Consider the following 144,179-nt stretch of genomic DNA (forward strand, 5'->3'; position numbering starts at 1 on the left):
GCGTTAAAACGCTCAACAACATCTGTTAAGTTGCGTCTTTTTACCCCGATGATCTCCCAATGAACTTTAAAATACCACAATGATACTATGAATGTTAAGTAGAAGACGCTTCAACGGAAAATACAACATTCTTATAAATTGAAGCATCAAACTAAACTGGTAATTCATACACATGTTGAACTTTTAAACTTATTTGCCGTGAACAATAAACGTGTCTTGATTGAACGATGCATCTGCTCTATTAACTGCAAAAATTAATTTCGCCTTCCATTTTTTATCTTTTGGGAAAGGAAAGTAGCTTATCTGCTTTCTTTCGATTCAAGTAATTTTGTGTTTGCGTTCGAATTATGGCTACCGACGACTAAACAATGTTGGCCACCGATTCTCAATAAATTTCCATATCGTTAACCTGGTCATTGTGCCTCTCGTTGAGGGCGCTACGAGAATCGGAAGATCATTTTTCATTCGAAACTTTGATTTCGTTATGCGATTTGGAAAGACTGGAAAACCTACGAATGGGTCAGCGGTCCCTCCGTTTTATATCTTTGTTCAGAGAAAGGTTTAAACGTAATTAAAAAGTAAAAAGTAAGAGCTGTGCAACATCACTAGAATTTTAATAGTGCGTCAATGGAGGGACACATATTTTTTTTCTATTTCAAAGACAAATTAATCATTGAATATTCACATCTAGTAAATGGTTTCATTTATTAAGTAAGACATATATACGGTCACAAACTGATTGGAAAATAATTATTGATATGAATGGTTTTTTACACTAAAACACGGTTATATTTAGAACACGCTTATTCCTGTAATAAATTGATGCTTAAAACGATGAATTATTTTATTACTTGATGTAACCTTGTCGGATACAACGAACGAGTTTGTCTTTAAACCAAGTAAAACTCTCCGTCCCTGGGACTTTGTTATAAGCGTGTTTTACTGTATAGTCCTCATGCATTTCCTTTATATCCCTCCTCTCTGATGTCCTTAAGAAGACCATATAGAGAAAGAGAGGATATACCCTCATTGTACGGATAACTTTTTCAACAGTTTTCAAGGAAGTTGTTCCTTTGCGGATAAATTGTACGTATATTAGAGGTGTACACATTGCTAGGATTTTGAGCTAAGCGATAGGTATCTAGATCTAGATACCTATCGCGTGGATCAAAAGTGCTTTAAACTTCCTTAAAAACAAGTATTTCAATGGCTCTTAACAAATGCATTACATAAAATCATTATTTGAAACGAGAGAGAGAGAGAGAGAGAGAGAGAGAGAGAGAGAGAGAGAGAGAGAGTACATGTAATGAATTAAATTTAAAAAGAACATACAAGTTGAGATGATGCCTACGGTAGCGATCTGATAATCGTATACAGCGTAATTCTTATTTGGGACTTATTTTCAACTTATCACAATATTTGTCTAGTAAACCTGTAAGCACGAATTGCATAATACATTATTATGCTTGATTTTCATGTTAATCTTAAGTATCAGTCCATAAAAAAACAGACAAACTTTTAAAAAAATGATACATGGTATATCAAGAATTACACTTTAACAGCGTTATTTTGATAGAATTTCATTAACAATTTACATAATGAAACTTTCAAGGCAGTTGCTGAAGTTGTTGAGTAAAAAGGGCATTTTAAAGTACGCTAAATTTTATCTTAAAGGCCTATAATTACTAAAGTATACATTGTAATTTTGGGTCTATTTGTTTTTTTTTGACAAAGGCAAAGAAACATGTTAACAAGATATTTGTGAAATATATTAATTTAATAATAAACTATCTATTTTATAATAAAACTGATATTATTGAAATTAATAATTAAAATGTGGGCTCTATCACTAAGACATTTAACAAATCTCTAAACAATATTAGTTTACCAATGAAAAAAAACTCCTTTTGTGGAACTCTTCTGATTAAGAAACAAGATTCCTTCCATCAAAAATGGCAGACAACTGACATCTCAACTATGCATTGAAAACAACTGTACTGTTTTATTTGGGCACAAACCTCTCGGAAGTACAAATAAGATAACACATTTAGACACAATCAATACATAATTTCACAATAAAAATACTGACAAATGACAATGTTGACTAGACTTATTAAAGCTGTAATTGGGACTTGTTAACAGACTTTTAGGATAAAAACAATGACAAATTACTCTAAACCATTACTGTGTTAATATATAAAAATGACCTAAATTGTCCGCCATATTTACGACGACCCAGGTACAAATACAGATGATAGAAATGCAGAAATATGCAAATTATATAGAATGTTTACAAACTACACACAGCGTACATAATATGTAAAGAGTATTCGATTATTTAATACACAAAAAGACATGGCAACAGAACTTACTCCATGAGGGGACAAAACACGCAAACAGTGTAAACCACGTTGTGTAGATAAAGACTGGGCGGAAACAAACAATAAAAACTAAAATTAAAACCGGGGACGGATATTTCCGGACACTACAACAACTATGCATTGAAAAATAAATGCAGTTTTTTTCTGCATTTTCGATCATCACATGTGAATTTTCAGCCTTTTCCCCATCTAAAAAGGAATCTGATCGAATTTCTGACTGATAAAAAAATGTAATCAGGAACATTGATTTTTTAAAACTTGAACAGGACAGCATTCCATCAGAAGAAAATTTACTTCTGCTCAAAATTGGATTATTTTCCCCTACTCTGAATAATTTAAATATATGCCCAAATCATCGTGCAAAACTCAGCGTAAAATGTAAAAAGACGTATTATGAATTGTTTATATCCACATCGTTCTCACAATGGAAAGATGGAACGGCCAGTGTTACCATAAATGTCGAGATCAATCATTGAGCACAAAGGAGAGTTAGTGTCTGATGGATCAGGTCAGTTTCAGGATAAGGTTAGTTTCAGGATAATTCCCTTTTCAATTTTTTTTAAAATGACGTACTTTTAATATTCCCAGGAAGAAATCCTCCAGGGGTCCATTTTTTTAGACTCAACACTGTTCAAGATAAAATGCTTATTTTTACACTAAATTAAATTAAGGGCTTTCAATATTATTTAGTGAAGATTTTGTTAAGAATAGTTAAAGATGTAAATACATTAACTACAGAATAAACAAAAGATGTTTGTGGAATACTTATGCTCCCCTTCCTTGGAAACATCCACAAAGAAAATGAAAGTAAATTGCAAATATTTGGAATTTTTCTAAGTCCAAGGGGGCATAATTCTGTCGGAAATTGTTCCATCATACCCAAAATCAAACTTGACCTAGATATTATCATGATAAACCTGTATACCAAATTTCATTTCATTTCAATATGTTTATCCTATGCGAAAAAAATGAGCGGAAACGGCAAATAACTCGAATTTTTCTAAGTCCATACGCCATAACTCTGTCTAAAATTGCTCGATCGTACCCAATATCGAACTTGACCTAAATATTATCAAGATAAACCTATATACCAAATTTCATTTCAATATGTTTATCCTTTGCAAAGGAAATGAACGGAAACTGTTGGTGGACCGACTGACAGACAGCAGCAAAGCAATCTGCCCTCCCTTCTTCGAAGGGGGCATAAAAAGAAAAAAAAGAAAAAGAAAGTCACAGTTATAGGGGAACAGAATCATTTCCAAACCACAGAACCCCAATGAACGGAAATCGAGGAACAAAGAGAGCATAAAGTGACGTCATCAAACTGCATACATACAGACTTTAGCAGTTCCACGATGGCTATCATCAGGCATACAAATCAATAGTCCGATGCGAATACCTCACTATCCAAAAAGCAACAAATTTAAGTGACAATTCCATCCATGATTAAGAGGAACAGTTAGCCCAGCTAAACATCAGCTGGTGAATAACATTTAGCAGACAAATCATCGGAAGACTTAACCATTTCTGTGCCACAGGGCCTATTTGGGCCTATTTGAATATCTATGTTAAGTGCCACAGGGCCTATTTGGGCCTATGGCAATTTGAAAAAAATATACATTAAAATAAAAATAAATATTAAATACATTCAGGTTCTGTTTTTCATTATTGATTTTTTAAAATGTGTATCAATATACATCGTATGATCTATGTGTTTAGTGAAATACTGCTGATAACGTCACAACGTTAAAAATGGCATCATAATCATGATGTCACTACGTCACACAGCGCAAACTCGTTGTCTGCGTTTTACCATGGCTGGCGTATGGTTTTTGTGAATACATCCCCAGGACTTTTCCGTCAGAACGGGAAAATAATATATGTCCTAATGCACAACCTGGACCAAAGGAAATGCCCCCTCCCCCACAAGAGCACGACCGATCTTACTTTTTCCTACTCTGCCATATAAACCCTGGGCTCGTTTAACATATAACCGACTTCTGACTAAAATCTATCTTAACAGACCAAATATTTTTCATAAGAATTTGTCATATCTTAATAGGATAATCTTAAATACTGTCAAAATACAGGTCTTAAGTCCAACTTTAACATGGCGAGAGCTAATACTTTAGTCCACCACCGAAGGCCGAGTATAATTCGAGTGTGCGCGACTTTTTTATTTTCATGCTGCCGTTAGTGCTGATTAAAAAAATCAAATAAAACACATCGGTAATATCAATGCGGTTTTTTTTTAATCGGGTAAAAAGCTACTACATACAGCATCGTTCTCTGGTATTGTATAATTTGCAAGAAATCGAGAGAATATTAAGCACCAAAGGAAGCATGTACTTTATATGTATTATTTTTATTCAGAGTTAATTAATGAACGGCAATATAAACTGCGATATGCCAAATAAGGAGGAATGGGGCACTGAAAAAATTACTTTGATATGATCCTAGAACAAAATTTTAGCCAGATGATCAACATTAAAAAAAATTCCATCTGGTGACATTGTACTGTAGTTTTCATGCATGTAAAAGAACAATACTGAATCTTTGGACAGAAAAACAAGAACTGCATGTAATAACTTATTTGGAGATAATGGTGATGCTTCGACCGTGTTCGAGATTAAGACTTTAGTGCCCAACCCCCCCATCCCCCCTGCGTACGCGCTTCAAGTCCTATTGATACCTTTTTCGTATCTTCTGTCTCCTTCTTCAGAGCATTTCAAACAGAGACATTCTTTCTTGAAACTAAATTTCAACCGTGTCTCTAAAATTGGATACCGCATATCATAGACATTTAATTTTCACATGGATGGTTCTGACCGCACGGACTTTCATTACCTGTTTTATGGTCATAAAGAGCATCTACTCTGTGTAAAGGTGCAAATATAGCGGTAAATGAAGGAAAGATTTCTAGGACTGTAATAAACTTCATGAAAATATTTAATCACAAAATTTTATCATTATTATATTTTAGACAACTCAGTTGGTCAAGCGGATTTAATCACTAAAACAAACTGTAAGACCACAAGTTGGTAAAAAAAAACTTCTTAGATCTAATCGAGATATAGAATCGTAAATGTTTTGCATTTCATAACTGTTATATTTCATCGTATGATGATGAACTATGTGTAATCGTTAACTTTCTTAGGTCTATATTGTTTTTTATTCTTTGAATATTAGAACTATAATATAAATCACAATCGTAGTTGTATCGATAAATAAGCTAAGATATTAGAGAACATTAAGAACAAAATTATACATCTTTTTCCGAGAGTTCAAACGTTTACAACTGACGATCGTGATTGTCAATTTTACACGTATGATGTGGTAAAAGTCTTTACTTTGTATGGAATAAAATGTAAAAATTAAGATAGTGTTCACCTGTCCGAGAAAAGGAAGATTTTAAAACATACAGATAATTTAAAGCTACATAGTCCGATTTTTTTTGGCTATGGGAGTATCAAATATTTTTCTATACAGACCAAATTTATTAGACAAATGCCTATTTACACAAACACAATCCGTCTCCTTTCAAAGTTTGTATTATTTAAAGTACATGAAAAATTTCTGTATGAGAAAACAAAAAACAAAACAAACCAACTCCATCTTGGGAATGTTTAGAAACGGGAACCGCTTGGTTTTGTTCCCGAATGATTAGGTTTATTCAACCCGCATGTGATGTATCGATTGTACATGTATACAAAACACTTCCCCAAATATTAGTGAATAAAATGTACCGACGTTTATTTTTGATTTGAATTTTTTTCAAAGTCGTAATACAACCATATCCGCCTTGACCTCAGCAGCGAATTTTATTCTGAGACGAAAGAAATCAATACAATTTATGTCGTTTGTTTTTGTAAATAAATTGTGTACATCACTTTTTCAATAAAATATGGCTTAATGTACCTGGAAAACTACTGCAATGTCTATTATGATACTCATACTTAGCATAGCCATCGTATAAAATCGAACATAGCAGCTTTAAAAATTTCACGATAAGCCTATATATTATTCTATTTACGAAATCATTAAAGTCATTTGGGGTATTTTGAATAACAGTTTTTGTTCAACTTGATTGTAAAATATGTGTAAATACGCATGTTTAATACAGTTCGTTGTTTTGGTCCAACATAAAGATCATACTCGTTCATGTGCGGACCTAGAAGGGGGTGCATGGACTATTCCTTCCACCTCTTTGGAAATCAAATTAAAAAGATTATATAGCAGAATTCCCGAAATAGGCCTCAAAACCCCTCTCCAACATTGGTAAACAAAATTCTCCCTCGGACACCCCCTGGAAATGTTTTCTGGATCCGCGCATGCTGTAACAAACATACAATATATCAATTTTCTCGCTGAATAAAGCAATAGCATACAGTGTAATGAGAAATGAATATTGAGCAGCGTTTTCATCACTTAGTTATTGCTATTTAGACCATATACTTTCGTGATAATCCCGCCCCATCAGTTCCATTTTTCACAATTTGAGGGAATTTCTGGTGTGAAAAACATGATTAAGTTTGCATTGCATGTCATTAGGTTATCAAAAAAGAAATCCGATAATTTATGATTTTTTTAAGTCAACCTACTTAAACTCTCTCTCTCTCTCTCTCTCTCTCTCAGGAATAAGATAGCTTTTTTATCGTGAAATTTATGTCTCATATATGTGCAAACAAAGAAATAAGAGATATATGCATTATATCTTATAGAACTACATGTAATTTCAATGATAAAAATTTCACATGTATGCGTGGATTATAATTAAGATTGACAGGATAAGAACGTGATTATTTTAAAAACTGCACGTATTTGTTAAAGATTGGGAACATGCATCATTAATGAAGTAATTCATATTTTTTGAAAGACGTGGTTTTCTTTACATTTCTTTTTCATTTGGCGACGCTTAAAAAGAAAGAAAAAAAAAGAATGGCGTAACGTCTTATTTGAAATGACAGAGAAAAAGATAAAAAGCCATTGTTTTCGATAATAACATTAGAAATTATTGATTAAACACAAAACTGCATCCCGCAACTCTAAAAAATGGTACGGCGCGTTGTGTCAGATTGTTACGTCAAAACATGAATTTGATAACGTCATGCTTGGCACTGAAGCGTAATAGCGAGCGCAGCTCGCCGGCGCGCAGCGCCGGCGCGAAGCGAGCTCTACCGGCAAGGCGTGTGTGAATAGAAAATTCGGACTATTTGCACATTCATTCAACGGATTTTTTTGGCGTCAGTAAATCGGACCAGTAATGCCTTGTTTTAATCGTCCCAGTAGTTCCCTGTAATTATGGTTTCCAATTTCACACTCTCACGAGAACAAGATAAAAGACTATGTACATGCATTGTAAATAACACAACGCCAATTTCCATTACATGTACTTTTAAGACTAACGGAGTTATCGTCCTTTCGAGTGACGTCACAATGGATTTCTTGCACATTGATCCGACAGAATTTTTCGGAGTCAGTAAATTTCGACCCACAATGCAATTCCTCAATGTCGGCCGATCTCACTAGACTGGATACCATCTCGCGAGAATCAAAGTAAAACTTTTGAGAAACAGATAAATTGTGTAATTTCCAGAACATCATGCTTTTTAAGTAAACAATCAATATTTTTCGCGTGTGTTTTCAAAGAGACAGACTACACTTGACCGACGTGAACTTTGACGTCACAATAAGGGGAAACAACTCTAAGTAGTTATTGTAAATCTGCTGAAATATAAATACCAAAATCTTCTCAAAATCTTGCAGAGCTAACGAATCGAGACATTTCTTCAGAGATAGGAAACAGCTGTAACTTGCTCTCATTTGGATGAATGCTCACATTTATTTTATTCACTGTATTTACGGTAATTTCCAGGAACGTATTTTTTAAATGGGGCGTGGCAACATCTTTCAAAAAATCTTCACAAGCAAAAAGAAAAATAAAATTCTCAAAATCAGGAAAATTCTAATCGGGGTGAGGAATGGGGAGTTCGTGGTATGCCTTTAGCTCTTTAGCTGCTCAAAAGTGTCTTTATTTTCACTACTATTTACGGTATTACATGCTACCGGGGGATCCATTTTCCTTATGTGATCAACAAATTTTTTTATACGTAAATTTGATTTCTTTTTAAACGGGGGAGGGGGGATTCTGTGATAAGTCAATTTTTATTTGTTTAAGAAAAATGTCTGCTGCAAGAAAAGAGGAAATATTATGTTAAAACATTATGTTAAAATCTTTATTATTCAACAACATTTTATCTGAGATAATTTCTATACTGGCGTGCGACCAGTATATAAACAATCTGATCAATATCAGATTTTTGATCCGCTCCGACAAATTCTGATGTCGCTACACTTTGTTCAGCGACTATCAGAATTTCGGAGCGTTATCAAGATCTGATTTTAATCAGATTGGTATATAAATAAATAAAAAATCTTATGAGTTATGAATAATAAAAATTTACTGGAAATTGGTATATTTATTTTATTTTGCATTCTTCATTTACGTGTACTTTACGTCACTACTTGTATTTTTATTGATTTATCATAATTCATTTTTGATCACCTGCTGCGCTCGCCCCAACGGTCGCACCGTAAAACATATTAACGTCTTTTTTGACGTGGCAGCGAAAGGGTTAAAAGCAGAAATTCACAAACTAATATGTTGGCGATTGGCTTTTAAAGCCTCCCTTAATTCAATGGTACGGAATCGCTAACGATCTGGATCTAAATATGACAAATTGCAGAACGTCCACAATTACCAATATCAGAAAGTTCTGGAATTCTGATGAGCATCGCGCGTATGTTAAGTCTTCTTGATTGACTTTACTTCGAGTCTTTAATTCATATGACGTCAGTTTTATGTTTGACGTCACGATCTACATTCCACCAGACATTTCTCGGGAATTGCATCGCAACGATATTGAAACAGTTGAAGTATTATATGCTCGTATGCACAACTGACAACGGTTGTAATTATTACTGTTATGTTTAATTATGGTCTGCATACAACACTTACATATAAAATATAAGGCAAGTACCCACTCTGCACTTACAAATGTCTGCAACCCACACCGCAACTCACCATGCACCACACACCATGTACACAACAGCCGGACGACATTTAACAACTCACGCATGCGCACACTCACCCGGTATCAAGTTAACTCGCTCCCATGTACATTCACACCACACTACACTCCCCTCCACTTTGAAAAAAAGAGGGTACTCCTGTACCTTAATACTTAACATACCTAAGACAATGTACATAAACAAGAGTATTTAACAATAGTAATTATGCTCAATGTGGTTGACTAGACTTGTTGTTAGTTAATTACTGACTCAAATATAGAAGTTTATAAACTGAAATGATAATAATGGTTTAAAGTGGATATATCTCACATTTTTACACACAGAAATATACTAATCTCATAAACAATTCCTTAATATCATAGATAAACACTAGCACAATGAGTCAAATCATCATACATGGAATTAAACCTAACAGTATTGAAAAGCAAAATAATTGCCATATGTAAATATCTCTTTTAAACTCACCTAAGGATATGTTAATGAAACACACACATATACTTTGCATCAATATTGCCATATGTAATATCTGAATCTACACATACATGAACAATGAACAGTCAAGTGTTTTTATATCAAAATAAGAAATGTATTGAAAATATAAAAAACAAGATATCTGTGATCCAATGCTCACTAGTGATACCCCCGCTCTGATGTGAATATGCAAAATAAGCAAAGTCGACATTTAACAGGAAGTTGACGTCAGATTGATACAAAAATATATCCCACAGTGTGGCATGCCAAAACAAATAGTGTGTAAAAATTTCAAGCATCTGCGATAAATAGTTGCTGAGAAATCTTTGACGGAAATTTGTTTGAACATTTTGGCTAAAATAAACAAAGTCGTCATTTAACAGGAAGTTGACGTCCAATTGGTACAAAAATACATCCCACGATATAGCATGCTTATACAAATACTGTGTAAAAATTTCAAGCATCTGCGATAGACAGTTGCTGAGAATTCTTTGACAAGAATTTGTTTGAAAATTTTTGCTAAAAATAAACAAAGTCCTCATTTAACAGGAAGTTGACATCTGATTGGTACAGAAATATATCCTACAATATGGCATGCCATAACAAATAGTGTGTTAAAATTTCAAGCATCTGCGATAAATAGCTGCTGAGAAATCTTTGACGGAAATTTGTTTGAAAATTTTGGCTAAAAATAAACAAAGTCGTCATTTAACAGGAAGTTGACGTCCAATTGGTACAAAAATATATCCCACTATATAGCATGCTTATACAAACACTGTGTAAAAATTTCAAGCATCTGCGATAAACAGTTGCTGAGAATTCTTTGACAAAAATTTGTTTGAAAATTTTTGCTAAAAATAAACAAAGTCGTCATTTAACAGGAAGTTGACGTCTGATTGGTACAAAAATATATCCCACAATATGGCATGCCTATACAAATATTGTGTAAAAATTTCAAGCATCTGCGATAGATAGTTGCTGAGAAATCTTTGACGAAAATTTGTTTGAAACTTTTAGTTAAAAAATAAGCAAAGTCGTCATTTAACAGGAAGTTGACGTCCGATTGGTACAAAAATATATCCCACGATATGGCATGCCTTAACAAACACTGTGTAAAATTTTCAAGCATCTGCGATAAATAGTTGCTGAGATAAATGCGACAGAAATTTTTGTTACGGACGGACAGATAGACGGACGGACAGACAGACACACAAGGGTAAAACAGTATACCCCCTCTCCTTCGGAGCGGGGTTATAAAAATTACAGTCACTAAGAAATGACACTGAAGTTCCTGATTTAAGGCATTCCTTGCACCATAGATAAAAGTTCTTGGACAGTCAGCATCATGGATCACTTTCTTGGTGTTTGGAACATCTTTCCATGTCCCGGGACCACGTAGTCTACCAGACGCAGGATCTTATGTCGATTTGCCTCCTGACGTGCTGGGTCCTGACTCCTGGACCTCCACAGGAACGAATCCTCCATATCCTCCTCTGAATGGAACAGATCACCTACTACCGCAATGGTACCAAGCTGTGTGTTCTTAACTATGACAGAAATGTCCTCACTGGTGTGGCCTGGAGTAGGGATCACCTCGACATCATCATTCACTGCAAAACTTCCTTCTGACTGGAAGTTGTGGACATGATGCAAGTTTCCTATTCACATGCCAAAAGCTGTGATATAATAGGCGATGGGAAACAGGTCAAGATTGCCAATATGATCAATATGACCATGGGTGGTAATGCAGCACTCGATATCGTGCACTGAGACATTATTCGTCTCGAGCGCCTCGATGATGTGGTCTCTGTATGTAGGGTTACCTGTATCCACTATGATGTTCAGCGGGCCCTTAATGAGAGTGATACTGCTTCCCATCTTAATCTTGTCTTGGTGTGGGACAGAATAGCCTTCTTGAATTATGACGACTTCATAGTTATCATCTTCCCCACCACACTCATCTATCACTGTCCACTCATCTTCAATAACTACAGGAATTGGTACTTGGTGTACTCTTACCTGGTCCTCAAGCTGTAACAATTTCTCCCTGCCCAATGACTTGAAATCACTCCTATTCTTAGGAGTCATGGTGCCAACAAGCGCCAATAGAATCCTCCAGTGAATAAGGACCGCCGGTGAATTTACTGGTAGCATTTTATAGGCTTCAACTCTCGCCCACCACTTAGTACGGGTCAGAAGACCCATCTGGTGTTGCGTCCTGGGGATAATAGGATATCTGCAAGGGAGTCGGACTTTGTCATTAACATAGTTAACCAGATCCTGTACAGTTCCTATACCCAAAATGTACTTGGCTAGGGTATCCAAACATGATGCTCTCAACATGTGGTAATCAGGCGAGTTATTGAGACTTTCCATGGATGATCCCAAAATATGCGAGGAATATGGTACTCCCAAGCATGATGCTTGAGATGTTTCGACTTCCCTCCACATCCCTCAATCGGACAAGTGGATCTTCGTTCTCCTGAAGATTGAGGTTTTGAATCACCAGCATGTTCTGATGATGAATAGGATTTAGCAAAGTCACTGTGTTTTCGGGTACATAATCAGATCGCCGTCTATGTTTTGTAACGGGACACCAGTCGTTATCGTCGGAGGTTGTGTCCAATTCTGACTCAGACAATTTATTGTCTCTGTCCATATGTTCAGATGTGCTGTCTGTATCTTGATCCATCTTATCTGAAAGAAACATTAAAAACAGGAAAGATTACAAAAAGCAATAAGAATTTATGCTACTTGACACCTTGGGCATATATAGGTTTTTAAGGTATCTGCTACCTCTTGAGTTATCGCGACACAGGCTCCGTGATACCAATTATCACAAGAATCGCATTGTTTCATGAGACTTCCATCATCTGGTTTTTTACATATACAATAGGTGTCGGGAGATTCGTAAATATTTTCTCCATTTTTCAGATGATGCTGGCACTGACTTAGCCAAATAGGTATTTTCCTGTCGTTGCATTTTTTCAATCTGTCATGGTTGGTTACAAAGACTGAGTTTTGAAGTCTGACCTTGTAGAGGTATGATGATACTTTCTGGACAACAATACCAGGCCCCTTCCACGGTGTGTCTAATTTCTTAGAACGTCCTTTAGTCTTGGCACTATCCAACACATAAACAAAATCACCCATTGCATATTCTCTTGCATGAATCTTGATATCATAATCACGTTTCATATGCACTTGCTGAGTCTTTAATACATCTCTGGCCACTTCATGAGCAGTTCGTATGGACTCTTGTAGTCTTGTCACATAATCCTCATGATCAACCACTTTTGCAGGTTCAGGTGGGCAAAAAAACAGGTCAGTTGGCACATTCACTTCTCTGCCAAGCATAAGTTTATTCGGTGTAAAACCAGTATGTATGTTCTCCGATGATCTAATTGCACTAGCCAGCTGAGGTAATTGTTCATCCCAATTATTTTGTGATTTGTGCACAAAACAACGCACAGCATCCATTAATGTTCTATTGAACCTTTCAACTTGTCCATTGGATGATGGGCGGTATGGCTTTGTGCGACTCTTATGGATCTGAAGTATATCGCAGATAAACTTGAAGAGTCTGCTTTCAAAATTTCTCCCTTGATCTGTAAATATATTGACGGGAAAACCAAATCAAGCGAAGAATTCATTTACTGCTGCCCTTGCTGTTACTTCAGCTGTTTATGATGGTAACGCAATACATTCTACCCACTTTGTGAATTGATCCACCATAACCAAGATGTTCCGAGTTTCCTGCTGTAGATTCGGGTAAAGGACCAAAGAAATCAAGATGAACTCTCTCCATCGGTACTCCAGCATGATACTTTGTCATTGGGCACTTCGCTTTTCTGTTGGACTTTTTATGTTTACTGCAAATGTCACATGTACGAACAAAGATTTTTGTAGACTGAATAGAATTTCTCCTTCACTCTCAAGTAAGTTCTAGACACACCTTGATGTCCCATAACTGGCAAGTCATGGCTTAGTCCTAGTACTTCATCTACTAAGGTCTTTGGCAGTGTTTTTTTATTTGTTTTTGGTCTACGTTTCGTTGCTTATATTTGAATATGTACATAATAACTAGGATTTGTGATTTCACGGAATTACATGTAACTCAGATTCCATATGCTTCCTTAACACCCCCGCGTAGGTCTTTAAATTCTTCAGGTGAATATGCAATGCATGCAAACCCACTAGTACAGGTAGCTGTGCATACTCGATTACACTGCTGCTCATCCATACTACATGTACTTATGATAGATATATCAGACTTTGCAAAGGAAATATCCAACGATGTAAAATGCATAGCTGATTGCAGCTCTTAATCACAAACTTCCTTGTCGTTGCTAAACAACCAGGATAATGCTGCATATGCTTCAGTTTTTTCCACTGTTTTACCCAAAGGAACTACATCATCCACATCCTCATTGAATTTTGACCAGTTTGTATGCGCTCTGGTACAATACCTACATCCTCCACAAGGGAACTGGGTTGGGTCTATCATCACCTTCATCTCTGGACAAGGTTTCTCACCTGGTGCTCTTGAGAGTGCGTTTGCGTTTCCATATTTCTTACCAGGTCTATGTATGACAGTCGTGTTATACTGGCTCAATACTTCGAGCCAACGTGCTAATTGACCCTGCAGATCTTTAAAATTAAGGAGCCAAGTTAAACTACTGTGATCCGTTCTAACTTTGAAGTTTCTGCCCAGTAAATAGTGATATAACTGTTTCGTAAACTGTACTATTGCCAACAGTTCTATTCTGGTAGTGCAATAGCGCTGTTGTTCTGGAGTAAGGCTGTAACTACCATACGCTATGACACGTTCTTTGCCATCCTGTAACTGTAACAGTTCTGCACCAATAGCAAAGTCCGATGCATCCGTATCTAGAATAAACATATCACTGGAGTTCGGAAGTGTCAACACAGGAGTTGAGGCAAGAGCTTCAATCAAATGGTCGATTGCCTCTTGTTGCTCATTTTCCCATGTAAATGGCTGTTTACCCGATAATCTATTTAAAGGCCCTGCTATTTTGGCATATTTTTTTATGAATGCTCTGTGGTAGTTGGCAAAGCCTAAAAACTTTTCCACTTCCTTCGTTGTCTTTGGGATCTGCCATTTCTTAACTACTTCTACATATTCATCTCCAATTGCCATTCCTGTCTTGTTAACTTTTCGTCCTAAAAATTCTACTTCCGATTGGAACATCAGACATTTTGCAAGCTTCAACTTCAGACCATAATGACGAAATCTTTCAAACACCAATTGTAGATTCTGTAGGTGATCTGCAAATGATTTCCCCATCACCAGAATGTCATCTAAAAATGCCAGTACTATATTCCATGTTAACCCTCTCAGAACAAGATTCATAACTCTAGCGTACGTTGATGGAGCATTACAGAGTCCAAAGCTCATACGAGTAAATTGGAAAAGGCCATACTTGGTAATAAAGGCTGTTTTCTCTTTATCGGAGTCCTTTACTTTGATTTGATAGTATGCTGAGTTCGCATCCAGTTTTGAGAACCATTCATTACCGGACAATGTGTCTATACATTCTTCAATTAGTGGTAAGGGATAGACATCTTTCTTGGTGACTGAATTCAGTTTCCGGTAATCTATGCACCATCGTACTTTACCATCTCTGTTACGTATTAATACGGGCGGAGATGCCCACTCTGATGTTGATGGTTCAATAATCCCTGCATTTAACATGGTTTGAAGATGCGATTGTTCTTCGTGTACAAAGTCTAGGGTAGTTCGTCTCATTATCTGCTTTATAGGGGACGCTGTACCAGTATCAATTGCATGTTCAATCTCAATAAAGTTTCCGAGATCAAAATCGTTTTCAGCAAACACATCTTGGTATTCTGCCACAAGTTTTTCAAACTGATTTTGTTGATGTTCACTCAAATTTGTGACTGACTTCTGTAACAATGGGTATAGATGGTCTGGAATCTTAGACAAGTTTGTAACAGATTTTTTCTCAACTGAAAAATCAACTGGACTAGCTTCAACTGCTTCTCCAACAACAGTTCCTTTGTGAATGGTAAAGTATCTATCACTAGCGTTAACTAAACAAAGTCTTGGCATTGTCTGATCAGAGTACATACATCTTGGCATTAATACTGGAATGCCATTTTGTGGTTCAATCACATAGTTTCTAGGCAATTTCTCTGAAAGGTGTCCATTGATGTGCACTGCTGAATTCCATGGCAACACCGTTTTGTTTGGCAAAGTAACTTTTGCTACTCGAGGGAGTTCCTTACTTTTCCCGTATGACATATGGAATGTGTCAGAATTGATGATAATCTGTTGTTAACAGCAGTCCAGCTGTACATGATTTCTCCTCATAAAATCTAGTCCTAGAAGTATGTCATCATCCATAGGAGCTATGTAGACTTCAGATGAATATGTTCTGGTTCCTATGCCGATATCAATTGGTTCAATGATGAATGTTTTCATTTTCATATCACAACCTGCACCATGCATTATAATAGTGGTTCCATCATACTGTAAACCCTTAGGCAAGTACACAGGTTGTCTTACGTGTCGCCCTTAGTTTTCGATGACTTGTGTTGTTTGACGTCGTTCGTAAGTTGGCGCAAGTTGAGGTTGTCGTACATGTTGCTCTCGGTTTTCCATGATTTGTGTTCTACGTCGCTCAAAGGTTGGCGAAAGTTGAGGTGAAGGCAAGGTTCGCCTACGCGTATGTGGAATGCCCATGACTCTCACCTATAGGTTATGTATGGTCAGGTTTATATTTATATTCGTGGTTGATCTGATTATTTGTACCATTGTGTTTTGAGGGTAAAATTCGGTGTCGTCTTGGTTCAGACAAGGGTTGAGCTGTATGGGGATAATTTGTAGCCAAAAGCTTGTGTCCTACATGTATCTCTTTGGGGACAGACTTGGGAATCTTCACATTTAAGTCATCATAGCTATCGTCTAGTAAACTACTACCCATATATTCGGCTAGATAGTCATCCATACCATCACTTGGAAGTTGTTCAGCATCTTCATGGTCAGAGTGATCTACTGAGTTGATTTCAAGACAATCTAACAACTCAGGGGTAATTCTCAGCTTTGGAATGGTGGCTAGATCTTCTAAAGAAATATGGTCATGTTTTCTGAGGTCCCAAACCCGGTCTGCTAACACCTGACCAACACCCGGTAATGCCCTCAGATCTTCATAAGCACAAGTGTTGATTGTTGATATTTATTTTAAATTTCTTCTGATGAGATGAGGACATTTTGTTTTCTTGAAAGGGGGGGGGGGTCACAAATATTGTATAAATTTGGCACAATATTCAATAATGCACACAAACTTTATCAATTTCAAATACCTAACAACTATAAAATTAATTCAAAAAACGTCTTGACTTATTTATCTTGTGAGTATACGGTATTTGCATACCACGTGCATTACCCCTACACATGCCTTAATTTCCGGTGATTAGTCTCACCATTTTTTTTTCTAGCAAAATAAAGACTAAATTATTTATTAAATGCTACCCGAATCATTCAATAAATCTCAATATAGTTATTGCAAATTAAACAACTGTAAATCTTACTCCTAAACTGACATTAAATACTTTTAAATATTTGGCACTTCGGCGCTTCCCGCCAGCAATTCGATTGCTCGCAGCGCCAGTGAAGTATAATATACTCGTATGCACAACTGACAACGGTTGTAATTATTACTATGATGTTTAATTATGGTCTGCATACAACACTTACATATAAAATATAAGGCAAGTACCCACTCTGCACTTACAAATGTCTGCAACCCACACCGCAACTCACCATGCACCACACACCATGTACACAACAGCCGGACGACATTTAACAACTCACGCATGCGCACACTCACCCAGTATCAAGTTAACTCGCTCCCATGTACAGTTACACCACACTACACAGTTATAAAACCGTTTGTTGTTGTAGTAAGTAAAAGAGGTACATAATCTTTTTATATAAATAGTCAGTATCAAATAATCGGCCATGTTAAAGCCTTGTTTTAGGTAAATGACTTTTAACTGATATTTTAGAGGCTCTCCTTGCTACGTTTGAATGACTTTAGAACAGCTTAGCGTATGTGAAAGATCAATACAAATTTTAAAATTGTTCTGTTAATCTGCGCACTATATTAACAAATCTGATGTTGAAACTGACAGAAAAAAGCAAGACTGATATCAGTTCGCTCAATGTGACCAACCAGTCTTTTCAGCAATGTTGGACGATCTTACGCCTTAAATGCCGTCCACAGTTTAATGTATTAGTAAGCAGAGACTAAACTGAATAAACTGAGGGACAAAGAGGGGGACATCATATGGATGTGATCTATGTAAGATGATATATTACAGAATTAAAAGTGCCTACACTTTATGTTTAAGTATATACATGAATTAAAAAAACCACAAACATATTGTGCCATGAAAAGGAAGTTAATGCAATGCTTTAGTATATGATTTATATAATTATATGGAATTTAAATAATTAAAAAGATGAATTATTTGTTGGGCATTTATATTAAAAATAAATAAAAAATACACCCAAAGTTGCCTGCACTGTTTTTACAAGAGTTGCCAACACTTTCCTCCCAACTGCAGTCAGTAAGTTATCAAAGGCAGTCTTGGATGTCCCCAGCAGACTTCGGTAGTCCCTTGAAGCTACACTCCCTCTGTTGTCAAAGTCCAATCTAGTCTTTTTTTTAAAAACTCTTGTCCGCTAAAAAGTAAATAAGATGTGTAGAACAGGGTAGTATCTTATGAAGGATTTAGATCTTCCACGTTTTGTTCGAGGTGGTTTTGACAGCAAGGATTACAGCATCTTTGTTAATGTAGATGTGATGGCTTACACCTGTTGGTATTACGAATAACTTCAGAACTGATGGCTTACACCTGTTGGGACTACGACTAACTTCAGACCTGGTGGCTTAACCTGTTGGGACTACGACTAACTTAAGACCTGGGCGTTTGCAAGTGCAGTACAAAGAATTTCTCTGGAAGTGTTGGAGAGAGGGAAAATAATGAATAGATGACTCCGTGTAGGAGCTTTAGTTAAGTGTGAGGCTTAACCTTGCTGGCATACTGGTTTTCTTCTTTATAGGACGTTATTTAACTGTTCGCAGTTTCTGCACTGTATGTACAAATACCCTACCAATCCCATCTTGATTTCACCTTTAATGTTTTTATATGTAGGCTGTAATTAATTGTCCAATCGTACACACTAAAAAATTACTTAGCGAATTTATTAAACATCTCCATTCTATACCTCGGAGACCTTTTTTTCACTCTGCAGTATCAATTTTTCTTGAATTCAACAGTCTTGAATAGCCTGGACAACACAATCGCAACTTCTCGGGCCTTCCCGGCAAGCTCGGAAAAACACCTCGAATGTATTACCTAGGCGTCCATGACAATGCCCCTTTTTATAAAACTTGATGTAAATGCAACACATTTTACGATCTGTTGAGATGTAATCTAGACTTCATTAAAGTAAATGATATACCCTAAAATGTAACACAGAAGCGACTATTAAGGCTGTCTATTCGATACTTATTTTAATGGGAAGCGACTCCATTTATAAAATTGTAACATCCGGTAATGTTAATAAATTCGAGGTGTTTTTCCGAGCTTGCCGGAAAGGTCCGAGAAGTTGCGATTGCTGAACAACATTCAAATTACACAATTCGTCGTAAATGTGACGAATTGGATAATTATGTTTCAAAAAAACTGTTTTGTTGGACACGCTTACATTGTCTTTTTTCTCACATATCGCGGTCTTATTAGTTGACAATCGCCCTCGGTGGTCTCGGACGACTTATCACTTGGGCGCCGTCATTGCATTTTATGTGCAATCTCGTGAGTGCGAGATTTCTTGAAAACATTAAAATAAAAAGTAATTTACTTTTCTAAAACATGTATACGTGACCAAACAGCAAAGAAAAGAAAAGTTTTGTACTAGCAAGGTTTAATAAAAAAATTTTTTTATTAATTTCCGACAATTACCGTCAATCACCGATAAGTCACGACACAGAAGCTTTAGTCACGTGGTCTAATTTAAGGTATCTCACTCCTCATGGTTTGATTTCATTGCGCAGAGGATCATTATATTTAAAATGAATATGATTTTATTTATTTAATCATCACAGTTAGATTATTATTTCATAATTACACAACATTCATAAAGAAAATCCATTTGAATTCAAGAAACAAACAAGTTTTTTGGGGAACTATTTTTTCGTGCGGAAGGTTTTTTAGACAAAAATGACAGAAACAAGCAATTTTATGAATTTTCAATATACTTTTCTTTTTATTATACTTTATTCATTATTCACATTTTTAACATTTGATAGGTTTGTAACATATTTTATAGGTTCTGTGTGACATGTCCAAAATCAAATCTTGAGAATGTGATAGCCGTTTAGCATAAAATCATGCATATATATAGAACATGTCTGCATTTTTTTTAACCAAATTTTGCGAGACTTTTACCTCACTGACCCCAATGTTATTTTATGTCAAAATGATACTGAATACATATTTAGGCAAACTGGATTAATCTTATAAAATTCTTGATATTCAAATTTTTTTATTCCAAATCCAATTGTAACTATTAAAGAAATTGTCTATTTTAAGTGCAAAAAGGTCACAAAAAAATTTATGCAGCTTTGTACAATTTTTTTTCGTAATCCCTCTATTCAGTGTGACCATTGTGCATAATTAAAAACAATATCTAAAGAAATAAGTTTGCTTAATCAAAAATACTGACAACAAATCCTAATCAGGATGAAATTGCATTTTAGGTGCAAAAACGTCAAATTAAATGGGCCATAACTCAGAGGGATGGATACTGATCCCCCATTATCTTTGTATTTTTTAAGTTTGTTTTGTCTACAGATTTCAATGATATACTTCTCAAGAAAATCTTGATACAACAACATTGAGGAGTGGGATACCTTAAGGTGCTGATGGCACACACATTAGTATAGAGAAATGCAGTGTACGATGAATTCCTTCCAGTAAATTTGGCCTGTATACATTATTTTGTGTGTTTTTGTAAATACAAGCAAAATATATAATTGGTCGGAAATGTTCTATTCGATGAAAAAAAGAAGACTAACTTACAAAATCAGTGATTTATTTAAATTCAAGGCATATACTGGACAAAGTAAGTTATCTTCTGTAAATGATGATAGTGTTGACATTTTTAGGCAGTGTAATCTTGTTTGTCGGGTTAAATAAGAATCTTTCTTAGCTAAGAATTCAGGAAAATGAATAGAAACGTTGCCTTTGTTCCATCTTATATATCCTTCATTAACAGCAAGAGCATTTAAACAGCTGACTCTTCTACCTGAAGCTGCGGCTAATAATAATAAAATTTTTAATTTCAAAAACATCTACCAGACCTTTAGGTTTAAAGGGATGTTTATACAAAGCTTGTAAAACAAATCCAATATCCCACTTAGGAAAAAGTCTCCGCTTTAGGGGACGAGCAATGAAATATGCTCTTAACAGTTTCTCTAAACTTTTTGTCTGTCCAACACCTACACCATCCCAACCAGGATGAACAGCACCTATATCAGACTTATAACCTGCAATAATTCTAGTCTGTAAAGTTTTTCAATGTACAGAGGAACTCAAGAAAATCAGCTATCTGAGGTGCAGATGCTTGATAGGGATCAATATGTTGTTCTTTGGCCCAATCAAAATAAAGTCTGGGTATGTTATTGTACGTTTTATTTAATTCATCAAATCATTTATGACGTCACAATGGTTCTAGCACCAAAAAAAAAGACCCACTGGAATCCTGCACTAGATCTTGTCCTTAAATATGACATACATACAGACACTTTCATATGAGAGTTTTGCTATCGATTTTAACAAAACTTAAAAAGCATTCCATGCGTGCGGCGAATATTCTTACCTGTTCGGAGAGAAAAAAACTTTAAACAGTATTGATATGAATACCAACAGCTAAATATTTAGAAAGGCCAATTTTTTTTGCCTACATTTTGTAACACCGGCTTTTCACGATTGTATCTCTTTCTATAACTTCACTTTCAGATGAACTTTCTTACACATTCATACAGAAATGTGACATAGCTGGTTATCATGCATTAAAAATATATACATGTTTAGAACTTCCACTTAGCTTTACATTGGCTGCATAAGCTTTATATAATTCATAACTAGTTTTAATGAGTCAATGAGAAATTGTTTTAAACTAATTGTCATTTTCAGTTAAAGAGAGTTGAGAAATAATTAACTTCATTATTACTGTTGTTAAAGTTAACAAGCATTCTTTGTATTGCATAAGCAATACACGTCCCCTACCGGTTTGTGAAAATTGTGATAACAATGCACTGTTATGCAGAATATCAAACCCGAACATTAAAAAAATTGGAATTTAAAAAAAATAATTTTCTCAAAAATATGTCAACCAGACGCTACAAAAATGTAAACTTGATCTGTAGTTTGACATTTTGAAGCTGTTCAGCAAAGAACAAGGGGCAGTAAGCATATATTATTTGCCCAATATTTTTTAAAATTTTCAAATAAGCTCAATCATTGACATGATTTGATTTTTTTGTTGATGAGATGTTTATTTTTCAATATATAGTCGCAAAATTGTCACCGATGTTTTTTTAGTAGAGATATCCCTTTTTTGATCTGAGTAATTTTCCGGATATCGCGTATTTCCTATGAAATGGTCACATTCCCAACAAGAATTAGATATGGCCGCATGCAAACAACACGGTAAAATTTTAACAGATCCATCAAAATAACGAAAGAATTTTATTCTCAAAATATTTTGTTGTTGTTTGCATGCGGCCACTGTTAAAAAAATAAATTATGTTGTTTTACGATGGGCGAATTTTTCGGTTCCGGTTTCGGTTTTTATACACAGCAGACGTAAACAAAAGTGAGAGTCGGACGACAGCAATAGAAATGAAGGCAAAATCATTTCGTTAACTGGTAAGACTGTGTGAAAATAGTATAAGACTTAAAGATACAGCTATGCATTATGAATTTAAATGGGGTATTGTAATTGATCTGCATTCTTAACCATGTTTACGGGATCGACAGCTGACCGAGCGATCGATAACTTGCATAATTGACAGTAATCGCTAACTACACCATGTGAAATACATTAGGCTATAGTCTTATTTCTAGTACGTAGTTTTAAAATGTAATAAAAGTTTAAAGGAAAGAGATATCGATATTGTTCATGAAACTGCTTCCGTTTACAATGAAAACTAAGATTAGTAAGAACACGGCTACATTTTAAATTGCTTTTGATCAACAGTTGATTGAATGTCAGCTATAGCTGATTGAGTATAGCATTACGACAATAGGTTGACATTTCGCAACACATGGAATATTCATTTAACAATCAAAAAATCATGTTTTCAGTCTATTTATCAAATTGCCCTCTAGTACCAGGGCTATGTTAATTTGTGTTTTGAGTAAATGATACCCTAGCACACAACTGCTATTTGTGTATTTTATAAGAAATCTGTTATTCTTATGTTTTAAAATAGATCTACATTTTATACCTTATTGTATTTAAATTATTTAGATAATCGCTTTTATAAAAATTGGGCAATGTAGATGTATGAATTTAATGGTTATGTATATAGAATACATGTATGTTCTAAAAACCCATGGTCATATTATTTTTATACAAGTAATATCCTGTAACATGTTTATTGAAATTCTTTCTTTCATTCTTACTGTAATTGGTAAACATTTTCTTTACATACATGTAAATGTAACAAAATCAATATCCAATTTCCTATTTAGTATTTACCTTCTCTACTATTGCCCTCGCTTTTCGGCCTCTAGAGAATCCGAAACACACACACAATTGATTAAAATAAATAAACGAACATGTATATATTATTAACCCTATCGTATCGTATATAGTGATTGTCATTTCACATCATTAAGTAACACATTTATAATTGAACATGTATAAGAATATAAAATGAATATGATATTTTTAAAAATTGATTTTTTTTTCAATTCAGTATTTAGCATCTTTGACAAATGGTGAGCTTCAATGCAAGAGAGGTATGGGAATTCTGAAAACATGCATACAAGGGTGACATAGATCCCATGACGTAATGCTGCAAAAGAAATCTCAGTGATCTGATTGTTGCTGTTTTTCTTACTAAAGCTTGCAAAGGAATAAACAGTGCCATTTGCACACGAATTATGAAAGTGATTGATATCATCTGACATGGTAAACTATGACAATCTTGATGATCTGCCGATATGGATAGTCACTACATTTCAGGAACACAATATCTTATATGGATTGAACATTTTTTCTGGAGCCATTACTTAATTAATGCATGTGTGGTACAGCCAATGTCGCACTGGTGTGAAAGTTGATGGGGTCAGTTCTTTGATACCTTGATTACAAAAGACACACACTCTCTATGGAAGAGCTACTCAGGACTGTGTTTTCAGCAATTATGTGTACTTCAAAAAGTAAACAAAGTGAAACATAAAAGTGACAGCGGTTTTAAGTAAATGAAATTCATTGTTCCTTTTTTAGCTCACCTGAGCTGAAAGCTTAAAGGTATCACACCGGTAATTGTTTTCACTATATAGCACTATAGAGGGGAAAAAATTCTTAAAAATCAGTTTGTATTCCTCATGACAAAATATTCGGAGGAAATGTTATTTGTTACCTATCTCATCAGCTAACACCATAAAATGGGCAAGCGATACTGCATTTTCTCAAAATATCTAGCTCCAAACAGGTCTACCCTCAAAACCACGTGTTTTCCATTTGTATGTAAACAGACTGCACACTCCCCAGGAAGCTGCTGCATGTGCCCTGAAAGAAGTAGTCCCTGTGAAAAAAGATCATCACCTAACAAAATACATGAAATATCCTACTCAGTGGTACAAAATTTTTTAAAACTTAGTAAAGGAAAATGTAAAAATGCAGTCAAGGAAAAAAATTATTCTGAAGTATATATGGAACTACAATTGACTAAGTTCATTTTGATTGGCCGATTACCGGTGTGATACCTTGAAGAGACTCTAAAAATGTCAGATCCCTTTCAAATTTGCACCTGAGAATTCCCAATCAACTGTCACCAAATCCCTAAAACCCTGTCCCCAAGCTCCCAATATTTCTTTAGCTATTGAGGATTTATCTCCCTTACTCAGACTGAAGAAAATAGCACAGATGAAACACATTTGGAGCCTCACATAATGCATGACCTGAAGCCAATTTTTATCCTTAAAACAACAAGATACAAAATCAACTTGGTACCAAATCAGAGCATATACATTTTTCTTTACATCAAAATAAAAATATTCCATTAGAGTCACTTTATTATGCAATCATTGCATAACAAAGAAGAAATTTACCTCTATTGTTCACACATTTCATAACTATATTGTGAATTATCAGGTCAAAAATGAAATCTGTATCTGGTAAATTTATATATCAGGTAAAGCCTGTTTACTTGTCTACACACTGCCATACTCACTTTTATCTAAAAGCAGCATGGTAACACAGGACAGCCCAAATGATATCAGCATGTAATGGAGCTCAGATCTGCTCTGACAACCATAAATCTTGCTTTGATGATAAGAAATGTAAAAGAAACAACTGGGATGCAACTTCATTCTGTGATTTATGTAACATTCTATCTGTAGAGCAAAAGTAGCCATGAAATTTCAATTGGACACACTTAATTATACCCCTCATCAGGCCATCCCTATAGAGTTTGAAGAGAATTACTGATCAATGATGATTGATACATGTTAGATAATTTACAGCAAGAGCAATATGCATATACATGGAGTAATTCAATAAGGCAATGCATTTCTGATGCATATTTACAAGAGAAATCACATAAGTGCATGCCATATCACAATACTAAAAAAAGAATCATACCAACCCCCATAGTTGTGGATATGGGTGGGGCATCTATATTGTACCCATACATGTTACATGATATGATTTCATTCAAATTTTGATTTTCATTACTTAGAATAGGACAGGTGTGCTGAGGTTTCCATATAAAAAATAGTAATATCTCCTTCTAAACATTTTAACAATGACTAATGTTTCAATATCTTAGGCCATTCAAACATAAATATCAGTATTTGTATTTTGTAAATAAGGAACTCCCCTTAAAATGTGGAAAGAAACTGATTTTTTGGCTATATTGCATAAAAACATTTTCTGGTAAACTGAAATTCATCAGTTTTTAAGGATAAAAAGCATGAAAAGCTCCTAGATTCAATCATGATGATATTATATATACTTGACTCATAATGACCTTCTCAACCAAATGCATGAAACCTCTTTTCTACACAAAATATGCATCTGTGGGATCTTGTAAATGGTGTTAAAGCATGTTTTTGCCTTAAAGTATTACAAATGGATAATTCAATGTAAAATAGACATACACATAGCACATATTTGTCCAAATCCTCTCATTCCTTGAATCATGACTATGTAGGAAATGAAATGAAATCTCACATCAGGTGAGCAAAAATCAAAAAAATTAAAGTTTTTGTCAAAATAATCCTTCGTTAGAGTGTTCATGTTCTTCTTCGCATTGTTTCGCAATTGTCGCTTAATTCTGTAACTTGCCCGTAAACCTAAAAATTGGTCATTCGATGAAAAACTAGTCGCTGCGTACTCTTACGACAAAGTCTGAGGGCACCATATATGACTGCGACAACTGATCTGCACACTTTTACAGCATCTAGAACACAGAAACCAATATTCTAAGCTCCAGTGACTTCATATCATCCATTTCAAAAGGTTTGTTTTATCATATATTGAAAATTTAATGTTTTCCACACCAAAAATCATCATTTTTCATATTTTTTTCATTAAAAAATTTTAAAAGCATTTTTCAATCTTCAGACTGCAGAAACTAATTTCTGTCACCAAGATTTGACATAAAATACAGAAAACTTGCATCTGCATGCATTTTTACAATTTACCACACAGCCCTTCAAGGTATCACACCGGTAATTGTTTTCACTATATAGCACTATAGAGGGGAAAAAATTCTTAAAAATCAGTTTGTATTCCTCATGACAAAATATTCGGAGGAAATGTTATTTGTTACCTATCTCATCAGCTAACACCATAAAATGGGCAAGCGATACTGCATTTTCTCAAAATATCTAGCTCCAAACAGGTCTACCCTCAAAACCACGTGTTTTCCATTTGTATGTAAACAGACTGCACACTCCCCAGGAAGCTGCTGCATGTGCCCTGAAAGAAGTAGTCCCTGTGAAAAAAGATCATCACCTAACAAAATACATGAAATATCCTACTCAGTGGTACAAAAATTTTTAAAACTTAGTAAAGGAAAATGTAAAAATGCAGTCAAGGAAAAAAATTATTCTGAAGTATATATGGAACTACAATTGACTAAGTTCATTTTGATTGGCCGATTACCGGTGTGATACCTTGAAGAGACTCTAAAAATGTCAGATCCCTTTCAAATTTGCACCTGAGAATTCCCAATCAACTGTCACCAAATCCCTAAAACCCTGTCCCCAAGCTCCCAATATTTCTTTAGCTATTGAGGATTTATCTCCCTTACTCAGACTGAAGAAAATAGCACAGATGAAACACATTTGGAGCCTCACATAATGCATGACCTGAAGCCAATTTTTATCCTTAAAACAACAAGATACAAAATCAACTTGGTACCAAATCAGAGCATATACATTTTTCTTTACATCAAAATAAAAATATTCCATTAGAGTCACTTTATTATGCAATCATTGCATAACAAAGAAGAAATTTACCTCTATTGTTCACACATTTCATAACTATATTGTGAATTATCAGGTCAAAAATGAAATCTGTATCTGGTAAATTTATATATCAGGTAAAGCCTGTTTACTTGTCTACACACTGCCATACTCACTTTTATCTAAAAGCAGCATGGTAACACAGGACAGCCCAAATGATATCAGCATGTAATGGAGCTCAGATCTGCTCTGACAACCATAAATCTTGCTTTGATGATAAGAAATGTAAAAGAAACAACTGGGATGCAACTTCATTCTGTGATTTATGTAACATTCTATCTGTAGAGCAAAAGTAGCCATGAAATTTCAATTGGACACACTTAATTATACCCCTCATCAGGCCATCCCTATAGAGTTTGAAGAGAATTACTGATCAATGATGATTGATACATGTTAGATAATTTACAGCAAGAGCAATATGCATATACATGGAGTAATTCAATAAGGCAATGCATTTCTGATGCATATTTACAAGAGAAATCACATAAGTGCATGCCATATCACAATACTAAAAAAAGAATCATACCAACCCCCATAGTTGTGGATATGGGTGGGGCATCTATATTGTACCCATACATGTTACATGATATGATTTCATTCAAATTTTGATTTTCATTACTTAGAATAGGACAGGTGTGCTGAGGTTTCCATATAAAAAATAGTAATATCTCCTTCTAAACATTTTAACAATGACTAATGTTTCAATATCTTAGGCCATTCAAACATAAATATCAGTATTTGTATTTTGTAAATAAGGAACTCCCCTTAAAATGTGGAAAGAAACTGATTTTTTGGCTATATTGCATAAAAACATTTTCTGGTAAACTGAAATTCATCAGTTTTTAAGGATAAAAAGCATGAAAAGCTCCTAGATTCAATCATGATGATATTATATATACTTGACTCATAATGACCTTCTCAACCAAATGCATGAAACCTCTTTTCTACACAAAATATGCATCTGTGGGATCTTGTAAATGGTGTTAAAGCATGTTTTTGCCTTAAAGTATTACAAATGGATAATTCAATGTAAAATAGACATACACATAGCACATATTTGTCCAAATCCTCTCATTCCTTGAATCATGACTATGTAGGAAATGAAATGAAATCTCACATCAGGTGAGCAAAAATCAAAAAAATTAAAGTTTTTGTCAAAATAATCCTTCGTTAGAGTGTTCATGTTCTTCTTCGCATTGTTTCGCAATTGTCGCTTAATTCTGTAACTTGCCCGTAAACCTAAAAATTGGTCATTCGATGAAAAACTAGTCGCTGCGTACTCTTACGACAAAGTCTGAGGGCACCATATATGACTGCGACAACTGATCTGCACACTTTTACAGCATCTAGAACACAGAAACCAATATTCTAAGCTCCAGTGACTTCATATCATCCATTTCAAAAGGTTTGTTTTATCATATATTGAAAATTTAATGTTTTCCACACCAAAAATCATCATTTTTCATATTTTTTTCATTAAAAAATTTTAAAAGCATTTTTCAATCTTCAGACTGCAGAAACTAATTTCTGTCACCAAGATTTGACATAAAATACAGAAAACTTGCATCTGCATGCATTTTTACAATTTACCACACAGCCCTTCAAGGTATCACACCGGTAATTGTTTTCACTATATAGCACTATAGAGGGGAAAAAATTCTTAAAAATCAGTTTGTATTCCTCATGACAAAATATTCGGAGGAAATGTTATTTGTTACCTATCTCATCAGCTAACACCATAAAATGGGCAAGCGATACTGCATTTTCTCAAAATATCTAGCTCCAAACAGGTCTACCCTCAAAACCACGTGTTTTCCATTTGTATGTAAACAGACTGCACACTCCCCAGGAAGCTGCTGCATGTGCCCTGAAAGAAGTAGTCCCTGTGAAAAAAGATCATCACCTAACAAAATACATGAAATATCCTACTCAGTGGTACAAAAATTTTTAAAACTTAGTAAAGGAAAATGTAAAAATGCAGTCAAGGAAAAAAATTATTCTGAAGTATATATGGAACTACAATTGACTAAGTTCATTTTGATTGGCCGATTACCGGTGTGATACCTTGAAGAGACTCTAAAAATGTCAGATCCCTTTCAAATTTGCACCTGAGAATTCCCAATCAACTGTCACCAAATCCCTAAAACCCTGTCCCCAAGCTCCCAATATTTCTTTAGCTATTGAGGATTTATCTCCCTTACTCAGACTGAAGAAAATAGCACAGATGAAACACATTTGGAGCCTCACATAATGCATGACCTGAAGCCAATTTTTATCCTTAAAACAACAAGATACAAAATCAACTTGGTACCAAATCAGAGCATATACATTTTTCTTTACATCAAAATAAAAATATTCCATTAGAGTCACTTTATTATGCAATCATTGCATAACAAAGAAGAAATTTACCTCTATTGTTCACACATTTCATAACTATATTGTGAATTATCAGGTCAAAAATGAAATCTGTATCTGGTAAATTTATATATCAGGTAAAGCCTGTTTACTTGTCTACACACTGCCATACTCACTTTTATCTAAAAGCAGCATGGTAACACAGGACAGCCCAAATGATATCAGCATGTAATGGAGCTCAGATCTGCTCTGACAACCATAAATCTTGCTTTGATGATAAGAAATGTAAAAGAAACAACTGGGATGCAACTTCATTCTGTGATTTATGTAACATTCTATCTGTAGAGCAAAAGTAGCCATGAAATTTCAATTGGACACACTTAATTATACCCCTCATCAGGCCATCCCTATAGAGTTTGAAGAGAATTACTGATCAATGATGATTGATACATGTTAGATAATTTACAGCAAGAGCAATATGCATATACATGGAGTAATTCAATAAGGCAATGCATTTCTGATGCATATTTACAAGAGAAATCACATAAGTGCATGCCATATCACAATACTAAAAAAAGAATCATACCAACCCCCATAGTTGTGGATATGGGTGGGGCATCTATATTGTACCCATACATGTTACATGATATGATTTCATTCAAATTTTGATTTTCATTACTTAGAATAGGACAGGTGTGCTGAGGTTTCCATATAAAAAATAGTAATATCTCCTTCTAAACATTTTAACAATGACTAATGTTTCAATATCTTAGGCCATTCAAACATAAATATCAGTATTTGTATTTTGTAAATAAGGAACTCCCCTTAAAATGTGGAAAGAAACTGATTTTTTGGCTATATTGCATAAAAACATTTTCTGGTAAACTGAAATTCATCAGTTTTTAAGGATAAAAAGCATGAAAAGCTCCTAGATTCAATCATGATGATATTATATATACTTGACTCATAATGACCTTCTCAACCAAATGCATGAAACCTCTTTTCTACACAAAATATGCATCTGTGGGATCTTGTAAATGGTGTTAAAGCATGTTTTTGCCTTAAAGTATTACAAATGGATAATTCAATGTAAAATAGACATACACATAGCACATATTTGTCCAAATCCTCTCATTCCTTGAATCATGACTATGTAGGAAATGAAATGAAATCTCACATCAGGTGAGCAAAAATCAAAAAAATTAAAGTTTTTGTCAAAATAATCCTTCGTTAGAGTGTTCATGTTCTTCTTCGCATTGTTTCGCAATTGTCGCTTAATTCTGTAACTTGCCCGTAAACCTAAAAATTGGTCATTCGATGAAAAACTAGTCGCTGCGTACTCTTACGACAAAGTCTGAGGGCACCATATATGACTGCGACAACTGATCTGCACACTTTTACAGCATCTAGAACACAGAAACCAATATTCTAAGCTCCAGTGACTTCATATCATCCATTTCAAAAGGTTTGTTTTATCATATATTGAAAATTTAATGTTTTCCACACCAAAAATCATCATTTTTCATATTTTTTTCATTAAAAAATTTTAAAAGCATTTTTCAATCTTCAGACTGCAGAAACTAATTTCTGTCACCAAGATTTGACATAAAATACAGAAAACTTGCATCTGCATGCATTTTTACAATTTACCACACAGCCCTTCAAGGTATCACACCGGTAATTGTTTTCACTATATAGCACTATAGAGGGGAAAAAATTCTTAAAAATCAGTTTGTATTCCTCATGACAAAATATTCGGAGGAAATGTTATTTGTTACCTATCTCATCAGCTAACACCATAAAATGGGCAAGCGATACTGCATTTTCTCAAAATATCTAGCTCCAAACAGGTCTACCCTCAAAACCACGTGTTTTCCATTTGTATGTAAACAGACTGCACACTCCCCAGGAAGCTGCTGCATGTGCCCTGAAAGAAGTAGTCCCTGTGAAAAAAGATCATCACCTAACAAAATACATGAAATATCCTACTCAGTGGTACAAAAATTTTTAAAACTTAGTAAAGGAAAATGTAAAAATGCAGTCAAGGAAAAAAATTATTCTGAAGTATATATGGAACTACAATTGACTAAGTTCATTTTGATTGGCCGATTACCGGTGTGATACCTTGAGTGAGCTCAGCTATTCTGATCACTTGTTGTTTGGCGTCCGTCTGTCTGTCTTCTTTTACATTTTCGACTTCTTTTCCCAAACCACTGGGCCAATATCAACCTAACTTTGCACAAATCATCCTTATTTAGGTGAAAGGATTTAAGTTTATTAAAATGAAGGACCACACCTTCCCTCAAAGGGAGATATTTAAGAATTTAAAATTTGTTGGTACATGTTTCTTTAAAAAATCCTCTCCTCAAAAACCATTAGGCCAGAAAAGGTGATACTTGTGTGAAAGCATCCTCAGGTAGTGTAGATTCAAGTTTGTTCAAATCATGGTCCCTGGGGGTAGGGTGGGGCCACAACTTTTTGTGCAAGATCTACTGTACTTATTTGTCAACATATTTTGAATCTGATATTGTACACTAAGTGCTTATTTGATAAGCTTTTGTCGCTCAGGTGAGGGATGTGGCCTCTGGGCCTCTTGTTTAATGATTTAGAAATCTGTGATATTTTCATTAGAACTATTATACTATTTCATCCAACTGTATAAACTTTATAGATAAAAAGTATTTAATCAATTATCTGACGTGTAATTTACTAATGTATGCACTATAAGGGTCATTATCAAAATATGCAGACTTTTGAAAAATGTAAAACATGAGAAAATTATTGCTGAAAAAATTACTTTGATTGCAAAAAACACATTTAACAAACAATGAAGTATAACATCTAAAAATTTGCAAACATTGGAATCTACCATTTGGTTGATAATTAGACTAAAATGTAATGAACTGTAAAAATTTGGTCAGTGGTGTAACAGGCATATAGTATAGGAAAAAATTCTTAAATAAAATAAAATAATTCTTTTAAAATGATGGACATAAAGTTTATATCAACAAACTTCATTTAAAGTTATCAGAATTAGATAACAGAAAATATTTGACACATTTACATAGTGACCAACATAACATTTGAGACAAAGTCTTGATGTTACTCAACATATTTTTAATTTGAGCATTAAAAAGAACACAACTGGATTTTTCTTTTAATGGAGCATAAAAAAGACATTACTATAAATGCACTGGTGTTTTGAAATATACATGTATCATTGCCAGTTAAATTTATTTGGAGAAAAATGTACATGTTACACCACTGATTATTATGTTTTACCACTGACTTAAAGTTACACCAATGACCTAGCGATAATAAATAAGAGATAAGCGCATTAAATTTTGTAAAATAAACTAATCTCTATTTTTGATTGCATTTAAAACATGATAAATTTGATCTTAAATAAAAGTTTTCGTACCTCATTCTTTCATAATCTGAAGAGAGATACACTGTTACACCACTTATAATCATTGTTACACCACTGACACAAAAACGGCATGTAGATGTTTTTTTTACACGAATTCACTCATTCTTTGATGTTATATTTCATACTATTGGCATCCACACACTTTTATCTTCCTTGTATCGAGTTCGAACTTTCTTTGGCTCATCAATCTCACAAACAACATCGTCAATACTATACCAGCTCATATCAATCATACATTTTGGATAATAATATTGAAATTTCTCCAATTTTCTCCAAAATCTATGCATACAACTCGTATTCACTTCCTCTTTGTTTCTATATGTTTCTTGAAGCTCAGCTAGCATTTGTTACCTTTAAGAATTTGAAAGATTTTAATATAACATAATAGGGAATGTGAAATGTCAGTGGAATAACATATCTTATAATACACTATAAGTCATTAAAAAGTTTGATTTTTTAATAAAAATAAAATGTGGATAATTTCATTTCTTTATTAGAATAAATTTATTTTTACTTTTATCTTTTAATCAAGTATTTAAATGAGTAAAACATAATTAGAGCATACAAAATGTCAATGGTGTTTCAAATAATGTCAATGGTATAACAGGTCCCATTTTCCAGATTAAGAAAACACAATTGCAATTAAATAGTCAAGCTTTCTTTATTGTGACAGTGTCTAACTTGTAAAATTGATAAATAACAATTGTTCAAAATGCTCAAAATATAAATGAAATGGAAGGAAAAGTAAAATAATTAAATAATGTCATGTGGTGTAACAGTTTTTTCAGTGGTGTAACAACAATTTTTGGTTACACCACTGACCGTTATACCACTGATGTATCCATAGTAAATGTAGCAGTATGACCCAAGAGAACAGATACTACACAAAGCTACATAGCCTATGTTATAATGTGATAAACATTCATCATTTATGTGAAAAACTTTTTTGTTCTTTCATATTAGAAAACCTTAAATAGCACGTTATCCCACTGACACAGTTTACATTGTATTTTTCGGAGTATACTAACATTTTCTGCCATATTTTCTATCACAATGATGTCATCACTGATACATTTATCTTTTTAGTAGCAGGGAATGATGTCACTATGATGTGGGGGATTCCAACTGTAGTACAATATTATTTACTTGATGTATTTTAAGATATTTTTATATAATTTGCCTTGTAACACCAATGACAAAAATTTTTTGTACAAGCATATATCTCATCAAATTCATTGTTTTTAAAAGAGAACTTGTTAAGGAGCATAGCAGAAATTAAAATATGAATGTTGTTTTGAAAATTAACGGTGATTTTTGGAATAAAACATCAATATTATTGAAGATATTGTAGGGTAAAGACGTTGGAAAAATTTAATGACAACATAAATTCACTGAAATCTCATAACAAATAATATTTTTTTTATACTTTAAGCAGTAAAATTGTCGATTAATTTGTTCATCAATATAGGTTTAAGTTTCTAAAATCCAATAGTACTGTATATATTCCCCAGAACATTATTTTTCCCCCTTTAAATTGACACTGACACAAAAGGCTGCATATTTTGAGAATGACCCATAAAATTATAACAAGGAGAACAATATGCAAACATTTAAGATTGTTTGTGATGAACACTAGTCAGTGGTTGTTTTGTTTGTTAATTATGTAATGTGTGAATGTTAGAATTCACCTTCATTGAAATGAAGTATCAATTGCTTTATTAATAAAAAAAAACCATTTTATTATGAAATTGAGTTTTAGTCATGCTAAGAAAAGAGGTTAACGTTGTGATTAATATGTGGTAATAAATGATGAACTATGTCATGATAAATTATTAAACAAATATTGTCCCATTAAATCCCCCAAATTCTTGATCTACATTGTCTCACCCCACCCAGCTGAACTTGGGTACTTGCATTTGCTGGGGTGGACTGGTGTTCCATTAAGGGGAAGTTTATGACTCCCATCCATTTAGCAAAATGCACAGATACTGGGGATAAACACCGGCTCTTTAGCCTTCATGGTTGGACAAGGATTTAACTAACAACCCCTCCACCCCCACCCCACCCCATCCAACCCCCAAAACTGCTTGTTAATTTTGTTACTTATTTTTTTTTTATTTCATGTAACTTATATGGTTGATTTTATAAAAATATCACATGATTTCTGTTCTTTAGGGAGCAATAAGTGTTAAAAACAAATAATCACTGAAATTCATGAGTTTTTGTGCATAAATTGATATTTGAATTTATTGTTTTACTGCAAATTCAGATTTTAATCATTTTATTTCTATCTGCAGTTTTTTCTTTGACTTCAGTGTGTATTCTACACTCATTTTAATACCATATAAAAGAAGCATACATATGCATACAGTACATAAATATTCTATTCAAAAGGTACTGGTATACATTTCCTTAATTTTTTTTTTTTTTGATAGAAAAAAACCTTTTTATCTCAAGATCAAAGTTTTAGTCATTTTTATGGCAAAGATTATGTTTTCCTATGACTTGTTTTGTTTTATTGTAGTAGGAATCACCGGATATTATCTGATATAATTTTGAAAAGACAAGATATTTTTAAAAAATCCAGAAATTAGTGATATTTTGGCTTTTTTCCTATTCTTGCCCTCAAAATGACAAAAATGTATATTTTCATTAAAAATGTGGCTTAAATAGGGTTAACAGATCATAATTTATTAAAAAATAACCATGAAATGTTTTCAATGCATTGGGCAAATTTTCGGTCTTAATGCCCCTTGTTCTTTTAATATTATTCCTCAAACGCATAAAGAAAAACAGTGTGGAAAACTGAAGTGGGATAGACAGACGGACTGACGGACTGGTGAAAACCGGTAGGGGACTAATAACAAACTTCAATAAAATTATATGGAAATAAAAATTTTGTTTCTGCGTACTGCTTCTAATTACAAACCACGTTTAATCAGAAAAAAAATCTGAGTAAATAGTTAAATAGTTAGTGAAAAAATAATAGAAACAGCCATTTTGTAAGGCGAGTTCTTGTTGCCTACATTTTGTATCACCGTTCTCTTGCGATTTAATCTCTTCCTATGACTTTACTTTCAGATGAACTTTCTTTTACGTTCATGCAGAAGTGTGACATAGTTGGTGATCTGGCGTGATAAAATATACATGTTACTAGTTTTAGCTTGCTTCTACAATGATTGCTCCAGCTTTAAATAACTGCTAATTAGTTTTAATAAGAAATTGATTCATTTGAAAAAAAAAAATATAATCAAGTAAATTGACAAATACTTACATTGCAGCCTCAAAATTATTTGCAGAAAAACAATATGGTAAACTTTGTTTACATACCCTGCTGCAAAGTTAAGAACTAAAACAAAAAATGATACACAAACTTACTTTAATACTTCGATAATTAACCTTTGCATCGAATCACTGCCATAATTCTCTTTCAACATGAATTATATGAATTTTAGACATATCGAGTGATAAGTCGTCTACACTTTGTTGATTGCGTTAAAATGTTCGTTAGGGAGTCCTTATCTTTAGGACATTATTTTGAAGCATTTTGTTCTCTATCACATTTAGATCTGAAAACTGGGCAGGCAAAGTCAGACAACTCTTTCTTTTCGATCAGTTCTTCAACACCTTATCTTCAACAAATTCAACCACAAACAGTCTCCAACATACAAACGTATGTCAATTAAAAAAATAAGCTATTAACCTGCATCTACTGCGACGAAAAACAAACAAGAATTAGAGTTCATATTATTGTGTCATATTAAGGGTAATCCTTTTCTGAATATAGCACTGAGAATCATATTTAAGAGGCGTTGATGTTAAATTATATATATATATATATATATATATATATATATATATATATATATATATATATATATATACTGAAAGTACTCTTTATATTCTAACAAAAATATTAATCTTTGAAACAACAATTTATTGCAATCTAGAAGCAAAAGAAAAAAAAAACAAAACAAAACAAATACAGGTGCATCATGCAAATTATGAGATTTTGGTTACGTCAAATTTACAAAAAAATGCCAAAAAAATCAAGCCCGGACATTTCCATATCCCTTTGTAAAACGGCGTGTGAAACAGACAAAGTGACATTACAATGTAGAGAGCTCCGCTTGAAAAATATAGCAATGTGGAAGCCATCATAGGAAGGGTAAAGTTGGTCAGCTCTCGCCTTTTATAGAAATCTATACCATAGAATGTTGATAGACAGAATCAGAAACGACTGCAAACACTATTATGTAATTGCAAATCATACTGTAATAAAGCTGTTTCAAACAAGCATTATGATAGTATTGCATAAGCAATACACGTCCCCTACCGGTTTGTATTACTCTATGAAGGCTTCGACGCATACATCTATTTCAAAACTATTATAAACGAGATGTTATGCCTTAATCAGGGATAAAAGAACAGAGAAAATTCAAACAACATAGTTCATATAGAAATTAAATTTAAAAGAATGGGTGAAATAATACTCTTAATTTTATCTCCTGTAATTTCGCCAAGTCCATTAAGTATCTGCTGGTAGAAATTTGTGAAAACAATGCACTGTTATACAGAATATAATTTCCTACCGTCTTCTGTACCCCAAATCAACATACCAACCCGATAACGAACCCGATTGTAATAATACAAAAAAAATCCTGTCGATTAAATTTACAACACAATGCTTAACACTCTTTTGCAGAACTTATTTGTTTGTTAGAAACAATAAAAGGAATGGTACAAGTAATGTACGATATTATTACTGACTACATACTTCCCTCGTTTATTCAATACACGAACCCGAATCCGAACCCGATAACGAACCCGGGCATTAAAAAATTCGAATATTAAAAAAACAATTTTCTCGAAAATGTCAACCAGACACTACAAAAGTCTAAACTTTATCTGTAGTTTTGTAGTTAATGTAGTTTAGTGGAAAACTGAAGTGGGCCAGATAGACGGACTAACTGACGGACGCAGAGGAATGCAATAGTCCCCTCCGGTGAAACCGGTAGGGGACTAATAATATTTTAGGAGGAGATCCATGTACTGATACACATAAATAAATGGAAGTAAAGTTTAACTCTCTTTGAGTAGATATTATTCCTTTATCAGCGTCTCGCTAATAAAATTGATCAATTTGTATTAAGTTATTCTCTTATAAAACATAACTACATGTATCTTTATAAAAAAAACCCAAAATATATTGCATGTTATATAACTGCATATATATACATTGTATGGCATGTAAAAAAATATATAGGGGATATATTCTTATGAATCTTTTCCATCCATTTTAGATCGTATATTTTTAAGTCAGTGATAGGGGTATTCAAATGTATGGCAAAATTGATTTGTGTCGCTTGCATGAGATTGTGTCTGTCCAAAAACCTACATTGAACACTATTGATGTTAAGTTTCTCTCAGTGACATTATCAATAGACAAAAAATACTAATGTGTAGCTGTTTTATTTCACTCAATAGACCGTATTCATAAGTCAGTGTACTGATTAATACCAGGTAAATAGGTGCTAAGTTGTTGGGTTGCTCTCAGTGGAAAGTATGAATTGTGTCGGGTACTAATGTATGAGTGTTTTGTTGCTCTTAGTAGACCGTACCAATAGCATTGGATACTTGGTATCAACTGCATCATCATTTGCCTTGAGTACTGTTATAGAACTGGATTGTACAACTGTTCAGTTGCTTTCAGTACCGTGTGGTGATCTTCTTTTTTTGTCATGAAGAACCCGGTTGTTCTATGGGAGTTTTGAGTTTCAATGGTATTAACATAGTTCAAATACCCCCTGAAGAACTAGAATGAAAAAAGTGCTGCATCGAATGTCACGTACATTTTAAATTAAATGAGTCTCCTTGGATGAGTTTGGCGCCAATCATATTATTAAAAATTGCATTTGTAACGTAAATGCAATATTTTTGACGAGAAATGTTACATAAATAATTAAAAACGAAAGAATCCCCAAAGAAAACAAACGCAATTCAAAAATCTATGCAATTCTTAGACTGTAACAAACATCAATCAATTTTGATCCTGACGTAATCAATTCCCATGACGAGTTGTAACGGCCATTTAACCATTTAACGTGTTAAATATAAAAAAAAACTCTAATTGCACCCTTGGCATTATTTTCTGTATCGATATCAAAACTAGTCTCTCTTCACTTTGATCCTGAATTAATAATTTAGAATATTAAAAGCAAATTCAAGAGCAGATCAATAAATCGAGATATATTTTAATGCAGTTGTATTGATTTTAATGCTGAGTTTGGAATAGCTTTCTAACTTTCAGAAAACCACACACATATAACCAACAAAATGTTTTGAAGATATATTAACAAAGCAAAAGGTGATATATTAAACAATCTAACTGTATATTAAGCAATATTTAATGTTATTCTGTTGCTGATCAGTTTAAAAAAAAATGCTCGTTTATTGGAGTATGAATATCAATGATATATTTATAAAGATAGATGAAAAAATGACAATAACAAACTGTCGGCCGTATAAAATCCATTAAACGAAGTACAAATTCAAAGCAGAGCAACACGGACCTCTAAAAGATAGAGGTAGGATAAGATGCCTAGGAGGAGTAAGCATCATCTGCTGACTGGTCGCACCCGCCGTGCTCCTTGTTACAATTGGGCATGACATAATCAAGGTAAATGTCAAAATCAGGAAAATGTCATACGGAAAAACGACATGTTGGTGATTTGGTGTGTTTGTGAGGGCAAAATACAAACTTTAAGCCAACATTGACCTCCATTACATGAGAGGTAGGATCAGCATCCTCTACTGACCGGTCACATCCGCCATGTGCTTTTGTCGTAATCGGGAAAAAAATATGAACATTGACTCTGGAGTCTTATATTTTTGAAAATGTAAAATTCACTTTATACGCTAATAAATAAACGTATGAATAAGATTTTATTAAAGATAAATTGTATTAATCTTATACTAGAAAGATTTAAAACAAAAACAAAAAACAGTGTTATATGAAAAAAAATGATTACCAGATTATTAGAAAAATGTAAATGGTAATATTTTTCATATTAATTTGCTTTAAATGGTTTTCCCAGTTTTTAGTCCCACTCTTTGCCAATTGTATCATTTATTTTTTTCTACGGCTTGTATCCATAGCAACAAAATAGTTTTTTTATTAATATATTTTTTGATGATCCATTTAATGTTTAATTTTACATGTGCCATCACATTTTGTGAAAGGAGGGTGTACAAGAAAATATATTTAGTTCCGATTATTAATGAAAAGAAAGACAATGTAGAGAAAAGTATCCATAAATCACCTATGTTTTATGCAACATTTGAAATTTGCCAAGGAGGAAATATACGAAAATTGTGTTCCATACAAAACTAAGAATGCTTAACTATTTATAATAAAAAAGTTAATAAATCGATAATATTTAAATTGAGAAGTCATGTCCGCGGAGTACTTAGAGTATATCAACGCATCACTCAGCACCATTTCTACATTCGTCAGTACAACGTTCACACAGCATGATGAAGTTACTTCTGCTATACTATTTACTGCAATTTACTTGGGCTTTTCTTCTTACCATTAATATATGTCAGGCAGACCTAAGAAAGAGTTACTCGCAACTACATTATGGACAAAAACTGGAAAAAAGGATGATTACGTCGTATGGTAAATATAGTATTCTGGATTGTGTTGAAGATTGTCTGAGAACAACACGATGTCGGTCCATTAACTACTGCCAAGGAGCCCACTTCTGTCAAACCAACTTTGAGAACAGGACAACTGTACCTGAACTCTACATAGAGAAGCCTGGCTGGATATATACCGACATCGAAGACTGGGACAAGGTAAAAGATAGATAAATAGATAGATAAATGTCCCTTTATTTTTGGTTCTAATTTTTTGGTATGCAACATTTTAATTACATCAAATTCAGTATTTTTATTTATTTTTGACAAAAGTGATTTCGTTTTTTCGGAATATAAAAAAAAGTCTTCAAGTAACTGAGGTCAAGATTTTGCTCTTTGTTGGATTGATATTGAAGAAATGAAGCGGATTACAAAAAAGTGTATCTTGTTATAGCTTGGGTAGATATTGAGTTCATTATATTTTTTTTTTGTGACTTTCTTCTTTTGTTCCAAATGTTTACTATTAAAACATTAATCTAAATTAGATGAAATTATTCATATGCGTAGAGCATTCAAATTGCTTTCGAAACTCTTTCAAAATTAATAATGTTAAAACAGCATATAAAACAATGGTTTCTTGACCTAACGTCAAAAGTCCTATTTTGAAAATGTATATCTTAAGTTGTAAACCATTTGCTTTAAAAGCTGCAATACCAAAAATTAAAAAAAAAATCCTTATTCATATTCATGGCAATTAGTATTATATTTTACGTTCTGTAATGAAGATGAGATGCACTTGTTCTACATGTACTACTAACGTGCAAGAGTGCAAAACCAAACTTGATCCATTCCAGTATCATTTGCGTAAAGGCGATGTAAAACGTTTAATGCCTGTGTTAAGTGTATATTTAGCTTAAATTGCTTCCATCCAACAGGGCTGATGGGTTTAAAAGCAAAAACGTCAACAAAATTACAATGTTTAATTCATTTCAATATATATCATTGTAACCTTTTGAATTAATTATTAACTAATAACTTCATGTACAAACTGTATTTGTTAAAATATACTTTTTAACAAATAAACTAAAATAATACGGAAATTTATTAGAGAATGATGCGTTAAAGTAAAAAAGGACTTAATGTACATTACCAGCATCACGTTTATATAAAGAAGATGGGTGAATAAGGCGTGCAAAATGCCCATATGAGGAATGATTAGATACTGCAAACACAGAATGAATGACCATCTTTAAGTTCTCCTAAAAGATAGCTTAAAGGTGTTTAAAGGTAGCTTAAAGACGATCTTTAAGCCACCTTTAATCTATATGTGTTGCTTAAAGGTGGCTTAAAGAAAGCGTAAAGATGGCTTAAATGCAGCTTAAAGACTATCTTTAAGTCACCTTTAAGGACAACTTATAGGTCCTTAATGTCCAAACTTCTTTAAGCCACCTTTAAGCTACCTTTAAGCCACCTTTAATCCATTAAAAAGAATTTATTCAAAATTGTGCTTAATTTACCAACAAAATGTATAAACTTTACGAGAGAAAAGGTATTAAAAACGGTTTTTGTTCTAGAAAATAAAATATAAAATAAAAACGCCCATTGCGAGATATGAACCCGGGACCCTTTGTTTACTAGCATCACCACCTTTTTTTTTTATCTTTTATAAGCATCACCACACTTCCTCTGCGCCACGGTAACTTACATATTTAGGGGTGTTTTTATTTATATCCTATATATCAGTGGATATTGAATAAATGTATTGAATGTGTTTACTTGAAAAGATTTTGACAAACTATTGACAAACCATTCAGTTTGTAACAATCAATTATATCTAATTTATAAACTACATGCATGCATGTATTTAGAATGAAATATGGAACTTGGTCTTCAGTGGAAAAAAAAATATTATACATAAATGGAAACCGTTAGGCTCACTAGTAGGTCTTCTTAGTTAATAAATTTAAACCGAGTAGATATACGTTCATCTAATTAATAGCTATAAAAATTTAAGAAAGAAAATGAAATCATTTCTTTTATTAAATCCATTTCAGGGTATTTGTTCAATTTCCCGCAATTTCCCGGTTTTCATGATCGCGGCGCCGTTCCAATCAACTCTCCTATGCAGTTACTCAGACAAACCGAAAGTGAAACAGTGTTTGGACCTCAGCACAAATCATTGCTGCTGACAAGACTTAGTTCTTGAAAATAATTGATGAATTCGATGTAATGTATGCTAAAGCATTGTTTTTCAAGGACACTTATTTATAAATACCTTGAAAATAGTCAGATTTTAAATGGTACGAACAATTTAAATATTTGTTGTAGTCGTATGTATTCCTACGCCAGAGTTCAATATAGTCTCGTTCAACTCGACGCTCGGCTGCCTCCGTAAATCCTTGTTGGAGATTTACGGTGTCAGCCGAACGTTTGGTTGAACGAGACCAGAGTTCAATATTGTTCGGATCCATACAATTTTCGAGAAATATTTCTATCACTGATACATATCAGTCATGTCATTTTGTTGACCAACAATTGAACGTTTTAGAAAAAAAATAAAAGTCCGTAAATTCGTGGCCAACGTCTCATATAGCATTTAAACATCGCACTTTGTTGTGAATTAAATGGCTCAGTGGTTAGAGCACCAGACATTAGGGTAACTTTATAGAACTTGGGTTTTTAGTTTGTGGGTTCGATACCACCAACACTTTAGGATTTATTATTTTTTTCGCATCGTTTTTTTGAAATATCTCAAACTGAATTTAGTCGAAGATTACCTTTTTGTAAACTTGTATTATAATATATCAACTAGAGACGAGCTCGTTGCAAGCAACGATTAGGTTTTCCGTCGTAGCTGCGTCATACTTGTGACGTATTACAAAAAATTGATAGCTGACCATAGTACAATATTAGATGTGTAAACACTGAGAAACAAAGTATTATATTTCTGTGACCACGTAGATTTTACGGTGATAGAGAATTCGTCAGGATCTGCATCGGTCGTGTGCAGTACGAACCGGGTGAGGGAATGTTGGCGTAAAGTGTATAAAGTAAAAGGTTGGGGCGCGCTGAGGGCCGTAAGCTAAAACGAAGGGTAGGTTGGCCGTATTCCCGAAGGTCCACCAGTATACAGTTCCAGAGAAAAAAAACAGGCAATTGATGCAGGATTCCACATTATTGGACGAGACTCAACGATGGCAACATTATAACAATTTAACAGACAGACATGTTACAAACAAGTCGGATATGGCCAGAAGTGGCCTCCGGACTCAAGACTCTGGGAGAGTCGGACGTGGCCGGGGCTGGCCGCCGTATTCCAGACTGCGCATTGACAATTGTACATACCTATTTATAAGAATCTTAACAATGAGTATAAATTGCAATTGACAGGTAATGATATAAGTAAGCTGAGTGAAAGGTTCACAGATATAAAATAATTAAATAAACTCAATGAGTCTTTGATGTCCAAGAAATGAAAATCTGATAATTGCACAATGTTGTTTTAAGAGATTAACAGTCCTTGAGACATGACACTCTGTCTCTTTGAAATCACATATAAAGTCTGAAAAGTGTCAATCACTAAATAAAAAAAGTAACTATGTAAGAAATAAACTGAGAAAAAATTACGAAACAGATGTTGAATTTTACAAGTAAAGTAAAAAAATTTATAATTGAACAGTGCATTTTGCACGATGATACTACATGTTTATAAGCAAATACAGATCTTAACACGTTGTCTCTAGTTTGATTCGCCGCTTTTTTTCACAGAGTGGGACTGTGTTTATGCCCGGTACGAATGTAAAAAGACCATTGGCAAACGTTTACACGCATTTTTATCGAACGCAAGCGCCAATGAATCTCTTAGTATATATGCGGAGATCCTGGAAATTTTACAAGGGGTTTTGAAGAATAATTTTGTATTTCGAGGAGGGGGAACATGCGCGGATCAGAAAAATTTTCCGGGGTGGGGGTTGAAAAGTCAGACGGTTATTTGAGTTTGCCAAGGGATGTCCGAGGTATATTTGGTAAGTTTATAATGTACACGTAATTGAAAGAAATTTCGCTGGGGGGTGGGGGGGGGTCTGGAGCCCTTCCCCTTTTAGATCCGCGCACGGAGAAGACTGATGCCGGTAATTTTAACCATTTTTATTTAATCATTCATGTTCATAATTATCAGAAAACCAATATTACCTTTCAAAGCAGTTAAAACTTAAGATACAAACCATTTAGTCTCGGTGAACATTGCGTCCGCGTACGAAAATAATGGCAATTTTCAAGAAATTCGGATGGACGATCTGTGTCCTCTAGCTAGGTCGTCCATCCGATTCTTTTTCTGACTAAAAGCTACAGACCTGCAGTTAGAGATTGTCAAACTCTTATTGATTATGTCAATTTGTTTGTCTCAAAGAATCATTTTTTAAATCAATTAAGTTTTACCTTTAAAAAAAAAAAAAGAAATCGGGCACAATTTTCAATGTTAGCATTTTACAATTTTATGGTCTAATAAAATTTCAAGAAACAACTCTTCATTGCTTTATCCGAAATATTGCATGAAAAATATTTACATCGCATTTTTTAAATTACAAAAGGATATTCAAAATGAACTTGGATTAACCGCTAACAAACAGGCATAAAGAGAGACTAAGAACCAATTTCTTCTCTTTTTTTTACATCAAAAGAAATTCAAAAATAAATAAAAATATTTTTTTTCTTTGTATGCGTTAATGAAAATGTAGATCAGCAAGGGGTTCTTTGTCGTGCAAGCACCTACTTTACAGATTGTTACACGGGTCTACAACGATGACAAATATCGAAAAGGCAATATTGTGGGTGAAGGATGAATGTGTAGTTTGTTTTTTAAGTTTATTTTTGATACATGTAATTATATTTATCTGGATAGGTTATGTTTGTTAGTAAAGAGGGGATAAAGAAATAAGTAATTTCCAAGCACATAGCATCGTTTTTGAAAGTGTAAGGGGGGGGGGGGGGGGGCAAACTCATCCAACAAATCTTACAAACAAAAAAAAGGAATTTTTTTTTTGAATTTTCCAAAATTTTCAAAATTTCACTCATAATTTCATGATTTTCATACCATTTTTTTTACATGCTACCAAAATGGGGGGGGGGGAACTCCATGATAATTCAATTTTTTTATGTAAATTTTATAAAAATAGTTGCTTCGAGAAAAAGTGGGGAGAGGGCATCTTTATGTCATATAACATGTGATACTGATTTCATTCCACCCACAAGCTTAAAATAATGAAATAATTTTAATGAAAACAATATAAATAGACGTCATAATACCATATCAAACGACATATTACCACTTGATTCTGCGCGTCTTTTTTAATGAATTTATAAACAGCAGCAAATTCTAAAGTGTATTTTTAAAGGTAATGTTAGCTGCAAGTCTGTAGATCTTGTATGAAAAATTTTGGATGGTAGTCAATTTTTCCAGGATACAGACCGAGCGGTACATATATGCAGTTAAGGTAACTAAGAATGATTCCAATAAAATACTTTGTTGAGTAATGCAAGCTTTTAAGAAAGCAATACTTATATTTGTTTAAAATATAACACCCAAATACTTCGTCTTACATTCACTATTTGTAGAACCAGCATCAGTCTGACCGACCTCACCATATACATTGTTGGAATTTTATTGTCCTAGCATTGCATTGCTCTGCATGTACACAATTTCTTTTAAAAATTAAACACTTAAAGTGTTCATCTATATGGCTACACATAACGTACACACGTGATTCAAAATAACCCAGACGGAAAACGGTAAAGAATTCAGTCATTGAGTCTACGTTTTATAGAACTTGTAGATAACACATTGCGGGTCTGAATGTTTGTTGATATGTCAATCTATCAATATACAGTTTGTTAATTATTTTTGATTGCTAAGGCTACAGCGTATTTGATGAGCATTGAACAACATTTTTTCCATGCCACTTTTTTCCATGGAAGATAGCGAATACAAGTATAAAGCATTTATAAAATTTATGTGATTACCTCTTTAGAATTGTGTATGGAATAAATGATTTATAAGTTGCAGCTCAAGGTTGTTTGGTATTTTTGTTTGTAGATGTTTTGCAAGTAAAAAAACCTGAAACGCGGGGCAAGTCTTAATTAATATCCCTAATAACCGTAACTTAAAACTAGCGGCTTTGGATTCAAATATTATCGTATACGAATATTAAGTTCACTTTTTAAAATCATCTCCACGATGATAATTATATTATATCCATCGCAAATCAGTTTTGTTTTTTTTTTGCTTTAAAAGAATTGTTCTATCGGGAGCAATCCCGCGTTCGTTTAAATTGCCAGCGTACATTTGTCATGTCAGTAATACACATTGTGCTTTATATGACGGCCGTGTATACGTATTGTAGAAAAGTTGAGTTTAATTACCATGCATTGGAACCATTTTATTAACACATCTCCCAGTACTGAAATAATTCAAAATGTCTCTGTTACAGTAACACAGTGGGGCGTTAATCGTGTACGTCCAGCTCTACAAGCACATGCACTGTCGACCAGGCGACGGCCTGAATACAGCTAGCGACTCTCCTATCGATCGGTTACCTGAGTCTCGTAATGCATCTAAATATAGACAGGGGCACAGTTATGAAACAAACAACAAAAATAAGGTCAAAGAGGTTTATCTATATGAAATGAAAATGTACATATGTATAAAAACATTTGGGAATTTTATGTGAAATTATTTTTGCGCGCTACATGTATCAGGTAGTGCATTACAAGAAGCCCTTTCATAACCTCATAAACGTGCGCACCCCCACAAAAAATGGACCGAACTGACAACAATTGTTTCTGCAAATACTGACTATAAATTACGAAAACATTAAATTGAATACTATAGAAGGATTCAAAATTAATTTCTTTACAACTTTGCTTCAATAATGCATTAGAAATGTTTATTCCTTTTTAAGTTATTGACAAGAAACTTTGGACGCCTCTAACTCCCTAATTATAAGGGCCAGACCCTTTTTCGGTATACCGAATGAAAGGTCTGGGTAAGACCAAAAACTTTTAAAATACATGTTACAACAAATTTTTATCAGGTAGAAAACTAACACGGAAAATACGCGATTTTTTTTTATTTTTTTCTTACCTTTGTTTCAACATCTATACCACCCCTTTTATTTGCATTTAAATAATAAATAAAATATATCTCGCACAAATTCAATGTATTAGCTTCCAAACCAGCCCATCTTTGAGACTCTGCCAGTCATCGTTAAAGCTAAACCCCCTGGACAAAAGAAGTCGTTAAATTTTACTGAAAGGGGAATAACTTAAAACCGGATAGGGATTTTCCTCAACTAACATATGCAACAACATCACGCGGCATGTTATCAGTCCTGAAAATTTCAAAACAATCGGTGAACAAACGAGCGAGATATTAAGGATCAAAGTTGGCGTCTAGAAGAAAAAAAAAAATAAGAAGAAATTTGAAATTTTTTCAGAATAATAGTAAGGTTTTCCGCTGAGAGCGGAAAACCTTAAATATATATAATTTAAAAAATGTTAAATTTTAAATTGTATTTTACGACTAAACCAAATTGGCAGTTGCGCCATCATATTCCCCCATATTCTTTTTATAAAGTAGGGCTGAGTATTGGGGGAAATTTTTGTACTGCGATATACTGTGATATTTCAAATTGTATTGCAATAATTTTCTTTTAATAAAAATAATTTTTTTTTTATAAAAATGTTAATAGACTAATAGATCGATATATCCATATACAGATTTATATATAAAGATATGTACATACATAATTTATTTGTGTTATAAACCGATTTAAAATAAAAGAATAAAACATTTTTGGTGTCATTTCATAAACTGTATAGATAAAACAATGAAACATAAAATAAAAACATGTCCAATATTTTACAGTTACTATAAGAAATGAATGTTTGGACTGATTTTGTCAACCTTCAGGGAGACAAAATTCCAACAGCAACAGGGCCTACTTCAAATTCGTAATGACGAAAATCAGCAGGTTAACATGTGTTTGCATTAGAGAGGCTCTTTGAGCAATCACAATATCAAAACTTTGTTTTTCGTGCTTGGAACGATTACAAATGCATCAGCCATTTTAATTCAAATTTGAATTTCGGTATCCCGAGGCCATAACAAATTCCTAGACTGATCAATTAACCCGGTAACCGGTATTGAAAAAATGAATCGCGATACGATATCGTTTGTCAGCATACCGCAATACACCGAAATACCGGTATTATTGCGGAACTCTAATAAAAAGTATTTTTTTTATAATATATACAGGAGATTGCAGGAGCCTGTTCCCGGTCCAGCTGTGGCATTAATCAAAAGTGCATTCCGAAACCTTTTGATGACTTTGGCTGTGTCTTATCAGGTTTGTGAAATGTATATTTTTTACTTGTTTATTCAAACTTACAATCTGTATTAAAATGTAATTTTGATTATTAACAAATAAAACTCAGAACAGATCTTGTGAGATATAATCATTCATTCAGCGTCAGCAACATATAAACGTCAACACGTGTTTTGAGTATATTTTTTGTAATTTTTAATGAAACGTTCTACCTTACATAACTAGTTCGGTGTGTACTTTTGAAAATATCTTCTTAATAAAAAGAAATTATCTCTATAAAATTGCATGCTTATTTTTGGAGTTTATCGGTCCTATGACACACCAAGCGGTGCAGACATATTATCATACCGCGCTAACGCTGTATTCAATTTGTCTGCACTATTTGGTGTGTCATATGACCGACGACATCCAAAAATAAGCACTTAATGCTGAAATATTTTATAATTTAGAGCGAAAAAGGCACGACATGAAATATATAAAACTCTTCAGAAAACATGACAGGTTACCGTATTTCGTTCAAATGTTACATGAATTCATTTAAGACTACAGTATTGATATTGCTAATTCTTACAATGATTTTGCAATGGTTTGTGTTTGAGCAATGTTTTTTAGTTTATTTTCAATTGTTTGCTACAAAATTGTTAAAAATGTTGAGAACAGTTGTAAGGATTTAAAATGTAACCACACACCCTTTCAATCTGTAAAATCGATTGTAAATTTAGCTGTATCGCTTTTTAAATCCCATTTCAATGTCATTGTATTGCTGTTATTATAACAGAAAAAAACAACACACTGAAATAGTGACACCATTCACACTAATGTTACTCATGTTCAGCAAAATAATAGGCATAAATTCATTTCCATGCATTAGCTTTAAAATAAAATGTTGTTGAAAACTTTGAAAAATAATAGCCATTCATATATCATGACTGATTGACTATCTTCACAAGCATGGTTTGACAAGGAGTGTTTTTATTTTTTCAAATATTTTTGTGGAATCTTTAATTGAATGAAAGAAATACATATTATTCTGAAGACACGTGACAAATGAACTATAACATTTGAAAGGAATGACAAAAAAATTGATGATTTCAATGTTATGACAAATGTATGACGACCCATCAGTAAAAATGGAAAAGGTATATATAACATTAAAAACACCAGCGTATACCAGAGAGTAAATTATATATATATATATATATATATATATATATATATATATATATATATATATATATATATATATATATATATATATAATCATACCGATCTTTACACATTTTCAATCTAAAATAAGCAATTTGACATGAAATAAATAGAAAATATCCATGGACATTGCTTGAAAAGAAAAACTAGAATGTTTATTCTAATTTCTAGATTGTGGTATCCCTGAAGGCCCAGGATATTCGCTCGACAAAGTAGAAGAATGGGACGGTATCGGAATAACAAGAGGAATCCACGTAGCATGTTCTCCATGGAACATGTACACACAACATGGTTCTGGGTTCTTTGTATGTAAATCCGACGGAACCTGGAAAAGGAATCTGAGCTGCATCTTAAAAAGTAAATTACTCATGTATTTTTTAATTCATATTTGTTTCATTAAATGGTATTTTGTATTTCTCTGTGATATGATATAACTTTGTTCCCTTTATTATTTCTAAATTAAAACTGCTCTGTGTAAATAAGTACAGTCTAAGACGATAAAAAGATCATTAGGAATACGCACGGATTTTATGCAACAATAAACGAAGTTGTAAGGGGTAAATCATTATAAAGGTGAACAATAATGTCGCTATTAAAAAATAGTATTATCAGGTGCCCCTGTAGTTTGTTGATATAATAGTGTAAGGTATATGCATTATTTTTCAATGGATAGTCCTGGTCATTCTTAGGGCTGGTCAACTGAATTGTTGGGCGAACAGGAGTTCGTGACCGACTTTTTCTTTCAAAATAACTAAACCCTTTGATGAGAGAGAACTTGTATTCTATAGTTTACCGAGTTTTTGTTTTCCTTACAGAACATGTGACATTTTATCAACTGAAGTGTCATGAATGATAACTGAAAAGCTACATGTATGCCATTCAGTCATCTTTTTGATACCTCTCAGCTTTTTTCAGCTGACCGAGTTAACCTCTTTCATGCTAAAACAAAAAAGTAATGGTATCTGCTCGATCATTGCTTTGTACAAATTTCCATGTAGCACCAATCATTAAACCTCTGAAATTATAAGTTTTACAGGATAAGAAATGTTCATTTCCTTTACATATGTTTATGACCCCTAAATGTATCACGGCAGCTTAAATATTTGATAAAAAGTTTAAATAAAATGTAACTTTATGTTTACATGTTTTACCATCGATACATGTATCTCTGTTGTGATTGTGAATGATAAGTTTAAACAGATTAAGAATTAATTTTATTTAAATTATGAAGGGATAAAAAGAATGTCGAGGGAGAGGGACAACGATAGCTTTGATTTTAAAGAATAAATTTATTGTATCTAGTTAAACATAAATTATCCATTTTCATTTCGTTTTATTTTATTTTCTTTAAATTTAGTAAAATTAATAAATTCTCCATATTTTTTAAAGGAAATGAAAGAACGTGTGAAGGCAATACAATGAATTTAACCTGCCCAAGTGGAAGCATTTTTATTGAAAAGGCGATGTTTGGAAGAACATTAGACGAAAATGTATGTCCCCATAAAAAAATCCAAACAACGAATTGCACATCTCCAGATTCAGAAGTAATAGTTAAAAGCATGTGTGAAGGCAAACCACGATGCAGTATACCAGTAAACATTGACACATTCCTCAGAGATCCTTGTGAGAACACCTTTAAGTACCTGGAGGTGAACTTTATATGTTATTAAAAAACAAACACAAACTAATTGAATCTTGCCTACTCTTTTCTGATTGACATGTATCCGTGCAATATTAACGTGAAGATATTTTGTTGTATTTTTTTGCCCTTGTCCTAATCATGTTACACAGTTGTTATAATATTTCAAAACGACAAGTATTAAGATGGTGTCTCATGTTAACATGTATATATCATCTCCATTTGTGTTTTGTATGTATGGGTTTTTAGCTCACCTGAGCTGAAAGCTCAAGTGAGCTATTCTGATCACATTTTGTCTGTCGTCCGTCTGTCTGTCTGTCTGTCTGTCCGTCCGTCCGTCTGTCTGTAAACTTTTCACATTTTCAACATCTTCTCAAGAACCACTGGGCCAATTTCAATCAAACTTGGCACAATGCATCCTTAGCCTAAGGGGATTTAAATTTGTGAAAATTAAGGATCACGCCCTTTTGCAAAGGGAGATAATTAGGAATTTATGAAAATTTTCGAGAATTTTTCAAAAATCTTCTTCTCATGCACCATAAGACCAGGAAAGCTGAAACTTGTGTGGAAGCATCCTCAGGTAGTGTAGATTCTAATTTGTGAAAATCATGACCCCCGGGGGTAGGATGGGACCACAATGGGGGGTCGAAGTTTTACATAGGAATATACAGAGTAAATCTTTAAAAATCTTTTTCTCATGAACCATAAGACCAGGAAAGCTGAAACTTGTGTGGAAGCATCCTCAGGTAATGTAGATTCTAATTTGTGAAAATCATGACCCCCGGGGGTAGGGTGGGACCACAATGGGGGGTCGAAATTTAACATAGGAATATATAGAGTAAATCTTTAAAAATCTTCTTCTCATGAACCATAAGACCAGGAAAGCTGAAACCTGTGTGGAAGCATCCTCAGGTAGTGTAGATTCTAATTTGTGAAAATCATGACCCCCGGGGATAGGATGGGGCCACAATGGGGGGTCGAAGTTTTACATAGGAATATATAGAGTAAATCTTTAAAAATCTTCTTCTCATGAACCATAAGACCAGAGGACTGAAACTTGTGTGGAAGCATCCTCAGGTAGTGTAGATTCTAATTTGTGAAAATCATGACCCCCGGGGATAGGGTGGGACCACAATGGGGTGTCGAAGTTTAACATAGGAATATATAGAGTAAATCTTTAAAAATCATCTTCTCAGAAACTAATCAGCCAGAAAAGCTGAAACTTGTGTGGAAGCGTCCTCAGGTAGTGTAGATTCAAAGTTGTGAAAATCATGATCCCCGGGGGTAGGGTGGGGCCACAATATGGGGGATCGAAGTTTTACATAGGAATATATAGAGTAAATCTTTAAAAATCCTCTTCTCAGAAACTATCAGCCAGGAAAGCTGAAACTTGTGTGAAAGCATCCTCAGGTAGTGTAGATTCATAGTTGTGAAAATCATGACCCCCGGGGGCAGGGAGGGGCCACAATGGGGGATCGAAGTTTTACATAGGAATATATAGAGTAAATCTTTAAAAATCTTCTTCTCAGAAACTAATCAGCCAGTAAAGCTGACACTTGTGTGGAAGCGTCCTCAGGTAGTGTAGATTCAAAGTTGTGAAAATCATGATCCCCGTGGGTAGGGTGGGACCACAATGGGGTGTCGAAGTTTAACATAGGAATATATAGAGTAAATCTTAAAAAAACCTTCTTCTCAGAAACTAATCAGCCAGGAAAGCTGACACTTGTGTGAAAGCATCCTCAGGTAGTGTAGATTCAAAGTTGTGAAAATCATGACCCCCCAGGGGTAGGGTGGGGCCACAATGGGGGATCGAAGTTTTACATAGGAATATATAGAGTAAATCTTTAAAAATCTTCCTCTCAGAAACTAAACAGCCAGTAAAGCTGACACTTGTGTGGAAGCATCCTCAGGTAGTGTAGAAACAAATTTGTGAAAATCATGAACCCCGAGGGTAGGGTGGGACCAAAATGGAAGGTCAAAGTTTTACATAGGAATATATAGAGTAAATCTTTAAAATTCATCTTCTCAGAAACTAATCAGCCAGGAAAGCTTAAACTAGTGTGGAAGCGTCCTCAGGTAGTGTAAATTCAAAGTTGTGAAAATCATGATCCCCAGGAGTAGGGTGGGCCACAATGGGGGGCCAAAGTTTAACAAAGGAATATGTATGGTAAATTTTTAAAAATCTTCTTCTCAGAAATTAATCAGCCAGATGATTCTTTATAATTGTTAAGACTTTGGCCCCAGGACAATTCTTTGGCCTCATAAGAAGGTACAGAGTTTATGTACGTTTATATCCAAAATATAAACAATTGTTAAGGATCTTTTTGAGAACTGCAATACTCAACATATGATATGACTATAAAATCATCCTGTTAGAAAAGGGACTAATGATTATAAACATAAGAATATCCAGGGGAGAAATGGATTTTATTTATACAGGATCAACATGTATTATTGTACATTTTCCAGATAGTTTGTATTATGACTCCATTAAGCTGATTTTATCATACCTATTGTTCCTCAGGTGAGCGATGTGGCCCATGGGCCTCTTGTTTTGTGTTGTTTTGGAATTTAAAACTGCAAAGTTTACATGAATAATAATTGAATACACATGTATCTTAGCGTCACGACTTTACACAATTCTTAAATATGTCCTTTAAATAAACACTACATCTCATATTTGTCTAGTTTTTCATAATTGAAAAGAGTGCATTTTTCAACTTGATCTTCTTTTGAGAAAATAACAATTAAAATTGTAGAAAAGCATACCAAGTATACGTTTTACATTGGCTGATTATAAAATATTTTATTGAGAAAATGTATATGTTAATGTTTGCATATAAATCTGGATCAGGTTGTGAATAATTATAGCAAACCAGGTCAGTTTAAGCATTTGCCTCCTGAATATTATCTATAGATCTACTATGCTATCTGGTCTAAGGCGACTGAGTCCGACCTCCTGTAACGTGCAAGGGGTCACTGTCTGTGTTCCCCCGGGGGCCCGTACCCGACATAGAATCAGACAGCCCTAATTGTTTTCAATATTTACAAGTGCAGACTTCAATTACCAGGCTTGAGCATATTTAGGTAATAATCGTTCCGCAGACAGGAATGCAAGCACACATACGAAACTTGACAGGAACCAACGTCAACGCAAGCAGAGATGACCAAACGCATGCGCCAACAATGCAATCATACGCTAGCAGATAGTGCCTGTGCTAGAAAGACCAGAACACCAATAGGGATGACCACAAACTAGTGATCTGCTGTAACCACCACCAACACAAGCAGGGATGACTGCACACATATATTGGTGATATATAGAGCAGGGATCAATATCGTAGGTTATTTCATACGAAGATTAGAAAGTGCAGGGATGACTGCACACTCAATCTAGCCGTACGTGTCACGGTTTAACCCCAAACAGTCGTTTTTTTTTACCCTTCCCTGTCTCTATATAAGTGCTGGCTAGAATCATTCATTGGTTTTTAAAGTAAAGCAAACTGCGTTACCTTATCTAAAAGATCTTGCACACGACGACATATTTATACAATTTTTTTTATCATGGCATAAAAATGATTATGAAGCTAATTGGAACATTATTTACATTATCAAAAAATCAATAAATCAAAGGACAAAAACTCTTATGCAAAACTACTTTATCAAGCTGCCCGCTTCACTTCACATATATTTTACAAGTCGGGGACTATGTTTCTATCTTTTAAAATTATATATAAAAAAATCAAACATACCTTTATGATCTACCAAATGATGGCTGAGTTGATTTTTCATTTTCGACATCTTATAGGTCATGTATCTTATGAAAATGTCCACACACTGATCTCAGCTGTTCGCAACTTATAGAGGCGAGTGTTCAAGCGTTCTGTTGATTTGAATGGCAAACAAAATTATCCCTTTCCACTCAGAAAAATTCACAGGAACGAAAACAGATTCCTTACGGAGATTTATAATGGGGAATGGTTACATCTTCTCTCCATTCGGAATACACTCGTAATACATCGAGCAATTTTTTAACGTTATCATCCGGGCTTACTAATGGCTGTTGCAATGGCAAATTTCCGTAGACTTTCAATTTCGCGATGTGTATTGAAACCTGAGGCGGTAGAGGGGGCGTTTCAAAACAAAAAATCTGGACATTTTTTATATTAGTGGATGAACGTAGTTTGAGCACAAAGGTATTTACTATTATTGAAATATCAAGCAAAACGTGTTGGAAGCAAAAACTCGGGACAGAGTATAATGGAAATTATTATATTTCTCGCATACATTCGTTTAAGAGAATAAAATAGAACATATTAAATTGAAAAAAAATTAAATGGAGCATCAAACAATACTTTGTCAAAAAAACCCTATTTTAGTGACATGAAAAAAAGACAATTAAAAAATATTGCAAGTTTCATATGATGTTGTGTCTAAGATGGATCAACTTACACCTCCGACTGACGTGTATTTTGAATGTCCTTTAAACAACAAATGATTTGTTTTTTGTATGCTTTGCATTTTCAGTTTATGACTATTTCTTGACGTTTTATTGCAATTATTTGGATGCAATATTACTTCTATGCATAGACTCATCAGCATGTTTTTGCCACTTTACCATGTTGACCCCCCCCCCCCCCCCCTTTTCCATTCCATACCCTGACTAGTTTAAAGATACATTTATACCGATAAAGTTGTATATGTACAAATATTTGGGGAGAAAAATGATTTCTACACCAAAAAAAAAAACATTAAAGAAAATTTGATGCTTAAGTTCACATTTCTTGTTTACTTTTGATTGTGGATGAAATTAAAATACATTTCCCTGTGTTCCTTTCTGTTAACGGATACAATGGAAAAAAGAATGATATATTATTTATTTTCGACAATTATCTTAATTGATTTTATGGATACACGGCCTGGAAAAAACTGTAATATAATGTTCCCTAAAATCAGGAAATAAAAATCGCGAAATCATCTCTATAAATATTAGATAGAACCACGTTCTAGGAAAATTGTAATACAAGCACCATTTATTGATTTTGTCTTAGATTACTTTCTACATTTAACTTAACTCCACGCGTATTTCAAACGTTTTTGAACGATTTTTTTACATATTGAAGTAGAAGTCTGAAAGTTGTAAATAATAAAATCTACTCTTTCAAATCATATACAGTTAAGTTCATGTTGAACTTTACATAAATCCTCGTTCGTCAATTAAAAACAAACTGTATAACAATTTAAATAGCAAATTGTTATATACAGTCTAGATAAAAATATATGAAAAAGTCACATGCATATGAATAATTCGTTAATCACCAAGCATCTATATTTTTAATAGTAAAACAAATCAAAAGTTTTTTCATGACGTTAATCTTTATTTGTGCATTTCTATTGAGAAAAAAGGAAAGAAAATTTATATTGCCAACCTAGCCAATCGGTCTCATTAAAATCATAAAACAAATACTAAAGTTTGCAAATATGAAATTTCTTGTAATTATCAATTGATTTTATCGAAATATACAATTTCAACCTAAAAAATTTATCTCAGACGGAAAATAGAGAACTATTATATTGTTTCCATAGAAACATATAGTCTTGTGTTCTTAAATACGTCTTTTTATCTGCAATAATTTGCTTTTTGTCCTGTAGGGGAAAATATCAAATTCTCTAAGTTGACTCAATAGTTTTTCTGCACATTTCAGGGATTAAAGAAAATGATAATGCCTCGATACTTTTTTTTTCATTCGTTCAAAGTTTTGTTCTGGTCTTCCGTTTCCTGTCCTGTGTAAAAAAGAAAAAGAAAAAGCCATTGTTTCTACGAGATCAGTGACAAGTAAAGACTTTACGGTCGAAACCGTTGGGATGTTAGACTAATTAATGTAAATGTGTTTAAGCTATATTGTTTGATATGTCTTAACGTCCGTGTTATCTAAAGTACTTCAAACATGATTTGTTTCCTTTCATTTTGTTAAATTTACATGAAATGAATATAAATCCTTTCATAGGTCATCAATACAATGATAAATAAAGAAACAATTTCATCTTCCGGTGAGATATCTTTAATATTTCCTCTAGTTTTGTCAAATGTTGTACTCGCAATATATCAGAATTAGAAATGACGAAGACACGGAAAATTTTATGGATGATAGATACTTGACTGAAGATGGGTTTTATTTTGTCAACTGTTATAATCGGTTCTAACCGGAACAGCTTAACTTAATCAAAATGTTGATAAGCTCAGCTTTCTTTTTACTGTTTAGTTAGCCTGATAAACAATTAATACATTGGAAATACCTAAAAAATTTACAAACTTTTTATTGTCTTCGAGGAATTCTGTTTCCGGTCCGAAGACAAAAAACGTTGTCTCAACAATCTGTCAGTTTGGGCAGAGACTTGAAAAATCAAACTTTGAGGAAAGATAGACCTATGTATGCATTTATGTTTAGCTTGCTTTGTTTGAATCGGAGTGACTACCGGTCGTAACCGACAGTTCTTCAAATATTGTTTTGTTTCTGTTTTTGGTAAGCTATGGAAACTTGCTTGCGGTGCATTCTATATTATAATTATTTCTTTCAACAACAACAAAAATACAGACTAATACATTTATTTAGGAACGGAATAATGTATACTCGTGAACACCAATTTCCGTGGAAAATGTGAATTTTACATTTTCAAGCATACACAATTCCTTGTTCAATGATCGTATCCCTATAAATGTATAATTACTGTAAATTCATTCTTTTACCCGACTACTTGATTCTGCAATTCCACTGTTTACATTTTGTAGCACCGAATCGCGAGAATATAGAATAACGAGCACCATTTTTTTTGATATAACATATTGTTATACTTTCATGTTAAATACTGAAATCTGATTGGTTAAGACGCAGTTAATAATATTTACTATTACCCTCAGCGTTAGCAACGCACTTGGCAACGGGTAACATTAAAAAATGTTACATGCGCGAAAATTATGCGCGTACGGTTCGCTGTAGAATTCACGTTATTCCTATATAAAAGCAGTAAAATGTTCTTAAAAATTTTAAAAAAGACATTCAGTATAACAAAATAAATAGTGCCTGTTTGGGAGGATAACAGTTGAAATTGACACCCCTCGAAAACCATTGTCAACCTCCGCTTCGCGTCGGTTGACAATGGTTTTCTCGGGGTGTCAATTTCAACTGTTACCCTCCCAAACAGGCACTATTTATATAATATAGCTAAGAATTCAGAAAGATAAAACTGAGGTTTATTTTTTAATTTGCGAGGACTTCTTCTTGCGATTTTATGCGGATATCAATTCCTTGTCTTGCATTAGGAATCTACACTATAATTCATATTTCAAAAAATGAACAAATAAATTAAAAAAAAAACAATCAGCAACAAAACCAACATGAAATATCAATAAATCAATTTCTACAATGTCTTTCTTATGAAAATGTACATACATTTTGGTCGGTTATATATGTATTGGTTTTTGAAAGCAAGGAAGGTATTAGCAATTTAGTATAAAATTTAAAATCATTGCCATAAAATGAATCTTATCGGTTTATTGATCTGTCGTTGACATTGTTTTAAATATTGAATTCCTAATTTAGGATGATAAGAAAATACATTGATTTTAATGTCAATACGTAATGAAGCTTCAAGTAGGCAATTACTATTTATTTATTATTTATCACATTTAATTGAATTTAAAGCTCTTCGGTGCAATTGATACATTGAACGTCAGCATTAAAATTGATTTTTGTATGTGACATATTTAGAATTCCATAAACTTTTGATTTGTCTTGGTTTTCTTTAGGGATTTTTCTTTTTTATTAAATACAAATATATTCGGTGCGTCGAATGATTTATACTGCATTTGAATTTATTTAGTCTTCTTGCTTGAGTTCAGCGTCAATGATAAACGAAATCATTTTGAGACTTCCAAACATATCATGACAAACATCATACACGGACCATAACGCTGTCGCACCTTGTATTTCCTGTCTCTGATGGACTCTCTGTAAGTGATACATCATAAACCATTGTGCGTTTAACAGAAAAAACAATTGTTTCAGAATTATTTTTTTGGTGAAAAATGGAAAACTTATCATTTGTCCGCCATGTGGTATCTATCCGAGTACCTATGTATTCAATGTAGAGAGCGTTACCACTACGCTATTTTGCTTATTATTAAGAAAGGTAAAAACTGTTTAGTTACGTAGTCTATTTTGAAGATGACGCAAGCAGAAAAAAAGAGATCCAACGTTGTTCAGTCAATATGAAGTTGATACCGAATTTTGTAAAGCGTAATGCATAGATAGGCGCTTAGCGATTGGTAGAGATGGCAGTATTTGTTTATCAATTTGTTAAAAAAAAAATCAGTGCCGCTTATAAACAATGTGGCCGGATAGCGTTGGCCAAGAAATGAACAGGCCAGGTCAAACTCTGGTCGCAACGGCTATTTGAAGGTGGTTTGGATGTCACTTTGGATTAACTGATGCGCATTTTCCTAATTTCAAATAAAATTTGGGCCTAGGAAGGAACAGTTATCCTTCGTGGAACTTCAAAAACATATCGTCACAGGTTGCTGATAAAAATGCAAACAAAGATTATCAGTGAAATTTGAGGGGGAAATGATAGACAGAGAATAGAATGCAAATTTAATTCGTATAAAATCGGGAAATGATTACCTCTGGGTTTTAATGCTCGTGTGTTTATCAGATGTTATCCTAGTTGTTATTTAAAACAAAAACAAGACACAAACATGCAGCACAAGCTTTTATTTACATTCGACAGACAGGACATGGTGAAATATCTAATGCAGGAATTAGAGTTGTCGGCCTTTAGCCGTGCATATTTCTTGTTTGACATTTTAAAATCCGTTTTCAAGTTGGATTGACAGAAAATATCGGTTTTGAAGTACGTTTCTCATATCTTTCAATTTGGTTGATCTTAGGAATCGGGAGTAGGATTTTTTCAAAAATGAAGGCCAGAGAAGGACATTAAAGACTCAAAAGCCGTAAACTTGATATCTTTGTTAAAAAATGTCTTTGCGTCTGATTATCTGCACAATGCTGCAGAAGAGTGTAAGAATGAAGTTCAGCATCTTTAATTTGTGAAAAAAAAACATTAAGGTCCAAATACGCGTAAATCGAAAGTGGGCGAAAGGATAGAGGCAAATGCTTTTGAACTTCTCGATGCCTCCTGCGTAAGAGTAATTAACAGTTTGAGCGCGCATCGTAGTTCAAGGTCTAAAAGTCAAGGTCACTAGGTCAAGGGCACTATCTCAGATGATTCGACTGCTCTGAAAGCCCAGAAGCCTATACGCAGTTGTGATAGGTAATATACCTTTGTAGTTTAGAATTGAAATATTGACTGTCACACTACGATTAAAACAATCTCTCTCTCTCTCCTCTCTCTCTCTCTCTCTCTCTCTCTTTCATGCTTTTAATCTCGGCAAAGTATCAGATAGCGACTTAATTTTGTAGCAAAAATATCTCTGTTTAGTAGAAAAAATTCAACATTGCATTGAATTTTAGAATAAGCATGTAATATCAATCCCTCAATTTTTAAATGTGCAACCAAAATCCAAAGCTTTGTAAAATATTTCCTGGAATTTTATGCGCATTATGCATAATATTGTTTTAAAAACATGTAATTATAATAATAAAACCCTTGCTAACTTTATTTGCAAAATAAAAACAGTAGAATTAACAAAATGCGGTATAGCAAAAGCTGATATTTTGATGCGTAAGGGGGAAAAAGTTGAAATATTCTGTTTTAAATTTAAAAAAAAAAATCTTGCTTGACTTTATGCATTAATTGTTAATTCTTTACAGTTTATTATGTTAAAAAAAAAACTATTCGACATTTTTAAAATTTATTTTTATCACCGTAATCTAACGAGCTCATTCCGAGAAATCCCGAGCTCTCAGGCTCAATTGTACATCCGATACCTTAATTTGCTAAAAGTCGCTTAAAACTGTCTACATGGCAGTTTGGGTCTAAAAAATGACGGTCGCTTGTCACGTAAGGCAGAGGGTCGTCTGATGCATGATTTTCATATAGGAAATAACGTTGGACGGTCTAAGTATGATCGCATAAGACAGAGAGTCGCTTAATACAGAGAGCTGTTAAGGCAGTCTAGACTGTACCTTAGTGAACACATCCCCCATGTTTTTTTTTTAATCTTTCTCACCCCTGCGAATGTTATTGTCATTTAAATTTTAGACCACGTGATTTTATTTGAACCTTTCAGTTTCGCAGTAAAAATCATGCCTCGTGTTTATAGTCTATTTCATAGAATCTAGGCACTTGTAGTTTATTGATTTTAAACTTCATCTTCATTAATTGCTGGATAACATGTGTTCTAGAAATAAATGCGACAATACAAAAATAGTTTTTGCCTGCTGTTGCGACAGTTAACATGCTTGTAGAGATCCCCCCTGAGGATTAATTTTCGATTCGCGCCTGACCTAGTAATAGCATCAATAGTGAAACAGACTATACTATTTTATGCAGAATGTTCCTTGAAAATGGCTCGATATACAAAGTTTTTAAGCAAAACAGACACCCATTATTTTTCTAAAAACATGGTATTGCACACTACAAGCATCAAACATTGCTATGATTATATGAAGCAACCCGATGTTTATATTTTCAACCACTCTACACGTGGTTGAACACGAACGATAACTCTGTTCTGAATATTATCGTTTAATGTAAATAACCGCTAGATGGTGAAATAAGACATACATCTTAAAAGGTTTTCATGTTTTAACAGAAATCCAAGTAGGATATGATATAAAAACGACCAGTACTTGCGTATTTTGAGATACTTCCGCTCGAAATTTCACAGGAACTGAGTAAATTTCGGTGAAGTCTCGTGAACTTTCATTCGAGCACCTCTGGATTTATTACTTACTTAGCAAAGATAAAGAAAACATTCTGAACACATTCGCTACGTTTCGTGTAAATTCTTTATTAATAAATGTGCATTTATAAATGATATAACCTGTGAATACCATATCTTAAGTAAGTTTGTGTATGAACCTGTTTCTCCCAGGTTTCTAGTTTGTGATGCATTTTTTTTTCAGAATCTACAGTCTCCCCACGCTCTTGTTCTTGGGAATTAAATGCACGAATGTGGCTTCTTTTCTCTGTTTTGTAGTAAGCGTCGACCTCCACTGCCAAGCGTATAGCTTCATTCAGATTCTACGGTCGACTCTTTTTTTATGCGCAAACTCACATCGGAGTCAAACAGGACATCGATGAAAGCCTTTTACTTCAGCCAGTGTTGAAGGATAGGCAAGATAAGTTAATCTTAGAACCGCTCGACTAACCTCGGACAATGTTTCTGATGCGCGTTGCCGCCTTTCTATAAGTTGTGCGCGGTATAAATCTGTTTGATTAGCTGGCGCAAACCTCCCCTCAAGCGCTTTGAATAGAAATTTTAAGCCATACTGCTGTCCTGTTTCTGCGGACACGTTTACTAATGTCCATTGTGCAGCTCCTCTGAACAGCACAGCTAAGTATTAACCCTTTTCCTTATAATTCCAGTTTATGAGAGCCGCGCACGCATCAAACGGGCATTTATAATCTAACCACGATTGAGTTCCATCAAACGATGCAGGCTTAATATTACATTTGGCCGTTGTCTTTTTATCTTGGTCTCTCTTTTCATTATCATTATCATCAATGCGGTCTTTCCGCCGAGGGAAAGCCCTCTCTGCATCAGCATTTACGTCAAACAGCTCTGCCCGTTCTAACGGCTTGGGTGCATGCGCTAGTATTTGATGCAACGCATCCGCCGTTAAATGATCAAGCGCAATAGCTTTCAGCTGTTGCGCGTCACTATGGTTTACAACACTTTCAAAGTGTTGCACATTTGCTGAATGTTTCGCAGGCCCTCTCTTCTTTTGCGCACCGACTTTCCATAAAGTTACATCCTCCGAATTTCAAATGATCGCCAGACTAAGACAGACTGTCCCATGCCAAGCAAAACTACAGTATCCTCGGCAGCTGGCGAATGCGCATCGTGATGTCTACCACTTGCGCTGGCCATTGTCTCAATACCCAAGATGCTACTCGCCTATTACATGTAGTAATCGGAGTTTACCGATTTTGTATTTCTATGCGCAATCATTCACAGCTCTCTTCCAGAAAAGAAATATTTTCATCTAACATTCTATCCATAATAACTGATTAAAAACAAAATTGAAATTTTCAGTAGAAATCAATTCGCCGAATCCCAATAAGCTGCCACCAAATCAATGTAACGTTTTTGAGTTCTTTTTAATTCAGTTGCTCTACTTGAGCTATGATGAATATAAATCAATTTTCTCAATCACGAATTTTAATCAACAATATGTACACTATCCCTTTCTTTTCACTAAAGTGCGAGCGCTTGCTACTGCGCTCTTATGTATTACCGCACTATAAAGGTGCGACACCCCAAATAAATATAAATATTGTCAAGTCGACTATATCATAGGTACATGTACAAAGCTTTATTTCCAGGTCTCGAAAGCCTTATTCAGGCGCGTAAGACCTAGCTTTTCTTATAACCTTATTTTCCCTCGATCTTCACCCGTCGATCTCAACTCCAACACCGACTTTTAGTTTCATATACCCTTCTGTTTCGTGACAATAGCCTCGGAGAACAGTGCAGAGTTTTAAACAGGAAGTCATAAAACATGTTCTAGAGGACCGAAAGGGATTTTTAATATTCATGAGCTACTTCCGCTTCGTTACGATTTTTTCTTTACTGAATTTATCTAGGGTGAAGGGTTGAATCGATTCTATGCAAAGAAAGACAACCCGAATTGTACAATACGCGAAAAACGCGTTGAAAAAATGACGCGATCCTGCGAATACTTTTGTTCACGGTCTGTAGCTCTTTATCAGCTCCTGAAGGAGAAAACTACACTCGTATATTACCGTACTAAGCTCCATGACAATACAAGGTTACGTATAAAAAAAGAGTCGACCGTAGAATACAAGTTTTTAATATGTTATTTAGCTTGGCGTTGTCTTTTTATTGATCGTTTTTTTCTTCTGCTGATAAAAATAAGCAGTTCTAGAGCAAAAACTCACAAACCCGATTTTCGCTTGATTAGCAGCGTTTTAAAATGTCTGGGTTAAAGGACTATGTGCGGTATGGTCAAATATCTGCCCCCGATTTCAACCAATTTTTAAAAAGTGTCGTATAAAAATAAAATCTTCACAAATCAATGTATAGAGGATGCCTATAACTTTAATAATGATTTTAGTCATCATTGCTCATTCGCTGTGTATCTATGACGTCACCTAAATGGCCAAAATCCCGCAAATTTGCAAAGAAATGAAAATATTCTCATTTTTGCTATATATTTTGCATTCGGAAGTATAGAGCGCAGGTCTGCTCAAGTGCGATTTGAACATATGTTTTTCTTCAGATGGTTATACACATTATACTAAAATATGGTACTTGAGCAAGCCTGCGCTCGATGTTTCCCAGTCGAAAAACCATCGGAAAACACCCATATTTCGCTACAAAACATCAATTTATCAAAATAATGCAATATTCATGACGTCATTTCTACATTATGACGTCACTGTGGTGATAACCTTTTACACCTTTATTTCCAATATGATTTTAACTATCTTTCACCTTAGTTTTAAAGCTCTTTCTAAAACTTTGATTTTGGGGGCAAAAAATGCATAAAACCGCACATAGTCCTTTTACAGATATATACTATAATTATACAGTATTTATTTAAATGATTTGTTAAAATTGTTCAGTTTATTTATAAAACTAACTGTTATTAGCTTGAAATTTACAAGATCCGCTGATATACTTCATGAATTGTCATGATATATTTTTTCTCTTCTTGTACCTCCTCCTTTGACCTAATCTAACAATTTTCATAAGGCAAATCGATTTAAATAACTTTTCGGAATAGATAAACCACAACGCTAAGTAAAATTACTGAGTTATTTTGGAGCTATTTAGCACATTTTCCCTTTCAAAATAAAATGATGTTTAAAAAGCGATGGTATTTGACAAAGGTAAAATTACCCAAGCAACGTGCAGTGAGGTGTGACTCTTCATGTCTGGCCAGCATTGTCGGTTATTTGAAATTGAATTAAGTCAAATGTGTTTTAAAAGCTATTCATGAAAGTCTAGTAAGTATTTCATGGGAAAACAAGACCTTCCGCAACAGGAACGGCGAGACAAAATTACGTAATTAAAAAAGTATGTTCGTACATGTAAGTTTCAAAAGCAGTATTCAATTAAACTATACTAGACCTCCGTCCTATTTTTGATTCGACAAGAGACGACTTAACATTACACACACAAATCTTAGACATTACTGAATGTTAAACTTCTACCTTTTAGAAGAAATAATATGTTTTACGGTGTGACCGTTGGGGCGAGCGCAGAAGGAGTCACACATCTGTCATCATTGTTAAATGCAACCCGTGGACTTAACCAAACCAAAAAACTTTGGCTTTGTCTCGAAAACTTTTACAACCGCAAGGAACCGGAAGATATCAAACTTTTATTCCAATGGTCCCTTCCTAGCTTTATACACTTAAACAAAAAACTACCACTGAGCATTAATAAAATGTTAAACAGACTTATTAAAATATTTTGATAAACACAAAGCCGGTTTTTTAATTTTTTTTTTATCTCTTCTTTACCTTTTAATAATGATCATTAAAATCAATAAATTGTGTGTCTGTGTTATTTGTCATTTTGTTCCTTGTTGTTACCGGTGTTTTAGTTTTCCTCTGCGACATCAATTTTGTTTTTAATCTTTTTTTAATTTTTGTACGCTATACGTTGTAGACATGTTCCCTCCCCCTTTTTTTTTAGTGTGTGCTATCCAATATTATTGAAAGGTTTGACCACATATGCAACTATAACAAATAGATGTAGATATTTTAACAGTTTAATTTTTTCTTTTATTTATTCATTACAAAATGACGTGGCTACACGTAGATCTAATAATGATCAGACTTTTCTTTTTTAATAAGTTTTTGTCACCTACCTAACGTATACAATGATTGGATCAATATGACAATAAATTTAGCATGGAACTTGCATGTGTATTTACTGAGCACAAAAAAATCATTAAAACAAAACTAATCAGCCAAAGAGTCACCGTTAATAGTGAGCGCAGTATCAGTATTAACGGTGACTCCCTACTGTGTACTTCCTACACGTTACATTCAGTACAGATGCTTGATCCACCTCTAAATGTATCGCGGGAATATAAAACGCCAGATCACTGTGACGTCATACTTAACTTTTAGCGCTCGACAGTTTTCGTAAATTGTCGGACAAATTCGGGGAAGGAAATGACGTCATAGGTACAGTTTTTTTACGTAAGCATATGTGTTGTTTACTTTAATGTTTTTAAAAGGATTGTTTATTGTTAAATGAAAATGATGTATGCGATTTACAGGTAAGAATATTCCTTAGAAACGCTTCCTGTTCCGCCAAGTTGCTATGCACCGCAAAGGATCACTGCGATAGTAGAACGTTTTCACGCGGTTCCACAAAATTTTCTTTGAACAATGTGCAGATTTCAACTCGAATTTCCTCCGTTCGTACACGTTGTCTATGGAGCTCGCTACGCGAGCGGTGCTTCGCGCCGCCTCGCTGCGCTCGCTATTATTGAAAGCCCTTCCTGCCAATGTTGATCACCAAAAGATTCTTATCATTTGTTTCTTAGATGTAAGAAATATACCAATGCACGAAATGAACTGTTTTCAAACCTTTCAAATTTAAATCAAATTATTGCATATTTATGCAATTAAATATGTTCAAACCAAATCTTCTTTATTTGTATAGTATTTATCTTCATCTTAGTTGGTCAGCACTTGCTTTAATTTGTTTTTGTTTTGACTGTCAACAATTTGAATCTACATCAATGAAGTATAATGCGCGACTGATACTGTACAACCGTATGGTACATGCAGAAAACAAGAGGCCCAATGGGCCACATCGCTCACCTGAGCAACACTGGGCGTTCAAAGGATATTGTTCCCTGTGGCCCCTCGGTAGATTAACCAAAAATGAATATCCGAATTTTCACTTATTTTTGCATATACTTAATCTTTGACATTCTTACCTTCATGGAATACCATTTTTACCGAAAATAAGATCATATGCAATATAAAAAAGTAAATTTTTGAGAAGAATTTTTTTTAAAGATTTTTCGATATGTATTGCCATGCAAAATTCGACCCACCCATTATGGCCGCACCCTATCCCCGGGATCATGGTTTGAACAAATTTGAATCTGCACTACCTATTGAAGCTTCCAAACAAGATACAGCTTTTTCTGGCCTACTGGTTTTGTTGGGAAGATTTTTCTCTATGTATTCCTATTTAAAAATGTCGACCCCCCATTGTGGCCCCATCTTACTCCCGGGAAGCGTGATTTGAAAAAAAATTGAATCTACACTACCTGAAGATGCTTTCACAGTTCCAGCTTTTCTGGCTAACTAGTTTTTGTAAAAGAAGATTTTAATGATTTTTCTCTATACATTTGTATCTACAAATTTGATCCCCTATTGGGGCCCCACCGTACCCCCGGGGATCATGGTTTGGACACATTTGAATCTACACTACTTTAGGATGCTTCCACACAAGTTACAGCTTTTTTGGCCGATTGATTTTTGAGAAGAATATCTTTAAAGATATTTCTCTCTATATTTCACCTCAGGTGATCTAACAATTATTTATGTCTCTGCTACATGTACACGCACTTAGTATTTCCATCAGCAAAATTAATCTCCTTTTAGACTGAATAGACGAGAAAATACTTTCAACTAGCCTATGATGAGCTAAAAAACCACTTCAAGCTTCTATAGGACAAATTTGAAGGTTTTCAAACTGGTACTTTTGATCATCATATTCAGAGCTATTTACAGGATTCGACCTTGACTCCACTCTCTTTGACTTCGGAGGAAAGATGTCGGCTGATTTGTTAGAGTTTGTAACTACAGCAATGTATGCCATAGTTTTCCCATCCTCAAGTCTCGTGATTTCTCTGTCACATTTACTTGGAATAATCCTATTAACAATACGTCATCCCCCGTAAGAAATTCATCAAAAAAGTAAATAGCTCCTCTGATTCTAATAACGACGAGAAAGGAAGCACAATTACCCCAACCTTGTCTATTTGAAACTTTAATGTAGCACTGTATCGCTTGCTGTGCAATCCATTTATTCGTATACTACTTTAATATCGACTTAGAAGATGAACGTGAATATCCATCAGAAACATAACTCTCTAAAGCATTTATGATGTAAACTGAAACAAGTGACTTTTTTTGCTATGACCGAAACAATCCTGAACAAGGGCACCGCTAAGCGAAACATCCCCTCGCGACACGAGTTATTGTGTGGATGGTGCATTATATAGGAATATATAGTTATGCAAATGTAAATGAGGTGGCAACATTCTACTAACCCTCCATTACTTCAAAAACTACGTTTTCTTTGCTAGCGCTCTCGTTAGTCTTTTTCACTGGAACACGCATACTCGACTCCATAGTAGGGGATTCTGGAAATACTGTACTACTGTAAATAAACTGTACCATTTGATTTCGTTTTATTATTTTCACAAGAAGTTTTGTGTTTTATTGTAAATGTCAAAAAGTAACAGTAGCTTAGGTCTTATAATGCAAAGTTACTTTCAATATTATAATAAATAGCTAGCTCTTCAAGCTCGGAAAACAAATTCGGATATGTTTTCCGAGCTTGCCGGGAAGGCCCGAGAAGATACGATTGCTACAAAACAGTACCAATGGTTCTTGAAAATGTTCACCTCGAAATTGAAATAACAGTTGATACATAATTATTAAGGCACAGTCAGTGAGCTATGCCATGCCTTTAGATTCACAATAAATCGAGACCCCACTCCAGCACACCACTGTGCCTTCCTATTTAATCAATCGATTCAGAAATATAAACCAATGTTTTAGAAATCTGCTTCTGTGTTTTATGATGGCTACAGCGCTAACTCACCAATCTTTTAAAAAAAAGGCTTGTTACCAGTACTAGATCAAAATCCAAAAAATATAAAGTTGTTGGTTTGAATTGCTTATGTAACGTACCGAGCTACTTGTACTGCCAGGGGAAGGGTTCGTGCCTGGTCTTTTCCAGGGTTTTGGGTGTACACTAACAAAGTCTTATAATATAATGATTTTCTATTGATTATCAAAAATGATTGGTATAGCCTAACCTTACTTAGGTTAATAATCAACAAGTAATTTCAGGGAATCTAGACTATTTACAAACAGAACAAGGGTATAATAAATATATAATTAACACTGTGTGTGATGTACTAGTGCTGCCTTGTTCAGGTCGGACAGTACACACCCACAGTGACAATCCACTAAGGTCAACCACTCAGCTAAAATGACTAACCGTCCTCAGATTACCGCATATACTGTAGGCTGCCTTATTCAGGACGGACAGTATATGTGGTAGCCCTTCAACCACTGTGCACACTGTAGGCTGCCTTATTCAGGACGGACAGTGAGCACAACGGCCTGGACGACAGTCTGATCAGCCACTAGAGAAATGAACAATGGCTAGCCTCTCTGAGGAAAGCCTACTGTGACACACTGACAAGCCAAAATGACTGCAACCTACAGTACCAAGAGGACAACCTCTCTATGGCCTATCAAAAACACTTAACACCCTTACGAACGGGCAAGCTCTGTATTGACACAATACCTTTTATTATTATACATGTACTTCACAGCCTTCTCTCTTCTGCTGATCATCTACTAAGCAGCCGACAGCTGATTCACTGTCGCATTTATACCCTTGTATCACGTGACATAAACAAAGGAACTAAAAGAAAAACCCGATCCGGGTCGAACCTAAAATATCCGGAATTATTACACTTTTGCTTTCGTTTCACAGGAGTGAAGCGGAAGTAGTTATTGTCAAGTCGTACATAAAATTCTATTTACAATTGTTTTATTTTAACGATATATAAAAAGTACTCAACAAATTTACTTGAAAATTTACAAGGTTTTTACTTTTACCATGCCACATAAGTGTACGAAGTTTGATAAATATCCGTGCAAGGGTTTTCTTTTAAACTTGCTTCTAAGCTGAACAAACACACACACACGCACATCAGCGATGATAAATCCTTTTCGTATTAAGTCGCGCGAGGGGATAAAAAGGCATTATCAACATTATGTTCACCTGACTTATGTTGTTTAACATTTGGCCTCCTTAATATCGCTGTCGTAGTATAGGTTCCCGTTGCAGGAAATTCTAATTTTCCGGCGTTGTTACACATTAACTTCGTTTACATTCAGTACATATTATAAGGACAATCACAGGATAAATATCTATGAGTATCGATTAGTGAAGCGTCAGGAAATCAAAATTAAATAGTATGTTAGCCATGATATTATCTCATTCCACCAAATATCTATCGACAATGAACAGTCTGGACAATTATTGAATGACACGAATAAGTCTTGCAGTTGCCTTTTAAGGGGGTTAAGTGGTCAAAAAGTTGCCTATCAGATCCGTTTTAATTTTTGATAGATGGTATTTTTTGCCATAAACTAACAGTCACATTTTTAGCTAACTTAATAAAAAAAAGATATGTCATCAAATCGTCTCATTTATAATTCTACGTTTTGCATAATCATTAAAGTGCTTTTTATGTGGATGTAAGGGAATGGTGATTATTTCCGCAATTTAATGCGTTCAGTCTCTTTGGTTTAAAGGATAATGTTTGTCGATATATAAAGACTACTCTGCTTGGTTATAGTTTGTTTTTTTTTTTTTTTTTATTTGATCTAAACTTTTTTGGCGTGCCTGCCACAGGTGAGATGTAAAATAGAAGTTTGTTGAATTGATATTCTACAGAATGTTTTAAAATACGACACTTTTATTCAGGTTATGAATGGAGTAAAACGATATCGTTTTAATTGAAATTCAATTGAACCATTTTAATATTGCAGTTGGCATTTGACGTGTAATATGCGACTGCATTATCACATACTTCCTCGTGTACGTGTACTGCGATCCATGGCAGTCACAAAGATGCTTGTCTTGTTTTTTTTTGGCTACTTCATGCATTTGGTATGTGTTTCCTATATTTCACACACTTTTGTATCGTGTGATTATGATCAAATTGGGGAATAGCTTGGTAGGACGCCACTCGGTATTCTACTGGTTGCTAATGGAAAAGAGAAACAATTCTGTAAAATAAAAACAAGTTCTTTATTCTTTAAGCGTCGGATGGAAAGTGAGTAAACAAAAGCATATTTCGAAACACCCTGCGGTAAAACACAGCAATGCGAGGAAGCGAGATCGTTTTTATGCTTATAATCCAAGGATCGATAATTCTGCATAAGTATGAAAATGCATAACGCTTATTAAGGGCTAGAAACTAGAAAACTAAATATAAACTGTTGTCATTTTAAATAATTAGAGAGGAAATAACTTACAAATATTACTTAGCTGACGAATTTCTACCGATTCTTAAATTCACCCTCTCACACTGAAGAGTTTACTACATGTTTACAATAATTACTCGGCGAATTCAAACTTTATAAAACAGCATTTAACAGCATAGAAATTCAATAATAAAAATCCCACATTTAAACAAAATGAAGCAAAAATATGTATCATGGAATAATAAACAATGACGCAAAATATCTTTTATAGAAAAAAAACCCTAAAATTCTGGAATGACGAATTCATAGTTCCGCAGAATAATAAGAAATATATAGTTAATCAATGTTCTTTTAAAGTATTTTAAACAAAACAAACTAAAATTTATCAAAATATAATAAAATAATGTAATTTAAACCGAAAATACTGAAATAGATACATGTAACATTTCATTCAAGCTTACTTAATGGAAAAGAGAAACAATTCCGTAAAATTAAAACAAGTTCTTTATTCTTTAAAAGTCGGATGGAAAGTGAATTAAGAAAATTCACTCACCATCCGGCTTAATTTGGAATTGCTCTCATTGACCAATCAGGATACTTGATTTAAATGCTAGCGGGCTAATTTCACAGAATTTCTTCTACGAGCTGACACTGACTACTAAAGGCCAAAAAGGTGATAAAGTCAATTAGATGAATCTCGATGTACGTATGTTAATAAAGAAAAGATTAAGTAAAGCCGAAACGAGTAAATAAGCTTTCTGACGTAATGGAAATAGAATAATCTTCGCGAGTCGCTAAAATGTTGCTCTGATAACACAACAAATTTACCTTCAAAGGTTTGCCTGGACGAAGAATTTATCAGTTTATTTAACAAATTAACTTATTGTCCGACAATCTGTCGTACTGTAACTAAATATTTTCCAGAAAAGTGTCAAATTGTTTAGATACCAGGGTTATACAATTAAAAAGTAAAACGCTACCAATAAATTTCCTCGATTAAGAAATCACGTATAACTTTTAACAGTGAGGGGAAAAAAGCAAAGCATTTGAAAAAAAGTAAAATTTAAATGATTTTGAAATAAAAATTGTAACTCTAAAATGCTAAAAATAGAAAAATTTCAAATGTGCTGAATTAACATTCCGAAATTATAACATGTTACATTAAAGTAGAAAATTTTAATTCTCTTAATTTCAATACCTTAATGTAACATATATACATTGTATTATTGTGTTTAACAGCGCAAGTTTCTTCACTAGAAATGCTTGACATGTGTCTGTGAAAATGTAAGTCATACAAAACTATTTTACATACATTTTTTTCATTTTTTTTTTACATTTTTGTTTTAATTTTGTTACTTATAAGAACAAAAGAATTGCCAATGATGTTAATATAGTTAAACACATATACAACATTTTTCGCGGTAATGCGAATAAGTGGTAGTATTAAATTCATTTGTTGATCTGCTACATCTACCACAAGGTGTAATGCACCTGGTAAAGTACCTTATAAACATGAACAGTGTTCCGAAGAGTCATCAACTTCTGCGTCAGATTCTCTGTACTTTTCTTCTGTGAATCGAATAATTATTCATAAATAAGTAGCGCCACACAATCCGTAGTTCCGGAAGACCAGGTTGTTTCAATTAAATTAAATAGGCGTTCTTACAAAAGCTGTTACCTACATAAAAAAAAACCTTGGGTGGTGTAGATTTTAATTCATTAAAATAGAAATTCCTAAGAAGTAAGATGGGTCTACATTCGGGATCATATTTCAAAAAGTAAAAATTGATTTAAAAAAAAGAAATGTAATAAGATATGGCAGGACTTATATGGAAGCATTTTGACAAGTTGCGGATTTTCTTGTGAAAAGATAGTCGGCATAGACACCGTGAAAAGATCCATGCTCTCTCAATTTTTTTTTTTTTTTAATCTCTATGCTCTATTATTAAAAGTTTCAACAAGATTGCACTGTAACTATTTGTGGAATTGACATCGATATCAAAATATTGGTTCATATGACTTATAAGACTAAATCGTTTTAACAATAAACTCTCAGTAGGAGGTCCTCAAAAGTCCTCACCCAAAGTAACTGAAATAAGAACCTGCTCATAGGTAAAATTGCAAATTCAAATTGTCATCTAGCCTACAAACGTATCACAACACTATGTTACCGATTTTTGAAAGGAATAAGGTAGTGTCGTTTCCAATTTAAATAAAAATGAAATATATCGGAAAGGACAGTAGGTTTTGACGAGCATTAATCGATAGAACCTGTGCAGTGTTGAAGTGCTTCACTCCCGCAACGGAAATCGTTGCGGCTCAAATCGTACATAAATGACAACACCATTTACATTTCTTACCTGATCTCAAACATTAGATTTGTTTATGGCATTAATTAATCTAAAAATTACAGGTATAGTCCTCGGTTATTTTTTTGTGCATTTTATTACACAAGTTCAATTTGTCCGCCGTATTTACTGACCTTGATCACTATTTTTGATACAGCGAATGGAAATTAAGGAGCAGATCTTGAAGTGAATATAGTAATTCCCTTATTTTAAACATAACTAAAAATATGAATTTTCCATTATTATTCTCTCATCAAGCAATATATCTGTAAAATCATTACCAGTACAGTGCACCTTTTATTAAACTAATTAGGGGCATATGAAAGGAGGTAAATTTCATCACATTGCATACTGTATAGCTTATTTTTCTCAATAGATTTTTCTGATCTTTCTTTTTCTAATTGACATAAATGTCAATTATTTCATAAATATTGAATGAAGAACTACCGGTTAAAGTATAATTTTCGGGGACTCAAACAATACCGTTTTCCAGCTCTGTTAAACATTAACATTGCAGCTTTACACTTACAGAAGGTGTGCTTGACTTTTAGTCCTTTGACTACTCCTTCAAGTTGCTTTCCTTCGAGGAATGACACGCTATAAATAAAATTGTTTTTTTTCTTTTTGCCTGCTTTCTGGTAAGGTTTTTTTAATTGAAAGGTGCAGTATTCTCAGCGAGATTGGACGATTTTAACGGACGTCTCTTCCGAATCTCAAACCGATGGCACTTAAAGTAATTTAGGAAAGTTTGCCCCATCATTGCCTAGTTGCTACGACTGAACTATATTGAAGGCTTACATCCTATTGTGTGTTCTACTGGAAACATCACAAGTCAGCCTTTGACAGCTATCTTCAGCTCCTCGTAAGCTATAGAACCTGAAATGTAAAGTGCAAGAATTATGACCTGGCATTTGAAAAAGTATGAAATAAAGAACATTTTTCAAGTATACCGTTACCTGCATGTTTTAAATATCGCCATTCAATTCATTATTCGTAAAAACCTGTAGTGTTAAGCACTTGTTGAAAAGTATGTCGTTTTAATCTGTACCTAGCTAGAAGGACTTTTCTTAATCCAAAGACAATCTTTTCATGATCCTCATGTTCACACCCTGGGACTTATTACAATGTCCTTCATGAACATTACAAACATAGTTCAAAATGAAGCACCAGTTTTGAGATACTAGCTCACCATTTCTTTCACTGCTCATTGCACATCTGTAGGTGTTATTGCTGATCGACATATACCAATTATCAAGCAGTTCTTTTTATTGTTCTCTGCTTCTTACTTTTTAAAAAACTCCCTAAGGAACAAATAGAATAACTCTCGTTTTTAATTAATTCTTGCTGTATGAAATTAAAATACAGCTATCTTGCATTTCAATTTTTAAGATAAAACAATACATTTCATAGCGTATAAATAAGAAACCAAACCAAAAATATCCTTTGCAATGTACCAGCAATTACACCAGTGTATACGCATATACTTTTTGTTTTATTTGAGAGTGATGGTCAGCTACTAAACTATAGATGAAACTTTTAACTCCTCTTCAGCTATTTTAGCCAGTTTTCTCTATAACCCTTTCAGTTCCATAGCAAAATAATTCTTTACATCATTTTTCTAGAATTCAAAGGGCAAGTTATGTTGTTTTGGAAAAATGTTCGCCCCCAATTTAAGCCAATTTATTAAAATAGTATCGTTTATTTGCTATTATAATTATATGCATCTAATACTTAAAAATGGTACTTGAACAAATATGTGTTCGATGTTTTCCAGTCGAGAAACCATCGGTAAACACTCATATTTTGCTTTAAACATTAAATCATCAAGATAAGACGATCTTCATGACATCATTTTTACATTATGACGTCATTGTGACTTACCTTTTACACACTTATTTTCAATAGGATTTAAACTATCTTCTACCTACTTTTTTGGGGTCTTTATAAAAGTTTAATTTTGGCGGCGAGAAATGCACAATATCGCATATAGTCCTTTCAAGTGCTGCAATAAAAAGCACACTTTTTGATCATACTGTTGGATCAAAATCTTTTATTGTTCAACTCATAAAGAAATAAGACAAACAATTACCAGCACAAGTTTTGTATCAAGAATTTGCTTGTCTTCGGGTCCATGAAAGTATAAGAAAGAAACTGATTTGACAATGTGGCCTGAGGGGCCACATCTGCCATCTCCACCCAGACATAAATGCCCTTCAGACATTCACGCTGTCGTCCGAGATTTAATCCCTATGTCAAACATTTTTCTATAGTTGGGACTAAAAACAAAGACTGGATCTTCATTTATGTTCCTATACTGATCATTCTAACCACCGAAGCATGCATACACAACAATACATACATGTCAGCCCCGCCACCCGAGAACAATCAGCTCAAGCAATGATCAAGTTTGCTATCGGCACAATATTTTATGTCGGATGATTTTCTCATTATCTCTGAGTGTAAAAGTTTTTTTTTCAGAAAATCCCTTAAAGGGGCATGTTCACGATTTTGGTCAAAAATCATTTTTCCGATTTTAGTCTTTACAATGCTTTATTAAGGCATTTTAAATCGGCAACCAAACTTTTAGAGTCATCTGTCGAGTTATAAGCAAGTTACAGAGCTTACAATTCTTTGGTATGCAAACGAAGCGTTTGTTTATATTTTGATGGTGAAAGTGAAAATTCAAGTTTAAGACCTAAAATGAATGTAAAAAATATATTTTAAAAAAACAGTTTATTTTAGCTTGTAATAATTAAAAAGATAGAAAAATCAGCTTGAAAAAGTTTTGTTTTACTTTTAACCTTTGTAAACAAAAACAGGGCACGTGTCTCGTTTACATAACAGAGACTTGTGAGTCTTGTATCTTGCTTATAACCATACGACTGTCTGACTCTTAAATTGCATTTGATCATTAGAGTTGCATTCCTAAAGCATTGTAAATAATAAACAAAGAAAAATAGAATTTGATCAAAATCGTGACCACGCCCCTTCAATGTTAACAAGAGGCTAAAAGGCCTTAACGGTCTCCTGAGTTGCATATAATCCATACACAAACTTGTCGAGGAGTCTCTTACATTCATTTAATTGAGTCTCATTCTGGAGTAGAAAAATGATAAATTTGTAATGACGACCACTTCCCTGTCTAAAATCTTTCAAAAAGAACTATACAACCTATAATTTTGGCGAAAAAATTAAAGATCTGGACTACAAAATCATGAATTCAGTTTTCCTTTTAGGTGTGTGGGAGTAAAGAAGAAAATTTTTAAACATTATATGCATTAACACCTAAACATCCATTTAGGCCCTGCCATAAAGTCAAAGCCCATACTCCAGGGGACATGAAATTAAAAAAATTAAGTAGAGGACTTCCAGGTAAACATAATTATGGGGTCAGTTTTTCATACAGATTTGTGAGAGTAGGGAAGAAAATTTTAAAACATAAATTAACACTATATTGCCCCCCCCCCATGTCCTTAACACCTGATCCAGGGGCCAAGAAATTCACAATTTGGGTAGAGAAGTTAGTGGAATTCATAACCATGTATTCAGTTTCTCGCCTATATGTGTGGGAGTAAAGAATATTTTTTTTTAAAATTTAATACTTTTTTACTACATAGGCATATGGGCCCCTCCCTAGAGCCTGAAACCCTGACCCAGGGGCCATAAATTTCACAATTCTGGTAGAAGGCTTCATGGACATCATAAGCATCCATTAAGTTTTTAACAAATATATATGGGAGTAAGAAGGAGATTTTCTAAGATTTAATACATATTTATTATATGGCGATATTGGCCCCACCCTAGAGCCATAACCCCTGACCCAGGGGCCATGAATTTCACAATTTTGGTAGAGGGCGTCAGGGACATCATAATCATGCATTTAGTTTTTAACAAATATACATTGAAGTAAAGAAGAATTTCTAAGATTTAATACATTTTTACTATATGGCTATATTGGCCCCACCCTAGAGCATGTACCCCTGACACAAGGGTAATGAATTTCACAATTTTGATAGAAGGCTTAATGGACATCATAACCATGCAAACAGTTTTTTTCTCACACGTGTGGAAGTAGAGAAGGAGATTATTGAAAATTTGGCTTTTTTTCCTTACATATTTGGCGACACTTGTGGTGCCCCGGGGGTGGTAGAGCCACACATTCCACAATTTAAATTTCTCTTACCATACAAATGCCTCACACAAAAAATGGTAGCAATTAGCCTTGTATTTTTTAAAGAAGAATTTAAAAATGTTAAATTGTTAACGCACGATGGACGGCGCACAACACATGACGACGGAAAAAACGGAGAGCTATATGTCACCTGAGTTTACTTTGACACTAAACCATATTAAATTCCACTTTGTCTAAGTGGTTTTGTATAGCAGATATTTATATAGATGATTTCGCAATTTTCATTTCCTTATTAAAGCGAATATAACATTACTGTTTTTTCAGGCCTTGTATCCATGCCATCAATAAAGACAATTGTTGATAATGAATAATATATCATCCGTGTTTCCATTGGTCTGTTAACAGATGCGTACACAAGGAAATATGTTTAATATCAATTAATACCGAAAAGTTAAAATCGAAACTATTGAAAATATTTTTCGTATCGATTTTTTCTTCTTCCTTAAATTTCATATACATCCTACGTATGAATCAATGAGTCATATCATCTAACGTACATGTTAACTAAAACAACTTTCTCTAGTGATAGAAATGTTTCCGGACAATGGGTAGGGTATTAAATTGGGGTTGGGCAACATGATCAAGTGGCATAACAAGCTGATGAGTCTATACATATTACTCATTTTGAAAGTAAAAATTAAAAGCATAAATACAAAAGATCATTTGTTGTACAAAGCCTATTTAAAAGAACGCCAGTCTGAATAGGAAGCTAAATATATTATTTGCTTTTTTTTTTAAAAAAAGGTTGAAAAACAATGGCACCCATACAAAAAAGATTAGAGAGGATAATATTTTTCAAATGAAATGTGTTTCTTAAGATGGTTTTCGCAATATTAATTCAAACTTTTTACCAATTCTAGCATTTTTTCTATGTCACCAGAGTAGATAATATAGTGTTTCATAATTATTGATATTTTTCATTATACATGTTCCATTACATTTTGTTATATGAAGGTATACCAAGAAAACTATTCAATTTCCATTAATAATGAAACGAAATCAATACCATCTGTGTGTTATTTAACTTTTGGCAAATAAGATATGTACGAACAATATGTTTGATACAAAACCAACAATGAACAATAACTGAAATAAAATGAAAAACAAAATCAATAATATTTAAATGGTGATGTCATATTTGTAGAGTACTTTGAGTATATCAACGCATCACCTAGCGCCTACGATACATTTGTCTACACAACGCTCACACATCATGATGAAGTTACTTCTTCGATATTATATACTACGATGTCTTTGGACTCTTCTCCTTACCATCCATGTATGTAGAGCAGACCTAAGAAGTAGTTACTCAAAACTACATTATGGACGAAAACTGGAAAGAAGGATGATAACGTCGTATGATAAATACAGTATTCTAGATTGTGTAGAGGATTGTCTGAGAACAACACGATGTCGGTCCATTAACTATTACCAAGGAGCCCACTTCTGTCAGACCAACTTTAAGAGCAGTACAGATGTACCTGAACACTACATAGAGAAGCCTGGCTGGATATATACAGACATCGGAGACTGGGACAAGGTAAAAGATAGACAGATAGATAGATAGATAGATAGATAGATAGATAGATAGATATATAGATAGATAGATGTCCCTTAATTTCGGATTCTAATTTTTTTTTGTATGCAGCATTTTAATTACATCAAATTCACTATTTTTATTTTTTTGTGACAAAAGTGATTTATTGCATTAGTCTATATGATTTCAAGGGACTACATGATAGATTAGATATGGATTATTTTAAAGGTACATGTAAGATCATGCTCATCCGGTAGAATCTGCAATTTTAAAGGTAAAAAATAAGCCGGATAATTTGTTTTCTAAATGGAATTATAAATCTTAAATTTATCTACACTTCAGTTTATGAATTTAGTTACCTGAGGTTTTCAAAAGAATGAAAATAAATCAGGTTAGCTCGAATTTTCAGGTCAATTCAAATTTTCAGTACTTTCCTATTTTTGCTTAAATGATTGATTTGGATGTCATTTCATGATATTTTTTCTACCACATTGCAGATGACAATATAATAGAACCATTTTAACAAAAGCTTGGACTTTAGGTAGTTATGTCAAACAGCAATGTGACGTAGCCCTGTCTATTTCATTGCTGGCCACTAAACCTCGGCTCTTTGAAATCAACAAGATTTGTCTGGCTTTTGAGCTAAGACTACGCAATCGGTGTATATTTCGCTTGAAACCGCGTCATTTTTAAATTGTTTTGACGCAAGAAATGGATAGCAACCTACAACTGCAAGTCCAAGGTCTTGTTAAATTGGTTCTAAATACCCACAAAAAGTCATTTTATTTGACGCAGCACATAGAAATTCAAATATATAATTTAGTATTTCTCTCGTATACCGACCCGGATGAATTGTTTTGAAAAGAATGAAGAACGTCTAAATTTTCCGAAAGGATTATAGTCTCGATAAATAAGCGCCTAACACGATAGTCTATGACTTACTTTGCATAAAGAGTAAAACAAAAATGTATGTGATATTTTTTTAAGGCATAAAACATTTTTCTATATGCAAATTTCCATTTAATTCATAAAAATAACCATAAAATAATTCTATTAAAAAAAACCATCTCGCAAAAACGCAGTTACAATATTAAAATGTGTATCAAATAACGAACCGCCTTCTGGCGGCCAGTAATATCTACGTACGGCTTTAATGCCAAATAGGGACCTACATTTTATTTTTTGCTAGTATTTAAAGTGCATTATTTTTTCAGAATTTTGAGAATAGTGTAATGAATACGCTAAAAAGCAATGCACACTGAAGCTTAATCAGTGATATTGCGAACACAGTTTTCCCTTACAGCTCAGAGTTCGATCAATTTTACTTGTCAATGTAGTTTCATTAAGACATTTAAATGACTTAACTTAAAGAAGCTTAACTGACATTATTTGTGCAACACTTCATCAGAGTTATAATATAGCAACCAAATTCCATGTGTTTTTTGCGAAGATGGATTCTCTGTTTTACGACTGATCGACTTTTTATAAGTAATGATAGTTTTCTAGGCAATTTTTGATCTTTCTGTTAGTCAGTTAATTCTATCAAACATGTACACAAAATATGTTTTCTCTGAAATTTAGAATGGGCTAGTGCATGCCGTATTTAATAAATAGCATTGATTACATGGATTTATTTTATTGACTCAATCATTGTGTCATTGTAAACTGTTGTAAGAAAAAACAATACTAGACACTAAAATACTGCGTGAACTAGTCACCCAGAGGCTTGCTCTAAAGCAGGTTCATTATTCATGATTAATATTTATCGATGATGGAATGGTTGCGTGCCTCGCACATCAATTGATTCACATTGCTAAACAAGATATATCTTTGATTCAATGATGAGACAAATGGAACAATTGCTTTACTGAAATCTCTTTTTTTGTGACTCTATTCTTTTGTTGCCACGTTTTGTAAAGACGATGAGATGCACTTGTTCTACTACTGCAGTACAAGAGTGCAAAACCAATCTTGACCCATTCCAATATCATTGGTATTAAGGAAATGTAAAACTTTCAATGCCTGTGTTTAGTGTATATTTGGCTTAAATTGATCCCATCAAGCAGGGATTATGAGTTTAAAAGCAAACCTTTCAACAGAATAAGTGTTTATTTCATTTTAATACATATCATTGTAGTCTTTTGGATTTATTATTATTTCATAATTTCTTGTACAAACTGTATTTGTCAACAAATTATTGTTAAAAAATAAACTTCTAAATATTAAAAATATTCATCAAACTAAAAAAATACGGAAAGTTATTAGATAATGATAAGAATATTTAAGTAAATTAGGACTAATTGTACAATACTAACATAACGTTTATAAAAAGTATATTCTTTATAATATATACAGGAGATTGCAGGAGCCTGTTCCCGGTCCAGCTGTGACATTAATGAAAAGTGCGTTCCGAAACCTTTTGATGATTTTGACTGTGTCCTTTCAGGTCTGTAATAATTATGTACAATATATATTTAACTAATTGCTCAAATTTAGAATCTGTATTAGAGTTTTATTTTAATTATAAACAAATAAAACTCAGAACAAATCTTGTGAAATATATTTATTCATTTATTTTTCATTTCCCCATTATGTTTGAATTGAAAATCTGCAACGTCCAATTTTCATTGAATACACTTTGCTAACTCATACGCCATGAGTGCAAATACGCAATCACGTGTTTTGAGAATATATATTTTATTACGATTAAACGAAACGTTCTACCTTACATTACAAATTTGATATGTACTTTCGAAAATAATCATTAAATTATATCTTCTTCTTAATAAAAAAATGTGTCTATCAAATTTCTGGCACTATATTTTTAGTCGAGACGGCAAACTAAATTAGATGTTAATATTGCTGTTCTTTGTATGTTTCATGTACATAAATAATAAATGGCTTTACAGCAACGATACACATATTAATCCTTGAAATATACATCACTTTTAATACAAATATAAGCATTGAATATTTTTTTTTTAATTTTATTGGTCCTATGACGCACCAAGCGAAGCAGACAAATTATTATACCGCGCTAACGCTGTACTCATTTTGTCTGCACTGTTTGGTGTGTTATAGGACCGACGACATCCACAAATAAGTATTTAATGCATAAATATGTTATAATTTAGAGAGGAAAATTCACGAACGCACTGTGACAAGAAATATATAAAACTCTTCAGAAAACATGACATGTTACCGTATTTTGTTCAAATGCTACATGAATTCATTTAAGACTACAGTATTGATATTTCATGCAAATTCTTACAGTGAATTTGCAATGGTTTGTGCCTGACCAATGAAATTTCGGTGTTTTTTTTAATTGTTTATTAAACAAATGTTTAAAATGGTTAGAATAGTCGTGAGGATTTAAAATTAAACCACACACTCTTTTAATCTGTAAAATCAATTGTTAACTTAGCTGTAGCATTGTATCGCTTTTTCAAACCCATTTAAATGTCATTGTACTGCTGCAGTTTTAACAGAATAAACAATGATACTCTGATAAAGTGACAACCAATCACGCCTATTTTCAGCCTTGTTCAGCAAAATAATAGGCATACATTCATGTCCATGCATTGGCTATTTAAAAATAGTGTTGTAAGCTTAGAAAAAATAATAGGCATCCATATATCATGACTTCTTGACAGTCTTTACAATCTTGTTTGATAAGGAACGTTTATAATATAATTTTCACAATATTTTCACAGAATCTTTTGATTGAATAAAAAGAAATACACATTGTTTAAAACACACATAAAAAAGGAATTATTACATTTAAAGCGAATGACAACAAAATTGATGATTTCAATGTCATGACGAATGTATGACGACATATTAGAAAAATAAAGAGAAGTAACATTTAACATATAAAAAACACCAGCGTATATCATAGAGTAAATCAGAGACATGTATAATCATACCAATCTTTACACATTTTCAATCTCAAATAAACAATTTGACATGAAATAAATTTACACTCTAGATTATCAATATATAAAAAAATAGAAATTATGCATGCACATTGTTTTGAAAAAAAAAAACTAGAATGTTTATTTTAATTTCTAGATTGTGATATCCCTGAAGGCTCAGGATATTCGCTCGACAAAGTAGCAGAATGGGACGGTATCGGAATAACAAGAGGAATCCACGTAGCTTGCTATCCATGGTACACACAGCATGGCTCTGGGTTCTTTTTATGTAGATCCGACGGATCTTGGAGAAAGGATCTGACCTGCACCTTAAATCGTAAACTATTTTATTTAAAATTCATATCTGTTTCATTAAATAGTATATGCATTTATCTGCAACATTATTTGGAGTTGATTTTAATCAACTCTCCTATGCACTTACTCTGGCAAACGGAAAGTGAAACAGTGTTTGGTACTAAGCCAAATCATCACCGCTGACAAATCTTAGTTCTTAAAAATAATACAAAAAATCGATGTAATGTATGCTGAAGCATTGTTTTTCAAGGAAACTTATCTATAAACATTTTGAAAATAGTCAGATTTTAAATAATACGAACAATTTAGATATTTTTGTAGTCTCATGTATTACTACGCCAGAGTTTAATATAGTCTCGTTCAACCAAACACTCGGCTGTCTCCGTAAATTTCCGACAAACATTTCGGAGATTAACGGAGACAGCTGAGCGTCTGGTTGAACGAACGAGACTAGAGTATGATATCAATAGTGCTTAGATCCATACAATTTTAAGAATTGTTTTGATTACTAATACATAGTTTGAAATATATCTTTAAATATTAAACAACATAATTCATATAGGCTTTCTCTAATTTATTGTCGGAAAAGTCTAATAAAATTTCATATTATAAAAAAATGCGTAATTTTAATGCAGACTACAAACCAATTGCCACGCAAGATAAGTTGATTTAAAATAAATAATAATCGATAAAATCAACTCCTGTCAGTACTTCAGTACTTTGATTTAGCTAAGTTCCCTTAATTATTTTAAAATTGAAACTTTTTGGTGTTAACCACTACAGTTTATTAAAAAAAATGTACGAATACCAACATATTATAAACAACCAAAAACGAAATTGTACGTAAAATTAAATAAAGAAGAACAATGATTATATCAAATAAGTGAACTGATGTGTCCCTGTAAAATGATTGTAGGTGGAATGCTGTAAGTAAATATTTTTTTTTTCCTTCGAAAGTCTTTGTCATTCAAAGGGTAAGCCTTTTGTAAGTGGGCAGAACTTTTTTTTAAACAAGAATTCTGAGAGTTTTCCTTATTCAGTACACGTCCCTTACCGTGTCCATTACAGTTTTGTATTATTGTATGAAAGCTTCAAAGCATACATGTACAACTGTTTCAGAACTATAACTATTAAAGACGAGATATTATACTTTAATAAGAGATTAAAAAACCATAGGAATTTCAAACTATACACTTGATATAGAAATTAAATACAAAGTGGATAAAAAATACACTTAATTTTATCTCCTGTACTTATGCAGGTTTTGTTAAGTATTAGCTGGGGGGAAATGGTGAAAACAATCCAGTGTTATGCACAATATTATATATCTTCTGTACCCATAATTAAACCAAACAGTTAAACAGTCCAAGCGGATAACGAATCCGATTGCAATAGTACCAAAAAACCAGCCGATCAAATTTTTACCATAATACAATTTCCAGACAATATTTTACAGAACTTATTTCTTTGTTAGAAATGATATAAGGAATGATACAAGTAACGCATGATATTGTTACTGACAACATATTAACCCCGCTTATTAAATACACAGCGAACCCGATAATGAACCCGAACATAAAAAATATTATTCGTCAAACGCCTTAAGTAATGAAATTGTGGAAAACAAAAGGTGGCCAGACAGACGGCTGGACTGACGGACACATGTGAAAGCTATGGTCTTCTCCGGTGAAACATATAGGGTATTGCAACCACTATTGAAATAAAACCACTATTGAAAAAAAAATTATTTCAATAGTGGTTGGGAATGTATTTTATTAGAAATATCACCTTGCAACCACTATTGAAATAAAACCACTATTGAAATAAATTATTTCAATAGTGGTTGGGGACGTATTGACGTATTTCATTAGAAAAACCACTTTGCAACCATTATTGAAATACAACCACTATTAAAGTTATGTTTTATTCGAGGTTGGGGATGTATTTCATGATAAGAACTACTTTACAGACACCATTAAAGTTAAACTACTATTAATTTTTTTTTTTTAATTGTAGATGGGAATGAATTACTTATAATCATAACTATGTAATCACTGTAACACATTTTGAAAGAAAGAAGTTGTCTATCATATTTGCAAACTATTTTGAAATGCAAGAAATCTAACGAATAATATCAAATACACAATTATGGTACAATTTTCACTGCTGTGTAGAAGTAAATAAGCAATTCTCGCAGATAAACATGCATATACATTTGTTTTTATTTAACAAACAATTCAAATACACAATTAAGTACTAAAGACTTGCATATTTTATGGTAATAGTAATCAAAACTATGATGTAAATTTACTTATTTTAGGATTTTCACTGTTGTGCAGAAATAACCAATCCTCACATATTAACACATAGAATTGTTTTCATATTTTTCTTTAACTTTCTCTTTTTATAGATATATCATGTTTTATGGAAATTGTAAATTATTTGTACCAGACGACAACGTTGTAAATTGCCAGAACTTATATTCAAAATCCCTGCATATTAAAAAATAATTTATAGCTTTTATATCATTATACATGTAGATTTATGTAATAATAAATATCACTATTAAGATAAATAATTGCAATGATGGTTGGGGATGTACTTCATTAAGACCGATATTGAAGGAAATAAATTATTTCAATAGTGGTTGGATATGCGTTTCATTATAACCACTATTGAAATAATTTTTTTCAATAGTGGTTAGGTATGCATTTCATTACAACCACGATTGATTTAATTTATTTCAATTTTGGTGCGGTTCATTACCACCATTATTGAAATAAAATATTTTAATCGTGGTAGGATGTTATTTTAATGCCTATTATTCCGACTTAAAAGGGGGATTTAAAATGCTAGAAATTAACAATTTTTTAAAGTCATTAAAATGCTCCTGGATTAGGAGACTTTTTAAAGATAAGAAACCATGGATGGACATCTTTTTTGAAATCCATGGCAATGAGGTTACAAAAAATATGCTTGATTTTGGTGACAAATATATGCATAATATTGTGAAACATAGTAATGTTTTCTGGAAAGATGTATTTCAGTCATACTTAACAATATTTCAAGCTTCGGATAACATAAAATTTAAGCAAAAATTCTTTTCTATGCCAGTTTGGTACAATACAAATATATGTGTTGGTAATGAAACAATTTATGTCAAATTGTGGTATGAACATGGTGTAAAAATAGTTAGTGACTTTTTGAATAATGATGGAACTTTTTTATCACAACATGATTTTGAAAAGCAATTTAGCTTGACAAATATTTGTACTATGCAATTTAATAGTGTTATCAGTGCAATATCTAAGTTTCTCAAGACCATGTCAGTTAATAGATCTGATGTGAGTAAAGATTTTTCACCATTTATTCCTTTTTATTTTGAATATATACTGTTGAATGAAAAATGTTCCAACGTTTTGTATCAACTCATTAATAGTAAAGATATTGTTCCAAAGGCAATTCAAAAATGGAACACTGAACTATCACTTCACTTAGATATAAATGATTCTGTGAAAGATTTTTTTAAAATTTGTTTTAAGACAACAACTGATACTTCAATACAGTGGCTACAATACAGAATTCTTCACAGAATTCTTCCAACAAACTATTATTTAAAAAAGATTAATGTTATTTCATATGATGTATGTACTTTTTGTAAGGAAAATGTGGAAACAATTCAGCACGTATTTATGACATGTTCAGAAATACTTCCTATATGGAATAATCTTAGTATGTACATTTATAGGAAAACTTCAAATAGAATTGGCTTTAATGTTAAAAATGTACTATTTGGTGAACTGCCTTTCAATGGTTACAACAAAGTAGTTAATTTTATAATTCTGTACTCCAAGCAATACATTTTTAATTGTTCAAAACAAGACAAAAAACCTGACATTGTTGGAATGTTACATCATCTGTCATTTAAATATAAAGTTGAAAAATATATAGCTATCAAATCATGTGAGATTACAAAATTTAATAAACTCTGGGTAAATTGGAAAAACATATTTGAGATATAATTTTTAAACATGGTAAACAACTGTACTATTTATATTTGTATATGTGCGTTTATATATATATATATCCTTTATGTTTGCTCTTGAAGAGAAGGTAGTATGTAAGAGAGAGAAAGAGTGTGAAAGTGAGAATGCCAAAAAAAATTCTTATATATATTACCTTCTTTATGAAATCATATATGATTGTGAAAATGAAAACAAAAAAATAAATTATAAAAAAAAAATTATTCCGACTGTGCATAACACTTTCGGTTCCAGATAACAGGTGGTATTGGAAACATGACCATATAGAGGTAAATCAAAGAACATCATAATCAAAAAGGAATTCATTATCTCATAAGACATACTTCTTTTCTTAAGAAACTCCCCTTGCAGAAAGGAAAGTGTTACAAACAAACAAAATAATAAACATTAAACTGAAATGCATCATCAACCATTATTGAAATACTTTATTTCAATAGTGGTTGAAATGAAAGGTATCCCCAACCCCTATTGAAATAAATTTTTCAATAGTGGTTGAAATGAATCGCATCCTTAACCACTATTGAAATAATATATTTCAATAGTGGTCGTAGCGAAGTAACCCCCAACCCGTATTGAAATAATTTATATTTATAGTTATATTTATAATAATATTTATCAATAAATAATTATTCAATATACAGGGGGTTCAAATAGAAGTTCTGGCAATTTACAAGATGTTCACAATTGTGCAAATAATACACAATACCATAGGACATGATATGTTTGTAGAAAGAGAAATGTAAAGAAAAAAATGTAAATTTTCAAAGAAAAATTAATTAAGAAATTCATTCTAAGCTCAATTGAAAAAATTATTTTAATTGTAGTTGTACTTCAACACTGTCTGTAAATTGATTTTCAAAATGGAATACATCCCTGAATACAATAAAATATTTTATTTTAGTAGTGGTTGTATTTCAATAGTGGTTGTAAAGTGATTCTGCAGATGAAATACATTCCCAACCTTATTGAAATAATTTATTTCGATAGCGGTTTTATTTCAATAGTGGTTGCAACATAGGGTACTAAAAGGATAGTCCCTTGATGAGAGCAGAGCTAGTGTTTAATACCTTGTAGGTTGTTTTTGTTTTAAATTTATTTCACGACCTGTGTTTTTTTTTGCATTCAACTGAGTGTTTCCGGAAATTTGTTCGGAATATTAAGTAATAGCAAAGCGGTATGTACGCCATGCACCAAATTTCTGGATACCCCTCATACATTTTCAGCTGACAGAGTTAACTTTTCCATGATAAAAGAAAAAAAAATCAAAAATTCAAGCCTATTCCTAGTACCCTAGTACTTCCATGTTACACCAGAAAATTAAATCTCTGAAATTATAAGTTTAACGTAACTGTTTCACTTGATTGACCCAAACATGTAACACTGCTGTTGAAATATTTCAATATGAAATTAAATAAAATGTTAAGATGTCATTTTATGTTATCATTTATGTCTGTTTTGTGTTTGTTTGTCATATGTCTGAAATTATAAATCTAAAAAATTTAGGAATGTTATTTTTATTTAAGTTTAACAGTGAAAAAATAAATGTTGAAGAGGAAGAGACAACGATAGTTTTGATTTTAAAGAGTGACTTGAATGGTGTTTACATGTAGTTAAGCAAAAATGATCCATTTTCCTCCTTTCATTTCTTCAAAGCAAGAAAAACAGAACCAACGTGTGAAGGTAAAACAATGACGATAACCTGCCCAAATGAAATCATTTTTATCGAAGATGCAATGTTTGGAAGAACAAAAAACAGTAGTGTATGTCCGCATGATGAAATTAAACATACGAATTGTACATCTACGAGGTCGGAGGCTATAATAAAAACAAAATGTGACGGGAAGTCAGAATGTAGTGTAGAAGTAAAGAATGATGAACTTGGCGGAGATCCTTGTCCTGGCACCCATAAGTATCTAGAGGTGCACTATATATGTTACTAAATAGCAAAACATACATGAAAACAAGTGAATTATGCGTAGTCCTTTTGTGTTATCAGTGTATTATTTAAATGTCCATTTATGGTAATATTTTGAAAAACATTTATCTGCTGTTGTCCACTACATATAATACAGTTGTTCAAAATTTCAATATTTTTATTTGATCTTATTAAATAAGATTTAATTTCATGGTTATGTGTACATTTCACAATTTATGTGTTTTGTATGTTTTTTTGTTCGTGTTACATGTACTGTTGTTGATTTGGCATTTATAACGGAGAGTTTATAAATATTCAAAAATTGATGACACACAACTCAGCGACGCAAATTGTCAGCTGTTTCATCTGCGGCCACTATAAAAATAAATACTAGTTATACCTATTGAATATGTGACAATGTTGACAATTGAAAAGGAACAAAATGTGCGAAGGTGATTTTGTGTACAATATCCAAGTGATGTAACTATATATACTGTTGCATCATTAGAGTCCATACTGGCTTAATTTTTGTCGCATTTCTGAAACTGAAAATCAATGAAATTTAATATCAATAAGCAATTAAACAACAATCCACGAAAATTGGTTACATTTCTCTCTCTCTCTTTCTCTCTCTCTCTCTCTCTCTCTCTCTCTCTCTCTGATGGATAGCAATCTATGATAATAATAATATTTTTAGATTGATATTTTATATATGAATAGAAATAAACATTTGTTTTAAACTATCACATGTTGTTGTTATATATTATTTAGAATTAATGTTGCATTCCATGAATTATGATCTATTTTCAGATAATGCATCTTTCACTTAATTCAAAATTTTACAAAAAATGTGTTCAATAATTACATCAAAAAATAAATTACTTAAAATACTTGAAAGTAAAAATATTCATAGTTTATCTGTGTGGCATCATTCATTATAAGCTACACATTTTTAGCTCACCGAGACGTGAGAAGTGTGTGTGTGTGTGGGGGGGGGGGGGTATGCTATACCCCCTGCGTTAAAGTTTTTTGTTGAAGATCATGTATATATGTTATTACTTGTCCTATATTCACCAAACTTGCATGGGTGATGCATCTGTACCTACTTATGGACATGAAAGTCTTGGATGGTGAAACTGGCCAATAAAATTTAGATGGTAGAGGAGGTTAAGGTTTCTTGAGCAGGTTACAGTTTTGGTTTCTAAGTAACTATCGGTCCTAATCTCACCAAACTTGCATGGATGGTTCATCTTATAACACAGATGCACCTGACAGGTTAAATATGCTTAATATGTAAACACGATTCTGGAAATTGATACCTTATGAATCATAAGATAATATTGCATTAGTTGTTTTATCATTTAAATGCAAAGATAAAATATAAATTCTTAGGCATTTATTGTTAGCTTACATTTCATAATTATGATTTTTGTAGTTTTTTATCGAGCCTTTTACGTATTTGTTTTACATGTAATTAGACATCGAAAAAAATATACGAAACTGTCTATGTATACGTAAAATTGTTCGTCGTTTTTTGTTTTAAATCAAAGGTATGCAAACCGTTAATATCCATAGTTTTAAATTTGGACGTAAAACGAGTATAAACACCTTAGAATTTATATTATTATTAAAGAAAACTGAATATTATTTACCTAAATAAAGCTTATCATTTGCGCGACGAAGTTACAAGCAGATAGTTAGCATAAAATTAAAAAGAAAATGGTATGGCCTTCTTTAGGTTTAACGTTTCATAATCAGTTAATTTACATGCAAGTATTTGTCCTTATGAGTAATTAAATTATAGATAATTATCTATGTGACTGCCGGCAAAATTTCATCGACTGTAATAATTTTGAATGGTGATTGTCAGAACACCACGTTGTAATTGTTTAAATATTCTGATAAAAGCTTATTTAAAGTTAGATTTAATGTAAATAAAATGGTCAAAATATGGATATCCTTAATGCCAGTCCCCTTAACAAATTAAATCTTCCTATTATGGAATAAATGACTTGTAGGCCATGAACCTCGATAAATGAATAAAAGGATATTTACGCAAATACACGGCCATTTGGAATGCTACGTGAGTTTGATTTAGCTCTGTTATTCTGAGATTGAATGTCGGTGATGAGGACTGTGTTTGTTTGTGTATTTCTGTGGTCATTCTGTTTTGTAGTCTTGGCGACACCTCGGTAAGATATCTTTTTATCCAACTCAGACTTTACAGTTTTTAAGGTACAGTACCGATCAGACCCAACCTAACACCAGCGTTAACCCCAACTGAACCCCGGGTTTACTTTTTGGGTTTACTTGTGGTTTACTCTGGGTTTACTTTTTGAAAATTCTGGGTCCTCTCGGGGTTTACTTTGGGTTTTCTCGTGGTTTACTTTGAAATTGCTTTTGAGGTCAACTGCATGCACTGAAGTGTGAACACACACAAGTATTTTATCTTACCATGCTACTGCCTTTAATTCCTACCCTTTGTATATTCCGAATACACAGTTAGCGTCTGCTTTCAGGGGTATACTTCTGACTGGGTTTATTCTCTGTGTCTACTCTGGGTTTACTTTGGATTTACTCTGGGTTCACTCTAGTAAACCCGAAGTAAACCCAGAAAGTAAACCCAGGGTTTAGTTGGGGTTTACTTTCTGTTAGGTTGGGTCTGATCGGTACTGTAGCTTAATGTACATGTATCAAGACATTATGTCACCAAGTGGTTTAATAAAGTTTTGTTAATTTTTAATCGGGTTTTCCAACGGAAAAATCCGGTTATCAAAATGGTGAAATGGCGGGCGGGCGGGCGTCTGCCAAAAGGGTACTCTTGTTGTACAGATAACTCCTCCTAAAGTTTTCAAGATAGGAAATTGTTCTTTTGCAGATCAATTGTACATATATCAGAGGTGTGCATATTGCAAGGATTTTGATTTCTGATAATTTATCGAAAAAATACCAGCTTTTGAACTTCGTCATTTTTTGGCAAAATATTGCGTATAGAGTACCCTCATTGTACGGATAACTCCTCCTACAGTTCTCAAGATAGGAAGTTGTTCTTTTGCAGCTCAGTTGTACTTGTATTAGAGGTGTGCATATTGCAAAGATTTTGATTTCTGATAATTTATCGAAAAAATACCAGCTTTTGAACTTCGTCATTTTTTGGCAAAATATTGCATATAGAGTACCCTCATTGTACGGATAACTCCTCCAACAGTTCTCAAGATAGGAAGTTCTTCTTTTGCAGATCAATTGTACATATATCAGAGGTTTTCATAGGATTTTGATTTGTGATTATTTATGAAAAAAATACTAACTTTTGAACTTAGTCATTTTTTGGCAAAATGTTGAATGAAGGGTACTCCATTTCACTGGATACGGGTTGACATGGATTATGGATACAGTTCACATAAAAGAAAACCCGGTTTGCTGTCACATTGACAGCTTTTCACTTGTTTTGGTTTCAATTGATTTGTATGAATATTATTATAGCTTGTTTGGTAAAGTATTGGGGCTTATGGACTTAGATCTGTTTGAAGCCTTGTATTCATATCTACTGATGATAATTTTTAAAGTTATTACGTTATTGTCACCATTTTCATATCTTTTGACTATTAGACTAATATACTTCTGAATGTAAACATTCGAAATATTAACATTATTCTATTATTTTTACTTTTGTTTACTCTAAAATATATCGATTTTGAAATGAAACATGACATGTTAAATTTTTGGAAGTCTTATTTATTTTGTGAATTATCAACAGAATACTACGACTCTAAGGAGTGGAAAACTAACAATTGGACCGGTATTTGTGACACTCACCCCTAAAGCCATTTCTTCCTACGCAAGTGTTGATAAGATTTTCAGGACATCCAGATACATCGGTGTTTGTTAAGGTACTTCACTACACCAAAATTTTATTTCATTTTTCATTACAGTACCAATAGTTAGACAGATATCAAATATCCATGTGATGATAGTAATATCTTAAGTATTTTAAAATAATTTTTAAATGTCTTTTGTGATTTTCATTTTAAAAAATATTTCCAGTACATAGTCAATAAAATAGAAGAAGTAATTGTTTCAAAAGATAGATCATTTCCAAGACACTTAAAAAAAAATTCAACACCTCATATCATTCAAATATATTTTTATTAAAATTATTTGTGTTTTTACTCAAAACAATCAATGTTCGTATCTTCTTAATCTGTGAATGAATAATTTAGAAATTTTGTTAAAAATAGTAGAAAAGTGTAACAAAATGAATACAATATAAAAAAATTGAATGAAAAATGTTACAAATATAATTGAAATAATTTTTCAAAAAATAATATGGTATGAAGGATCCACTTGTAAGAGTTATCTTTCCTAATTCTACTTTTTCATGTCTAAAACATACTATTTTCAATACTTTGTTTGAAATGATGTAAATTTGCTGCATTTTTTGTTTAATTATTAGAATATAAATAAAAAGTATATGACTGAAAACTACTGGTAATTGAATTTAGAAATTAAACCTTTTGATTGTAATAGAAAATAGAAAAGAAAACAATATATATATATATAGCCTTCACACATTAAAAGAAATTTACTTACATATTTCAGCAAGTACTCTTTGCAAACTATTGTACAATGAAGGATCAATAATATGAGTTAATAAATTATTAAAGAAAATTTTATTCTAAAAAAAAAAACTCACATAAATTTACACACAAATGCATGCAATGGACAATACAACAGAAAAAAGGACAATGCAAAAGAAAAATAGGAATTATAATAATACTGATATATATTTTATATTTAAAAAGCTTGCATGCAACAACATGTACTACAGACACAGACACAAAGAACACAAACAGTACACAACACATAATACTTACATGATGAACATCAAGTTGATACGCTATGGAAACACAAGCTTTTCAAACCAACATGATCGACATACTTACAAATAGTGTGTTTTTCCTCAACGATGTCACTAAACATGTTAAAATCTGCAATCGTATGATACATCTAAAAATTTATGGAACAAATTAAAAAATATTTATACATTAATAAATTCTACATATATTATTAAAATCAATGTTCAGAACAAGCCTTAACTATCAAAATAAGTTTAGCAAAAGTGATCATAAATTTTCCAACTACAGTTTTGTTTTTTGTTACCCTAACATTGCCCTGCTCGGTCTTTTCTCCTAAAACCATCTTTAAACCATCAGCACCACCCCTTTTAATAGCAAGTCTAAGATGGTCATAAGACAGTCCAGACAAGGCAATTTTTTTAAGCATGTAGGGAGATATGCATGAAGAGAGGGGAGCTAGTGTAGCAATCAATTCATTAGTTTTACTCTTGCTCTCAATGGAAGAAATAATAAAGTCTACACCAAAACTGTGCTTCAGCATAATTATCATATGAAACTTTACGATGTAGAACCAAAGATTGTAAGGCCTTAACATCCTCCAATGCTGAATGGGAATTGAAAGCCAGTCCCATAGTATCTTGTACCAGTGTCTGTAGTTTATAGTAGTGTTGTTCTGGCAATATTTCTCTAAAAACATGAAGACTGTCAACAAATCCAGCTATTATTGATTTTAGTCCACTCTCTGGATACTGCATATCAGATCTCATTAGAATTACAGAATCAAATACCTTTCCGTTATGACAAACTAAGATAGGATTTGGAAAAATTTTCAGCCATACATTAAACTCTGTCAAACAAGTCTGAATGTCAACTGAGTTCACTTTGGTTTGTTGGTAAAACAATTGTCCACTGGCAACATGGAGACCTGTAACTGTGGTTGCTTTGGCAGAAATTGGGGATTTGGGAAGAACATACCTATTAAAGGTTTCTTCTTCAAATATGCAAGCAAGCTGTGTTATTTCTGCTGATGTACCTATGAAATAAATTAATTACAATGAAGTATACGAGCTATGCTTCCTTGAATTAAATTTTAACAATAAATAATGTATAAAAAGCAATGTTACTTAAAGCAAACTGTTCACATGTGCTGATAAAATTTTGTTTTACTGTAAGTGCCCAATAACAATAAAATACATGTATAATTTTAATGCAATGAACATATAATAATAAGTAAAATATGTCTGCATGATTCATTCATGAAATGTCATTTCCAGTGTTAAAACAAATAATTGTTCAAACCTAGTCCAGTTGTTTCCAGGTCAAAATAAAGAAGGTTTGAGTCTGTATGGGTAGGCACTGAAACAGGTTTGGAAGCAGGTGTGCATCTGGTATTTCTTCTATTACAGCATCAGCACAATACAATCCAACACCTGATTCATAGGTTGTTCCTTCTTTTATTTCTGAAGTTGATATCTATTGATAAAATTTTACAATGTGATTTAATTTGACATTGCTAATGGATTGTTTGAAATATAACAATGTTAATTGATTGTAAAAAGAAATTAAATCTTGACACTTAACAAGAAAAAATAAGAACAATTCAACTTACTTGGCTTGATTTCAATTTCTTTAGTTCATGTCTTCGTCTCTTGCATTCAACAGTGCTTTGTCGCAATTTTTCTTTCTCTCTCTTTCGAGAAACTCTCCTTTCATGTACATTTGTGTGCATCCCTGGCGAAAGCATCAAAGTATCGTAAACCTGATGAAAAATAAAATGAAATATATAGAGAGCAATAATTACATTTCATAAACATATTACATGCATACATTTCTTATTCTGTAACTAGCTGTTATAATGATATATACTATAGTAATTATTCTATGTAACATCTGATATACCTTTCCAATTGTCAGATGTCCAATATTCTTATGTGCAACAGCAGCTGCTACTTTAAAGGATGTGCTCTCAGATCCACTGTAATATAATGCTTTGGGATTTTTGCAGGCCACTATTTTGTTGAAGTTTTCATTTGCCTGAGTGCTTCCAATATTGGAAATTTACTTGCATTTTTAGCTAAATCACTGAACAGATGCTGTAAATCTTTGAGTAAATCCACTCCAGAAAGATATTTTCCATATGGTAAATTTATGGGTTTATAATTTTCTGGGCCCTGTAGATATTTACATCACTTTTTTCACATTTCTTGTGGTTTCCAAATACATGGAGAGGAATAGAGTCTAAATTTCTCTTTAAAGTGTCTGTGTCTATGTTGGATTTCACAGCATATGAAAAATATTTAAGTAAATGTTGTATGGATTTTGGACCTAGAAGAGGATACTTTTTCTCCTTCTTGATGTCATAGAGTTTACTTGCCAGAATTTTTTTTTGTATGATTAAAATCCGAATTTTTTTGGATATTTGGATCAAAAGACATTTTTGCCTTGGCTAAGGTTGTTGAGTCATTATCCATTATAAGATGTTTTACATGGAAGTCACGCGATTTTAAGTCATGCAACATTTCTAAAGCCATATCTGGTTCCATTGTCTTTGAGGATTTTTCCCAATTTCTTCTACAATCATGTTTATTTACTTCTGCTGATACTGGTGCTTTATCACAGAATCTGTATTTCAAAGAAATCAATTTATCAGTACATGTTTTTATCTGATTACATCTAAATTCAAGAGAGAGAGAGAGAGAGAGAGAGAGAGAGAGAGAGAGAGGGGAGAAGAGAGCACACTAAAAGCCCTACCTGCATTTCTTGCACCGAACAGCATATGAAAGAATTTTTCCTGTCTTCTCTCCAATCATACTCGCATGCCCTTAAAAAGCAACAGCACTTTGTCTTATTGCTATATTTCAATACCAGTAAGTCCAACAGTATACATGTACATGTATTTCCTACTTACAAGACTGTTTATTATCTCCCCTTAAGGGAACTACTTTGTTTTAAATACAAAAACTGCTATACTGTTAGGTTTTATGTAGCATTGGGATGCTTGATTAATTATACAAAATATAAAAAATGAATGATGGATGTTACCTGACAAACTTGCATAGTTTCGACCGCTACCTCTGGTCTGCCATCCAGCATCAAAGGACACGGAAAATTTTTCGGCATCCTGTGATCTATGTTGAAATTTGTATCAATTTATAAATAATCTTTAACCTATAAAGTCACTGAAAAAATATCATATGTTGAAATAAATCAGTAAAAAAACATTTCTACTGAACCTTTTTTTCTCCTCGGCAAGGGCTTCATTACAAGTCTCAATTGCAACAGCTTCAAAAATACTGCCAACCTCCCTTTCTCGTCTCTTAAAAGTTACAGAAGTTACAGTGGGAATATTCAAAGCAGCAAGGAAATTGTTAACGGTCATTTCTCCAAGTCCACAAAATACCACAGCTGCAATGAAAATAACATTTTTTTTCAAGATTTGATATTAGAAATTCATTATTAATTTTCTTTCATGTTTTATAATTTAACAATTATCAATCAATAGAGTTAATATAGTACCTGCACCCAATTTTGTATTAATATCCCATGTATTTTGACCATATCGCTTGCCAGTAGGTACATTATTAACTTCATTGCAATGAATGCAGTGAATTTTGAGGAGGCTGCCTATAATAAAAGAAATGTTCAACAACTTGTGTATTTTGAAACTGTAAGTTATCTACCCTCTCTTATAATTTTAAAGATTGATATATTTTAAATTAAATGATATATTGTCATCTATTCAGATAATTATAAACAGGAGGAAAACTAATTAATGTCTTAAATACCTAGGCCATATCTGGTTTCTCCAACACAGGATGAAAGTTTTAGCTCTGTATAGCATTTACTGCAGCCTTCATCTAATTTTGCAGCCAAAACACTCACCTCTACAATCCTGCGACCTCCAAGAGCCCCCTCCTCTTCTTCCTCATCCTCGTCTTTTTCGCTTTCAATCTCTGATTGACATGCATCATAATTGTCATCAAAGCAATCATCTGCTATGATATAAATCAATATTCAGTCAGATCGAATTTCAGTTGGCAATTTAATTCATTTTTGTGTCTATCATAATACTCAGTAATTGCAAAAATCATGGTGCATTCAAAAGTAGTTAATTTACCTGGTGACAAAGACTGGTTATGTTCTTGTTGACCATCTACATCATCATGTAGTTCCAAGTATTTACGTTTTAGACCTAGATAGAATTTTAGCAAAATGTAAATTTCATGGTTTTCTCTGAATGTATCAAATGTTATAATAAACTAATGCAATGTTCTTTGTGCCTATAATTATTTAAAATTTCAAACTTATTTTATATACAGATCATACCTCTGCTATAACAATGTTCTTTACTTATATTCTCAAGCTGTCCGTCCGTAATGTCACCTAAAGTTTGTAAACACACATTTCTGTTTGCCGACTCCGTGGGCGTGTCCATATTTCATTGCCGTCTTGTTGCTCTCAATGTAACTTTGTTTTTTTTTTTCGTAATCAAAATCTCCCTTTCAAAAACGTTTTAAAGATTAAGATCTCTTTCAATAGTTTTCTTCCTCTTTTTTAAAATAGCTGTACCTATACAATTCGTCCCCAACAAAAACAACCGTTCCCGGAAATACGTTCTACGAAGTGTATTTTTTTGTGTACTGCGTCATCAAAAATTGATGTAGTGCAAGACCGAAATGAACAAAAAGTCACTAAAGTTCAAGGTAGGTAAACATTTGTAGTTGAAAAGATTTTCAATTCTTTCGTTTTTGTTTTTTTAATATATATCCTGCAAAGCTGACTTAAAATTGGATATGGTGTTTTAAAAATATTCCTCTCCAAAACCACTAAGTTTGACACAAAGCACCATTGGGGATGGGCTTTTTAGTTTTAAAAAAAAATGAAGGGGCTGTTTGTCTTTCTTTAGGTATATTGTTAAGAAAGAGGAAAGAATAACGGATTTCTTTTTTTAACGTTTAAAAGTATTCGTCGTTAGAAACACTGAACGAATTTAAATATCATGCTAAGAAGAATGCTTTGTGTTTGTTTAAGGTGGCTCACTACACCGTGGAATATCTTCTGAAATCAGCAGAAAATTACTTGATTATGATAGATATCATAATGGATAAGTCTTTAATGGATATGTAATGGATAAGTATTTAACTCTAATAAGCAAAAAATGTGCAATTTTGGAGGAAAAATTATATTTTACAAAAATTAATTTAGTTAACATGAACAATAGCTCTAGGCGGACTCGAACTCACTATCTGCGGTTCAGAAGCCCAATACTTTAACCACCAAGCTACGAAGATATACAGCCCAATCGAACGATATAACCAGCTTAACAAAACATATTTATCGCCATCTTGTGACGTAGAGTCTTAAAAAGTATAAGTGTAGGTGTAGTGAGTTACTTTAAATGAACGATGAGTTCTCCTTAAAGAGAAGAAATATTAAGAATGAATGAACATATGGTGTGAGAATTGAACAATAATCTCCTTCAGTAGCAAACGTCCCATATTACTACTAAGTAACTTTTTTTTTCAAATGATAAATTAAATTGTGTTTAGATCATGATTAAAAGTGGCCAGTAAGGGTTCATGACTTGTTCAAAGTGCAGAAAAGAATAAAAGTAGAAAATGTCAATTGATAAATTCATCTTAAGATTCGAAAGGTTATTTTTGTAAAAAAATAAAATAAATAAATGTACAGTATGTAAAGCTATAATATCAGGTTACATGTTTATAAATTTAGTATTTACACTTTTGGTTTGAATGAGGCGGGGTTTTCTTTGAGGGGCGAGGGGCAACTATAGGAATATAGTGTTTAAGTATTTTCCTGAAACTGACAGCTGTGGGTTGTGGGTTAGAATACAGGCAGCGATGGTCGTAATAAATGAAAAATAACAGAGTAGAATTTGGAGATCAGGGAAAAAGAACGCGTAATTATGTAATAATGCCAGCTCTAAATGTAGTGATTGGTAACGTGTTCATTTAAGCCAAAAGTCGAATATAATGTATCTTTAAAAACTTTTACAAGATTTAGTTCATAAGAAAAACAAGTTCTTTTTATTTTTAGGCATATTTTAATATTTTTTTTTCAACTTAAGTATTTATCCTTTAAGAATGATAAAAAGTGAATGAATTACATGCTAAATGTATGACATGATAAGTTATCTGTCTTGTAGCTTCAGATAGAGAATTTGTATCTTTATCGGATGTCCAACTCGAATCGTATTCTACATCCATTAAGCTTTCCTCTGAATCGACATCCGAGTTCTTGCTTATGCCAGTTGGTCAGGACAATATCAATTATTATCAGATATATCCCAGTTGTAACCTAGATGTCACCTCTACCAATGTTGGAGAGATAATAACTTACACCATTGTTGTATCAGGATGCGAATAGGAAACCAAACTGTGGCTTAGCGACCAAGCATGGAAAAATAGTGAACGGATAAAATCTACACATTATTTGACAATAGAGGAAAAAAAGGATTCCATGCTGGGAGGTGTAACGACCGTAAGCTTCAACAGATCCAAACTGACGAACGACAATGTAAAGTTGAAATTATCATATTACTTAGATGTTATGCCAAAGGATCCGCGTTCTCCTCGGCCTTGGTATAGATGGTCTTACAACATTATCTAAAATGTACTGGGCTGTTACAAGGGCTACCTCGAAGTTGTTTTATCAAAACAAATCATGAAAGTGTGATGTATGTTAATTCAAGGTTTTGACTGTTCGAAATATTCACATTGTACGCTTTTACGCTTTTACCCATAAAAGAGTTAATTTGATTAATGAAAGTTTATTCCGAATTTAATCCTACAGTTAGCTATATCTTCAAGAAACACTCAACAGAGCGACGTTCATATGCAGTTATATTTGTAGATAGTGTTCGATACTTGGAAAGACAATTCAGATTTTATTTTCAACTTTCCCTACCATTTTTCGTGCATAGTTTTAGAGCTTCTTTGCGTTTTAAATTTCCATTTAATGTCATTTACCTGTCGATAATGTTAATATGTGTAAACATTAACGTGATTAATTATGTTTTGCCCTCAACCAGAAAATAATAGAGAGGTTGAGATTTAAAACGTGTACGGGTACGCGTACTTGTGTTAAAATTACACGTACACGTTCTTGTAATTTATAATTTGAGATTTCATAACCTGTAGGATATAAACGTGTACGTAAATTTCGACGCAGTTTTGAGATATGATTTAACTTAATCAATTCCAAATAAATGGTGAATTTCTTATAAATGTGCATGCAAATGAAGTTTAAAAATCAGTATAATCTATCACAAGAAAATATTCACAAATCAATTACATTGTTTTTGTAAAAGCTACACGTAAACGACACTCTACAAGTTGAAAGAACGCATTGACACATTTTTCGTCACAAAAACGTATAACGTAATACGTTGAAAATTTTGGTGATTTCCCAAGCACATGTACACGTACCCGCACACGTTTGAAATATATTAGAGAGGTTAAGCAAACCAATGAGTGTACGCGTACGTGTATGCGTAGGAAGGAAAATATGTACATTACGTCATCCGTTTGTGAAATGACAAATTTCTACACGTATATACCCGAATGAACATGCATGTTAATTGCAAAGTACCCGTAAAGTTGAACTTGTAGCTTCTGTTTTCCTGTTTGTTATTTATTTTAACAAATATGTTAACTTTTCTTAAGCCTGAATATTAAATGAGAATATTGATATCCACAAACAAAAATTTTCATTAAAATTTAATATGTTATTGGGTTTTAATACACACATCTCTTCTTTCAAAATATGCAATGGCTTTGTTTTTTTATTCATCTGTGATGAATAAAAATATACATATATTAACAATTAATAAAAAAAAAAATAACGCATGCAGAATTCACAATTTTAGACTGTGACCAAAACTCTCAGCTTAGTAGGAGATGATATCTAGAATTACATTAAAACATTTACACGCGCACGTACACTTTACAATTGCTAAACAAGATAAGTAATGTGAGCTGGTACGCGTAGTTCTGACTTTTAACCTACACGTACAAGTACACGTTGGTCTGCTTAACCTCTCTATTATGAAAAAATAAACACCTGAGTTTCGTAAAAGCTTGATATCTTCCGGAAAGTCAGTAAATGGTTATTTTAACATACCGAAGACAACTTTATTTGTATGCTATGCAGAATGCCTTAGTTATAAACTTGATAGAGTTATCGAACTTTAAATTTATTGTAGTGATTTTGGGATTAGAAAGACATAAATACAGTATTTTGTGGCAAGGTAAAGGAGGAATGAATTGGTTCGACATTATTCCAAAAGTAAAACTTTTATTAAGGTATGAATCTCTTCCAGAAAGCTAGTTATTTACTGTGGTGCTAATGATAAAGGCAAAATCTCATTACTACGTTTTCGCGCAATAATGCAATCTACAATTACATAATTGAATCGAATTCTTTCCAATACAACTATAGGTTGGTCAAATATTTTGCCAAGGATATCCTGGCGTTTCAGCTCCGACGTTAAATCTCAAAATCTTGCTGCCATTAGACTTAACAATTTTATGAGGTTATTATATTTTATGAATCGTTAAGTCTCGGTAAATGGTGGGTTCTTTATTCAATACCCAGATATCACGTGGCGTGCAAAAGAGATGTTTCGTATAGTGATGGTGTTCATCTGTCCAACACTGGTAATTGTGTATTACTATTTAAATTACAAAGGGCTTTGCAACAAATGTGTAGAAAAAATATATTAACTAGTTTGACTTTGCTTGTGGCCACACCTACGTAAGTATATATACATATATATGTTAAGCGTCTCTCATTCCTCTAAACTTTGTTGGCGGTGGTTATCTTTACAATAGACAACCATTTGGCGCTTATTCGATACGCATTTTATCTAAATTTAAATTTAGATAGCTTACAACTTCTGCTGAGTATCTGCTCACCCAGTACCAGTATGAATGTTGTCATATTTTATAAGTATTCTACTTCTATAAGGATAAGGTTATAAGGATAGGGTTATAAGGATAAGGATTATAAGGGTCAATGTGTTATAAGGATAAGAATTATAAGGGTAAATATGTTGTAATTTTGTATAAAAAATACATATGTGAATTTTATATAGATTATATTTTGTAGTTCGTGGCCATAATCGCCAAAATATAAACATGTAGAATAAAATAATTATGTACTTTACACTTCTTATCATTGTCTTTAATAATAAGTCTTTTTCTCATATTATGACCTTTCATGCTTATTATATTACTGATGTCTTTAACTCGATACTTTAAGGTGTTTTTCTTTACACGAAATGAAAGAAGATAATTATTTTGCATCCCAACACAACATAATACATGTTGTTAAATGCATACATCTCGAATTTCTTTTCCAATATCAAATGCATGCTACATGTATTTATGCACTGATATTTTGTTCTTGTTTATATTAAGTAAAAGTTGCAATCATTTCCTGTGTATAGTGATTAGCATGTCGTATTCTGCCCTGAGGTTTTTCACAACTGTTAAAGACAAAAGAAAAACTCTAAATTGCGTAAGGCTTCGTCAACACCGCCCATTTTATTATCTTACCTATGAGGCTTCTTAATGATTATAAATGTCGTTGATCCAGATATTCTTCTTAATTGTTAATCGTTTCGTTATGAGAGAGAGAGAGAGAGAGAGAGAGAGAGAGAGAGAGAGAGAGAGAGAGAGAGAGCGCATTGGGTGTCCTTTTACTTACATTTATTTGAAATTTACTAATATAAAATATTCATAATATTAGGATTCATAAAAGGATATGATATGTTGTGATTGAATCCAACATGCAGTTACAGTATGAGTCCACGTGCTACACCTGTCAATCAAAGCAGCCCGCGAGCTGCACCGAGTGCTACCTCCACAATAAGGGCAAAAGTTTCGTTGTATTAGTTTTCATTTCAAGTAAAAAAAGAGTATGTTTTCCTATTAAGTATTTAACGCTGTTTGTGATGTTTATTTTAATGCTTGATATACTGTGTTTGCGCTCTCTCTCTCTCTCTCTCTCTCTCTCTCTCTCTCTCTCTCTCTCTCTCTCTCTCTCTCTCTCTCTCTCTCTCTCTCTCTCTCTCTCTCGTTTAGTTTATATTGAAGGATTTATGGGTTTTTTGTGTGAAGGAACATCTTGTACACAATTTACAGTTTAAGAAGTAGTAGCTTCATACTCAATAGATAAAATGATATTTTTTAGTATTTAAGGGTAAAGTAGAATTATCATATTATGCCGTTGATCGTAAGGTAAAGGTAGTATGAGCTTGTCACAGACTATATTAATTGTCTTGAGCATCGAGAGACGGCCGTAAAACATGCTAGAAATTGATATGGATTAAAAATATATTTAGATATGGAAATGTTTTAAAATAAAAAAGAAATGGGAAAATATTGTATAGCTCTCACCCTCTTCTACATGTAGATTATATTATGAAAATGATAAAAAAAATCTGTAAATTAATAGCTATGTCCACAGTTACAATAAAATGATTGTGACAGGTTTATTTCTCTAAAAAAATAGTGATAAGGAGTTTTGAAAACGTGCATTAAATACTTAATCATTTTATGTGAAAGGTAAACAATACATCAGACATGGCCAGTAAAGAATAAATCTCAATGTAAGATGGCTGCCGTATTGTCTTATAGCGTACAGGCAAAAATATCCAATCACCTTGTTTAGCGGTAGGTCACACCGCCGCGGTTTAAACATGGCTGCAACGAGGACCGCAATGAATTAACCGCAATGGTGTAATGCGACAAGGATTACGTAACCGCGGTTAAATACGGGATCTGCATTGTATAGTGTTGCTATCAAGAAAGTTGACAGTACCGTCAACGCAGATCCCGTATTTAACCGCGGTTACGTAATCCTTGTCCTTGTAAAGCGATAAAATTCAGATCGCTTTACAAAAACACAATTTATTAACTAATCAAAAAACATGTAATTTTTGACTTGAAAGTAATGCCGCCTTTTTGAATATCAATCAACTGCGTGACTTAAACGGCTAATTAGGGTCTTCCGTTTCCAACGGAAGACCCTCTTGTTATTCTATTGTTTCTTTTTAGGGTCTTCCGTTTTCAACGGAAGACCCTTTTGTTTTTCTACGGTTTCTTTTTTTTCTTATTAGGGTCTTCCGTTTTCAACGGAAGACCCTCTTGTTATTCTATTGTTTCTTTTTCATTAGGGTCTTCCGTTTTCAACGGAAGACCCTCTTGTTATTCTATTGTTTTTTTTTATTATTATTATTCTTCTTGTTTTTCCTTCTGACTTCTTTTTTGCTTTATATCTCAAAAACTCTTCAAACGATTTGCAAGAAATTTTCAGGGATTATGTTAAATTCTTGTCCCTTGAAGCTTTTAAACTTTCAGTCATTAAGTCACTTCCGTTTTTTAGTTACGTCATTTTAAAAATTTTCAAAAAGTGATTTTGTCCAGGACTTTTCTCGTAAACGGTTGTTCATAAAGACTTGAAATTTTCTGTGATTGTAAATCTGCAGATTTACTTATGGCATTTTAACAAAAAAATTTATTTTGTCACTTCCGGTCGAAACCGGAAGCGATTCAAATTTTTCGAAAAATTAAATTTTTTGATCAAACAAAAAAAGTATACTGTTTTTGTAGAGCTTATTAATCTGATCCCAACACTGAAATCCGTTTTAAAATCGGACAATGTAATAAAGAGATATCGGGGTTGAAAAATTGATTTTTCCGGAAATTCTGTTTCCGCTTCCTTGGTTTAAAAAATAGCGGAATGTTCAAAGTAAAGTTAACTCGTACCAAAAATAATTGTTAAGTCGTACTTGAACACATTCGGATTTTTTTGTTAAGTCGTTCTTGATATCAGGAAGGTTTTTGTTAAGTCGTACTTAAAATCATTCGGATTTTGTTAGGTCGTACCAGAAATAATTCGATTTTTTTCATCTTTTTATTTTAGTTACTCTTGTTATTGGTTCAAGAGCTCTGCTTCTTACAGGAACTTCCAGCTTTACTTCCGAGATTAACGGAAGACCCACTCGTTGCTTTGCAACGAGCTTTGCTCTAGTTATTATTATTTTTCTTTTTCTTTATTTTTCTGACTTTTTCAAAGCTTAATATCTCAAAAAGTTTTCAACAGATTTACATGAAACTTTCAGGGATTATGAAGCATTATTGTGCCTCAAAGTTTTAAAATTTTCAACTACAACGTCACTTCCGTTTTTACGTTACGTCAATTTTAAAATTTTAAAAAAGTAATTTTGTCCAGGGCGTTTTTCAAAAACGGTTCAAGATAAAGACTTGGCATTTTCTGTGTTGAAGCAATGATCGTTTTTATTTGGACATAAGACTGGAAATTAGTTTCCGTCACTTCCGGTCTAAACCGGAAGTGTTTTAAAATTTTCGAATTTTCGAATTTTTCGTTTTAATTTCAAATGTTTACGAGGTTTGTAGAGTTTGTTATGCTGAACACGAATCTGAAATCCGTTTGAAAATCGGACGATGCATTACAGAGATATCGGGGGTTAAAAATTGATTTTTCCGGAAATTTTGATTCCGCGTCCTTGGTTTAAAAAATAGCGTAATGTTCAAAGTAAAATTAACTCGTACCAAAAATAATTGCTAAGTCGTACTTGAACACATTCGGATTTTTTTGGTAAGTCGTTCTTGAAATCAGAAAGGTTTTTGTTAAGTCGTACGTAAAATCATTCGTAATTTGTTAAGTCGTACCAGGAATAATTCGATTTTTTTCATCTTTTTATTTTAGTTACTCTTGTTATTGGTTTAAGGGCTCTGCTTCATACAGGAACTTCCAGCTTTACTTCCGATATTAACGGAAGACCCACTCGTTGCTTTGCAACGAGCTTTGCTCTAGTTCTTATTCTTATTATTCTTTTTATTTTTTTTCCAACTCAAATATTTCAAAAACGCTTCCATCGATTGTTTTGAAATTTGCAGATTTTATGTGTATCTGAAAGATCTCTAGATTATGAAAAAATTATTTGATGACGTCATCAATTTCGTCAGATATTGACGTTTTTCACGTTTTAAAAAGTGATTTTGTCCGGAGCTTTTCTCATTTTTGATTTAAGATAAAGCTATGAGATTTACAGAGAAGGTAGAACCATCGTTTTACTTATGACATAAGGCTGGAAACTCAATTCGGACACTTCCGGTCGAAACCGGAAGCAAAACCAATTTTTTTGAATTTTCATGTTTTTCAATTTTAAAACTTTTACGTACGTATCTTACAGTATTTTTCATGCTGAGTTCAAAACTGAAATCCTTTTTTGAATCGGACGATGCATTACAGAGATATCGGGGTTTAAAAAATTGATTTTTCCAGAAATTTTGATTCCACGTCCTTGGTTTAAAAAATAGCGTTATATTCAAAGTAAAATTAACTCGTACCAAAAATAATTGTTAAGTCGTACTTGATCAGATTCGGATTTTTTTTTTGGGTAAAGTCGTTCTTGAAATCGGAAAGGTTTTTGTTAAGTCGTACTTAAAATCATTCGGATTTTGTTAAGTCGTACCAGGAATAATTCGATTTTTTTCATCTTTTTATTTTAGTTACTTTTGTTATTGGTTTAGGAGCTCTGCTTCTTACAGGAACTTCTAGCTTTACTTCCGACATTAACGGAAGACCCACTCGTTGCTTTGCAACGAGCTTTGCTCTAGTTATTAGGGTCTTCCGTTTCCAACGGAAGACCCTCTTGTTATTCTATTGTTAGGGTCTTCCGTTGTCAACGGAAGACCCTCTTGTTATTCTATTGTTTCTTTTTATTATTATTATTTTTCTTTTTCTTTATTTTTCTGACTTTTTTAAAGCTTAATATCTCAAAAAGTTTTCAACAGATTTACATGAAACTTTCAGGGATTAAGTAGCATTATTGTGCCTCGAAGATGTTATATTTTAAACTACAACGTCACATCCGTTTATACGTTACGTCAATTTTAAAATTTTAAAAAAGTGATTTTGTCCAGGGCGTTTTTCAAAAACGCTTCAAGATAGAGAGCTGGAATTTTCTATGTTGAAGCATTGATCGTTTTTATTCGGACATAAGGCTGGAATTTAGTTTCCGTCACTTTCGGTCCAAACCGGAAGTGTTTTAAAATTTTCGAATTTTCGTATTTTTCGTTTCAATTTCAAATGTTTACGAGGTTTGTAGAGTTGGTCATGCTGAATACGAAACTGAAATCCGTTTGAAAATCGGACGATGCATTACAGAGATATCGGGGTTGAAAAATTGATTTTTCCGGAAATTTTGATTCCGCGTCCTTAGTTTAAAAAATAGCGTAATGTTCAAAGTAAAATTAACTCGTACAAAAAATAATTGCTTAGTCTTACCTGAACACATTCGGATTTTTTTTTGTTCAGTCGTTCTTGAAATCAAACAGGTTTTTGTTAAGTCGTACTTAAAATCATTCGTATTTTGTTAAGTCGTACCAGGAATATTCGATTTTTTCATCTTGTTATTTTAGTTACTCTTGTTATTGGTTTTAGATCTCCGCTTCTTACAGGAACTTCCAGCTTTACTTCCGACATTAAAGGAAGACCCACTCGTTGCTCTGCAACGAGCTTTGCTCTAGTTTCTTTTTATTATTATTATTTTTCTTTTTCTTTATTTTTCTGACTTTTTTAAAGCTTAATATCTCAAAAAGTTTTCAACAGATTTACATGAAACTTTCAGGGATTATGTAACATTATTGTGCCTCAAAGATGATAAATCTTTAACTACAACGTCACTTCCGTTTTTACGTTACGTCAATTTTTGAATTTTAAAAAAGTGATTTTGTCCAGGGCGTTTTTCAAAAACGCTTGAAGATAGAGACTTGGAATTTTTTGTGTTGAAGCATTGATCGTTTTTATTTGGACATAAGGCTGGAATTTAGTTTCCGTCACTTCCGGTCCAAACCGGAAGTGTTTTAAAATTTTTGAATTTTCGATTTTTTTGTTTCAATTTCAAATGTTTATGAGGTTTGTAGAGTTGGTCATGCTGAATACGAAACTGAAATCCGTTTGAAAATCGGAAGATGCATTACAGAGATATCGGGGTTTAAAAATTGATTTTTCCGGAAATTTTCTTTCTGCATCCTTGGTTTAAAAAATAGCGTAATGTTCAAAGTAAAATTAACTCGTACCAAAAATAATTGCTAAGTCGTACCTGAACACATTCGGATTTTTTTTGTTCAGTCGTTCTTAAAATCAAGAAGGTTTTTGTTAAGTCGTACTTAAAATCATTCGTATTTTGTCAAGTCGTACCAGGAATATTCGATTTTTTTCATCTTTTTATTTTTGTTACTCTTGTTATTTGTTTAAGAGCTCTGCTTCTTACAGGAACTTCAAGCTTTACTTTCGACATTAACGGAAGACCCACTCGTTGCTTTGCAACGAGCTTTGCTCTAGTTATTATTATTATTATTCTTTTTCTTTATTTTTCTGACTTTTTTAAAGCTTAATATCTCAAAAAGTTTTCAACAGATTTACATGAAACTTTCAGGGATTATGTACCATTATCGTCCCTAAAAGATGTTAAATTTTCAACTACAACGTCCCTTCTGTTTTAACGTTACGTCAATTTTTATATTTTAAAAACGCGATTTTGTCCAGGGCGTTTTTCAAAAACGCTTCAAGATAGAGACTTGGAATTTTTTGTGTTGAAGCATTGATCGTTTTTATTTGGACATAAGGCTGGAATTGAGTTTCCGTCACTTCCGGTCTAAACCAGAAGTGTTTTAAAATTTTCGAATTTTCGAATTTTTCGTTTTAATTTTAAATGTTTACGAGGTTTGTAGAGTTGTTCATGCTGAATACGAAACTGAAATCCGTTTGAAAATCGGACGATGCATTACAGAGATATCGGGGTTTAAAAATTGATTTTTCCGGAAATTTTGTTTCCGCGTCCTTGGTTTAAAAAATAGCGTAATGTTAATAGTAAAATTAACTCGTACCAAAAATAATTGTTAAGTCTTACTTAGACACATTCGGATTTTTTTTTGTTAAGTTGTTCTTAAAATCAAGAAGGTTTTTGTTAAGTCGTACTTTAAATCATTCGGATTTTGTTAAGTCGTACCAGGAATAATTCGATTTTTTCATCTTTTTATTTTACTTTCTCTTGTTACTGGTTTAAGAGCTCTGCTTCTTACAGGAACTTCCAGCTTTACTTCCGACATTAACGGGAGACCCACTCGTTGCTTTGCAACGAGCTTTGCTCTAGTTTTAGACTATTATACAAATACATGTGGACAGGCAACACCTTCCTAATTGCTCTATTGTTTCAGGAGAAAGGGATATAATTTCTTCTGTAAAACATAAATAAGAATACGATCATACAAAGACGAAAATATCCTGGACCAATGACGCATGTGTTTCTCCTCGTTAGGGTTTTTTTTTTGTTCGTACGAATGTTATCCGAATTGAAACAAGCAATAGTAAGGGAATGAATAAACGTATTGCACTTACATGTTTAATACATGATCATATTTCAAATTAACAACTGTTCAGCATATATAAGATCGTAACAGGTTTGTTATTAGGCAAACAAAAGTAACCACATGATTTCCCATAGACAAGCACAATGAAGTTGGATATGCTTTTCCTTCTTTCAATATTCATAGTTTTCATGAAAACTGCGACAGTTATTTTACGATACAAAAACGTTCAAAGTTAAGTTATCTTAGATTTAGTGTCATTAAAATAAAGAGAGATAGATATTTTTGTGAATTTAAACTTCCAACGATTTAACAAATCAATCACGTAGGACCAAACATAGCCAGGACTTAAGAAAGTTAGAAATGTTTTGATTAGTTGCAGATACTAAACTGTCATCAGTGTTTTATGTTTACAAGTCATCATCTTTGGTCGGATTCGAAATCTAAGTGGTTAGAGGTCACGTTGGGTCGACATCACAAGGTCTGTTGATGGAGACGGGTTCTGCTTCGGTTACAAACTGAGTGGCGTCATTTTACGAGACGTTCGTTTCGCATGTCGCGAAAAACGACGAAGGATCACATCGCTTGACTCCCTTTATATTGGACACCAAGATACTACATTAGGAAACGTGGCAACCAGTGGCTTAACGGTACTGATATGAGTAATGGACATTTTGTTTCAATACATTAACTTTTCGTATTTACAGCAATCAAAAACATCCTTTGAATGGGAAAAGGCTTACGAGCTGAGTTTACAGAATGCTTTCAAAATATGCATGCCTACATGTACAACTGATATAAATACACAAAAATATAAAAATAACACATGTATTCTTTAATTAAAAAAGGAGATTGTAAAACAATTATAAATAGATATAGTACAAGACATATTGATTTAATAAAGACAGTTTTATAGGTAAGTTAATGTAGAACATCTTCATTTGCATCAGCCATACACAAACTAATCAGTATGCTATGATACAAAAAAAAAGAATTTTTAATTCGATTTAAATAATCATAACTTGAGACTTTGTAAAAATATATATTTATTTTTGTCTTTACATTAACACCATGACTACAGTAATCAGTTTATAACAAGCACCAATCTCATATTTGTTGGTTGCAGTAGTTGTGTTCGTTTGTTCGCGACTTTATAAATCTGAATAAGGCATCATGGATCATTTTGTACTCATCCTAAAGCAAAAAAACAAAAAACAACATTAACACCGTGGTTTCTTCAATATCAAAGAATTCTTCAATATCATCACAGCGTCATAAAAAGACATACAAATCGTTATTATACAAAATTTCAAGTAAACTTTAATGATTGAGATGTTCACTGTTTTGACAAGACCCCTATTATGGATTTCTAGGTTAGGCTGGTTCACCTTTTTCCTAATGATACCATTGCTAAGATAAACAATAACATATACATGTACCAGCCAAAATTTAAAAAAAAGCCTGAACTTCTTTAAGGTTATACATATAAATTCCATACATTTATGCTTGAAAAGAAATTACCAGGGAATCACACAGTTCAGGACGTAGTGTCTGTAGGAGTCTGACGGCAGAAAACACGTCTATCTCCTCGTCCATTGTCAGTTGTTGTATCAGGTTGTATACAGCACAGAACACGCCACACAGAGCAGCTCCATCTCTAGCAATAAAATATTCATTTTGTGAGCTTTATGCTCTCTTATTTCATATACAATGCACATGTGTGTGTGTGTGTTGTTTTCAGATAAAAAGTTTTGTTCCGCCATTTGCCTAATATTTCTTTTAAAAAGAAACACAGCAAAATAGTTTTTATACTGTTATAAATCTTAATTCTAAATGTAAAAAGACAAGAGAGGTTTATCTATAAATCTTTTAAAAATCATATTTAGTTTGATTATTGACAAAAGTTTTAAGAATATTTCAGCCATCATGATGATTACAATCGTTTCTCATTAATGCATTATTCAAAGAAACAACTATTTTGTTACCTTTGTTTTTGGTGTTTCATCAATATGTTACTTGATTTTAATTTTGATTAAATTTTGAAAAAAAATACCAAAATTTGGCTTTGTGGTTACCTGTATAAAATCATTCACATTATCATTTTACTAATGTACGCATCAAAGATCCTACCTGCTAATGATGGTAATGGGGCGCTCCGAGTCTACGTTTCTTGCAAAGAAAACCAAACTAAGGATTTGTGAAACTGTTTGGGAATTGACCGGGGTTAGGTTAAACGATGGCTCCGCCCATTCCATCGGATACATTTTATTACCGATCTGGCAAATTCATGAACATTTCTTTTAATACAATATACGAGGGTTGTTCGGAAATTATTGAGACAAATCAATTATTTTCTTTTCTAAGTGACGAATTTTGGTGAAAATTGGCATAGACACTGAAGAAACACCAACAAATAATAAAACAAAGCAATATTAAAAGAATATTTAATATTTTGTTTACGACAGTAGATAAACAAGTCGATGGTCGAGGTACCCGGCGCAGCCATGAACTCGGAGATTAAACAACTTTTACGTCTACTTTATAAGTGTCCGTAGAATTACAGTTAATGATAAAAGAAATCAAATTAAATATATTCATTTTGCTATCCTTTGCGACTAACTGTTGAAAAAGTTTCACTGATGTTCGAGTTGAAATACGGATATGGTACACATATATTTACCAAACAATAAAAATCTGACAACGACTTTACATTGAATTTTGTCAACAGTTCTAAAATATGTAAAAAATGACTGCAAGAGACATTCACAGTAATTAGACTTTCGGGAAAAATAACTCGATTGTTTCTCTTAAAAAATAAGAATGAGAGAAAATGTAAATGATGACATCTGGAAATTAAAACAAAAGATGAGAGATAAAGAATAATTCTTATTTCAGTTCGTTTCTAAGGTGTTTAAAACACGGGAGCAATAAGAAGCGTTAAAATCACGTTTCGAAAAGTTTGCGGTTGCGCCGGGTTACAGGACGAAGGCACGTTGGTCAGCTTACTAGGAATGATCTATTCATGCCATGAACAAGAAACTTTTCACATTGATAAACTCTATCCTGATTTACGTTTTAGTAAAATTTCAAGAGTTTATCTTTTTTACAAAAAGAATAAGAGAAAATGTCTCAATAATTTCCGAACAACCCTCGTATGAATCATTTTGAATAACAACAATGATCATAGGTAATTATTTGGAACAATACTGACCCGTTCATTGGTTATTTCAACTTTACGGCATGTAATTCCAGCCATATGTTCCTCCTGTTTTAGTTGAACGATAAAAGGGTAAGGATTCCGAGAGTTATTTGTTGTTGGAATCCGTATGTCTTCCTGTAAGGTGCATTAGCAATTAGGATGAAATATATAACATGTTATTTAAGTTAAACGTTTCTTTTAAGAGTCAATTGCTTATTGTTAGAAAATGTATTGAGATCGTACATATTCAGCATTTGTTAGAGGTTCCATACAAACAACTACTTCTGATTCACTCTCACTGATCAGCCGCTGGAAGTCTATGGCGTTTTCTGGTGTCGGGCAATGGGTAATGATAAATGCATCCCGGTTTGTAAATGACTAAACATTTAAATGTACACGTAAAAGACAGATAAATAAAAATACAGAAAATAAATCGAAAATTTGAAGAAGGGTTCAATGATTAATTTTTATAAAAGGATATAATCATAAATTTTAAAATTGATAGAATTTTGTAGATTACATACAGGTAGTGTTATTGCATTGATGTAGTTTTCACGTTTTGGAACATTGGTTGTAAGGTATATGATGTAATTGTCAACTACAACATAGAGATAACAAAATATTTGAAATGAACCGATTGTATATTTAAAAGATAATAATGAATGCGAATACGAATGACGTTTAAAAATAAGATAATGAGCGAGATATATGTCATTTACAAGTTATTAACGAAAAGAAAATGTTATGAGACGGTCAGAAAAATAGTTTTTGGTAAAATTACATCAAAGGATAGTTTAAAATATCTTTTTTTATTCTAGTAATTTTATGTCACTTACGAGGGCGGATGGGCGATAACTCTCCATACTGCGTCGCTATTGTGTAATCTCCTTCTGTATATCGAGGACGAACTGATTGAAGTTTCTGAAACATGTAAAATAAATAAAATAACTATATACATATTTCGTTGTATATTTTCAACAAAACACTTAGAAACAATTTGCATCGAACTTTGAATGAATGAACTTTACTTTTTTCTCATTTTATATAACACTCAAAATAGAAGTTAGAACTTAAGTTTATTTTATTGATTGTAAAACCTCAAACTCATTTCTCAACGATAATCCACTTGTTGGGTTTTCGGTGTTTTCAGTATGTAGTTTTTTAAGGAATTCTGTCTCATTTTGAACGGTGGAAGGTGACATAAACATTAAGTGCAGAGTCTGGTAAATTGTCTTGTATTGTTCCTGAAATAGGTTTTTTTTTTATCTTCATCACATGTAAAGTGACTGATAATTTACTCGTTAAATTAGCAGATTAATGCTTTTTTCTATTAATATATACCAGGTTTAAATATGTTAAATTTAAGGTTTGTCTGTTATAGAAAGTTACATTATGGAGACACTATATTGATATTTACGTAAGTCTGGACCATATTCATTCTATTTTCTCTTATTTCTTTCACGCATTCGGCAATGTTGATTTTGGATTTCCTTTGACCTTCTCTGAGCAGGGCATCGATTGCTATGTACGTTCCTGTACGTCCAATTCCAGCACTGAAAATAAAGTCATCTTATATTTTGTTTTATTTTTTTATATATGTTTTCTCCTACAACCGACACCAATTTGATTAATAAATAAAATTTGTACAAAAAAGTGTTCACAAAATGGTGTTCTTACTAACCGTTAACCATGTTTAAGGACACACACAATTATTAAATTATGAATTTTAAAATTATTATAGAAATTTAAAATGTCACTAATTTAAAGCGCCATTATCTTATATAATTTACACTACATTTCACTCCTTTTTCGAGGTATATGAGTGACATTCATCTTTATATATCCCAAATGAATTAGTACCTTACCTGCAATGAACTAAGGTAGGACCGTCATGTGTTACACATTTTGATCTTGTCACGTGGTTTTTGAATAGTAAAAGATTAAGTGGATCCGGTACACCATGATCCGGCCAGGAGGTGTATTGGTACTGTGTACTAATTCTACTTTCATTTCGCTAAAAAATAAATTGTGTATTGTTAATTACTTCGATTATAATTTCCACAATGCTCTTGTAAGGGCGAATGTCATATATTCAAATGTTTATCATATACTGGGAGGCAATACCTTTATGTGCCATATTTTCATCTTACGGATAACGTAATTTGCATACTGCCTTTGATGAGTTGTGCTTATTGTGAAGACGTCACAATTAAAGTCTTCTTCTAAGTCTGGCCAGTACTGGACACACTTCGCCTTAAGAAGAAATAACAAAAAAGTTTCTTGGTCAGGCTCTTTGAATTATTAAAATTATTACTGATTCGGAGCAACAGTTATCAAAATTTACCTTCTTTCCTTCCGTTACTTTAGTTAACATGACGATTTGAGAAACGTTCTCTTGCCAGACCATTAACCAAAACTCTTCGACTGTGTTTTTTCTAGGTCCTAACCAGTTAGTAAAGAACAGATTAAAACAACCGTTTATACGTGTTTTTCAGTACACGAGTTGCTCAATCTATGATTTGATATTTACCTTGTGTTGCAATATAGACTTTTTCTTGTCCAAATACCTTAAACATTATAACGAATTTTTAGTTTATGAAAATGAATTGTATAAAAAACTGAGAACTTGAAGAACAAAATTTAAATTTGATCAGTTGGTCAGTCTCTAAAATCTATGAAATGATAAATACGTCATACCATCTGGTTACACTTACATCTATATAATTAGCGTTGATGTAGTCTGAATCTTTATTGACCAGAATAACCCTTGAGTGGTCATCTGTAAACGATTGATCATTTTAAGATTAATGAAAAGAAATTAAATGGAAAACAAATCAGAAAAAAATTATACACTTGTAATAATTCCAGGTGTCAATTTTTTTCTTTTCAATTTTAATTAATAAACGTTTTATAGGGATTTAAACTATTACTAACAACAATTGCATAATTAAGATAAAAAAAACAAATACATACAAGGAAGAACTGTTTTGAATCTGTTCTTGGTAATATTCGCAGGAAGTTTTGCAATATCACACGGGTAGATTCCTTCATAAAACAATGTCTGAAGAAGGCATTAAAATTTAATCATGCATATTATGTTAAAAAATGCTGATTCCTTTTTTTTTTAAAACATACTTTATACAAGTTAAATTTTGCCCCCGTGATTCGCCATTTTTTTAGTGTTTCGGGAACAATGATATGTGACGTTATTTTTCAGAAGAGTTGATATAAAATATATTTCATTTATTTGCATTCACTTGCAATATATGACGTTAGAGGAGACGTTATTTCTATCATTCAATCAAAACGGTCAAAAATTGACTTTATTCTTATCTTATTACGAATGGGAAATATACAGCGAATGCTTGAACGAAGAACACATATTTTGTCACTTATTAGTCTTGACTAGATTGATATCTGATTAAAATATTTTGTTTGTTCAAGCATGCGCTCTATGTTTTCTGAAAGAAAACCTGCTTGAACACAAGCATATGCTAAAAATGCAAAAGAGCGGGAAAAGATTGTCTTTACGATGTCATACTTCTAAATTGTGGGCACTTGGATCAAAATGAACAATGTAAAAACATCATTTATATATATGTTCAAAGAAAACAAAGAATTATAGTTAAATGACGATGTTCATTTTAGGGGGCCATTGAAGGCCCATATCATATAATTCAGGTAATGCAAAATATTTAAAATGTACACCTTTTCTATATTTTCTAAAGAGGGTGAGCGTCTTCATATTTAATTTAATAAGTTCCACATACCTCATATTCCTTCTTAAAGCCATCGTCATCATTATCAGAGTATTCCTGTATAATTGTTCCTAAGTTGTTCACAGCAATATCCGGAATCAGGCGTTCTCCATTGATATGAAGATCTCCATGTGAAATTCCCTCCTCATTGTTTTCATCGTCATTGTCATTTTCGAACTCTTTACAATTACTCACCTTTTCTGATATTTTACAAGGATTTTCTGACATTTTCATAGATGTTATTTTGATTTCATTTTCTTTTACATTTTGACAAATATCAGGTAATCCCAAAGGCAAAGTGCTTGACAAACCTACAAAGTCATACTTGATCAATTCTTATATTCAATTTATAACAAAAATATATCTTTATTTGTTCTAAACAGAGTCAACAGAACGTACTGTATAAATTAATTGTAACTGATGTTTCATCTTCCATAGACCTGGTTATTTCCTGTTTGCAAGTTTTATAACGAGCTCTAAAATTAAATTTAAAGTATGTAGGCACAAATACGATCCCAGAAAAAATCTGCATTTTTAATGGAATTTTTCTAAATTTGTATGATAGCACCGAACATGAAATTGTCACCTGTATATGACAATACCAACAAGAAAGGTAATAGCAATGGCAGCAATACTTCCACCAACAAAGGAGAAATTCTGAAGAAGAAATATCATTGATTTAATATATAATGAAATATTTTATTAAATGCTAAAAAATAAATTAAGCAAATTCAAGCCACAGTAACACAAGACACAATCAGTGTATCTCGCACATCATGTTTTTGAAAGAAGCACGAAATAAGCAACACATTTTTTTGTTGTTAATGTGCTTTGGATTTAAAACCTTTTCTTTCCGCCTATTTTTTTTCGCCATCATGCAACATTATTATTAAATATACCATATTGTAATAAAGGCGAAAATACGGGGTTATGACAAAACCAGTGACATTAATACTGATAGGGATAAACATTGAAATGTTTAAAAAATGAACCTTATGAGGGCTTTGGCATTCCCCAGTCTCGTGAAGACACGTCTTGTTGACACAACTTTTATCACACTTTTGTGAACAATTGATTCCAAAGAAATGTTCGTCACAAGCTACAAAGTAAGAAGACGAATGACATGAGTTATCACTCACTTCACAAAGTGTAAACTTTTTTTTTTTACATTTTAAAGGGGCGTTGTCACAATTTTGGTCATACAATATTTTCCGTTTTTTTTTAATAGTTTACAACGCTTCAGTGAGGCGATCTCAACAGGCACTAAGAATTTGAGTGTCATTTGTTGAGATAAAAGCGAGGTACAGAGCTTATAATTCTTTGCTATGATAACAAAACTTTTGTTAGCATTTTGAATGTTGAGGTGAACATTCAAGTTTTTGACTGGAATGAATGTTTAGACCTAAATGGATGTAATAAACGTTAGGATCTGTTTATTTTTGTTAAAATTGAATAGGTTGATGGAAGAATCAGCTTGAAATTTGTTTACCGGTATATTGAACTAATGGAAACAATAACAGGACACGAGCCTTGTTTAACTCACAAAGAATTGTGAGCCCTGTATCTTGCTTATAACTTTACTACTGCCTCACAGATTTCATTTGGTCATTGCATATGCATTCCTAAAGCATTGTGAATATAAGAAACAGAAAAAAAGAATTTGATCAATGCCTCTTTAATGCAGTCAGAAGTCTATAAAAGTAAATTAACTGCTAAAGTCATATGTGATACTAACTGCTGCAATCCTCTGTCTAATACTGTAGATTCCTTATTTTAGTACTTAATTCCGCGATTCAACGATTTACCATCAAATCGCGAGAATATAAAATCGCGAATGGCGAAATTTCATCATAGTTTCATGTAGTTTACATGTCTCCCAAAATTAAAAGCGAGATTTTAGAATTCGCGAGACGGGCTTCTCGCGATTTTACGCGAATATTAATTCCTCGCGTTTAATTAAGAATTTACAGTAGTTAACATGGGATTTTTTGTGAAGTAGATGATTAAAGCATGCTGACATTATTTTTCTTCTAAAATTTCAATATGCAACAACAATCAACTCTTTTATATATAATATAATATATACATATAACAAATCAAAATTTTAATTAACTTTGCGTTTAAAGATTTATTGTTTTTGATTTGAATATTAATAAATCTCAAAGCACATAATGTCTTTTATCAATATCTAATCGAGACATGTACTCACGAGTTTTGCAAGATTGTTCCTGGTATCCAGCAACACACCCAGTTAAGCATGTTCCATTAGTGTGGAAACACTGGTCTATGTCACGACATTGTCCACATATTTCTTTGCAATCGACTCCATAAAATCCGTACTCACAAGCTTTTTTATGATAAAAAGAATTTTATGTTAGATGGCATAGGCATAAGTCATTTCCATTTTTGAGGGATAGTTAAAAGGGATTTAGTTTTGTAAGAGAAACATCTTAATTAGTATTTCTCTCCAGATGAGTTTAAAGGGCTAATATACGATAATTCTGTAACAGAATGGTATCAGTATTGTATAAAAAAAAAACCCAGTTGTAATATTGTGTTAAACATCACAGATTCCTTTTTACAAAATAAATGAGAGCAAAAAATAACATTTGAATTGAATTTAGATAATTTCCAATAAATTGATTTCCATGTGGTATTTTTATCTTCCTATCTTGAATGTATTATTCTGGTGATGTTTAAAAAGAAAAGAATATTATCATCAAACTGATATGGAGACATCTCATACCTCTTAAAATAGAAAAACTGCACTGCAAAATATCCAAATCTAAATACCAATAATGTGGAATCATTTAAATTCATGGGACCAATTTCCGTGGATTTCTTACATTGTACAGGTTCGTGGGGACGTAATTTCGTGTATTTACTCATACCAACAAAAGGAAATATGACTTTGAAACCCTAATCTATTAATTCATGGAGGATGTTAATTCGTGAATGAGAGGTACCCACGAATTCCACGAAAATTGAGGCACAACGAAGTCTAATGATTCCACAATATCTATTTTTGCTAATTTGCATACGTGTTTGACATAATGTTCCTTGATAACCGTCATCACAACCAGTCAAGCATAATCCGTCTGAATGCATACACTGGTTTACATCACGGCAGTGTCCACAGGTTTTATTGCAGTCAAATCCATATGTTCCGTTGTCACACGCTGTTGATAAAATATGTACTATTTAAGCACTAAATATTTGGATGTCGTCGGTCCTATTACACACCAGGCCTTGCAGACAAATTGATTACAGCACTAGCGCTGTACATATATGGCAATTTGTTTACACGGCCTGGTGCGTTACATGTATAGGACCGACGTCATCCAAAAATAAGCATTGCATGCTTATATTTATATTCATATTATTGTTCATTTATATTAAATATGTGTTTAATTTTGATTTGATATGCTCCTAGTCAGGAATATGAAACACACATTGACCAGCCAAATTAACATGAAATATGGTCCGCTTCTGGAAGCTAAAATATAGTGCCAGATATTTTGTCAAGAAAAATCATAGATGGCAACAAATCAAAATCTTGAATGTGTTTTAGTTATATAACATTTAATGTTTTAATTTTGGTATTCGTTTTAGAGTTCCTTAAAGCAATACAACCCAGTGTAAGAAATCCTTCATTACAAAGATATGTGTTAAGTACAGCTATTTGTAAGAACCAGGCAGAGACATAGATGACTGATTCATGATAGTTAATTTGTTTGTAAAAATTGGTACAAACACATTGAAATACATCTGTATGAATATTTTTTCTTAAATATAATTTGATTCTGTGCACTGGTTTAAAAAAAAATGAACTCAACAAACACCATAGTTGCTGAATCAGTCTACAGTCTCTATTGTATAGTGGTGACACATTTAAGGTTTGTTTCTAAAAATCCTACATTTTCCAGGTATATGGAAAACAAAATTTTGTTTAATTGATAATGCAGAATTTATATCAACTGAAAATTTCATGGGTTATTGAAACTATGAATATATATTACGATTAGAAATTATGCAATTTCATCAAAATCTAGTTATCTCCCTTTGTCGCTTTTCAGTGTTGGAGTTGAAAAGGGTACAGTATGTTCTTCTGTGTGTAGAAGGTCATGGAAGGTTAAGATTATGCAGGAAAGAAAATGTAGTTTTATTTGAAATTAATTAATATATTGAACATGTAGATAAATATATTTCATATTAGGGGAATATTAGAATCAATGGAAAGTAGTCTTGTATGCAGTTTTTCTTCATTTTTGCCTGATAAAAGCAAGTGTACAACATCACCTTATTTCCCAAATGAAAACAGTTTAGTGTACGTGAAAAACTGTAGGAGAAACATTAAAAACCATCTCAAATCATGTAACATAGGAGAAATAGCTTCTGAGGGACATTTGATATGTTACCGTGCTGGTGTTTTTTCGCTATTTGGGGACTATACCATCTGTCCATTTCATCGATATTCCCTTAAAATACGAAGGAAGAAGAAGTCATCTTGCTCACACCCGAGTCACAGTACAACGGCAAAGGCAGAGGTTGGGAGGAGCATAACTTTGTCTATGTCTCGGCACCTTCATACAGTATATGGATATATTGTCCCTATTGGCTCAGGTATATATATGTATTGTATTTGTGTAGTGAAAGTTGCATATATCATGTAAATGAATAGATTTTGCATACATGTTAAAAATGCAGACACATCAATTTATATAATATTGAGAACAGGATAGATTTCAGAATTAACATAGGCACTAAAACCCATCTTAATCAATGTATAACATTTTTATTTTATAACATTTTATACATGTAGTAGGTTATATGGAGATAAAAAGTAAATTGTTATTATATTGATTTGAATAGGGAGCACCTACCTATGATTAAGTGTGAAATGCCACAATTAATATATCACTCATGTATCTTTATTGAAAGCCTTTTAAAAAATTCTATTAAATTAACTCAAGACACAATAAAGGAAAATATTTTAGCTTCTATGTCTTTTATGTATAATTTAAAATACATTTTTAGGCTTGTGCAGTAGATGTAGAAAAAATGTAACCCAGGAAATGAAATGGTGCGAGGTAAGAGATAATTTTTATGTTTTATTTTAAAACAAATAAAACAATGAATTTAATGCTGTTAAATAACTTATACATGTATGATATACATGAGTGAATAAGGGAATAGATGAGCACACACGCACACAATAAAAACTTATTTCTGTATACTATTTTAATTAAAGTAAATACTACCTAAAAAACTCTAAAAATAATTTGGCTGCATTTTTAACAAAATGTATTTAACTTTGCTTAGAATAAAAGCAATGTATTTATCTGTTTGATCATGTCTATATTCAATATAGTTATGATATTGACCTTATCGGAATCGCACGTCATACACAAATTAAACTAAAACAATCGGTATCGCCATTTATAAAATAAAGAATTTATATCGCTGCATGGCCAAGTTAAAGTTCAGATGCATTTGCGTCTCGTTTTAGTTATTATTTTGGAGTAACAAACTATTTTGTCAAGCTAAATTTTAATAAATGACATAATTTCAGTGCTGTAAAGATGCTTCCTCTGCTCAAATTTGCAAAATTACCTCGGATGATACCCCTGAAGCAACCTCACAGGTAATGTTATCATTTTGTCTCTCACTAGTCTTCAAACAGTTTTATGTTATGCACTAATTTCATGTGCTTATAAAATATGAGGCTAATTGTAATAGAAATCCTGAAGATAGTTGTGTGTACAATTTGTCAGAAACTTTTTGAATTTTTTTTTAATGATGCATAAAATTCAAAGTACAGTAAATCAATCAACTCTCAAATTTGGACAAAGTCAGATGATTTTGTTTTCAAATGATTTTGTTTTGTTTATACATTTCCATGACACATGCACATTGTACATATGTTTCTTCTTTAACCTGTTATAAACCTATTTTTTTTTTACTTTGAATATTTCTGAATTTATCTCTTTGAAAAGAGATGAATATTGCTTGGGTAATTTGACAAAATATTATAATTTTTTTGGAGAGTTGATTGGGATGAAAAATTATTTACAGAAATACTGTAATGAGCAAAGAATTGGACCAAACAGTTCTCAAAATTTGCATTTTAAAATAAAACCTGTATGAGTTTGATCTTTTACTTATCAACATATATACATTTTCAGCAGTCATGAAACCTCCAATCAAGGACAGAGAATTATGCTGAACAGTGCCATTCAAAGACAGAGAATTCCGCTGAACAGTGCCATTCAGAGACTTTGTCACAGGTATTTGCTTTGATACTTGATTCCCTAAAATTTGTATATCTTCCTAGCCGGCACCCAATAGGGATCAGTCTGTCTGTCCGTCCATCCATCTGTCTTTCTGGTATCACTTACCTGGGGCATATTTTCTCTCCCCTTGGCGCAATCTGGCAAATCCTTCACAGACAAAGTGTCTTCTGGTAAAGGTTGACTTGTGTAGTGACCTTGAATCAAGTTTTTATATCAACCTTGAGTTACTAGCAGACCTTTATTTGTCAAAATCCTTGTCTTGACTTTGCACTCACTCTCTCTCTCTCTCTCTCTCTCTCTCTCTCTCTGACCCAATGAATCTCAGACTAGACCAGAAGACTGCCAGTAGGTATTGGCTGTGAGGTGAGCATGAATCAAGTTTATTCATCACCCATAGAGTACTTGTTTAATTAAGGGATGTGCAATGATCTTGACCCAAATTTAGTAGAGGTTAAGGTCAAAGCAGAATCCCCTGTAACACTTTTGTAAAAACAGGGCATATCAATGATGTCTAATCGTGTTTCATATGTAAAGTTCTCTTAAAAAACTATATATATAAAGAGGATTTGTAAATTTTGTGATATTTATATGATTTATCCAGTGAGTTAAAATGGTGTTAATTAATACTCACTAGACTTGTCAAGCAAATAAATTATATCAATTTATGCAAAATCACACAATCATCATGATTATAGAAGCTTTATTTTTTTCATATGGCTTAATTACACCTCTTGCAACAACTTGCATGTAGAACTTTGTTGTTGAAGACAAATTTATAGATGTGCATGTGTTGTGATAACATTTCGGAACTTGTGCTTCTTTATTAAATTAAATTATGTGCAATATTTATACATTAACACTTACCACACATTCATTTTGTGTACAATAAATGTCAATTAATGTGAGAGAGTGGGGTATGTGAGCTTGGCCACTTTTTAGCTCACCTGAGCTGAAAGCTCAAGTGAGCTAGTTTTTCTGATCATTTTTAGTCCAGCGTCCATTTGTCTGTTTGTCTGTACGTTAACTTTTTTTTCATTTTTGACTTCATCTCCAGACCCACTATTTAAATTTGTTAAAATGAAGGGCCACTTCATTTAAGGGGAGAAAATTAAAAATCATTGAAAATTTGTTGGTATTTTTTAAAAGTCTTCCCAAAAACCATTTGGCCAAAAAAATTGAAACTTGTGTGGAAGCATCCTCAGGTAGTGTAGATTCAAATTAGAACAAATCATGATTTCCGGGGGTAGGGTGGGGCCACAATGGGGATGTTGAATTTTTACATAGGAATGTAGAAGGAAAATTCTTCTTCTCAGAAACTGATCAGCAAGAAAAGCTATTACTCGTGTGAAAGCATCCTCGGGTAGGATAGATTCAAGTTGGTTCAAATCGTGATCCCTGTGGGTAGGGTGGGGCCACAATTGGGGGGGGGTTGTCAAATTTTTACATAGGAGTATGAAGGGAAAAATCTTTAAAAATCATCTTTTATTTTAACACAATTTGTTTAGAAAAGCTCTTACTTTAGTTAGTTCAAATAGTGTAGATTAAAATTTGTCAAAATCATGATTTTCATATAATATGATAAAGGTGGTCTCATAATACCTCGTCTCGGTGAGCTTTGTAATCTGTGATTACCTATGTTTTAAAATTGTTTTGACTCTGGCTCCTGAACAATTCTTGGGCCTCGCAAGGGGTTCAAGGTTTGATGTAGGTTTAATCCATAAATAAACAGTTGTTTCAGTCTGATCATATTCGAGAACTGCAATGCTCAATATCTGATATGACTGTAAATTTTGTAAAAAATCATTTAGGAGTGAGTGGGAACAGAACCTTAGCATAATGTTTCAATAATTTTCAAACATCCCTTGCATATTTATTTTTTTAACCGGGTTTCCTACGGATAAATTAGGTTATTAAAATGGTGAAAATGGCGGGCGGGTGGGTGGGCGGCTGCCAAAAGGGGTACCCTCATTGTATGGATAACTCCTCCTACAGTTTTCAAGATAGGAAGTTGTTCTTTTGCAGATCAATTGTACATATATCAGAGGTGTGCATATTGCTAGGAGTTTGATTTCCGATAATTTATGAAAAAAATACCAGCTTTTGAACTTATTCATTTTTTGGCAAAATATTGCATATAGGGTACTCCATTTCACTGGATACGGGTTGACTTGGATTATGGATACAGTTCACATAAAAGAAAACCCGGTTTGCTGTCACATTGACAGTTTTTTACTTGTATTTAGTTGTACAGCTTCTAAACCCCAACCTCCCTCAAACTTTTTTTTTAAAATTCACTTGATGGAAAACTGTTTCTAGTGATCATTTCAATTTTTTTTTCACAGACAGATGAATCGACAACATATACTTTGTCACAAGAATCTAGCTGGAGCACTTCCTTAGAAGGACAAATACACTTCACACATGGAATAGAAAATCTTAACAACAGCTTGATGTCTCTAAATGGTGGCCAAGTAAACCCAATAAAGTTTCAGCTGAAAACTCCATTGAGGGAGGTCCAGTCTAGCACAAGAAGATATTTAAAAAGGAAGGCCAAGGAGGTAGTGCATACAGTTCTCAATCATTTGGCTCCAGGACAATCCAGTGATATGTTCCAGTTACTTTATGAAGACAACTGTCATGAGGATACAGAACAAAGTGATAAAACAGAACTTGAAATCACTGATACAATTCTTCAACTCTATTGTGAAGCTGAGAACAATGCTTTCAAACGTCAACTTCTGTCCCTGCTGTCCTTGCCGAATGCACATAGTAAATCGAAACTTCAGAAACTCATTCCAGGACTTACAAAGTGGGAAATTGATCAAAGTCGAGCACATGCTGCATCTCATGGAGCAGGTTCTTTACCAGGACCCGTGGAACCAGGATACCGGCATCGCATGAACAAAGAAAAGTTGGAGCATGCTTTATCTTTTTTCTTGGATCCAAAATTTCATCAAATTTGTTCATATGGGACAAAAGATTTGCATTGTGACAATGGACAGACTGTCACCATACCCCAAGTAGTGAGAACAACATGCCGCTCCTCTCTCCTACAAATGTACAAGTTATACTGCTCTGAAACAGGTTTTGTTCCTTTGTCAGATTCTACTCTGTACAAAATTCTGTCTACATGCTTTGCAAGTAAGAGAACCAACCTTACAGGTCTAGACAACATTGCCACTGATGGTGCTGCAGCTGTAGATGACCTAATTAAAATGTGTGACCAATTAAAAGGATTAGGATCTGAAACAAATACAGTTGCCAGTCTCACCACTGCCCTAAAATCCTTAAAGATGTACCTCAAGTCAGAATATAAATTAAGCGTGGGACTATCTAGTGGATGTCAAGATCATTGTTTGAAGTTTGCTTTGAGTCACCCAACCAATGTGCTGGTGCAGGAAGAATGTGATCATTCCCATGAAGAAATTTGTGGAAAATGCAACATCCTCAATGAAATAAACAGTGCCTTGTTTAATGAAATCCAAAATATCAGAAGTGAGTATATTTTTTTGGCAGAGCAATATTTCAATTCTTTTTAGCAATTATTTAGAATTAGAGCTTAGCTATTTTATATTTGCAGCAAAGCACTTCATTTAACATGTATTTTAACATTCCCATTTTTTGTCCACATCATCTGACGTAGCAGAAGAGTTAGCATTAACAGCAGAGAAAGCCCTTCAGAAAATATCAGATTGGAAAGCCCACATACTAAGGACTCAGAACCAAGAAGAGGGTAGATATAGAGCATTAGAAGAGCTGCAGCCACACCAACTTCTGATTCTTATGGACTGGGCAATGAAGTTCCTTCCTGCACTTTATAGAGAAAAGCAGTCAGATTTTTTTGGACAAAAAGGCATGAGCTGGCATGTTTCTGTTGCTATATTTAAAGCAGAAGATGGATCTTTGAAGGTACCAATATGATTGTTTAAACTTGTACATGTAGAAATATTGGTGCTGTCTTTCAATGATAGTTGGTTTGTTTAGATAATGTATGTATGTACGGTACATGTAACATGCATGGAGTCATAAATGATAGGTGTACTTTTATATGTATTCTTTCCGCTTCTGTGGATGTCATGGTAATAACAGTTGTGATAATGCATAGATATATAAAAAGTAGGTTTCAAAAGAAAGGCAATATTCATGGGGGTTATTTTTTGTATTAGTTTTTATCAATTTTAAAGAATTCAAATGAAAAAAAGCTGAACTTTAATTTGCTCACAGTCATAATTTCTAGCTAATAGACTTTTTGTGATTTTGAAATATTCCTTGTTGAAACATATTAGCACAGCACTTTACTTTGATTTATACATAGATATAAACGTGAATAGTCATTTCTGCTTTAACTCTTTCTGTAGTCATTATCCTGCCATGGTAACAGACATTTACAATTTATCTAAATTTTGAATTGTGAGGATTGGCATTCTCAATTCTGTATATTTGAAATTAATGAATGTTTCGTTTAATATCTCAGTTTGATCTTTTAAATATTTGACAAAATTTTATTTTAGTCAAATACAGATTGTGGTGATATTTTTTGTTGCTAAGGTAAAAGAGTAATACTAAGATACCAAATGCTTTAATTCAAGTTTAAGATATGTATTTTCCTTGCTACATGTATATATGCTCAAAATTTTTTTTAACTTGCGCGGCTAACTGAAAATATGCTCCCAAAATGTAACAATTTAAGTTGTATTTTTTAAGGCCATTTTTTGGATATTTCGTTGCCATAGCAACAGTTTAATAGTTAATAAGTCACCAGTTTTATCTATATTTTGTCATTTTTAAGATGTGTACTTTCTATCTTATATGCTCTATTTCTTTTTAAACTTGTATTTATTATTAGCAGTATGTCGACAAAATGTAACAATTTTTGTTTTTTTGATGAAAACGAAATTTTGGGAAATTTTATTGACATGGTTACCAAATGCTTTTTAAAAACCCATCAGTTTTATCTAAAGTTTAAAATGTTCAAGGTGTGTACTTTCTATTTTAGGTATTACGATTTCTTTGATAAGTGTTATTTTTCCACAATATCTTTCCAAAATATGATGATAGGTAGTGTAAATGTCAAAATTTGAATTTTCATGTAGTTCCATCACCATGGTAACACATTATGTATTTAAAAACCCATGAATTTTATCTTAAAAGTGTTTTGTAAGGGGTATGTACTTTTTATTCTCTGTGCTCAAAATTTTGGCACATGTGGCATTTTTACGTATTATGCCCTTGAAAATGTTTGATTCTGAGGAAAAACCTTAATGACGGTTTCTTAAAAAACAACATGTTTTGAACTTATTTTTACCATTTGTTGGAAAGGTAGAATAATATTGTTATTATGATTAACAGTGAATATATTGGGCCATATTTCCAGAAACAAAAATAAAATTTGTATAGTTTTGTTTAAAAAAAAAATTTTAATTGCCTAAAATAAGAGATAAACTCAAAATAGTATGTGTTGGTGTTTGCTGTTCAGGTACATTTAGATGGTGCCACGTTACCATGGCAACAAAGGTTGAACGAAAAAGTCATTATCTCCAATGATATTCTGGTGGTCCATAAAACTTCATATTAAAATTTCATAGAAATCTGAGTTGGTCATGAATCACCCCCTGCCTGGTTCTTACAGATAGCTGTACTTAATTGTATTCGATATTATAAAGGCATATCGATAGTGATGTCAGTTATGTTATATGATCAATACCCAAAAACGTTGCATATGAAATTTCTTATATAACATACCGTCGCGGCAGTGATCCCCTTTCCAGCCTGGATTGCATCCAGAATCACATAAACCATTAACTATGTTACAACCATTGCACGTGTCGTGGCATTTGTGAGAACAGTCGTGTCCATAAAATCCCTCTGGACAAACTGCAAATGAAAATCCCAAAAATCATATATCGTTTAAATGTTTATCTATATTTTATAATGTTGATCTATCTATCTATCTATCTATCTATCTATCTATCTATCTATCTATCTATCTATCTATCTATCTATCCATTTATCCATCCATCCATCCATCTATCCATCCATCTATCTGTCGTATCCATCTAGTCTATCTATCTACTGTAGAATCATTTAATTTCGTGGGGGTCAGTTTTCGTGGATTGCGGTTTTTTGCTTCTTCGTGAGGATGTAACTTTGTGGATGCGTCAGATTTTACTTTCAGAAGCTAAACTAAATCTTTAATAACTTGTTTTTGTTGAGGATGTAAATTTGTGGGCGAGGGCTACCCACGAATACCACAAAAATTGAGCAACCACGAAATCTTATGATTCCACAGTATATATCTATCCACCCAATATCAAGAAACATACCTGATTTACATAAGGACCCATTATAACCAGCTTCACATCCAGTTAGACATAATCCATCTATGTGAAAACATTTCTGTGTGTTGCGGCAATGTCCACAGGTTTCATTGCATTTAACACCATATGACCCTGTCTTACACGCTATTGAAATGACCAAACATACACATGAACATCAATGACAAATTAAATCCTAATTCATGCAAATATGAAATAAGTTCAAATATGAAAATTAATCTGTCCAATACAATATTTCTGTAATATTTTGAGGGAATCGTACATTTTAGTACAGTTAAGTACACTATCGTTACAAATGTCATATAGACACTCTAATAAAATTATGCAAGTATTTCAGGATAGAACATACTTTCTCGACAGCATTTTCCATTCCATCCTGGTAAACACCCAAAATCGCAGAGACCATTTACATTGTTACAACCATTGCAATTGTCTTCACATTTGTTGGCACATCCTTCTCCGAAGAATCCGTGTGGGCAAACTGATTGCAAAAAAAAAACTGATTGGAATATAGAATTTTTATAGACATGTTTTTTTACGTAGATTTAGTGATGTCATATTTCCGTATGAATACTGATCATACTATGCTCTGCTGGACGCTTTTTGACTAAAACTTACATGCATTTTTTTCAACGGTTTTAACCTCTATTTTTGGACACTTATATTATAAAAAAATAATAATGTTATTTTAAAATATAAACCACAGTGTATTCTTTAGAACACAACAACAATGTTTATGCAGAAAAAATGGTAATTCTTGATTTACTTTTTTCTTTGCGAAGTATGGAAATCTACGTATAGAAAATATGAGCCAATGAAACAAAGAAAAGCGACTTTATTATAGTGATTACCGGAAGATCATTTTTATGTAGAATATTGCCTTTGTTATAAAAAAAATTTTCACCTAAAAAACAATTTCTTAACCTTTAGTTTCTATAACTCCGATTACTTAAACCTTTTTTTTTAAAATTATGATTAGTTATAATTTTTAACGTAGGAATTATCATTGATCTTTATTTGAATATTTTGAACATTAACATAAATTTTGATCATAAATAGAAGTATTTCAAGTTAATATTAAATATATAAATGTGGACTGTATACCTGATATACACCTATCACCCTGATACCCAGGTTTACACCCCTGACAGGTGCCCGTGTCTAAGTGACAATATTGACAGTTGACGTCAGGACAAGGAATGGAGCAATTATAACCGTACAATCCTTCTTTTTTGCAACCTTCAATGAAAATTAACAATGACATATTTTTTACGTACCATTAAAGAGTTAAATGCAGATTAATTCAAGTATATCTGGTTTCACACCGTTGGCCCTCTATCAATTATTTTTTTTTAAATGGCAGACTTATGTCTTTACTAGAATATCATCTATCTTAAAATGACTGTTTTGTCCGCCGTATATAAAACATTTACCATACACCTCGACCTCGCATAGGTTGTTATTGGCATAAAATGAGTATTCACTCGGGTAAGAGCCTAATCTTTCGTTGTAGTATATAACGTATTGTCCATGTGAAGGACAAGATATGTTTACGACAGCAGGTATGGTGTCTAGTGTAAAGTTGTTGTCCTTAAAACACAGCTTCCCGTGAAATTGATAATCGTCTGTCGTATTGGAGACATACAACGAGAATCCTAGAAAGAACGGTGTTAAATAAGCAAGCGGACCTGTGTAAAAAGAACAAAAACCCATTTAGGATCATTGATTAAGGTTTCCATATCTTAAATGCATTGAGTAGCGAGGCAAAACTGGTTGTTTCATTAAAGTAACAAATAGAGAAAAGATCATACTAAGGAGATGAGAAACTTTATTGTTGTACATTGTTTTGTATCATGTTTCTAATTGTTATGTCTGATTCATTTAAGTTAAAAACAATTACCTAACATTTTATATTAATTTAAAGATTCAATGATTATTGTTCACACAGTTTATACAGTTAATGTATTAAACATTAAATTAAGGTGTTGTAAGAAAAAACATTAATGTGAAAAATATGTACAGGAAGAAGACTGATTACATTTAAAAATTATTTATGTAGCATATATTAGCAAACAAATTCATATGCTTGAATTTGAGTGCACGCTTGTGAAGCATACAAAATCTTAACTTTTCACTAATTATGGTCTCTGATTAACTGAATAACCTGACTGATTTTTAATTGTTTCTTTGATTTCGACAGAACTTTTGCAACACCAGTGCGCATAAGAACGAGAAGATAATAGATACATGTACTATGTACATTAAAACAAGAACATGGAAAAATCTTGTTAAAGGAAGTGAACATGAAAAAATAATCAAGGGCTTAAATTTGTCTGTTTGATGTGTATAATGATATCTGAAAACCGTTTAGACAGAGCTTTCCTCAGTAAAAAGATATACCACTTAGAATAACTAATTCTTGCAATCCATGAGCGCTGTCATATTGTTAAAATCCTTACCTCCCTGCTGAGTTATCTCTAAGCATCTAAGAGAGGGCAGCACTGATGCTGCCGTCAGTGAGACACATTGCATGTTTACACACGTTTAGTAACAGATACAAAATGCCATCATCAAAATGTGAATGGAAACTTGGAAAGGAATGTAAAGAGTTGTCATTTTAAACAGTGTTTATGGAGGAAGATTTTGGATCTCGGAATGATGCATTCCCACCAGCAGTTAATGTGACATGTAACTAGAATGGAATGTCCGTGGATCAGTGTTATTGTGACCTAATTTTCATTGCACTCGGGAATTTCTTGTTTATGAGTTTGAACATTATGTGTGCTACATAAATGAGCACACAAGGTGCATTGCACAGCATCCTGACTTTTAAAAAGTGTCTTAGTCCTGTTATTCTTAAACAGCATAAACAGAACCGGCGTACATATCATCAAAATCTTATGTATAAAAAACACAAATCAGAAAAATTTCCAGGGCATTTAAATAAAAAGTAACAGTAAGAAACCCCACCAAGAAAATGAAATTACAATTTTATATTAATTTAAATTGAAATCTAAAAACAGCATTTAATTTATGTAAACACTGACTGCCACATCTCCGTACAAACATCTGGAATGTGATGGTCTTATATTTCACAAATTAATTTATCTATTCATTTTTTGTACAAATCATAAATAGTTATATGAGGTTCATTTATAGAAATGTACTTAATCCTTGTCTTCTCATGACAGTACACAAAACTTTTCTTCACATCAAGGCATATGTTTTCTTCGTAACTTTTATCAACTCTGTACATAAACACTGGCCTAGTAGTTCCAACATTGACCCAGTCACCAACAGCAATGTGGCTTATCTACGTCAGAGAACAGATGTATGCTGGGGAATAATGGATTACCTCCATAAACCTTTCACTGAGAGTGTTAAATTGATAAAATCTCTTGATAGAAATAAACAAAAAGGTAACATACCTCATTTTTAAGTTTCAAAAGGCTTTTAAAATTTATTAAGCAACAATTATTTTTATCATGTTCACTTCCTTTAATTTTGTGTCGTTCATTCCCTTATATAAATTGAGATGTGAGTATAAATAAATGTCTGTTTTGTCGTCCAAAGTCAATAGTCTACTATATTACCACGTGACGCATTAAAGACAGATTTATTAGAATAATCTAGTTTTATTTTTACGAGTCAGAAATAAAGGAATCAGGTATCGATATCTCTGCAAAGAAACTATTCAAATCGAGATCAGTAGTTTGCATTAAAATAACACTTTTATCCGCTCGTGCAATTTGTTGCGAAGGGGATATATATAGCACCGTTGATGTGTGTGTGTGTGTGTGTGTGTGTGTGTGTGTGTGTGTGTGTGTGTGTGTGTGTGTGTGTGTGTGTGTGTGTGTGTGTGTGTGTGTGTGTGTGTTTTCAGCTTGGAAGCAAGTTTAAAAGAAAACCCTTGTACGGATATTTATCAAACTTTGTACACATTTGGTAAGGTAAAAGGACAAAGCCTATTAATTTTCAAGTCAATTAGTTGAGCACTTTTTAATGTATCGTTAAAGTAACACAATTTTAAACAAACATTAAATGTACGACTTGACAATAACTACTTCCGCATCACTTCTGTGACCAAAGTAAAAGCAAGCAGTTCAAATCAACAACTTGATATTTTTTGTGATTTAGATCTAGGTAAAGAAAAAGTGGTTTTTGTAGTAATGTATTATTAGTAGAATGTGGTCTCCTCATTTACATAACTACAATTCCTCATGCATTCCCCACACAAAAAACCCTTGTCGCGAGGGGATGCTCCGCTTAGCGGTGCCCTTGTTATATCAGTGATGTTATAAAATATAGTAACTTTAAACATTTAATCAGGAAAAAATGCTCTATATAAACACTTTCTAATTCATAAGGAACAATCACCAGATATGGATGCTCGAGGGTTCCGAACTCACGGATATGACTTTAAAAAGGAGCTTACCCAAAAACACAGTAAAAATAATATGTTGAGAATAAACGTTTGTTTATATTATACTATAGTCCACTATTGCTATATGTATCAATTATAAAATTTGTGTATTTCATATAAAGTTCAGTGATCTACTTTTTATGTAGATAGTTATGTGGGATAAATATAATTGTTTGAGATAAGTTCTCTTTAAATGTTTTTGAGATAAGTTTCTTATTGGTTTTACTATTGCATATTATTCAATATTCTGAAGCCATAAGTGATTAAAATCCAAGATAAAACTAAATTGCTTAACATACAAAAACATATAAAAACAGAACTTGTGTTGTCATATTGCTGCAAAAATTCCAAGAGACAATAAGGTTACTATGCATATGAAGACTAGAAAGGCCAGACATGTATTTGTCAAAGAAACTATTTTTTAATTAGAATACAATTTGACCTGTGGAATTGATATGCAGTCATTTCTAAATGACACTGACATAGTTTTGAAAGATGAAAATGTATTGCAAAGTGTTCATACCATTGGTGCTGACTTATAAATCTATCTGTTTAATGGTGCGGTTTTTTTACTTTGATGTTTTTTCAAATGAAACATGTATATTGTACAGTGGTGATATATTAGTTAATGCATATGTAATATATCTCAAAGGTTACTTTGAAATACATGCACATTGACCAAATATTCTATCATAAGGCAAATCTATTTATCCCTCATGTTTACAAATGAGAAAGAATCACATCTAAATTATTTTCTCCCAACAAAATAATACAACGTTTACAAATATATTACACAACATACGATTCAGTAAACCTAAGAAAACCAAAATAAACAGTACAAACTACACAAATCAGTCGATTTTATGGCATTTTTTCTCTGCACCAACCTTCGATGATACATAATATTTTGCGGCCCATTGTCAATATATGCGCGATTGAAGCCGATATAATGCTTTTAAATGTAGGACTGAGTAGGCCCACTGACAATTAATATAAATGTATGATGATTTGACACCTGTATCTTCTAAGTATGTAGTAAACTACTTCATGTTTTTCCAAAATGGTCGAATTATGATAAATCATGCAATTTCTTAAATGGTCTAATTATTATCAATCGTGCAACATAACAAAAAATCCCCTTCTGGTTTCTGAAAATATCAAAACTTGAAAACAAATGTATCGTTAGTAAAATTAGAAAAGGTATATCAAGTGAACTGTGTAAGTTTAAAATATAACTTTAATAATAATGGATAAAGGTTAAAAATACTGCACCCCATTCCATATTGTTCGTCATGAAGTAGATGGTGATGTGATGTATGCTGTGGGTTCTGGTCAGGTTTACCCACCAAGTGGCGGTTTCTTTCTTATCAGCGGAATACGCACACTGACCTCCATTCCAGGCCATGTTTGATTTACGTCCATCTACGGCATTGCTGGCGGCAAATGTGGTATTGCTTACTATATAGGGATACTGTTGGTAAGCTGGCTTTTGTAAGGCAATATTAACTATGAAGAGGAAGGGAATACAAAATCTTTTACTTTAACTTAGTATACTAACCATAAAATAGTATTCAATTCCGTTTATGATTTGCAACCACGCCATTTAACAAAAAATAAAGTAATTATGATCCACTGTTAAAAGTTGAAATCCCAATAATGATAACATTAGCAATATTAGCATTGGAACATTTTTAATTTGTAAAATATATGCTTTGTGTCCGAAAACATCAATGCCATAGTCATAAAATCAGTTTCAATTTTACCAAAAAAAAGAACAAGAAGAAACAATGCAAATTTTAAAATCAAAACATAATGTCGTATAATGAGAAATCAAAAAATATTTTTGACACTGCAGTCCCGACACACTCAAATAACATCATCTGCTGATAAATAGTCATCTCACCTCCCCAATATTTGTTCGTTTATATTTTTCAAAAATTATCAAAAAGTGTAGGATTAATATATGTCTTAATCGTGATATAGTGTAGCGTTTAACTATCCGTGTTTACTGCATGCTAGTAAAAGTGGTGCTGGTTTGTTGTAATCATTATTTTTCACATTACACCACATATATCTACATGTAACTTGGGATTTTCCACAAAGCGACACCGGCACACACAGTACTATATTAAGGATATCGATGGTATCAAATATAAATATAAAGATACATGTTACTCTTCATTGGCTCTATAGTCATCAGTTACGCACGTTTAAAATATTTGAAAGTTTGATCCGGTTTTGTTTTTTTGTTTTTTTTTAATTTAAACCACAAATTTATATCCCTTACATGTACACTGATTGTAATTCAGTGTCTGGTATTCAAGTTAAAGTTCATCATATAATAACTTTGACTAAAGATATAATCATTGGATAATTGTGTTCACTTCTCAGAGCAGATATTAATTTGATTTAAAACTGATTCATATAAATTGATTGATATTTTGTATATCAACATTTATCGTCACCTAAGAAAGCCAAATTATGTTTTTGTAGTAACTCCAGATCAAATATGACAAACAGTTTTGATTATTGCTCATCTCTAAATACTTTCATAAAAATAACTTAACATTAAAACTGTGTGTCGTTGTTGATTGTTCCTTTTACGTTTTATTTAAATTCATACACTTAGATAATAACATTTTTCTCAACCTTATATTTAAAAAGATTACATACTTACCGTAACAAGAACATATTTTAACAATACATAAGCATATCATCCAATCTTTTGTATTCATTTTTCACAACTGGATACTTAGTTTAAATTATTTCGAGTCAAAACCCATCATATAAGACTTAAATGATATCCTTTCCAAGGGGAAAATATTAATTATTTTTAAAGTACATTACATCAATAAGGAAGTTAACGGCTTTTGATAAAACAAAAAAACCGATCCGCTTCAAGTTTCTAAACTCAGAATTGCTAATGAACTAATTAAAAGACAAGAGCAATTAAAAATTTGAACAAAGTTTCTTTTTTGAGCATGTCAGTTTAATAACATGTCTAACATCGTTATCAAAAATAAAACCAAAAATTAAAAAAATTCCGATATTGTTTTAACTTCGGACAGCCTTAACACAGCTGCAGGGTTTAATTAGGTTTAAAGGATACAGAAATATTATAATGGAAATAGTAAAAAAAACATTAAGACATACGAAATTTGATATATGTCATAACGGTTTATGTAATTACCCGTACTATTACATGTATTCCACACTGAAACACATCTTAATTTATTCTTAAATGCAAATTTCTGTTGAAGTATTAAAAAAAAAGATATTGTTGAAATTAACAACTCTCTTGCACTTTGACAAGACTGGCCAATAGCTATCCTCCAAAACTACATTCACTTGTATAAGAGTCAGCAATCAATTAAGCAAGAACAAATTAAAGTAAATTTTCTGACTTTTCATTTTGAACGGCAGTCTCAATGTGAAAAGAACATGCATAAACATTAGCTATATGACAATAAGTCATTAGTAAAATGGGTTGTGTATATTAATTTTACATATATAACTGGTTTAAATTTATTGGTAGGTGGTGGGGAGCTGCATGTTAATGTCGTATTTTTTTCCTGTAGATATAAGGGGGGTAATTTTTTTTTTCAAATTGGAGGAGCCAGACAAAAATGGCGTCGGCCAATTATAATTTTTTTTTTTCGAAAATTGGATTGGCAAGGCACATTAACCGTGCCAAGTATCTATTGAATGATAAAAAATGAAACAAAAAGATTTATTTATATCCATCCTCAATATTTAAAGGTATATGTTTCGTTTCGGTATTTTTACAATGTTGAAAACCAAAACCAAATTTTGTCAGCATCACTGGATATATGAAAAATAAGTTAACAAATTTTTTTTTTTGATAATTATTATGAGGTACTAGCCATACTTTGAATACAAATTACGGCGATATATTTATGCATATTCATAAGCGATCAACGTTTAAGATGGATTTGCGCATGTGCGCGGGAATAGTAATTTGGAAAAGCAACAAGCAGAACGATGTAATATGACAGGTGTGTTTACATTTGTTTGAATTCGTATAAACATGTTTGTGTGCTGTTAACAGAAAAAGTTCAGATATTGTCATCTGTATTTTATGAGGATGGTTACGTGGTGAAAGCTCTTATTCCAATTGACTATTATTTTCATACAATGGCAAGCAGAAACTACTTCAAAATCAAACATCGGTTATGAATATCTTAAATATCCCCAATAAACAAAATGGATTTGATTTACTTTATTTGTACTGGATTCCAAAGCTTCACAAAAGTCCTTACAAAGAGAGATATATAGTAGGTTCCAGTTCATGTTTTACCAAACTTCTCTCTTTACTCCTTAGTAAAATTCTTACAGTAGTGAAGGAGAAACTTCAAGAGTACTGTACAACAATATACTCCAGAGGTGGTGTTAATCAGATGTTACTAAAAACCTTTAAAAGAATTATTTAGAAACTTTGAGGTCACAAATTTTTACCAAAATCAAAAGCATCCAACATACGATTTTTCAACGCTTTATACAACTATTCCCAATGGCAAACTAAAATCTAGGCTTTTTTTATATCATCGACAGTTGTTTCTTCAATAAAATTGGAAGTCGTAAAAATGCTTACCTTGTCATTGGAAATCTAAAAAAATATTCTGTTTAAAACTATTCTGATTGCACACACAAATACTCTGAAGTTGACATTAAAAAAGATGCTTAAGTTTCTGATAGACGACATTTATCTAGTTTTTGGAAATCAAGTCTTCCAACAATCTGTTGGAAATCCCATGGGTACCAATTGTGTCCCATTGTTAGCAGACCTATTTTTGTATTCTTATGAAGCAGAATTTATTCAAAAACTTGTACGTAAAAGAAATAAATGACTCGCTGTGGCCTTCAACTCAACATTTAGGTATATTGACGACGTATTATCAATAGACAATTGTTATAAGTTCACCTGAGCTGAAAGCTCAAGTGAGCTATTTTGATCACATTTTGTCCGTCCTCCGTCTGTCCGTCCGTCTGTAAACTTTTTACATTTTGAACTTCTTCTCTAAAACCGCTTATCCAATTTCAACCAAATTTGGCACAAAGCATCCTTATGGGAGGGAAACTATAACTTGCAGAAATAAAAGTCTGATCTGTATTCAAAGCGGAGAAAATCTTGAAACTGTAGAAAAATGGGGGTGCATTTTTAAAAATCTTCTTCTCAAGAACTACCGAGTCCAATTCAACGTAGTTTAGCATAAATTATCCTTATGGGAAGGAAAATATAAATTGCAAAAATTAAGTGCTAATTCTGTTTCAAATCTGAGTTATTACGAAAATAATAATAAAGGAAAGGCGTGTTTCAGTCAGTTTAATAGCTTCGGGTTCGGCATACGGTAAAATGGGTAGGCAAGACTTGGCCTGAGCAAAAGAAAAGATTGGTAGGTATTAATCTGTCAATCTCATTAAAATTTCAGGATATTTGATGGAACAGTATATTTGTATTTGCTGTAAATATTGCTGCAAAATAATGCGTATTTGGAATTGACGATTGCCGATCTGCCCCAGCTTTTATTTTGCCAAGGCCCGGGTTTGCATACCCATTTTACCAAGACTCGTATTCCACACTTCTAAAACGAGGTTCTTTGTTTAAAGCAGCCATGACATTATACGAAAAAGGGTCGATCTGACTATGATGAATTTGCTTGCTATGCAACAGTTCGCGTATGAAGGGAAATTTTGTAAACATGCAAAATATTGGAGCCGATTTTGTGAAGTAAATTGAGGCTAAATATTTCAATGTATGACGTTGGTGTTACCTTATTCTGATTTTCGTTTCGTTTTCATTATTTATGCTTTATAACCTGGGACCTATCGTCTGTATTTCGTGATTTTTACGTATCAAATCAAACAGAGACTTCGGTAAATCAAACAGTTAACTGTTTACCTGCGCAAACTAAGCAAAATCTGATGTATTACAAAAGTACTGAAATACAATTCATTCTATCGGTAATTCGACATTATCTTTTGCGTAATGGTAGATTAGTGCAATAGGCTTTGTTGAGATGCTCGGCATTTTCTCGAGTTTATTCAGTTTAAATAGAGTTTGATATCGCTGAAATATATATTGAAATATGTAGGTATATACATGTATATATATATATATATATATATATATATGATTCATTTCGAAAAAATAAATTGTGTTCTTTATTTGTCATAGTGCATGTTTCTTGTGTTTAATTGTTTACAATTTCTATTTACTAACCATATTTGAGTGTTAAGCTTCGAATTATAAGCAAGATACAGAGATTTGCTCACAATTCTATGTTTGTACACAGGTCTTAAATACTAAAGATTAAAAAAGTAAAAAATTGGTCAATATTTATTAAGAAAATGTTCAAAGTCTGTTCTTCCAGAAACCAATTTTAACAACTTATTGTATTGTAAACTTAACCTGTTTTCGTCATTATTAATCCTACTGTACATGTTATCCTTGACTGTGTTTGTGTTCATTGGTATAAACTGATTTTGAACCTCAAATACCAGTGAAATGGTCTTAAGTGAATAAAAGAATTGAAAATCTTAGGCCATTCTTTTTTCCACTTTAAATGCTGAATAGGAAATACCAAGTTAAAAATCTTAAGCTAAATGTAATAAACTCATGTGAGCAAAATATGACTCAAACCTAGGCGAACTGTGAGCTCTGTATCTTGCTTTTAATTCTACGATTGACGCTAATTTTGGTTAAACATTAGAAATTCTATGTGAATTAGAGTATGTTCAATCCTTGTACAAACAAAATAAAAGAATGATATTCTGTATATACCAACTCTCTGGGGCCCCCTCTTTATACAATAAATAATGTGAAATCTACATCAATTTTGATAGTTTTTCAGACACGAGTAAATAAAAACGACATCTTTAAAACAGTTTCCATAGTTCTGACACATTTCTGTTGCGGGAATAAAGTAATTATCGCTATTCCTAAGAAAATATCACAGCGGAAAATTATCCTGGTTTGTACGCAAAGTAAATAACAGTCATTTAATTATAATGGAGAAGACAAATAAAATTTTTGAATGTTTTTAATTTGAGGAATTGAGCACGTTGAGGTACAATTTTCTTCTTCACATCTATACATGCAGGATTTTTAAAATAAAAAACAATAACTGTTATATTTTTTTTTGAAAATACAATAACTAGTAAGTAGTTGATGAAAAAAATGTACCTATATGCTCTCATATATTTTGATTGCTTTACAAAATGGTGGGGGGGGGGCAGAACGAAAATATAGGGAATTGGAAGTTAACAACAGTGTACCCCCACCAAATGTTTAGCTTTATATCTTGCGTAGGATCTTCTTATTTTGGTAAAAAATAGTATTTCATGAAGGTTCAATGTCAAAGATTACGTTTATGCAAAAATAAGTGTAAAATTCGAATACTTTACAATATTTATTTTTTTGGTTATACTACCGATGGACCATATGGCACAATATCTTTTGAACGCCCATCGTTGCTCAGGTGAGCGATGTGGCCCCAGGGGCCTCTTGTTTCCACACTTACGTCGAATCGATAGGTCCAGCAAACTTTAAATAAAAGATACCACTGAGTCTGCGTGATCTGTTTTACATTTCGATATTTTACTGGAAATAGACATTGATGGTAACCTAACAACAAAACTTTATGATAAACGGGATGACTTCAATTTTTTTATTGTCAACTTTCCTTACTGATATAGCAATATACATGTACCTTCATCACCTACATATGTTGTTGTTGTCTCTCAGTAAATTCGATACACAAGAGCAT

The 144,179-nt window shown here is 32.8% G+C and overlaps 3 protein-coding genes and 6 long non-coding RNA genes across 13 annotated transcripts; 3 read left to right on the plus strand and 6 right to left on the minus strand.

Annotated features, from left to right (window-relative positions):
• Positions 1-11,262: 11,262 nt before the first annotated feature.
• On the minus strand, positions 11,263-12,537 carry LOC136275816 (metallo-beta-lactamase domain-containing protein 1-like). Its single transcript, XM_066085860.1, has 2 exons — positions 11,622-12,537; positions 11,263-11,591 (listed from the first exon to the last, which is right to left on the minus strand). The coding sequence occupies exons 1-2, from the start codon at positions 12,393-12,395 to the stop codon at positions 11,295-11,297; spliced, it is 1,071 nt and encodes a 356-aa protein (XP_065941932.1). The 5' UTR covers positions 12,396-12,537; the 3' UTR covers positions 11,263-11,294.
• A 12,125-nt stretch (positions 12,538-24,662) lies between these two features.
• On the minus strand, positions 24,663-32,167 carry LOC136269979 (uncharacterized). 4 transcript variants are annotated; one of them, XR_010707603.1, is made up of 5 exons: positions 31,898-32,167; positions 30,296-31,525; positions 29,483-29,631; positions 27,068-29,110; positions 25,188-26,695 (listed from the first exon to the last, which is right to left on the minus strand). It is a non-coding gene; the product is annotated as an uncharacterized lncRNA (long non-coding RNA). The 4 variants fall into 4 exon arrangements; XR_010707605.1 differs by lacking the exons at positions 30,296-31,525; positions 31,898-32,167 and adding an exon at positions 24,663-24,801 and having other exon boundaries at positions 25,466-26,695; positions 29,483-30,284; XR_010707604.1 differs by lacking the exon at positions 30,296-31,525.
• Positions 32,168-41,078: 8,911 nt separating this feature from the next.
• On the plus strand, positions 41,079-51,129 carry LOC136273686 (uncharacterized). The gene is made up of 3 exons (XR_010711905.1): positions 41,079-41,409; positions 49,502-49,592; positions 50,949-51,129. It is a non-coding gene; the product is annotated as an uncharacterized lncRNA (long non-coding RNA).
• A 29,295-nt stretch (positions 51,130-80,424) lies between these two features.
• Positions 80,425-91,739, plus strand: LOC136273687 (uncharacterized). The gene is made up of 4 exons (XR_010711906.1): positions 80,425-80,920; positions 83,273-83,363; positions 84,989-85,168; positions 90,843-91,739. It is a non-coding gene; the product is annotated as an uncharacterized lncRNA (long non-coding RNA).
• A 3,944-nt stretch (positions 91,740-95,683) lies between these two features.
• LOC136273688 (uncharacterized) lies at positions 95,684-97,706 on the minus strand. Its single transcript, XR_010711908.1, has 4 exons — positions 97,570-97,706; positions 97,260-97,433; positions 96,936-96,993; positions 95,684-96,092 (listed from the first exon to the last, which is right to left on the minus strand). It is a non-coding gene; the product is annotated as an uncharacterized lncRNA (long non-coding RNA).
• A 153-nt stretch (positions 97,707-97,859) lies between these two features.
• Positions 97,860-99,362, minus strand: LOC105334752 (uncharacterized). 2 transcript variants are annotated; one of them, XR_010711913.1, is made up of 4 exons: positions 99,194-99,362; positions 99,003-99,088; positions 98,712-98,781; positions 97,860-98,582 (listed from the first exon to the last, which is right to left on the minus strand). It is a non-coding gene; the product is annotated as an uncharacterized lncRNA (long non-coding RNA). The 2 variants fall into 2 exon arrangements; XR_010711909.1 differs by lacking the exon at positions 99,194-99,362 and having other exon boundaries at positions 99,003-99,167.
• A 375-nt stretch (positions 99,363-99,737) lies between these two features.
• On the minus strand, positions 99,738-100,436 carry LOC136275822 (uncharacterized). The gene is made up of 3 exons (XM_066085874.1): positions 100,287-100,436; positions 100,078-100,152; positions 99,738-99,955 (listed from the first exon to the last, which is right to left on the minus strand). Exons 1-3 carry the CDS (start codon positions 100,393-100,395, stop codon positions 99,738-99,740), a joined length of 402 nt encoding a protein of 133 aa, XP_065941946.1. The 5' UTR covers positions 100,396-100,436.
• Positions 100,437-113,266: 12,830 nt separating this feature from the next.
• LOC105345959 (receptor-type tyrosine-protein phosphatase epsilon) lies at positions 113,267-134,501 on the minus strand. The gene is made up of 27 exons (XM_066085879.1): positions 134,429-134,501; positions 133,403-133,657; positions 133,074-133,208; positions 132,319-132,450; positions 131,958-132,095; positions 131,377-131,508; positions 122,383-122,520; positions 121,551-121,688; positions 120,334-120,440; positions 119,928-119,998; positions 119,741-119,817; positions 119,354-119,652; positions 118,557-118,644; positions 118,298-118,362; positions 118,114-118,150; positions 117,928-118,025; positions 117,708-117,836; positions 117,449-117,597; positions 117,001-117,136; positions 116,681-116,827; positions 116,420-116,504; positions 116,108-116,181; positions 115,827-115,961; positions 115,596-115,718; positions 114,515-114,660; positions 113,906-114,041; positions 113,267-113,578 (listed from the first exon to the last, which is right to left on the minus strand). The coding sequence occupies exons 1-27, from the start codon at positions 134,499-134,501 to the stop codon at positions 113,492-113,494; spliced, it is 3,330 nt and encodes a 1,109-aa protein (XP_065941951.1). The 3' UTR covers positions 113,267-113,491.
• LOC136269981 (uncharacterized) lies at positions 125,521-128,506 on the plus strand. Its single transcript, XR_010707610.1, has 2 exons — positions 125,521-125,628; positions 127,977-128,506. It is a non-coding gene; the product is annotated as an uncharacterized lncRNA (long non-coding RNA).
• Positions 134,502-144,179: the final 9,678 nt, after the last annotated feature.

This window comes from Magallana gigas, chromosome 1 (assembly GCF_963853765.1).
Source record: "Magallana gigas chromosome 1, xbMagGiga1.1, whole genome shotgun sequence".
NCBI lineage: Eukaryota > Metazoa > Mollusca > Bivalvia > Ostreida > Ostreidae > Magallana > Magallana gigas.

Bases quoted from the DNA above. Each gene is read 5' to 3' on its own strand.
- LOC105345959 (XM_066085879.1), bottom strand. From the start codon at position 134,501: ATGCAATGTGTCTCACTGACGGCAGCATCAGTGCTGCCCTCTCTTAGA. The intron at 132,451-133,073 runs GTATACAGTCCA...TTTTGCAATCAG, and splicing joins GGGTGATAGGTGTATATCAG to TTTGCCCACACGGATTCTTC. The intron at 117,598-117,707 runs GTATTGCCTCCC...TTTATTTTTTAG, and splicing joins TGAAAATATGGCACATAAAG to CGAAATGAAAGTAGAATTAG.
- LOC136275822 (XM_066085874.1), bottom strand. From the start codon at position 100,395: ATGGACACGCCCACGGAGTCGGCAAACAGAAATGTGTGTTTACAAACT. The intron at 100,153-100,286 runs GTATGATCTGTA...AATTCTATCTAG, and splicing joins AGAACATTGTTATAGCAGAG to GTCTAAAACGTAAATACTTG. The intron at 99,956-100,077 runs GTAAATTAACTA...TTTATATCATAG, and splicing joins TAACCAGTCTTTGTCACCAG to CAGATGATTGCTTTGATGAC.
- LOC136275816 (XM_066085860.1), bottom strand. From the start codon at position 12,395: ATGTGGAGGGAAGTCGAAACATCTCAAGCATCATGCTTGGGAGTACCA. The intron at 11,592-11,621 runs GCTTTTGGCATG...GGAAACTTGCAT, and splicing joins CCATCGCCTATTATATCACA to CATGTCCACAACTTCCAGTC.